We start from the raw sequence: 143129 nt of genomic DNA on the forward strand, positions 1-143129 counted from the left end.
GAGCGTGTATGTGATGGGGGCAATATTGCCATTGTTGAAGACTCCACTATATTATGTAGAGATGATCCAACAATACCTATTGATGAATTATATGTGCACCTTGATCCAAAGTTGTTCGTTGGCAATAACCCGCTGATTGAAGAATACGACACAAACTCAGAAGAGGAGGAGGAGTTATCTAGCAACAATGATACGGACTCTGAACATGTAGACGACTCTGATTACGAAGATTCATCTTCAAGCGACAGTGATGCAGAACATGATGATGACATGTGTTAATATAATGTATTACACTTCTCTTTTCTTATCATTAAGGTGTAAAATGCGTTAACCATCTTCGTCAATCCAAACACTTCTATTAAATGCCAATGGAAATATAGAATAACTAAAAAAGATTGAATGAAATTTACATGCCAATGTTGGATGCTTTTAAATTTTACAAACAAATGCAGTTGTATTTACACTTTGATTTCCTTAATGTAAAGGTGTAGAATAGTTAATCATTTGTGTCAATTCAAATACTTCTCTTTCCTTATTTTATTTTCTTTTTGAAAAAAACATATTGCCAACTAGTATGACTAATCATTTTGTTGTTTTTGTTTTTGTTTTTTGGTACAGGTCAATCAAGAAAATTAGACATGAATAAAGAAAAACGAGTACCAAAAACATCTACTAAGCAAAATCGTGGTTGGGGCCTAGACAGGGGCCATGTGGAGGACCTCCCAATGCAGGTGGACAACCATCATCTCGAGGAGCAGTTAGATGTCGCACTTACTTCATCGGTGGAGGGCCAGCATGTCGAGGCGCAGCTAGATGCCGCACGTACTTCGCCGATGGAGGGTCATCATGTCGAGGAGCAGCCATATGCTCCACTTACATCACAGTCTGATGCCGCACACTCATCGGTGGGATGTAAGTAAACATATGGTCATTAGTTTTTTTTTTTTTTTTAGAAAGAAAATAAAGATTTTATTTTTTTTGTTGAATTCATTAATGCTGACTATTTTTATGTTTCGAGTAACAGCTACCACATCTATTAGGCGCGGAAGAGGAAAGAACAAAAATAAAAGGCTGAAGGAACTAACGAAGAATGGTCCCATTGATATTGAGTTCGAGGGTCAGGAGCGATATCCATCCGGCGATAATGCCAGTTTTTTCCCGAGGTTGATTGGTGAGGTCCTAAGCGATCATTGCGACTTGCATCACGATTCTTGGACTGAGGTCCCAAGTGAGATGGTGCCAATATTAAAAAACCATGTGAAGGTACAAAGTTTAGACCATTGTTTGTGTGTATTACACCAATTGGTAGAAATAATGTCACAAAGTTTTGACCATTATTGTTTGCGTAATTACTATTTCGCAGAGTTACTTCAGGTTGGATGATGATAATATAGTACACGTGGAAGGCTTAGAATTTGGTCTAAGTAGAGGCTATTCAAGGACTCGCTCCAACCTGCACTTGCATAAATACAAGCCTCATTTCAAAGACATTAATGTCGAAGATCCGGCTGCGGTGACTGATGCAAGAGCCAAGGCGAGGGCTACTGTTCCTACTCATCTTAGTCGGGAACAATGGTCTTTGATCTGTGACTCATTTGAAACGAAAGAATGGAAGGTAAATATATATTCTTAAAGTCATTGGTTAATTAGGATTTATAGTGTTTGTTTATAACTGCAAGTAATATAATGACGACTCTGATTTTTGGTTGAACACTATTAGGAGAAGTGTGCTCGGAATGCAGCCAATAGAAGCCAATTGAAAACAAATCACACTGCTGGATCCTGCTCCTTCATCAACGTTATTCACAAGAAGGTAAGGAGTTTAAAGCATATTTCTTATCAAAGTAATTTAGTTTATTACCATTAATTATTTATTTTATGTGCAGACAAAAATAACTGGTATCAGGCCCAAACCTCTCGAATTTTATGGCGATACGCACAAAAAGAAGGACGGGTCTTTTGTTAACGAAGTTGTTGAGAGCTTATATGTAAGTTTATAAAATTATTACTTGCAACAAATGTAAATATTCAGTTTGTGTGAGTGATTTAGTTAATGTTCATTTTGCTTATGCAGAAGGAAATGGAAGCAAGAGTTCACTCAGACAGCACAGATTGCACTGAAGAAGAGGCATTCACGGAAGTGCTCGGGGTTTCACGCTCGGGGCATGTTCGAGGGATGGGATTAGGTGTCAAACCTATTCGGCCAAAATCTTCTCGAGCAACATCCGCAAGCCAAATTGATGTTCACGAGGAATGCAAGAAGCAACGGGAAGAGCTCGAGACATCTTATCAGTCCCTGCGTGAGCAGATGGCTGCATCGCAGGAGCAGATGGCCGCATTGCAGGAAAGGATGCGTGCAGAGATGCAGGCAGAGATGCAGAAACTACTATCACAATTTCAAGGGTTAGAGAACTTTTTCAATCACATTTTTTTCATACACACGCATCTGATATGTAATTATTAGAAAGATTATTGATAATGATTTAAATTCTACTCTTATCAGGCATGGAGGGAGATCTACTTAAGGTCAATCAAGCCAAAGCAGTAAGGAGTTTTTTGATGCTTTGTAATAGTTTTTCGTAAAAACTATTATTGTTATTCGTAGACACTTTCTTTTGTAACAGTTTAAATGTTTCAAACAGTTATGATTTCTATTTTTTATAAAACATTCGAACAATTATGTGTGTTTTGTAATATGCGTAATTGATATTTTGTAAATGATGGTTTGTGTTACTACAAGGTAAAATTGATGAAGACAATTTTTTTGGTTTTAAGAACTTTGAATAGTAAACTTCCCTTGACATGTTTACCAAGGTTAAAAAACTTTGAGTGAACAAAGCAAGGGAGTAGAACTATATAACAAATTTTATTTTTTAAGTGTTTGTAGATGCCAAGACAGAAAGATGGTCGAGCTAGAAATTGCGGTGCTAAAAGGCTCAAGTAATCAATGGTAAATTATTTCAATCCTATTGTCATTTACTTATTGGTGAAAGTACTGTAAATTGTAGCAAGCGGGCGGCTTGCATGGAATGATAAGGTTGTGCAAAAATTATTTGGAGTGTTTGGATATGGTTGTTGGTTGGTCGTTCGTTGTTGATACTGTTATATGGGGTAGTGAGATATGCATATATTTTTTATTGAACACTTCATTGATGAGTAAAAAATTATCAATCAAGCCAAGGTAGTAAGGAGTTTTTTTATGCTTTGTAATAGTTTTTCTTAAAAACCATTATTGTTATTCGTAGACACTTTCTATTGTAATAGTTTAAATGTTTCAAACAGTTATGATTTCTATTTTTTATAAAACATTCGAACAATTATGTGTGTTTTGTAATATGTGTAATTGATGTTTTGTGTTACTACAAGGTAAAATTGATGAAGACAATTTTTTTGGTTTAAGAACTTTGAATAGTAAACTTCCCTTGACATGTTTACCAAGGTTAAAAAACTTTGAGTGAACAAAGCAAAGGAGTAGAACTATATAACAATTTTTTTTTTTTTTTTAAGTGTTTGTAGATGTCAAGGGAGAAAGATGGTCGAGCTAAAAATTGCAGTGCTAAAAGGCTCAAGTGATCAATGGTAAGTTATTTCAATCCTATTGTCATTTACTTATTGGTGAAAGTACTGTAAGTTGTAGCAAGCGGGCGGCTTGCATGGAGTGATAAGGTTGTGCAAAAATTATTTGGAGTGTTTGGATATGGTTGTTGATACTGTTATATGAGGTAGTGAGATATGCATATATTTTTTATTGAACACTTCATTGATGAGTAAAAAATTATTGAATATTTTGCAACTTATTAACCTTGATTAAGCTTAATTATTTCTCTTTTGGTTTTGTTTTGATTTATTGATTTATAAACTTATTTTGTCCCATGAAATAACTAAATAACAGAGTAAATTTAATCAATTCCAAATCTCTCTTCTTTTGTCATTGATACAACATGTCTGCTATTATGTTTTTCTGAATGTATAGTATATTATATCTCAAGTGAAATAGAAATTGCAGGACCTTAACATAGGAATAGCTTTATGGCTGGCAATATAGTCCACTTATTAATTAATTTATGCAATACGATTTTGCTTATGCATAGAATGTATTTCTTTTAAAATATTTACTTTCATTTAGAATTTCTACATTGCAATATGCATGTAAAGATTTAATTCATAAGTGAGGTTGGGTGGATCTGAATATATATATATATATATATATATATATATATATATATATATATATATATTTTTTAATAGTAATAGCGGCTACATTTGTGGCCGCTAATAGTTAACACAAATGGGTATTATTAGCGGCCACACATGTGGCCGCTAATAGTAAAAACAAATGGGTATTATTAGCGGCCACATGTGTGGCCGCTAATACTAGACTATTAGCGGCCACAAATGTGGCCGCTAATAATACCCATTTGTTTTTACTATTAGCGGCCACATTTGTGGCCGCTAATAGTCTAGTATTAGCGGCGTCTTTAGACTCAGTTGACAATTATTAGCGGCGGATAAAATTACTTTTAGCGGCGAACTTGGTGGCCGCTATAAAGCAATTATTAGCGGCGAACAAAAAAAAGTGGCCGCTAATAGTCTTTAGCGTCGGACTATTTGCGGCCACTTTTTAGCGGCCAAAATAACATCATTAGCGGCCAAATTTGTTGGCCGCTAATGAGCAAATTTTTTGTAGAATTAGGTATATTTTTATCAAGTTTTTACATTTTATGTTGTAAAAAAGTTTTGGGCCAAAAGGTATCTTTTGATTTTCTAAAGAATTAAATAAGTGTCTTTTCAAAAGTGAAGAAAAAGTTTTTTGGAATGATTTTTTTTTTTTTTTTTATAACTTCACAAAAAGGTATTGAATTATATGTTGTTTTGATAAAAAGGTATTGAACTATCAAATGTCTCAAACTATTGTATCCAAGTTTCCAAACGTCTTACTTAAGAGTATTCTGCTAAAATTGGCTGTTAAATCTTGTCAAAATTCCTAAAATACCCTTGTATTTATTTTTTTTAAAAAAAAAATCAAATATTCAAGGATAGGTATTTTTGTAAATTATGTTAAATTCTGACAAACATCTAATCATAGCAATTTTTTTTTCCTTTTTTTTTCATAAAAATAAAAATAAAAATGAGTATTTAAAATTTTTGGCAGGATTTAACTGCAAATCCTAACGTAGTACAAGTTCCTAATGGTAGTGGTATAAGAATGGTAACTTTGATAGAATTTATTTAATGACACCCTTCACCCATGACTCATGGAATTTTGACACGTGGTTTGGGCTCATTTGCTAATGTTTTTTAGGACTTGCTTTTTACTTTCTAGCACATATATATATATATATATATATATATATATATATATATATATATTAAAAAATAACTCAATGCATAAAACACTAAAAATTATTTTTATCTTTATGTTACGTCACAATTGAAAAATAAAAAAACCCTCTAAAAAATATTATCAGAAGAGCTTGAATTTTTATATTTTTTTTTTGTTTTGTTTTGTTGTTTTTTTTTATTATTATTTATTTGAAGTTTAGTCACTATTGTGGGAAGTCAACGTAAGAAAGTTTTAAATTACAATTTTAATTAGAATTCCACTTCAAAATCAGTTTTTCAAATGGAAAATGTTTGATGCATAACTTGTGCACAACCACTCACATGAGTATGACCCATCTGAGTGGGTCCCATTCATGTGAGTACGTACGTGTTGAATGTCCATTGCGTGTGACAGAAGCTAGCGTTGCCGCCACATGCCGCGTTGGTATAATCCAAAGCGCATCATCATGACATGGTAAAGAGATAGATAATCCTTCTATATATATATATATATCAAATAACTTGTAGCTACATGCATGCATGCCTCTCTATATTCCAATCAACATCATGGTTCCCATATATCATAGTGGCCTGGAAGATTATCATCCGTGAAATTAATAGATTCAATTAATCCTCTAAAGAATGTCCATAATCATCATATATATATAGCAGTCTATCTCCAACGTAAGAAGCAGACAACGACAAAGATAAAGATGAATATATTCACCCAAAGTTCTCAATTTGATCCATATTTCTATCCACTCCAATTCATTTTGAAAACATCAAGCCCCATCGTTTTAAACTACTTGATAGAAGTAGGACCCTGCACTTCGCCATGTTTTAATACAGAAGTTTTTATAAGCCAGATTTTTTGCTTAATTATTTCATTAATTATGAACCAACAAATCCGTTTGTAAATAACTTTATAGTAAGAGTTGTATCATTCTTGGCCACCCCTCTTGACATTAAGGTTGTGTTTATGTTCAACAATTTTATTGTACTTTTATTTCGGCAAATGTTTTCAAATGGAGGTCATCGTCCCCTTTTTTTTTTTCAAGAAAAGCTTAACTATATCTCATGCAAGTTTTAGCTCCTTTTAATTTCACCAATCCATTAGAGTTTTCTGTACATTAATCTTAATGGAAGATGCTAAAATACTCTTGTTAAAAAATAAAAATAAAATAAAAACTATAAGTTCCCTAGCTAGCTAACCATGGCCAAGGGTAAATTTTGGTTTTTTTTAAAAAAAAATAAAAAATAAATAATAATTAGGGTAAATATATATTTTTATAAATTTTATAGAAGTATAAGATACATCTCACATGTTTCCGTTTTGATTTAACTATACCCTAAATTGTAACGGTAAGGATGAAATTAGAAAGTGCTGAAATACGGGATACCAACAATGCAAAAATTGATAATTTAAAGTTATAATTGCAAAACCCGTAACACTCTCACTCTTTGAAGTAAGTGAAATTTTTCCCTTTTTATTATTATTATTATTATTATTATTATTATTATTATAATAAGTGCAATATATTTCATGTGACTCACAGAGTCACAGATGCAGGACCAATGATATATCAAGGACTTTACCATATGTTCTACCAATACAATCTCATAGGGGAATAGGATCTTCTCTATTGCCATTTAATGAAATGGAGAACATTTATTTTAAATAAAATATAAGAATTTAAAGTTTGTGCATTTAACGATGTATATGAAGTTAATGTTGACACGTTTTTTCAAAATTTAAATAATGTAAAATCATATATACTATTAAATGTATCAACTTTAAATTTTGACTATAAAATAGATAGTATCAATTTCATTTAAAATATAGAATATCTTATTCTTCCCAAAGGTGCATGCAGTTACGTCCCCAAAAGAAAGTTCAATCGGCTAGGGACTACGCCTCATGAAGCAGAGGTCACTAGTTCGAATCTCCCCTCCCCCTTGTGTGGACATGTTAAAAAAAAAAAAAAAAAAAAGGTGCATATAGCTTGGGATAATATATAGGCCAGTCCACGTCAATGGATTTGGTGAACTGGACCCCACCCGATCCCGCCATCTACCCATCACAGCCGTCCGATAACAATGGTTGCTGGTCGGGTTCCACCATGATCATCCCCTCCGGCAGACCGGTGATTCTCTACACATAGACACCAATTCCCGCTTGAGATATGATTATGGGAAGTTTTATGCTTCAAAAACTTTCTTTGATAGTGTCATGAACAGAAGAATCTTCAATCTTGTGGGGTTGGATTAACCAGGCTTCGACTGATCAGACTCATCAGAGTGATAACATCAAGAAGGCCAGGATGTGCTGGAATTCAGGTAATTACTTGTTAACAGTGGATTTCTTTATTCAGTAATGAAAATTAATTTAAACTCACTTGGTAGATTGAAGTTAGTTCTTTATGTACTACTCTTCGTTACAATTAGATTCATGTGGTATGAAATGAATTGAGGTTCTTGTGGTATATCAAAAAAAAAAAAAAAAAAAAAAAAAAATCACTCTATGCAATCAAATTCCTTCAAAATGTTTGAGATTCCGTTAGTGTGTCACGTCAGCGCTAAAAAATTGACGACATGTGTCACTCTTAATATATATAAACTAAAAAATAAAAGAAATTAAAAACTTAAAAAATTATATATATATGCAAAATCAAAGTGTTTATGTATTTTTGTACAACAAAATTTTTGTCTTATTTTGCTTTTGTTTTTTTTTAAAAAAAAATTAAAAATTAAAAATGCTAAAAAAAAAAATAAATCACAAAAAGAAAAGAAAAAAAAAAAAAAAAAAAAAAAAAAAAAAAAAAAAAACCATTAAGTATTCAAATGAATAACAACTCAACCAAAAAGTCGACAAAAACAAATAGAGAAGAAACATTTATCTTTGACAAAAGTTGCTTTGAATCTTCTTCTTGCAATGTCGTGAGATGATTTTTCAAAGGGAAAGTGAGTACTGTTTGTGGGTAAGGGTACGTTGGCCGAATTTTGATATTGGGGCAAGGGGTGGACGGCTAGGTGGGAAAAATAGGCTAAGGTTTTGTCCTCATCAGCTTACGTTTTTAAATTTTAAATTTTGTCTCCTTATAATTATGAAGAGAAGGAAATTATGAGACCATAATCATTCTACATTAAATCCCGTCATTTGACGAAATTCATATGAGGAATAATTTTGAAATAAAATCTCGGAATAATGAAAAACCAGTTTAGTCTATCAAACATGTTCAAAACCGGTTTACTCATTAGAAATTATGAGTTCATGTCACGTATCGCAATTCTAAATCTCTCTAAGGAAGGATCCGGCTAATATATATATATATGAGACTAAATGTCCCCAGGGGATAGTTTAATCGGCTGGAGACCACGTCTCATGAAGCGAAGGTCGGTAGTTCGAATCCCCCCTCCTCCTCTTGTGTGGACATGTTAAAAAAAAAATATATATATATATATAGAGGCTAAATTGGGATGCCACTCTCAATGCGTCTATGAAGTCTATGGGGGCAGGGGGGCCATTCCAAGGAGTGAGACGGGTCTAGTGGTGGCTGCTATGGCCAAATTGGTGGATCATGTCCATGATCCTTTAGTAGCTGAGGTAGTGGCTCTCTGTATGGCTATCATTTTCTGCAAGGAAGTGGGGGCTTCTCAAGTGGAGTTTGAAGGTGACTCTTTAGGTGTGGTTCAAGAAGTGAATAGTGAGAGCTCAGGTTGGAGTTTTTATGGTCATTTGATTGATGATATCCGAACTACACCCGTGGAGTTCCCCAGTTCTGTTGTTTGGCATGTGAAAAGATCGGCTAATCAGGCTACTCACGAGTTAGCTAAATTGGTTGTGCACCAGTCCTTAGATTATGTGTGGAATAGATGTTGTCCCAATCCTATCAGGAATATTGTACTTGCGGATAAAGCTTTTTTTGTATGATTTTATAAAAGATCGAAGTTTCTCAAAATATATATATATATATAAAAGTTTGGCTCCTTTCTCTACTTGGAAAAATGAAAATGATATTTTTACATCTTTAATACAGTACAATTTTGAATTTATGGGATTTATATTGGGCCTTACAAATTTAACGATAGATTTAAAACTTAGTTATATGTAGAGAAATGCTTGGTTGTACACTCTCATCTCACTCCTATCCCATCCTTGTTTACGTGGACCAATAATGTGAGAGATAACCAAGTATTTCTCAATATATATATATATATATATATATCATTTATCACATGAAGATTGGGTAAAAGTCGGTCAAGAAATCAAACAAAAAATGAAAGAAAAGTCAACAGCAATATGGGCTCTTACGTTACGTAGCAAATAAATAAACGCCACACGCCTCACAAAGAAAGTCAACAACAATGTACGCCAGTACGCCACGCCACACTCTTGACTTTTAGGACCACATTATGAACTATGAAGCAAGACTATGCAACTTTTCTTTTCCTGGGGCTGGGATGCACAACAAATCAACGTACTATTAATACAAAGTGAACCCAAACTTTCCTTCCTTTTTCTTTTTCTTCTTTTTTCTTTGGGTTTAACTTTAATGACCACTTTTAGTGAGTCCGAGATAAACTGCGGATGCACGTCGACTTTTCTTTGGGTTCCTTTTCAAAAGAGACAAGTATCCACAGTTATTAGCCGCACGTTGGACCATTACCTAACATGATTTTACTTTTAGATCAGGGCCGGCCCTGGCCTTAGGTGAATTAGGCGGTCGCCTAATGTCTCAATTTAATAAGGCCTTCAATAAAAAATATTAATAATTTTTTTTAATGAAAAAAAAAAAAAAAAAAAAGACTTTAATTGTCATCAATATACTTTAATAAGGCTCCAAAATATGATAAAAAACTAAAAATAAAATTAATAAGGCCCCAATTATAAAATATCAATGAAGGTGCAAAGTCTCATTAAAAAAAAAAAATAGAAAAAAGACATAATTAAGTAGATTGTCCGGTCTGTTCCAACTCCCAAGTTCCAACAAAAAAAAGAAATTAAATGCTAAGAGTGAAAGAAGATGAGAAGTCTTTTTGAAGATGGGAAGTCTCGTTAAAAAAGAAGACTTAATTAAGTCCACTGTACGCCCAACTTTCAATTTTATTTTATTTTCTTAAAGTTACATCCAAGACTTCTTGATATTAATTCTAAAGCGTTTTACACACCATGTGGTTGTCATAATCTTAACCTTCTAATAAGTGATATGTCAAATTCTTCTCCTAAAGCTATAACTTTTTTTTTGGAATTGTACAATGTATATATTCTTTGTTTTCTTCATCTACAAAACGATGGAAAATTTTACAAAATAATGTACAAACACGTTGGAAAAGTCGGATTGAAAGTATTAAAGCCATAAAATTTCAAACCCCACAAATTAGAGATGCTTTGTTGCAATTAGCAAAAACAAATGAAGATCCTAAAACAAAAAGTGAAGCTAATTGTTTAGCAACCTATGAGATAGAAAGTTTTGAATTCTTATTAAGCATGATTATTTGGTATGATATATTATTTGCCGTTAAAACTGATAGTAAAAATTTACAATCAAAAGACATGCATATTAATGTTGCTATAGATCAATTAAAACGTCTTATTTCTTATTTTAAAAATTATAGAGAAAATGGATTTACATCTGCTATAATTTCATTTAAAGAGATTGCAACTAAAATGGAAATAGAACATATATTTCATGAAAAACGTATAATTCGAAGAAAGAAACAGTTTGATGAGATTGCCATGACGAGACAACACAATCTGTTGAAGAATCTTTTAGAATTTGATTATTTCTTATATATAATAGATCAAGCTATTTCTTCAATTCAAAGTAGGTTTGAACAATTTTAGATGTATGAAAATATTTTTGGTTTTTTATTTAATTTTAAGAAATTAAAATCACTAGACGATGACAGTTTGCAAAAAAAATGTCTTAATCTTGAAGGTTTTCTAAAAGATGATATTGATGGCTTAGATTTATTTTCAGAACTAAAAGTTTTAACAGAAATTTTACAAATAGAAGAAAGTGCTCCAATTGACACATTAAATTATATAAAAATGCTTGATTCTTTTCCTAATGCAAGTATCGCTTTTAATGCAAGTATCGCTTATAGAATTTTATTGACAATACCAATTACAGTTGTTTCTACATAAAGAAGTTTTTCGAAATTGAAATTAATAAAATCCTACCTAAGATCAACAATATCAAAAGCAAGATCAAATGGATTAGCCATATTATCAATTGAAAATGAAATGTTAAAGAAATTTGAATATAAAAGCTTAATAAGTAATTTTGCATCCCAAAAAGCGAGAAGAATGCATTTTAAATAAAAATATAATTTTACATTAAATAATATTTACTTTTAAATAAAAGGCCTCACTTACACTTCTCGCCTAAGGCCTCCAAATATATCGGGCCGACCCTATTTTAGATATATGTATCATGATTTTATTAATCGCATTCTCGTAGTTATTGTGGTTATTATCTGTTGTCCGCATATTAGGTAATGGTTCTTTTGGACCTTCTTTTAGTCTCTATTAATGCATATTTTAAACGATTTTAAAAATAATTTAGACCCATTTTTAGGGTTTTGAGTTTGTTTTAATTTTTTTCAAGCAATACTCTTCTGAAAATTTTTTGATTTCTCATTACTTTTGTTTTTCGCCTAAGTACTATAAAAGAAAGTCATATAACCAATCAACCAAACCAATGTAAACGTACATAACTAATACCTAATTCAATACAACATCGTTTTCGTGAATTTATTATATATAATATATATATATAAAATATATATTATATATAAAGGGTATGCGGATGCAGTTATTAACCGCATCCACATTCACATGTGCGAATAGCAGATACGGACGGTTAATATCCGTCTTCTTGTACACCCTTACCATACGGCCCATCGATCCCCTTGCCAAATCTTTTCACTTCTTTTTCGGGATAATTACACTATTGGTCTCTGGGGTTGATCTAAATTACCAATTACTCGATCATTGTGGTACAAAAAAGCTCATGGAGGGTCCTTGTGGTAAACTATAATTACAAATCACTTCCTGAACCCGTTTTCCGTCCACCAAATTAACAAAATCCGTTAGTGGATAACAATAGACATTTAAAGGTTGTCTCACTATTTATATGACGTGACAAATTAACGAATTTCGTTAACTTGGTGAATAGAAAACGGGTTCAAATAATGATTCGTCATTATAGTTTACCACAATGACATTCCATAAACTTTTTATACCACATGAAGTGATTCGTAATTTTGGCCAACCAAAAGACCTGTGGTGCAATTATCTAATTTTTTTTATTTTTTTTCTAGCTCTTCTTGTTTAGTCATTTTAGGAGACGCCTTCACATGCTTTCCAAGTTGATTAAATAAGTATTTTCTGCGGAAATGAAATCATTATATGTTAATATTCCCTCCGTGTGCTTTTAAGCTTTTCTCAAAAGAAGCTGTGCGTTTTAAGGAATTGTTTAAATTGGTGACAAATAGTATATTTTGGAAAGTGTGACTATTTTATGTAAAGAGAACCCCTTCTGTCCGGCCATGCATAAAACAAGGGGTTTTTTGCCTCCAATTACATTTTAACACGTCATCTCAAAAAAAAAAAAAAAAAAAAAAAAATCAATGGCCATTGAAACACCGTATCTTTTGCCCCATTTCCCTCTCAAAGACATTCTGCCCTTGCCCAAGCAGACATTCCGCCACAGCCAGGCGGGACGCCGCCGGCACCGCCCAGGCCAGACCACGCCGCCAACGCCCATAATGGACCCGCTGCCACCGACCTGGTCGAAATACCAGCCAGGCCAAAACTAACGGCACCGAACGTTGCTCCTCCAACGTGGGTTTGGATGCTACCGGCACCGCCCAGGCCAAAACATGCCGCCAACTCCCGAGTCGGAACAAGCCACCGAACGCTGCTCCTCCTACGGATCGACGTCCGCCCGGCCGACGGAATGGTTGTCCCGAAGGCCACCCCCAAGTTCGGGCCAACCCCAGACCTTGGGGGTGGCCACGCGGCCGCCCCATGGACCGGGGGTAGCCGCGCGGCCACCCCCCAGTGGTCGGGGGTGGCCGCGCAGGGCCTGGGGTGGCCATCGGGCCAGCCCTAGATGGATCTAGGGTTGGCCCAAAGGCCACCCCTAGACCTCGGGGATGGCCGCGCGGCTGCCCCATGGACCGGGGGTGGCTGTACGGCCACCCCCGGCCAACTTTGGGCCCAAGAAATTGCCGATCCGTTCGTCTTCTCCTTCCCGTACAGGGACTACCCACTACGTTCGTCCTCTCCTTTGAGTTCCGACGCCGTGGAGTTGCCGCCGATCTCGAGGTCCGGCATGGCCGCGTGGGGCAATGGCTGAGAGGAGGATTTTTGGTTTTTGTTTTTTTTTTTCTTCTAAAGACTAAAAGAGTGAAGGAAGGAGATGATCCGGTGTTTTTGTCGACACTTACATTTTTTTGTGTTTTTTTTGTTTCATGCTGATATGTCAACTTCTTATTGGTGGGCAAAAAGGTGGTGATTTTTACCACCACCAAATAGAAGTTATTCTCTTATGCAAAAGGTAACGTTCATGTAATATTCTTCAAAATATTAATTTAATTCATTTATGTTATATTTTATCTCATTCCCGACCAAAAGCAAGAGAATCGTACTTAGAGTCTTATTTTATGGTTCACTTTATGGTTTTTGGTTTTTGTAGGGAAATTGTTGAATAATCAGCTATATTTGGATGTTGCCTGCAATTTAAAAAATAAAAAATGCGTCTTGCTTTAATTTGGGTTCGGCTTTTTATGTTTATGGGTTATACTTTCTAAAAATTCCAACTATCCTCCCTGCCCAACTTAAATTAGTGTAAATATATATTATATAATTTAGTCCATGGGGATTGGAAACCCTTTGACTGGGACATGATTCCTTAGAATTATGTAGAAATTGTAAATTCTGAAATTATGAGAATTTATGACATTTATTGTATAAAATGGCTTAGAAATTAATGCTAAATATTACAAAAGTAACATATTATCGAGACATAAAAAATTAAAAAAAAAAAATCCTATCAAAAGACTTATTTTTCACTTTTGAAAAAACGTTTCTCTTTTAAAAAAACAAAAAGTTATATTTTGGCTCAAAACTTTTCTACAACATAAAGCGCAAGGACATGATAAAAATATACTCACTTCTCCTTGGTATATAACATCTCACTTTTTTAATAAGTAACATTTTTCAAGCGGTTCGATAAAATAAACGACCTAAATTCACATAATTTTTGAATCTACAAGTTCTTTGAAATTGTATTAGCTTAAGGTAGCCGAACCACTTAAATTTATATTTTTATATTTTATTATAAAAGATACATGTCATAATATTATTAGTACTGACATAACATATTAATAGGATTTCATCCAATTTATTAACATAAAACGCATCCAAGAACCTATTTGCGTTATGACTAATGATGCTACATCATAACTCTTGTGTTATTTACTTATTTCAAAAAGTTTTTTTTTGTCACTTTTTAAATATCAATAAGCTATTTGCAACTCAGGAAAATTATGTAGGCTAATTTTATAATTTTTTTTCATTAAATAAATAACCATTGTCAAAAATTTGCTACATACATACATGGCATGCATGCAATTGTTACCAGCATTTTTCCTCACAATCATTTTTTGTTTGGGTAAATGGGATTAGGTTTATGCAGATGTATATGATTATTCATATAATACTCATAGAAATGCATATAATTACAAAAAGTATTTAGTTTACACAGACAAATGAAAAACGTGGGACATTCAAAATTCATATAAAAAAAGAAAAAAGAATATTATGGGCATGACTGCAAGATTAGAGTACTACCCATGCTTTTTTGTCTCTGACATATACATATATATATATATATATATATATATATATATGAGGAGATCTGTATATATGCTTTATTGAATTTTTAATATGTAAATTATAAAGAATGATGACATGTGAGCCCATGTGGCAGCAATAATACTTAATAAAAAAAAAAAAAAAAACTGATAAGTAATAATTAAAGTGGAATAAAAACTTCACAGCTCTAAATGCTAGAAGGTACCAAATCTTCATTAGATCTAGTTAGGGAGAAACAAAAAAACCTTCTCCACCCTAGAAAGGCGAGGAAGGAAACACCATCGGGAGAGGGAGGAGTAAAACCTCTCCAACCCCCGCGCAAACATTCAACTGCTAGTTTCTTCTTTTTCTCTCTAGGGCTGGCTCTGCACAGTCTTAACTTGCTTGAGGATGCTTTTAGAATTAGCTTCAACTCGTTCCATCCATCCCGGCTTTTCAATTTGGCTTATGGAGCAAATAAACATCTACCTTTTCATCTCATCCTTTTGATTTTAATTCCTAAGAAATGTTTTCTACAAAAAAAATAAAAAATAAAAAGAAATTACTTATCATAAGGATCTTAAATCAAATCAGAGAGTTTGCTTTGAACCAAAAGACATTAAGAGAATCATAACAGTTTCCTTAAAAATTTTCTCAATTTAGGAAATTAAATCACTTTTTACTTATTTAAATGCACTTTATAAAAACTTCTTTTATTCTTTCTTTATACCATTTAAATATTCTTTAAATTAAATAATAGGAGAAATAAAGAAAAGCGAAATCATTTAAATATTATTTCAAATAAATGCTAGAAAAATGAAAGAGAAAAGAGAAAGTTTTTTATATTAAAATAATGTTAAGGAACCACTTTTGCTTTTCTAGATTTAAGGTACAAGTTTTGATTCTCTTGTGTTTCCTTAGTTTATAGAACAATAAGGAAATCTTATTTAAGATTTTTTAGGAGTTTTCTGTATATTTAGATAATATAATGAGATTTAGAAAAGTTGATTCTAGTACTCTAATACATTTTTTAAAAGAATTTGCTGCCCAAAAAAATTGTTTTTTTTATTATGTATTTATTTTTTAGAACATGTTGCATGTGCTACTGTATATTGCTTAAAAGGCCCGAAGGCATACATTTTGAGAAAGAGATACAAGACCCCTACACTCTAAGCCAGAAGGATCTGACTTAAAAAACAGATGTCGGAGCAGAAACACCAAATTTTATTAGAATTTCATTTGAGTCTCTCTTACATTAACACTCACTCTCAAATAAAAGAGGGCTGATCTAGCAACTAGCCAACAAAAATTCCAATAAAATTTGAGCAATACACATACAGACTATATCAGAGGAAACAAGATGAATACACAATAGAAAGCAGAAAAAACCCAAAAAAAGGACTGCCAACAGTAGAGGAAGAAGCGGATTCCGCCGAAGACGGCGGCGCGTGGAGGACATGCGTCGTCACCGATACCACCTAGCCCAGCCACAGATCAACCACCGTAGACCTCATCCAGCACTGTGCCCGGCCAAAGAAAGCGGGGGCGAGGGCGTCACACGTGCCAAAGAGTAAAAGGCTCTCTGACACGTGTAGGCCACGCGCTGAACACCAACGACTGACGTTGAACACGTACTACTGACGTGGCTTGAGCTTCCGACAGCTGGAGCGGCCGATGACGGGGAACACGATTGAGGGGCACGTATCTTTGAAAAAGCAACGGAATCGAGTAGATCTAGCTCCAAAGTTGAAGAAGAAAATCTGGAAAAATCGGCCAAACAACCACCGTTAAAAACACGATCACCGCCACACCTCCAAATTGGATCACCTAGATTTGAGTTTTTCTACCATAAACAAAAGAAAGAGAAAGAAAAAAATACAAATACAAATCTCCATAGCCTATCAAGGCTAGGTGAACAAAAGCTCCACAGCCCTAATAGTTAGGAAAAATTTAGCCACCACTGAGAGAAGCTCAGGGAGAAAACAAAACATCTTAATCCCCCAAAAAAATTGTTAAAAAGAAGGTATTTTCAAGTTTTTGTGAGAGACCACTTATAAGATCCACTTGACCGAATAAGTGGTTAGTTAGGTTAAACAATCTAATTTTTATTTAGTTAAATAAGTCTTATAAATAATTTCTCACAATCACTTATTTGAATTCAAATTGATAATGTGGGAGAATATGCTCCTTTCTCATTCAGAGTTCTAAGTGAATAGGCATGGCTGTCGGCAGCTAAAAAGGCTGTTCAAGGTGGTAATTGAAAAAAAAGAAAAAAAAAAAAGGTAGCAATCTACAAGACATCACGATGGAAAGTCATTATTAGCCATTCTTGCTTGCGTACGCTCTCTTCTTTTTATTTACTTTTTCTTACCTTTACTGATTCTAAGTTTTCACAATACCCCCTCCAACTATGAGCAATTTCTAATATTTTTCTAAATTTTCTATTTAAAGCTCTCTCTCTCTCTCTTCAAGCTTTCAAAAATTGTAATGTACCCTCTCTACTAAAAATGACAAAAATATTCAAGAAATTTAGAAACAAATACAAAACATACAACAACCAAAAAAAAAAACTATTGACCTAGGCCGTGGCAATGAATTAATTGTTAGAAATTTCTCTTGTATTCTTCCGATAATAACGTGCCTTTTAAAATTACTATTAAACTTATAATTAATTATTATAAATTTCTTATCAAATAATAATTTTAGAAGTCACTACATTATTAAAGAAACACAATTATGGAATTACTTGTAGCGATGAGTCTTTCACAGTTCTACAACCATGAGCCTTTTTATTTTTGATTTATAAGAGTATTTGTCTTTTTGAGAATTTTTAAGGATATAGTTTATAACCACAACGCTTGACTTTGACTCTCAACATAAACAACACACTTTCCTGGATTCTTCTTCTTTTTGTCTCTTGATTATTAAATCTACCACTTTTCAAAGACTCTGCATCATGTAATTTTGTCCTCTTTAATCCACACCCAAAGGCTCTCGATCTCTTTATAAACTAGTCAAAAAGCATTGCCTTCACAAATTAAGCCAGCAGAGCATGGCCATCTCTTCCGCAGCTTGGCTTCTGGTCTCGTCCTGCTTTCTCTTTCTCAGCCATGGCGTTCTTCAGCTTGAAGCTTCCCATCCTGTTTACAGAAACATTCATGCTTCTTCTTCTTCATCTCCTTCTGAACACCAGCCTTACAGAACTTCTTATCACTTCCAACCCCCCAAGAACTGGATCAATGGTCTTTCTTTATTTCTCAATCTACACCATTTTTTTTCTTTTCTTTTCTTTTTTTAATCTCTCTAACTATGTTTCTTGTTCTTGTCATCCTTTCATCTTCTGATGCTGAAATGGACAAATGGGTGTCTTTGGAAATGCAGATCCTAATGGTTGGTTCTCTTCTCTTCTCTTCTAGCTTGGGTTTTTTTTTTTCAATTGTCAATTTAATTTAGAAAATAATAAATTTGAATTTTATGTAGGACCAATGATCTACAAGGGAATTTACCATCTGTTCTACCAATACAATCCCAAAGGAGCGGTGTGGGGCAACATTGTCTGGGCCCACTCAACATCAACGGATTTGGTGAACTGGACACCGCATATTCCTGCCATCTACCCATCACAACCGTCGGACATCAACGGTTGCTGGTCGGGTTCCACCACAATCCTCCCCACCGGCGAACCGGTCATTCTCTACACCGGAATCAACCAACAGAGCCAGCAAGTCCAAAACTTGGCCGTGCCCAAGAACCTCTCCGACCCATACCTCAGGGAATGGAGCAAGTCACCCAAAAATCCGCTAATGGCGCCCACGGTGTCTAACCAAATCAATGCAAGCTCGTTTAGAGACCCGACCACCGCTTGGTTAGGCCCTGACCGGAGATGGAGAGTGATCGTCGGAAGCAAAAGGGACCGCCAGGGATTAGCTATTCTATACCGGAGCAAAGACTTCGTTCACTGGATCAAAGCCCAGCAACCACTTCACTCGGCAAAGGACACCGGAATGTGGGAGTGCCCCGATTTCTTCCCGGTTCCGATTAATGCCAAATTTGGTGTTGACACGTCAGTTGCCGGTCGGCATGTTAAACACGTGCTTAAGGTGAGCTTGGATGACACTAAACACGAATACTACACGGTCGGAACTTACAAACTGGACAAGGATATCTATATTCCCGACAAGGGACAGGTGGACAGCGATTCCGGCTTGAGATACGACTATGGGAAATTCTATGCTTCAAAAACTTTCTTCGACAGTTCGAAGAAGAGAAGAATCTTGTGGGGTTGGATTAACGAGTCCTCCAGTGTCGATGATGATATCAAGAAGGGATGGTCTGGAGTTCAGGTAATTAATTAACAGCGCACTAGTTAAGCAAACTTAGAATTTGTTTGATTTTTTTTTTTTTTTGGCACATTTTGCAGGCAATTCCAAGGACTGTTTGGCTGGATGAATCCGGGAAACAATTAGTGCAATGGCCCGTGACAGAGATTGAAAGGCTGCGTGAAAACCAAGTACACTTGACTAAGCAAGTGCTGAAGGGAGGATCAGCCCTTGAAGTTTCTGGTGTCACATCAGCGCAGGTGAAACATTTCTTTCTTATAAACTCATCCATACATCTTCCTTTGACCGATCCATGATGCAGGACAAGCCTTTAAGAAATGTAATAAAATTCTTCACGAATCTTTTTTCCTTTTTGTTTCTGCAGGCTGACGTAGAGATTTCATTCGGAATAAGTGATCAGTTGGAGAAAGCAGAAAAGCTGGACCCAAGTTGGAGCAATCCACAAGCACTTTGTAGCGAAAAGGGTGCGTCGGTCAAGGGGCGGCTTGGACCATTTGGGCTGCTGGTTCTGGGTTCAAAGGGGCTGCAAGAGCAGACGGCAGTGTTCTTTAGAATCTTCAAAGGGCGAGACAAATATGTGGTGCTAATGTGCAGTGATCAAAGCAGGTCGGGTCCCATTAAGGGAGTTCTTTTTCTTTAATTCCCATCTATTTCTTTTACCAAAAGTAGTTCAAAGTTTTGATTTTTGAACTTTTTTTTTTTTTTTTTAAATATTATTTTGTTTTCTCTGGTCGATCGACAGGTCTTCTTTAAATCCTGATAATGATAAGACCACCTATGGGGCTTTTCTGGATGTCGACCCTGCTCGTGAGAAGCTGTCACTTAGAAGCTTGGTGAGTTCCTACGAAATTACACTAAATATATATATATATATTCAAACTCCTTTACTTTTCAACCCGAAAGTCCCCATCGTTCAGTGATTTCAAAGAAATTTCTAAAATGGTTTAGTGTTCAATTCTCGAAACGAAAATCTTTAATCTTATTAGTATTAGTTGTCTTGAGCTTTACTTAATTATGTTTTGATAGGGCTGGGTCAGGCTACGCCTCCACTCGTTGCATTCACTTGTCTTGAGTTTTACTTCTGTTTTGATAGGGCTGGGTCAGGCTGTGCCTCCACTCGTTGCATTCATGGGATGTTTAGTAGAACACTTTAAAGCCTGACTCTATTTGGCTACTCTTAGCCACCAGATGCTGCATAAAAGAATTTTCTTCCTAACATCTTATACAAAAATAAACACAAGAGTATTTTGAAAATTTCGAAAAGATTTGAATTGACATTTCGCATTTTTTCTTTATTTTTTTCAATCCATAGAAATATGACATAGGATGTGACTTGAAGGCCTTCATTTTTCTTCTATTTTTTCGAAGATTGATTTCAGGAAGAGTGTAACAAATCTTTACCATAAAGTATAATCTTAGGATTGGGATTCAAAGCAATTATTTTCGATGGTAATGTCCGAGTAAGTGGTTGGACTAGATAAATGAAATATTTGTGCAAATTACTAGCAATTCAGACAAATAATTGGTGTAAATCTTATCCTAATCTTAGAAATCCATTTTCTGAACACCCAATATGGATAAATTATTAAATCGTTTGACTTATGAGTCTTTTCCCAAAAAAAAAAAAAGACTTCCCAATCCCAATATTGGAACCCAAACCCCACAAATGTACTACACCAATCTAATGGTTTCCCTACTCCTTAAGATGTGTAGGTATGCTTTTACACGTTTACCCATTTCATGACCATTTTTGGTGTTTATCCCTTCCAACAGATCGATCATTCTATTGTGGAGAGCTTTGGTGGAGAAGGAAAGGCTTGCATAACAGCTAGAGTTTATCCCACATTGGCAATTCATGATGAAGCCCACTTGCATGTTTTCAACAATGGCACTCAGAGTGTTCAAATCACAAAATTTAGTGCTTGGAGCATGAAGAAAGCCCTAATCAGTTGAGAGTTGAAACTCAAAAACGCAGTGGAAACTGTGGATGGGACTTCCATTTTTCTCTCCAGAAATAAATGTCTTTTTTCTTTTTCAGTTTTTTTTTTGGCTTACCCCAATAATGGTTTCCTTTTTGTCTAGCCTCCACCATGTGTTGCAACTTGCAAAAGGTTTATAAAGCAATTGAGTCGAAAGTTCTTGATTATTAACTTTGTTCTCTAGACACTGTGGAAACAGAAGTGATGGAAAGAGTGGTAAATTGAAGGGGATATGAAACTCTCCACAAGAAGAATTATGGTGTTATGATAATACGATAAGTGGGACATGGCAGGTCGATAATTATCTATTTCAGTTAAGAGTTTTGAGTCTGTAGCACTACGGTGCAGTGTTTTTGTAAGTCTTTATTGCCTTGGATTATTGGAAGTAGGAGTTTACAGTTTATCTTCCTGTCATTGATTGTAGGGGTGGAGTTCATCTCCAAGTCAAAAGTCTTTGTATTTCTCTTATTTATAGTTGTAAGTGATTAATAAAACAAAGCATAATTAATGGCAAACCTTGTGTTTTTAAAAGGTTTAGGTTCTTTCATAATCTGAGGTCTAAGTTTTCTTAGAACCTAACAATTTATCCCGTTAGGTGTTTAAGAATTATTCATGTAATATGTGGTGAATCATTTTGGCACAAAATAGTTTGACAAATTTACCATATGACACTATGCTAACATTTTAGTTGCGGGAGTATAAACAAGACCAAACAACATATCACACGTGCAGTTAAAGTTAAACAGCTAATGACAATAAGTTCTAAATCAAATGCGCTTTCTCCTTAGAATGAACTGAAGGATGAGGTCGACATTTTCAAGCCTATTAGGTAAGAGTACAACTCATCAATAATGATTATATATATTAGAGAAATACAAACAGATGTAAAGTTAACTCATTACTTAAAAAAATAAATAAAAAAAAGAAGGATTGTGACCGTGTAGTAACCCTCAATGGAGGAGCATGGTCACCCCAATTTGGAGTGGCTAAGCGATCAACCTTGGCTTACTAAGTTACTGTGGTGGTCGTGCGATCACCTTTGACCAAGACAGAAGTAACCGTACAACCACCCCTCTAGAGAAATGATTCTTACACTCATTTCTCACAACAGCCCCACAACAAAAAACGTTTTACCTACTCATGCCCCATCCCATCCCCACGATATTCTCTTTCGTTCTCAACTCTCTCTCTCTCTCGTCTTGATTTTAAGCAGGTTAAGAGAATCAGCAGCTTTATTTGTTAACTTTTTGTTTTTTGTGTTTTATCTTCTGTTTTTTGAACTTTTTTTTTTTAAAAAAAAAAAAAACACTAACAAGTAATTTAAACTCAAAATACTCGTAAAAAAACACAAAAGCAATACATAGGTAAGAGCATTCCAGTGAAGTAGCTAAATTTTAGCTAGAAAACTCACGTTTCCCATCTATAAGAGCATTCCTAGTAGCCTCACCAAATTTTACTCACCAAAATAACTAAAAAACATTTTTTTCTATTATGGTGAGCCACTTATTAAAATTCTCCCAGCAGCCTCACCATTTTAACTAGTCAATATTCACTATTCCATTTAAACAATAATTTTTTCATATTTATTTATTTTTTCTCTATATAATCTTTTTACAAAAAATCATTCATATCCATGAAATAAAGACATTATCGTGTGAGAGATAGGAGAAGAAAATGAGAGAAAAAAGGAAAAAAAAAAAAAAATGTGCTAATCATGTGAGAGAGAAAGGTGAAACAAAATTTGGTGAGTGGGTTGTTGAGTGAAAATGCCTCACCTAATTTGGTTAGTAATTTCAGTTATCAAATTTTTTTGGTTAAAATGGTGAGGCTGCTGGGAGTGATTTTTCAGGATTTTCATCAAATTGGCTTACCAAAATAGCTAAAAAACTATTTTGGTGAGACTACTAGGAATGCTCTAAAGCTACTTTTCAGAAACACCATAGATCCAATTCTCTAATTCTTTCTCTTCTTTGGACTTTGAAGGTAGGGTTGGCAATTCGGATCAGCGGGTCGGGTTCGTGTCGACCCGGCTGACCCGATTACATAATCGGATTCAACACGAACCTGACCCAATTATTAATCGAGTCGTAACAGCAAACCCGAACACGACCCAATAATGAATCAGGTTACACGACACGAACCCACGAACACGTTTTGCAACTCTGTTAACGCATGCTCACTGGCTCACTAGCCACTGCTCACCGGCATCGCCTCATCCCACATGCCACGAGGATGGAGGGCATGAGGTAGAGCAGGTTTGACTGGGCTTGGACAGTTGGATCCAAGAACCGATCCGGCACTCGCAGATTTCGACGAATTCGTCGTGCTTGATCAACAGCACCGCATAAGGGTCAGAAAAAGTAAAACTGAAAACATACCGGTTGTGGCGTCATTCGGGGGGCGGAGCCGCGGAGGTGACCAAACCGCGTGAGGCTCAGCGAGATCGGCCGGATGGTGGGCGGCGACACTGACGGTGGTGTGGCCGGGTATATGGTGGTGGGTAAGAGAGGGGGGAGGAAAAAGTTTGGCGCAAAGAGAGGGGGAAAAATTGGAAAAGGCCGGATGGTAGGCATGCGGCGGGCGGCATGCGAGCTAGGGTTCGCAAAATCACAGTTGTAATTTGTAAAAGTAGAATGGGCATTTCATGTTTTGGTTCGGGTTAGAAGTTAGAACTTAGTTCTGTAACTTCTGTTCTTTTCTCTTTCTTTTTTTTTTTTAAAAAAAAAAATACAATCAGGTCAGAATCGTGTCTAACGGGTCAACCCACGGGTTGACCCGCCAAATATGATTGTAATCGAGTCAGAATCGAGTTTACCCGATTTTGACCCGAACCTGATTATATAAAACCCAAATCCTATTTTCCCGTGTCGTGTTCGTGTCGGATTCGCGAGTCGTGTCAAAAATTGCCAACTCTATTTGAAGGTATATTTTCACGGTAATCCATTCCATTTTCCTTTTAGAGCAGCATTCCTCTCTCCCCCCCAGATCGAGCCTCATTGGCCACTTAATTATAAATTAAGCAAATTATTTGGATTAAAGATACCGAACTGCTTACTTTTTTTCTTTCAGGGCGCCCAAATTTGCAGTAGTGGTGAATTTGGTAGGCCATCGTTCATGCTGGAATTAACCAATGGAGAAACCGAAATTTTCAAGAAAAGTTAATATATCATACAAATACAGCGAATCAATAAAGACAACATCAATTGAAAGTATAGTGCCATTTTACAGATACTATTTTGAGTAATAAGACCCCACAAGAGCCAAGGGAAAAGAAGAAACAAGAAAAGTAACACTACTGCTGCTTGCACTCCGGAGGGCGCTCACCTTGCTGACCTTCCCCAGCTTGTGCTCTTCCAGTTTTCTGCAGTTCATAATAATAATCCAGAAGTTATTACAGCACTAACCCAGCGTATCAGTTTCTTAGAGTCCGTACGAAATATTATGTCAGATCATCTCACCTTGGGTCGAGCAGATGACTGCAAGATTCAATGAAATGATGGAAAAAAAAAAAGAATACATTAGCATTTTGAACTTACAAATCTATCTGACTTTCAAATTAAGAACTGAAATAGTACAGGATAAGTGAAAATCTTGATGATAAGTGTACCTTCTTCCTGCTCTTGCCTTCCTCTTCCTCGTCATCATCCTCATCGTCGTCGTCGTCGTCCTCATCCTCATCATCTTCATCATTCTCATCATCCTCTTCGTCATCATCTCCTATATCCTCAAACTCATCCCCCTGTACAGCCTCCCCCGTAAACCATGACACCGCATGAGGGATGATTTTATCCCGAATTGTTGATCTACACAGCAATACCAACGAATGGTCATTTCAGAAAACAATAATATATTTGGATGACTAGATAAAAACCCTTTTAAGCTCATATCACAACTCAAATGGGTCTTCCGTAATTCTTTTTGTTTTTCGTGGGATGTGAAATATCCCCTTCATGCTACGCCACCAAATTTTATTTATTCAGGAAACAACATTGATATTTTTCCACACAACGCTTGTACTACCCTTTTCATTTGTAATGACTATATTACTGAAAAGGCAATATAGGACAAACCAATTCATATCAGATGCCTAGCAAACTCCAATGTTACCAATCGAGCAGGTTTATCACATGCACAAGAGACATCTCAAAATGATAAAAATATATTTCCACTAAACTTTAGAATGCCTCATCAAAGGATAAGATAGAAATGTTATCTCACACATTAGAACATTAAGTTCTAATGCTCAAGAAAAAAAATATGTGACTTACCCAACCTCGTAGTCCTGCTCCATTTGATTTTGAAGTTCTTCAGCCTGAAAATAGATCACAAAATTCAGAAACAATAGTATTTATTATACTTCCAATCACCTTGTCATCTTGTTATACAAGAAAACTAAACTTACAGTATCTTCATCAAGATCCTCATCATCCTCAGGGACCTGTGGAGGGTTAAAGAAGTTAAAGAAGCTTTCACAATTCTCAGTTTTTGTGATGGGCTTGGCATTCTTCGATCCCTTTCTTGGCTTCTTTTTCAGGATCTTCTGCGTCAAGCTTTTCCCTGGATGCCATTCAATCTCCGTCCTAGAAAACACCCAGACATAAGAAGAGACTCAAAGAAAGAGAGAACAAAACATTTCATTAGAAAACAGAGATTAAATTACCCAATCGCTTTCTCTAATATAGGCTCCTCGTCATCAATCATGTGATATGTTTTAGTAAGGACAGAATTCTTGAAATAAGGATTAGGATCAAAGAAGAAATCCAGCTTAAAACCCTTTGGGTTGTCAATTCTGCACCACTTTATATCTTTGAGGTAATTGAGAGCTCCTTCATCACGCTCCGAGATCTATTCCAGGAATCAGTAAATAAATCATAATTCCACAATCAATTCAATGGATGAATAACATAGACAATGGCTTAAGAAATCTTCTCACCTCCTCAGCTAATACTTCGTTAGTCTTCATAGCTGTAAGCCAGAAGTCAGGCACTCCTTTCTCTGCATTTCCAGGTGAAATCAAACATCAAGTTCAAGGAAAGATTGTTGTCTATAGATAATAGATTTTAACTTTTGAAAGGTACCTTCTGCAGCTTTGTCCTCTTCTTTATCCGCAGCAGCTTCATTTGCAACTCCTTCAACTTCGACTACACCATTCACAATCTCATATCTCTGCAAGGACCCAATAAACAAATGAATTAACTGAAAAAGATATATGAGCCAGCCCTGTAAATCAACAACACCCGTGGAGCAGCGAAATACATTGATCCTAGGCTATTTTTGACAAATAAATCTCTAACCTGGAAAACATCACACCGATAATAATGCAGTGATATCAATAAATATGATGCAAAACTTACTGCTTGTCAGTATCATATATACCTTTGTGTAAAGTGGTTCATAAAACTTCTGGTATTTAGCTTCCAATGCCGCTCTCTCCTCAAAAAACTTTGCCTCCAGCTCATCGTGTTGGATCTGCAAATTAAGAATGTGTAAGGTTATATCCAACTCTATATTTTTATTTTTTATTTTTGAGGGGAACTCTATATTTGAAGATCAAATGAATCATATGCTCGAACTAGCACCCCGCTCACAAAGATCGCTGAGTTCAAAGCCAAGCTGAGCAATTGTCAGGGTGCTTGGGCGAGGCAAGATTCCTGACAGCCTAAACACCCTTGAGGCAAGTAAACTTTGCAGACGCAACAAGTCAAGCACCTCTGAACAGGTGCTATAAGTATGAAGCCCATTGAAACAACAGCTCTTGCCAAATTTGCTTTTAGTAACTTCTGATTTTTAAGGGTTTGTTTTGGTTCTTTTTTCTTTTGTGGGCTGCTCCTTGTGGGTTTTGAGTATAAGGGCTTACGTCCTTTTGGGTTTGATTGGGTTTCTTTTTGTGGGCTGGTTTGGTTTTCCTGTGTATACTTACCGTGTACTAAGGAGTGCCTTACGCTTTTTAATAAAACATTTTCTTACTTATCAAAAAACAAAAAATTGTATTCACACATACCCTAATAACAAAGGGGAATATGTTCTTTCCATTCAATGATATATTACACACACATCCATATTTCAAGCATTGCATGAAATTAGTCATTCTGGTACTATACTCAAGTAAGTGATTCACAATCATTTGAGTGATAAACTTGAGTGTGTGGTTGTCATTCTCAGAAGTTATCCAAGGCATCATAAAGATGAGATTAATAATCCTTCTGCAAACCGAAATCTAAGGGAGAACAAATAAAAAAGAAATAATGTAACAAGCATAGACCTGTCCACTATGGGGAGAGGGGAACACTACATTAGTCGAGGAAACCATGCTAAAGCAAACCCACTATTACACAATTTAAGGTCACATGTGGTTTTCATGCATACATCACGTCATACAACTTACACCGGAGAATATAAAATTAATGTTATTAAGATTAGCAGAAAAAGTTTGAAATCTATACAAAAATGTAAACCAGAGAAAAACAAAATTCATAACTGATAGCATTTAGAGGCAAGCTCACCTGAATCTCTCTCAGAACCTCCACGCGCTTCCTTACTTTGGGTGACAGAGATTCTAGGATATCCGAGTGCCCAGCAGCCAAACTCTGAAGCTTATCCTGCACAAACATCAAAACACATCCAACAGTGCATCGTCAGAAAAATAAGACCCCAGAATCAACACATCCATTTGGCACTGAAATTAGGCTCTTTTTTTTTTTTTTTTTAAATGGAAAAGAATCTTAAAGGCCTCATCCTTTTCCATCGTTTCCGCTTGCCTCTTTCGAAATGCACAAACCACCCACTTAAACATTCACCACCAAACTGGCCCTTAATTAACTGACTATACTAAACAATACCAAAACCATCTTCATTTTGGACAAAGAAAACTTGCCTTGAGCGCATTAACAAGACCCGCACGATCCTCCGCACTAAGAGCTATACACAACAACAAACACAGAGCTTAGAAGTCATTGCACTTTCAACAGCAGAAAGCTACAAACATTTCTAACATATAATCATAAGCATACACACAATATATATACATGTATGTGCGTGTACCTGTTTGATTTTAATTTTTATAACTAAGATGAAATTCAAACAGTTTCACATAATACAAGAGGGAAGAATATTCAACGGTACCAGACAAATTTGAAAGACTAAAGCTAAGAATAGTTTCCACCAAATAATGACATGTATATATATATATATATATATATATATATATATATATATATATATATATAGAGAGAGAGAGAGAGAGAGAGAGAGAGAGAGAGAGAGAGATTAGGGTTTAGTGTACCGGCGGCGGCGGCGGGGAGGGAGGAGCCGAGATCGGACATGTCGAAGTTGTCGTTTCTGTTGTTACTCATTTCTTCTAAGCTCTGTTTGGTGGGCGAGAAAAAAAAAGGCGAACCCTAGAGAAGGAAAATGAGGGAAAGTGGGGAAAGAGGGAGGGAAAACAAGAGAAGAGAAAGGGCAAGAGCGACCGTCCTTCTCACACTCTCGTAGGAGTTTTGGGTTTTTATATGATGACAACGACGAAGATGATGATGTGGAGGAGAAGGACGATGCGTGTCACGTGCCGATGAAGAGCGTGGACTGCACGGGCCAATTGGGTGGCAATTACGTGAGGGTATCAGTTGGGCCCAGCCAACTATGTTTATAACTTTATGCTATGATTTTCCATTTTTCATAATCAATCATCCAAAACGTGAAGAAATAGAATAGAAGAAGAAGAAGAAAAAAATCATAAAAAAAAATGAAGAGAAAATCATCCAAAACGTGAAGATTTACCATCATTTATATTTTTAATAATTAGACTTAGGGTGTGTTTGAAATTGGGATTTTATAGACAAAAAAATGCGATTTTAAATCAAATCGCAGAAAATGAATAATTTGAGAATTGCATTTTTAAAAAATTGTGATTTGAACTGCGTTTTCAAATCGCAGGTAGTGGAGTGATTTTTAAAAACGCAGAATTTTAAAGGTTAACCTGTATTTTTAAAAATCAAACTGTAATTATGGCATAATTGCAGTTTAGTTTTTAAAATTACAGGCTAACCTTTAAAATTTTGCATTTTCAAAAATCATTTTTTCAAGTCACAAATTCAAATAAACCCTTATTTTATTTATTTATTTTGCCACGCAGACGTTGCGTGGTCTATGTTTCTGTTGAATAAATAAATAAATCCTAATGGTTAGAAGAAACTCATTGCGGGTTTATCAGATAATGAATATTCTCTCCTTTGTCTTTATGTTAGCAAAAAAACATTTTTTTTAAAAATAAAAATAAAAATAATGGCTACATGATGGGATTATCGTCTCTCTCATTTACATACTCTTTCCTAACTCAGACTTAAAGCTTAATTGGATCATTGATCTCATTAAGGGAATTTATTTTTTTTCTTTCCTAAAATTATCTTTTATCATGAAAGATGTTACAAAGTAACAGAAAACCCAACCTAACAATGGATTAAATTTATATTATGTTTGGGATTGGGATTGGGATTGGGATTGGGATTGGGAGGGGCTTCTTTTCATTATTTGGCCGGAGTAAAAAATGAAAACAAAATAACACGTCTCTAATTTCTCGACGTCCGAATTGAAGGGGCCCAACCTTAGAAAATCCGATCGATGCCGATTGTTTCATTCAATAGTCGGTGAGAGAGCGATGAGAGGCTTAATTGGATTTGATATTTGTCAAAGAAGACGACGAAGAATCGAAAATTTCTCCATCTTTGTCAAAGAAAAATGGAGACAATTGAAGACGAAGACAAAGAATGAAGAACATATTTGAATTCTTCAATGGTGAACCAAGAGAGAAATGGAGATGAATTAGAGAAAAACAAAGGACGAAGAAGAAGAAGAAAGGAAAAACTAGAGAGGAACTATGACAACCGAAGAAAAATACAATTCAAGAGAGGATTTATGTTACAAACATAAAAGTGAGAGACGAGGGTTAGGATTCCGCAAAAATTCAAACGACGATGTTTTAAGCATAGAAATAATTTTCAAAAGGTCTAAGAGGTCCAACCCTAAATATTTGGATGGACACTTGTAATAACAAACATGAATAATGCAAGTCCCCAATGGGTAGTTCTATCGGCTAGGGACCACGCCTCGTGGAATAGAGGTCACTAGTTCAAATCCCTCCTCCCCCTTGTGTGGACATGTCAAAAAAAAAAAAAAAAAAAAAACATGAATAATGCAAGTGCATGTAGGTAAACATAAACATAAACATAAACATAAAAAAATAAAAATAAAAAAAAAATAAAAAAATAAAAAGAGAACACCTTGAATAATAATAAACAGAGCAGAGCAAACCTTTTTATCGTTCCAAATACTTTACAAATGTTGCCAAGCTACTCAACAGAATGCATCGAAGAAGAGAAAATATGGAAGGTTAAGAATGGCTCAGTCTACATCTCATGAAGGGGGGAGGATATTACCATCTTTACTAACGAAGTCTAACATTGGCAACAAATATCACACGCAGCTCTTCATTTTCATCTGAACAACCAAGTATTATTTAATTTATTTATTATTATTTAAAAAAAAAAAAAAAAGAAAGCTCAGTCTGATGATGGATTAAAGTGGAGACCAACCCAAGAACAATTATCAAAGCCCATAATCAAATAAATTCTAATGTGAGAAGAATTTTTCTATTTTGCTGGCTTCTGCAATTTAGCTTTCAATGCTTCAATAACAGCTGAGAAGTCCTGGTCGCTAAGGCCACCAGATTTTGCAACCTTATATAGTTCATTCGCAGCTGCTGCAATTGGAGTAGGCTGGGAAACAGATTCTGCCAATCCTAGAGCAAGCCTCAGGTCCTGCCACCATTATCCTTGCCATTTAGATCCATACTATGCTTATATGTGATACTGACAGTAGCAAAATTACAAACCTTCTGTTGGTGCTTTAAAGGAAAAGCGGTGGGATACAAGGATTGGATCATTGATGGTCCTTTGGTTGAGTACATTGGTGCACTAATGGCACCCTGTGAGACAACCTGCAATCTCATCCAGATGAAAAGATTATAAAGAAACTTCATGACAGATTTCTTATGGACAGAATGAAGTTTATATTGGAGAGACAAATGACAAGAAATTGTTTACGGACTACAACCAAAGAGAACCTAATACAATAAGAGAAGAAAAGAATACATCACCAGCAAAACAATTTTGCCTGTAAAGACCAATGGCAAATCAGTGTGCTTTAGAGAATTAGAAACCAGTTTTTGGTTTTCATTTACTGAGTCTATCATCCAATACTCAGCTTCATTGAGATGTTAACTGTAAAGCATTTCTGATAAATATAATTGGCCAGCATATAAGAGAGACCCTTGGACTATTGATTTGGTAAATCTTTGATATCCAAATAAAACATTGAGCCATCAAACTTGATTCTTTTTCAACAAGAAATCAAGCTTTGCCTCATTGAAACTAAGTAGAATTATCTTCTTTTAGACTATATAGCAAAACACAGAGGGGAACCCAATTATATTTATTTATCTACTTTTTGGGCAAATAGCAACAAAATGATTTGACTCAAAAGTTTTCCACCATGCATATTAGGTCAATGTTTTAATTAGGGGAATCTCTTCTGTGCCCAAAGTGGTGAGTGGAGGCCCTGAAATGGAAAAAAACAAATGACTGAATGCTCCTACATCTTATGCTTCAAATCAAACTAACCCATCAAGAAGTAGCCAGCAGCCTGTGTTTAACTATTCTGCCACCCAAAATCACATATGCTTAAATGAATATAATCCCATGGAAAGAAAAATGCCAAAATCCAATCAATTTACATGGAGTTCATTTGAAGGTGACATGGAGCAAACTATCCAGCAAGATATAACATGGTCTGAGTTGTACCTCTACTAGTACACTTGGGTCCAGTCCTACTTTCTCACTGAGAAGCAATCCTTCAGAAAATGATGCCATCATGCTACAAATTGTTGGAAAATGTAAAAGGAAACATTTTCACTACAATAAACAACACAAGCACATGATAAAAGGAACATTAAGTGGAATTGATTTCTGCAGAACCTTCCCATGATCATGTTGACAACAAGTTTCATTGCAGCTCCATTTCCAACATCTCCAAGGTAAAACCTTGACTGGAAAAAGCATAAATTCGAACACAGAATAAAAAGGATAGTTAGAATATACTAGATTAGCAGCATATATAGAAAAAGAAATACTACCTTCCCCATGATATCGAAAAGTGGAGCAGTCATTTCATACAGAGATTTGTCACCTGAAAAACAATGCAACCTAGGGTTTATATCTGTTAGGTTTCCTACAGTGTCTCATCAGACATGGATTTTGAATGCATTCAAAAATTTATGCTGAATCATGGTAAAACAAGAAATACAGAAATATGGAGCAGACTGATTGTATGACACAGCGAAAGAACTGCAGATACATCAAATAATAAATTTGAATTTCAATAATTTTTTAATTGGTAATGACATGTGACGTTTGTATTAGATAGGGAAACTTGAGTCTGGCATCAGCAATGAATTGAATACATTGAATAAGAAAAATAAAGCTGGCCTACCTGCTGTAAGAAATATCAGTTGCCCATCTTCTGCAGGCTTTTTAGAGCCTGAAACTGGAGCCTAGAGAAAAAGCACCACAGGTGAATGAAAATTGCATTAACTACCATTACCATGTCCTTAAAAAGCATGCAGAAAGGACACAGTATTCATACTTCAGATGCAATGGAAAGATTTGGAAATGAAACCAAAAAATAACTTCACCTCCAAAAATGATGCCCCAGTAGCTCTAATATGTCCACCAATCAATTTAGCAGTGGCACCATCAACAGTTGAAACATCCACATACCTGCCAATGCCAATCAATTGTATCATGCATGCTGTTCATCAGCTTAGGAAGAAAAGTATAGAGAATGAGAAAATCAAATGCCAATGGGTGTGGGTGTCGCTGCGTGTGCTCGAGCCATAGATTCTGAAATGTGTACTGACAAAACATGGACGCAAATGACAAAACATGGACGCAAATCATTAGAGACAATTCTAGTTCACCCAAGCCTTCGAGTACAGTTTTAAGAGCAGTGACTTATACTTTCGGTTCCAAAAACATTTATCATGGTAACAGAAAGAGATAGTACCCTTTTCCTGAACTCATTCCGCTTGCAGCCCCGTGCTTTCCACAAGCAACTTCCACCTGATAAGGAGCAGCTATAAGTTGCCATGACTGGGATAGCAGTCCAAGCAATGAAAAAATCTAGATGAAACATACGCACTGCACTTTCAGGATCAGCCAGCATGGCAAATGTAACATCACAAGAAACAGCTACTTCCTGAGGGGAGGATTTGTATCTGCATAAAAGAACCACCATGATAATAAATATTTCCCATATTGAAGTCCCTCAGCATGGGTTTTGTAAGTTGCAGAGGAAAGCACCAGCAGCAATCAATGAGAAATTAGTTCCTGGTAGAAAAAGTTCACAAGCTAGATAATGCACGTCCATGTATCAAATATGCTACTACAGAATATATAGATGCAGCCCCACATATATAGTGTTCAAATGTTGTGCATCCCAAGATTCAGACGCATCAACTTATCGGTTTCATTTGCAGCAACTATTCAGACTGGCAACAGAAAATTGGCATTTAAAGTCGGCTTTGTTTGTTAAAGTTTTTTCCTTCGCCCTTTTATTTTCTTTTTTCAAAACAAAAACATGAACAAACAACCTAAAATACAAAGCACTCAAAACTGATTTCACCTTTATCTCACATTAGAACACTTTTTTCAAATAAAAAGTACCCTCGAAAAAGCATTAACAAATGGAGCCAGTTTTTTTTTTTTTTTTTGTATTTAGCATGTAAAAGTAATTATGAAGGGGCACAAAGCCCCTGATTCAAGGATAAACAATGACATTAACTACAAAACCACCACCCTTTTGGCCAATAACTTTTATCCGCCTTTCCTTTAGGGGATTCCAGACCTAGAGGACTGAGCCATCTGCTCTGTCAACAATTCTTGTAATGGATAGACCCAGTCCTTGGGCAGACCAGATCTTATCACTATAAGATCATCAGTCCTCAGGGTATTCTATAATAATGTGGAAATGCATAGAAAAAATAATTTGACCGTCTACCACATACTCACTTTGCACCTAAGCTGATAAGAGGGTCACATTTGCTCTTGGTCCTATTCCAAACAGTCACATCACACCTGTAACATGCCAACTAGGGGATTAAACTCTGGAGAATAACTGTGAGCTTCAAAATGCCACAAACAAATAGCTAATCATTTGATGCTCACAAATAATATTCTAGCAAAAAAATTCATAGAAAATAATTAGAATATAATTCAAGTAAAGTCGGCAAGGATCTTTCCCTATTGTTTGAACATAACATATGTTTACAAAGAATATAGTTATAAGAAAGATTACAAACGATGTCTCATGTGCTGGTTCTCTCTACTAATTAAGGACAGTTTCAGTAATACCCAGCTTTTATAAGGTTCTGTGCCATTGGAGAACCCATTATTCCAAGACCTAGAAAGCCGATCCTTGCTGACAATCCATCCGCTGCAAATTCAAAATAAGGCTTGGTGAGTTAGATAGAACAAGATCTAGTGGCCCCTACAACATATTAAAAACCATAAACAAGTTAGTTCACATTTGAAGGCTAACTACCATAAAAGTTAATTAAACCAAACGAGGTGCTAGATCATAGCATTTTCGCCATAAAGAAAGCATGAATAGACATTGAATTTGGCATTTGACGTACTTCTCTCTCTCTCTCTCTCTCTCTCTCTCTCTCTCTTTTCTAAAACAAAGTGAACCCAAGAAAAACATGAAAATATTTTCAATATATTCCAGCAACACCATCACTGTAACTGCCACCTAGGACCTAGCCTTCACAGCAGTTGTGCATAGAGAATTGGAATTACACAAAGACTTTTCTAGCTTCCATCAAACACAGAAGTGCCCCAGATTTGGCACTGAAATTGTTATGCCACTTTACTCTCCAGTCGTGTTATTCAAGGAAAAAGAAAAGAAAGAAAAAAAAAAAGTGAATACCCATCAGAAAAGCGTCGGGGTAGATAAAGAAAGTACCTTTAGCTGAAGCATTGGATGCCTGAGAAGAGAGAGCCTTGACAGATAGAGAAAATAGTGGTTTTGGGGTGAAGGGACAAATGGGTCTTGCTTTTAACTGGTTTGGAATCTGAGGGCAAAAGCTGGAGCACATTGCCATGGCGGTTGAAGGTAGTTGGTGACTGTAATGGCTCTTCAATAAGGCGGTCGTTAGTTTTTGCACTTGCGGCCCGGGTGAGAAGGCACGCATTTCTGGGCAAAGATGCTCTGAATACTATTGCTTGGATGGAGTAAAAGATAGACCAGGCCTGGCAGGACAAAATTTTAAAATAAAATCTAACAATATTTATTTTTTAATAATTAATTTAAGACTCAATTTAAATTCTTATAATAAAAAAACATTTTTTTATGTTGTGTTATAATATTATTATTCATGTTAAAGAATTATAATATAACTCAAAAGTATATGTAAAAATACATATTGTCAACTTTAATTTCATATGTACAAAAAAATAAATCAATTATGTTAATAGAACTCGATACCCCTTCAATTAATGAAAGTTAGATGACTTATTCATACTCAACTTTTTTTAAGCTTATAACATAAGCCTCTTAAGATTAATTAATTACCTCTCAAAAACACTTTAATAACTTAAGCATCGGAGTGCCATCTGCCGGCATCTCCAACAAGTTACCCATATCTGTGTAAGTCTGTGTTTATCTTTGCATATATTTTTAGTTGGACTACTAATGTATGGTCAACTGTACAAACATATATGTTGTTTAAAATACAAAATGTAATCTTAATTTAAACTTTAATGGATCTTTTTTCGTGAAAGAGTTAGCATAACTTCTCCATTGTTAGATGTGGAAATATAGAACCTTACTTTTGCCATTATGAAGACTAATGAGAGAAATTTCATATTTCATGTTTCATGTTTTTGTCACTTGGGACCAATAAAAAAAATGTTTTATCATTTATTTGTATAAATTACAACCAAGCGTAATGAATGCATTCATGCATTTGGTAAATAACCATTTAGTTCTATTTTTTTAAATTTTACATATTCATGTCACCTTTTAGAATTCCTATAATATTTATGTAATACATTGATATAGCTTTTTAATTCATGTTTTATCACTTTCTATTCCTTAACCTCCCATTATAATTATATGTCTATAAAAATGAGTATTGAGTAGTAAGTAAATCACACAATAATAAAGAAAAATCATACATAGTTCCTGAAAAACTAATTTCACATATTGCAATTTATTTACAAACACCATAAAAATGTCAAGAGAGGAAAACTAAAAAAAACAAAAAAAAAAAAAGTAAAAATGAGTCCCATAGTCGTCCGGAACAAAATTCTCTCAATTTCAAATAAAATAAATAATATTCAATTCATTATCAAAATTTAAAATAAATACATCTAATAATAGTGTAAATAATTTCGCATTATTTAAATTCTTTAAAATGCGTACTAACACTAATTTCATATACACAAATAGACATATCAACTTTAAATCATAATCATTATAGGACCATAAATCATGATCATGATAAGATAATGAGGGATTGCATTATTAAAAGACAAAAAATATTTGCAAGTCCTTCCATAGAACATTGGTCCATTCAGAATCCAACTGACGGGATGTTATTCTGTTTCTGAGAAAGAAAATGAACAAGGGACCATCCCTGGCTTCCAATTACATTCATTGGTGCAAATATTTCGAGTTTGTAAATGATCACCGAACCAAACATATTTACCCTACCCAACCAGACCCGATTATAAGCCGACTCTGACCAAATCTTCCCATTATTAAACGTACTGGTTTCAACTGCTTCACCTGCACAATTACAGATCGAGCATGTGCAAAGATGTCGGTTGCGAGCTCTCACATCATGAAGAGGATGTTGTAATTCAAAGTCTCTGTAAACTGATCCTCCGAAGAAACGCTTTCAGCAGGCCAAACTACTACAAAATTCAACATTACAACTTGGATTCTTTTCACAATTACAATACACTTAATTGACCCCCTCATGCAGCTCGCTCAATATTCATTTTCTTCTTCCAAGAAGAGAAACCAATTAGTCTCCGATCGTCATTAGATGTTGAAGTTGAGATTTTTCTCACTTTTGGTAAGGATGGTATCTTCTACTCAAAGAACTGCCACCCCTCTCATATCCTTTACCATTGTCATAGCCACCGCCAACACCACCAACACCACCACCACCACCACCAACTCCTCCTCCATATCCTTTACTACCACCATATCCAGCAGGACCGCCATAACCACCAGGAATGCCATAACCACCAGCTCCATATCCAGCACTTCCGTACATGGGCGCACCATACCCATATCCATATCCATATCCACCAAAGCCACCATAGAAACTGGCAGAACTTTCACCATAGCTTCCCCCGTAACTGCCATAAGCATCATAGACACCATACCCACCATAACCCCTGTCCATTTTTCCACCACCCCGACCTCCAGAATTGTACCCGCCATACCCAGCTGCACCACCGCCAAAACCACTGTACGACTTGGCAGCACTTCCCCTGTAATCACCACCAGCTCTTTTGGGTTCTGCCTTCTTTATTTCCACCTACATTTGACATTACAGTGCAAAGATAATTAAACATTTTTCATATTTTGATAAGCACATAGAACACCATTGCCACTTTAAAATTTTAACATGGCTTTTGACTAACCTGCTTGCCTCCAAGTTCATGCATTTTTCCCTCTAAAAAGATTTTTTCTACAGTGTCCTCACTCTCAAAAGTGACAAACCCAAAGCCTCTAGACCGCCCAGTTTTATGATCCAGCATAATTTGCTGCTCAACAACACTGCCGTAAGAAGAGAAGTATTCCTTCAACTCATCTGCAATGTTTTAACATATAATTAAACGAAAACTTCATATTTTTTTTATTAATGTATTTAATTTTGTCATTGTAAAATCAAAATGGTTTGTTGGACTACAATTACCGTCAGTCAAAGATGGTGGTATTCCACCAACAAAAATCTTCTTTGTTTTCGGTGCCCCCTTAACCTCCATATCCTCCCTTGGGACTGTCCTCTTCACTTCAACCTTATAGGGGAACAATTTCATTACTCATAAGGGAAAAAATACTACGGGGAAAAGTGTGGTATACAAAAAGATCTGGGAATGATATACAAGTGAGAAATGGGATTTCAAATGTTACCATTCTGCCATCTATAACATGGTCTTCTGCCAAAACCTTATCAGCAACTGCTGAGTCAGAAAATGTTACAAATCCAAAGCCTCGTGGCCTTCCTGAATGTTTATCGATCATTATTACAGAATCTGTTATGTCCCCATACTTGCTGAAGTAATTAGCAAAAGCCTCTGAAAACAAAATTACCACAAAAGGTAAGGACAAAAAGGAGAGCCAAAATTACTCAAGCACAAAGGGATGAGAATATGGTAATGAAAAAATGGAAACAAATATATGAAGGCAACTATAATCATCTTTATCATATAATTTGTGCAACTCTCTTCTCCCTCTCTCCACCAAAAAAAAAGAACATTCAAATACAAACGAAAAGGAACATACCAAACTAACAATACAGACTACTCCACAAAATATACTATCTAGATTTAACACAGTTTTAACTGATATACATTGCAGCAAGCAAGCAACAAAGTATTGCGTTATTTTCGGTAGGAAAATAGCATTTGGCTTCAGTTTGTTGCGTGTATCATGTTCTAGAATTTGATAAGACAACCATGTCAAATTTTCTTCTGTACTGGTGATGACTCCAATTTAAGTAAATAATCCCATCAAATGCCATCTTAATCTGCTTTAACAACTGCAACAGGCCCACAAAAGCCATACCTTGTAAAAACCAGAGGTTGCATTGAGCTGAGTGAACCATGCTTGCCCGACTTTGAACCCAAGCCGGCCTATAGAGATAATTCTATGCGACTCAACTCAACTTAATAAAACATATTCCAACTACATGGGCATGCTTATAGGAATCAGTTTCCACCAACCAGGTCTACGTGCAGCAAAATACATGACAAGCATGAGTTAAATACAACATACAGAAGAACATAAAAACATCAAAATAATATGCTTGGCTGAGCTTAAATTTTCACAAATCAGGATGGCCCAGCAATTATACATTTCCTCAAAATTGAAGTCCTCCACATTCATGCTGGACAACCAGAAGCAGCCCCAACCCACTGTGAATGCTTCTTCATATGTCAATCCATTATTCTTAGAATACGAAAAATATTGATCTAATATTATTCAGCATAGAATTCCTATCCATGAAGGCCAAGCTATTTCTTCTTTCAGAACTTTTCATTGGGTATGCCTTGACAAAGGATGTCATACAACACTCATGAACTAATTCATAACTATTACAGTAGTAAATAAAACCACATTATGAGTTTTAATCCCCACAGCAGACATAAAAGGAGGAATTGTTGCTCTTATACTATGATAAAAAACACCTAACAATACTTATGTTCACCGTTATTTACATGGTGAGCTTCAACCTCTAACAAAATTATCATATTGAACATATACTCACTCTGCTAGATAGCAGAACAATCAGGGTTTTGGAAGTAAAAAAAAGGGCTGTTACACAACCTATCCCAATGAGACAAAAGAAGATAAAGATCTCATTCAAGTACACAAAACAAAAAGTAATATAATGATAAGTCGGGGAGCAGATATCAAACCTTGACTATGTTATGACTAACAAACCAGATTTCAAATGCAATATAAACTGCAGACATTATGTACAAAACACTAAATTCACATTCTTTCCCCAAGCATTACATCTACAACAGGATATATTGGAAGATAAAGGAGGCTAAATTCCCTAAAATTGGTAAAGTTCAATGTTCAATGCATGAGATAAGGACAAAGGAAAGGAGAAACAAACTATGATGAAAATGGAAAAGATTCATCCAATTTAAGATGTCACAACACCTTACATCATAATGCCCATAGATTGACTCAGCCTACCTCTATAGAACTAAAATTCATAGGATCTCATTATTCCATGCGATCCACAAAAGCAGAGAGAGCGAAGATTAATATAAGCTTACCTTCTACTTCCGTTGTAATGTGAGTTTAAACATATGCCTATACATTGAATAAATTAGGCTAAGCTATACTTTATGTCCCTGATATATAGAATATATTCCAATTTGTTTCATAAATTTCTAGGAAAATTCCATTTTCATCCCTGAAATTCTTATCCTAAGCAATTTAGTCCTTACATCCAAATCTATTAAGAAAAAAGTCCTTGCATCCATATTGATGAACAAGTTGTCACCAAACTTAAAGGACAAAGTTACCTTTATGAAATTTAGAGAATAAACTGGAACCTCTCGTATATTTCAGGGATCAAAAGAATGGTTTAGACATTCAATAACAACCGAAACAACAAGCAACGACGTAAATTGAGATAACATAAGTCAATCAGTAGAAGAATGAGGATTCATACGTTGCATATCAACACACACTCGACATCTAAACAAACATGACTAACCCAGTTTATCTTGTCCCGTGATTATAACAATACCCATAACCTTAATATATCATTAGAAAAACAATCCTTTGGTCAAAAGAAATTTATTCCATTCTTGGAGTTAGAAATACACAATGAATGACTTATGAAAACTAACACTAAAAACTGGGGCTTAAAGTACCTTCAGTGGTCTCCCAAGAAATGCCTCCGACGAAAAGCTTTCTACACCACAGAACAAAAGCCAAAAGTTTAATTTACATCAATCAAAGGACGCACAGTGTTTCAACAAATATCAACAACACCCCCCAACCGGTCTATAACTGAAATTCCTGAAACTCCACGATAATCCAAACTACAATCGATAAAAAGAAAAAGACCCAACTAACCCTGGAGACGCCGAGTCACGGTGACCGATTGAGTGCTTTATGCCATTCCCTGCGGTATCTACGTTATCTTCCGGTTCGAAACCACGCTCCAAATCGAATTTTTCTCGTTCTTGTGGTTGTTGGTGGTGTTCTTGGTCCTGAAAATCTTCTTGATATTCTTCGCCATTGTAAGCAAATTGATCATCTTCGAAATGGGATGGTTCTGCATAATCTTCCATGGGGTTTAGGGGCTTAGCAAAACCCTAGCTTCGTAGTTTGAGCTGGTGCAAAACCGTGGCAGAGAACGAAACCCTAGCTGGGATTTTCCGTGGTGCAGAAACCCTAGCTTCAAAACGGCGCGTTTGAGAGACTCGGGATGTGAAATTTAAAAATTTTATTGCGGTTGCGAATCTTGCGATTTTATGTAAGACGGGGGAGGAATCTTTTTTCCAAACGATGTCGTTTGTTTTTTTTTTTTTCTTTCTTCCGAAAGCCCAATATCATATTGGCAATATGGATATTTATTCGTTTGGCAACCATGATTTTAAAAATAAATATGATTCTGATTTTGATTTTAATTTTAATTTTAATTTTTTTCAAAAATAAATTATATTTTATTTATTATTTTTAAAAAACAAATCATATTTTATTCAATTTTTTCTAAATAAATTATATTTTATTCAACTTTTTCTAGTTTTATCTCTTAAAGTCAAAATTCGAAATTCTCGCATCAAATAAAAATTAAATTTTAATTTTAAAAATCGAGCACCCAAACGATTTTCATATATTTTGGATCATTTAATGTGATGGTCTGTCTCTGATGCACGAGTTTTGTGATTTTATTTTGTTTTGTTTTTTGGAAAATTATATTCAACTTTCTATGTTTTATTTCCTTTTAAGACTTTGTACTTCCAATTTTTTCTATGAAGATACATCCCCAGTCTAGTTTTCTAAGTTTAAGATTCTGTCTTTTCAATTCTTCTATAAATACACTACATATATTCTAACGCACAAGTAATGCTATTCTTCGTATCTATTTATCGCACTTATTTAACATAGGCTAATGTATCGTGTTTTAAGTAGTTTTTATTTTCTTTTTTTCTTTTGTTAGCAAAAACTGCTAACCATCCATATATGCGGGTAGTTGTTTTAGAGTAAGTGGACGCGATTAATATATATAAGCTTATACAAATAACCGCATTCGCATACCCTTATATATAAAATAAATTCACCAAAACGATATTGTTTTGGACCGTTGGTAATTGGTAAAAAAATACTATAACATGCCTAAACACATTTTCAAAATCGTTTAAAATATTCCCTAATAGAGGCTCAAAGAATGCTGAAAAAATTAAAATATGTCCAAAAAGCTCATTAACTGATATGCGAATTGAGGTTAATAACCACATTCAATAATCACAATAACCGCACGGATAGCGGTTAGTAACCTAATGATACGAATACTTAAAAGTGATAACTGTATAATGCAAACACAGCTATTGTCAATAACCGCATCTACATCCGCAGTTACAGCCTTAGGGAAGAGTAGCATTCTTAATTGTATATGATCGAAGATCTTTGTCTCATATACATTCATTTATTGATTAAAAAAAAAAATCTAGGTATTATACTACACAAGCAAAATGACTGGCAACTCTTTCTCCCATCCACCTGAGTTATAGAAGCAGGTTTAGAACACATTGACTCAGTCCAAGAAGCCACTTTTCTTTTGGAAGATGCCATAGCAACCTTCCCAAAAGTAACAATCCCAATAATGCAGCAACAAATTTCTATTAAGAGCTTTTGAAGAGATTAACCCATACCCCTGGTTTTACCTTTTCAAGAGGCATACTTACAAATTTCTGGAATAATAAATAGAAACCGCATACAGAAAATGCGATGTAGACATTACAAGTAACCAAAAAATCATTTGGATGCAACATATTGTTAAAGACTTTTAATTTGCACATTATAACTTTTAAAAGACACCATATTTTACAACATAAAATGAAATTTCCATTCTGACAAGCTAATCACTTACACATACAAAAGTAGTCATCCATTAGTAATGATAGTAACTACCCATCTTGAGTATGAGTATTCCAGAAAAGATATACCTGCTCCTTCTATTGGCATTAATCATCTTTTTATTCCCCATCGCCATCATCATCTTCAATAAATTCCTCCTCTTCATCTTCGTCAATTTCTTCTTCTTGTTCTACGTCATCATCAACAACAATAAAGCCGCCAAGTGTTTCATCATCCTCATTTTTATTTTCTACATCTTCTTGATTTGCACCTCCAGTTTTCTTTTGCCAGGAACTTTTCCTAGCTTTGTCCTCCTCGTGAGGTTTGTCAGAGTCTTTTGATCTTGTAGAATACTTAGGTTTGTCAATCTTTCTTAGTTTTGCAACAAGTTCGTTGTCATCATCACTCTCACCGGTCCAGTCATCATCATTGTTGCCTTCAGCTTTCCTTTTCTTTCTCATCACACCCCTCTTTCCCCGCTTCTCGAGATACTCATCATCATCACTATCTCTTCTAGGTTCCTCAAGAAACCAGTCCCAATATTTTATATCACGGATCATTTGCTTGGGATAGTTATCAAACTCATGCCCCATCACAAGAAAACCAAACTCTGCATTCCCCAAATTTAAATGATTAACCAAAGCATCGTGGCATCAAAGATTAAATTAGAATAAAGATTCAAACAGTAAACGCGCATTACTAAACTGGTTGACTAAGACAACTGAATATATTTACAGAACTTACTATACTATGTTTCTTATGCAGAAAATAGACAAACCATGACTCTACATGGTAGATATACCGTAGGAAATCAGTTGCAGGATCACGCTCTAGCAGACACGCATGCGCACAGGCGCGCACACACAATGACAAAGGCAAAAAGAATTGATGACAGAAACAGCCTACCATAAAAATATTTTTATGATGAAGAAGTTAAGGTCAACATTTTAGAAGAGATGCCTTGGTATAGCATACATGGTGATGAGATGGTAACACTAAATGACATATTAAGGGTGCTAGTGCGAAGCTACAATCCATACCAAAATGAAAATGGGAAGAAAAAAAAAATTAACATAATTGTTTCATATATTACCAGCAACAATACTCACTTTCTTGCTCTGGTTATTATAGAACTCCTAAGCGAGGGAAGTGTGAGAGAAAGTTAAGCCATGAATTTTAGTACTTAGGATTAAAAGTAGAGCTATATAAATTCTGTGTTGACAAACAAAACTCACTCTATATTGGGTAGCTAAAAACGACTTAACCAGAAAGACTTGACAATAAGTCTAAGATCATTTAGATGCATATCTTAGATCATTTACTGCTGCAGTTTAGCCACACAGACATATTACTAATCCGATCTACTTCGGTAAAAACCAAGATTGTCCCCAAAAATTTCAACATAAGAAAATGATAGTCAGTATACCAGAAAAGGAAACTCATGAATCTTATATCTCTTGTCCTCTTGCTTACCAGAAACAAAAAGTTAGCAGTAACTCGAAACCAAAAAACACATAGACTTATAACTTCACTTTGTCTTCCTTCTCTACATTTTCTCAGCAACCAAAAGCACCAAATTACAGCAAAGCATGTAAGAAACAGAAAATGCATACCTTTAACGGGGTCAATCTCCGAAACATCAAACCCACTTCTCAAATTCGCATCCAACCCATTCTTACACCCCAAAACCCTCTTCTCTCCCTCTCCACACCCACTTCCCCTGACAGTAAACCAAACGGGAGTCCTCCCAGAGAAGCAAAGCCAATCGCCAGGCGCCACGACACCGCTCTCATCCCGCCTGAAAACCCTTATTCCTCCACCCCCACTTTCCCGTACCCAAATGGGGTTCTTCCCAACAACCTCAAAAGAGACCTTAGGCCCCGTTTGGCTCCCGCTCTTGTCCTCCGAGGTTAAAACTCCAAGGAGAACATGACGACGAGACACAGTTCTGTCGTTGGTGTGGAAGCCTAAGCCTCGTCCGAACACGGTCTTCTTCTGGCCATCTTGTAATGCAATCCTTGAACCGTCTTCGCCTTCCAACTCCATAGCCTTCGTTGTGTTTAACAAAAGGAGCCTCTGCCTGGGGAGTTGGGGGTCACGCATTCGTTGCCCCCACAAAAAAAAAAAAAAAAAAACACAAAAGGAGCCAATATCACGTGGAAGGGGAGTGTGCAAAACTCGCAATCCCCGCCCCACCATGCAGCACCCGCCCACCCCGCCCCGCAGATGACCGGATTTTTAGGTTTTTTTCAGGTTAGAGTCTTAATTTGAGAAATTTATGCGGGTTGTGGGTTTAGCCTTTTAAAAAATGCGGATCCCTGCCCCGCCCCGCCCCGCCTCGCACAGAGGAGAAAAAAAAAAAAAAAAAAAAAAAATCATGTTTCTTAGAATTTTATCTTATAATTAATAAGGTTTTTAGTTTAGTTTACAAGGCTAATTCCATAGAAAATGTTTTTGTATAGAAATAGGAACGATTTAAAAGATATGTATCAACATGTTGAAGAACTAAATTTAAGGAGCTTTGAAATTAGAATTTTTTTCTTTAATGAAACAAAGTGGATTCCCTAAAAATTTGACTTTGCATTCATAAGATTTTATAAAAAAATAATATGAATTTAATTTTTTTATTAAAAAAATCAGTATTTTTTCGAAATCAAAATTATGTAAATGCCACTCAAAATACCCACCCCGCACGGGTTGTCTTTATTAAGTGTGGTTTGCTGGTTGAAAATTTTCAACCCGCATAGGTACAGGGCGGGGCCAAAAAAGGCGAAAAACCGCCCCGCCCCGCCCCGCCCAATGCACACCCCTAACGTGGCATTTCTTCTTCTTCTTTTTTTGAGTGAACACGTGGCATTTCCAAGAGCGAAGTTAACATATAGGAAAAATATAAAAAAAAGTCTTATCAATTAAGAGTCGATTTTAAATTAGCTCTATAAATTTTTAAATTTATTAAATTGTTAAAGTAAATTCATCAAATTATTAAGATGCGCCAAAAAGTAACCTTTTTTTTTTTTCCGATAATACAATTTTTTTCTCTCAAAAATTAATTAAACAAAAAAAATAAAATCTAAAAAGTTAAAGAAATTAAAAACTTTAAAAATCAATTTTTTTTCCTTTTTTTATACCACAAAAAATTAATTATAAATCAAGTAAACCAAATTAATTAATTTTACATTTTTCTCTATTTTTTTTTTTTTACTAAGAGTGACACATGTCATCATTTTATTGTTGTTGACATGGACATTAACAGAATCTATCAAGTGTTTTGACTATAAAGATTAAATTGTTATTTTGGTTTACCTTGATGATTTCTGAATTATTTTTATACCGCATGGAGTAATTTGTGATTTAAGTTAATTACAGGGATTGATTTTTTATTTATATATATATTTGTATTAATCCACCCCTTTTTTTTGTTTAAAAAAAAGCTTTTTTATTTTATTTTTTAAGAGAATAAAGGTATTATCAAAAAAATTAGCTTTTTTGACACACCTTAGTAGTTTTATGGGTCACTTTAGTACACTTAAAAATTTATAAAACTATTTTAAAATCGATTATTAATTGAGGGACTTTTTTATATTTTTTCCTTAATATAATGTGACAGCATATACACGTATTAGAAAAAAAAAAATGATCTATTCAGTATAATCTCAACATTATAAATATATCTTAAATAAATAAAAAAATGAAAAACACAGGAAGAATGGTGACCGACTTATTCTTACATAGGGATAAGGCTGTCAATTTTTATAATTGAGCGTCTGATCCGTTTAATTAAATGGTCTAAATTATGGTTGATGTATATAGTCTTATATCCAGATTTCGATACGATTCGAAACAAACACGTAATATTTAGAACTGACAATTTTTTACATGACCCTCGAACCCGACACGAAATTAACGAATTAAGATTAAAAATTTATCCCATTTAATTAAATAGATAGAATTAAAATTAATTTTTATAATTTTATACACATATTTCAACACATGACTGAATCTTATTATCACTAATAGCAACCCTTCCATAAATAGGGGTGATATCTGTAAGTACGACCATCTTTTTAATTACACCCAAATGGCCAAGCCCGACCCGAAACATCTTTTTTTTTTTTTTTTTTTGGCCAAACCACCTTATCGTTTATTGTCAGTTGGAAACAAAAAATTAAAAAGAAAAGGAGATCCAGGGTTCCGGTCTTTGAAAGCAAAGTACGACACTTTCGTGGCCGTCGTCGACAAAACTTTCCCACGTAGCCCATCGTCGTTTCGGCAACTAGACCCTTTCTTTTTCAGGTCAGTTATAGTTACTCATGTCGTTCTTCTTCTTCTCCTATGTGTCGTCTAGGTTTGTTTTACCAACTTGTTTATTATATTTATATCTGAGTTCCAAAATCACAGAAAGCTTAGACATTTACGTACACTAAGCTTTGTTTATACCACTAGTTGGCTTTAGATTTTGTCAAATTGGAAAGAATAGAAGGGAAAAGAAGTTGGTTTTTGAGTTGGGGTTTCAATTTCCTTTTTAGTTTGGGTGCTGCAACTGCTTGTTAATGCTCTGTTTGTCTCAATGGGAAAAGAATTCCCAAAAACAGTTCTCAATGATTCAATGAAACACGTGTATGCTTTTGGTTTGGAGAAATCTTAAGAAAACCCAGTTTTATAAATCCTTCAATTTTTATTTTTATTTTTTTGGAGGAATTGAAGGAGCGCTAAATTGGGAGAAAATGGATGATTTCCAAACAAACTAATTGAAGTTAGTTTTTTTTTTTAAAAAAAAAAAAAAAATATATATATATATATATATATATATATATATATATATATATATATATATATATATATATATATATATATATAATCTTTGCCTTTTGAACATATTGGGACTTGGAAGGAGCTCAAGGCGAATTCCCAGTATATTGGATTAAGGGTAATGTACAATGAGGAAAGTACGAAATTTCTAATGAGTTTAGCTTGTGGTATTTTTTCTTTTTCTTTTTCTTTTTCTTTTTGTAATTGTTAATGTCAATTTTCAGAAAAACTAAATGGAAGTTAGGCTTTTTCTTTTATTGTTAATCTTTCCTTTGGTATATATTGGCAGGAGCTTCAGCTTCTGTCTTCTTCTCTCTTTTTTTATTATTATTTATTATTATTATTATTATTATTATTGGTAGTGTACAATGGAAAAGGGATTAAATTTTAAAGACTCGCCCATTTGGTGTTTCTCTCTATTTAACCGTAAATTAAGTGTAAGGTATATGCTAGCCTACCATTTCAAGCTCCAGAATTGAAGTTGAATCTGAAAGTTAACTGAAATTAGTTTAGAACTGCTGCATAATACTGAAAGTTATTTAGCTATTGCTCTTGAGGAACTATATGGAGCTAATTTTAAACATGTTTTTTTTGGTTATATTCTGCATAGCTCAAATGGAGTCTCCTGCAGATCCTGGGCCAATTGATAATTCTGTACTTAATGATCAAGATAACCATGTCTCTTCAGCAGTTTGGGATGGACAGGTTTGACAACATCTTTCATTATGTTTCCTTTCGTTTTCAAATCTTTTTCTTTTTCAATTTTTTTTTCTCTATTTCAAATTACTACAATTGCTTATAGTTTCATTGCCACATTTATAGGAGAGGGGAGTACTGAGATGTCACGAACACACTTCACTACTTGACCAATGGAAGCTCACTCCCAAACAAATTGAGTTGGTTGAGAAGGCAGGATTTCGGTACTTGCGAATGATTCCAGCAATTAATTTCGACAGTGCACTCATTGCAGCACTAGTTGAGAGGTGGAGGAGGGAAACAAATACATTTCACTTGCCGGTCGGAGAAATGGCAATAACCCTTGAAGATGTAGCACTCTTGCTAGGACTCGCAATCGATGGAGAGCCTGTTATAGGTGTAACAAACAGCACACCCAGCTTGTTGTGTGAGAAATTACTAGGAAGAGTACCAGAGGACCTAACTGGTGGAATGGTGAAGCTTACCTGGTTGAAGGAGTTCTTTTCTCAATGCCCTAAAGATGCATCAAGTGAAGAGATTGTGCACCGAACTCGCGCTTACCTTCTATACCTAGTAGGCAGTACAATATTTTCCACCACAACTGGGAACAAAGTCCCTGTTATGTACCTGTCCTTGTTTGAGGATTTTGACAAGGCAGGAGAGTTTGCATGGGGTGCAGCAGCATTAGCATTCCTATATAGAGCACTCGGAAATGCTTCACTTAAAACTCAAAGCACCATTAGTGGCTCTTTGACTCTATTGCAGGTTACAGATATATATAACTTTCTTTTTTTCTGTTGTATTGTTGATCAGTAAAGCAAATACATCTGGCTATGTCCATGGCTTTCAATTATAATACTGACTTTGATAATCTATTGTTTTTTCTAGTGTTGGAGTTATTATCGGCTGAATGTCGGTCGACCGAGGCTCAATCAGGAGCCAAACCAAGGTTGCTTCCCATTGGTGCTTTGGTGGAAAGGAAAACAAAGTGGTTCACGAATGAGGTGTGGTATAGTTTCCTATCGCAAGGCCTTGGATTCTCTTAAACCTAGCGATGTAAGTTTATATACACGTTGGTCGGTGTAGATTCTAATATATTGGGTTCGTTCGATAACACTTTTTAGAATGTGCTTTTTACTTTTTGGTTGAAAAAGTGTTCTAATATAACATGAAGGTAAAAGTAGTTTTGAATGTTTTGTGTTTGAAGTTGTTTTCAAAAACCGTTGTCGAACGAGGCCACTATTGTCTGGAAGGATGATATCCAATTGACGCGGTGTTGATGTGCAGGTAGAATGGCTTCCTTACAAAGATATTGACCGTACAGAAATACCAGAAGATATTCAAAATTCATTAACCTTGCGGTCGTCAAAGACTATGCTCATATGCTTTGAGAAGGCAGAGAGGCATCTCCCAGACCGTTGCCTTAGGCAATTTGGCATGCTTCAAGGAATCCCAAAGGATGTTCAGCGATGGGAGAGAAAGAGCCGTGCATATGATCATGGGGTTGACATCTTGGGGAAAATGCAATCTGAGCTTGATGAGTGGTCGATGCGTCGACTTCATATTGTGGAAGGTGATGATGATGATGTGGAGGAAGGGGAGTACATGCAGTGGTACCAGAAAATTACTCGTAAATTTGTAGGGCGGCTTACTTCTGTTGAGACTGAATTTAAGGGCAAAGTAAGACTCTGCATAAATAGATATCATATATTTGGCTATTATTTTCTGATGTTTTTGGTTCTTGATATTTGGTTACTCGTAATTTCACAGGTTGAAGCTTTGAATGAAATTGCAAACATGCTAGATGGGTTTTCAGAAGATGGGATGGATTCCCGGGATAGGAATTTACTCGATGAGGTCAAGGATATTGTACACAAATATTTGATAGATGAAGTTGAAGATTCACAGAAGAAAATTGGAACAAAGAGTACCAAGAAACGAAAACGAAAGGATGTTGCCATGTTAGATTTGAAGATGCAGTGATCATTGTGGAGGTAGCTCTAGTTATTGAGATGAAAGTACAAGAGTTTTTTTTTTTTTTTTTGGCTGAATTGCAAAGCAGTCAAGGTGTGCTTTCTGCTCATCAGGAAAGCACTGTCACTGCTTCCTGTAGGAAGGAGTGTTCAGATTATAGACTCCTTGTATGTAGATGATGTAAAAAATCCTAGATTTCAGATGTTATGTACAACCTTAGTCCTGAAAATATAGTTTCATCTGAACAAACACGCATTTAAGTAGTTGTTACCTTCTTTCTTTTCTTTTTTGTGGGGGTGGGTTAAGTAGGACTTAAGGTTCTGATTGAGTATATGATTTTAAAATAGCGATTTGAAAACATGAATTTTAAAAATGCAGTTAAGCATTTAGTAAAATCGTAGTTTAACCTTTAAAATTGTATTTTTTTAAAAACACTCTTGCCTGCAATTTAAAAACGCAGATTTTTTAAGTTTTCAAATCGCAAGTTTTTTAAAAGCGTATTTTCAAACGATACATTTTTTACAATTTAATTTAAAATCGCATTTTTAATCTATGAAATCGTAATGTCAAACGTACCCAATTATGATATAGAGGGCAGGGAAGATGGATTATTCAGATCCTGAAAAGTTACCTAACTTGATCTCACTTGACAAGATTCAATAAAAGTGTCTTTGGTCGATGTCATATTGGTAGGGGAATGCATCAATTTTGTGAAACTTTCCGTTATTGGAAAGCCCTTTGGATGCTTTGCAACTGTTGTTGGCACTTGGTAGGGATATCAAGACCCGAAATCTTGATAAAATGGCTTGCCCTCCTAATAAGATGCCCTCAAGAATAAAAAACTTACGGTTGTCTAACATGACTTTGCCATTAGAATTTAGACTTTGTAATTTTTTACACCATTTGTGAACATGGCACGAATCGAATACGGAAGTAGCGAATTAGAGTTGAGGGTCTTGCCCGTTTAAATTAAAGGGAAAAGTACACATATCCTCCTCAAATTACCACTCCATATTTAATGTCCTTCCAAACTATCAATTGTGTCGATATCCTCCCTTAAACTATCAAAACATATCAATATCCCCATAATACCAACAAATAGACAAAAGTGACCATGAATTTTTTTCAATAAGACAAAAATGTTCTTATAAATTCGAAAAAAAAAAAAAAAAAAAAAAAAAAAAAAAAAAAAAAAAACTTAAAAAATATCATTTTAAAAAACAAATTGAAAAAAGGAAAAATAAAGAATTTTTTTTTAAAAAAAAAACGAAAAAAAAACTGAAAATTATAAAAAACAAAAAAAAAAAGAAAAAAAAAAAAAGAAAAAAGAAAAACCAAGAAAAAAAAAAGAAGAAAAGAAAAACTCGTTTTTCTTTTTTTATTTTATTTTAATTTTTTTTTTGTTTTTAGTTTATTTTTGTATAACTTTTTGTTATTTCAGATTTTTTTTAGTTTCTTTTTTTAATTTTATGAATAGTATTTTTGTCATTAGGGGGGCGTTGACATTTTTTAGTAGTTTAGGAGAGAGATTGACATAATTAGTAGTTTGAAGAGGACATTAACAATGATGTGGTAGTTTGAGGTGGTTATGTGTATTTTTCCCTTAATTAAATTAGTCGGATTATAGTTGATCTATATAGTCTTATACCTATATCTTAACATAACCCGAATCCGATATACAAACACAAATTGCCACCGAACCCTAATTAGAACCAACCCCAAGTTTTGGTGCTCCTCGAACAGGGTCTCATGCTTCATTTTACTTTCTTAAAGAATGAGCCACTTGACCATACTCTTACATTGAAAACAACCTTCATACAAAATTTAGCTCCAAACATGCTTCATGTTTCTTGCCCAGCTAGGCCAATAGGAGCCTTGATTGTGCATGCTGTTTGCCAACCCAACTAGGCACATCTTTTAGCTTCTATCAATGTTCTTAAGAGAATTTCCCATACAAGTTTCTCAACCACTTAATCCATACAAGTTTCCTCTACAAGTCAATTCTATTTAATTTTTAGATGACAAATATATTTAAATCATCTATTAAATATATTTAAAGAGATATAATGGTGTACTTGCCTGGACCCTCTCCGCAAAGTAAAAGTGCTCTGTTCTGTATTTCAACTGGAAAAAACGATCCCATTTACAAGAATCAAAATCAACTCCTTTGCAATTTTTATGCAAAAGGCTCAAGAGTTTTTAGTTACATATACAACACATTGGTGAGTCAAATTTGTACATGGGATTCATCAACTTGTTATTTTACAATTTTTTTTTCCTGGTGATGCGTGACATATCGTGCAATTGGGACGCAACTGCCTTGGCCGCAGGCTGACCTAATCGTGTCGCTGCCTCTTTTGGCCCTTACTCTCAGTTTCCTACTCAACGGATATTATGTTAGTTTCTCAAGTGAGAGGAATAGAGAAGATAGAAGTGAATGAACATGGCTCACCCTTGTTTGAAGCATATGCTTTAGGCCAGCAATAAGCTTGAAGAAGTACTCATAAGCAGATTTGTGAGGTTCCTGTGCAAACACCTTAGCTTTTAGACCTCTGATGAATAAGATAACATGGTAACCCAAAAAGATGCTATTACCTCTAAGTTGGGAGGCAGTGGCAGTCCTTCTACCTCCAGAGCCTGTGGAACTTGAACAAGTTTGGTGCCATCCACATCATCTGGCAACAGAACAGTCCAAGAAGGGGGATTAGAAATGCCAAGCGCCTCAAAGTCGACCTTAGATGTCATCCCAACTGGAGAAGATTTTTGAGATGAAGATATGGCAGCAGTTGAGGTCTGTGCTTGCTAATTAACAGAGAAAGATCGTTTTATCAGTCTGATTTGAGAAAAATAACATAGAGAAAAAGAGAAACAGCTGTTAGAGGCATTATAATCATGTGCGAGGGTGATTTAATAAACATAATAGTGCATACTCTAATGATTAAAGGCATGTCACATTGGATCAAAATCTAATAAATATAAACACGCAACGATGCAAGAATTAATCTGCCTTAAATTCTATCATTTCACAGCTTTCAAGATTTCTTTGGAAGTTTCTTAGTCATATAAAACTTCCCAAATGTTTCTAGAAAAAAAAAAAAAAATGGTTATTTAGGGGTGGGGGGGGGGGGGGGGGGGGGGGGGGGGGGAAATGGTTAAAAATTTTGCGGATTAGAGATGATGCCACATTGATTCGGATGAGCAAAAAGAACAAATCTCTCAAATCAAATGAGCCTACCCTACTATTGCATGAGTTTTATTTAAATTTGAAACCACTTCAAAGCAAAAGTTTACCTTGGTGATAAACCTGCTTTGATGTTTTTCCCTCAAAGCAAAAAGAAAGTGGAGTTGGGTCTTCAGTGGTCGGGCTTTAATTGCAACAATAAGTAGAACAACAAAGTAATGCTAGAAGTCCTTCTTATGTCCCTCCAAAAATGAAGTGGCTTTTAAAATTACCATTGTGCTTGTGATTGATAACTATTCAATTTTGATCAAATGGTGATTTTAAAAGCTACCTCATTTTTTGAATGACATAAGAGTGATACATGAGGGACTTCTAGAATTACTCAAAACAGCATTGATACTTTATTATTTCCAAGCGTGGGACACACATAAATCACAACTTAGAGAGACCTTATTATTTATTTTAGAGGGAGTAAGACGTAAAACAAAACACCAGAGTAATTAATTTCAAGACACTGACGAGACACCTTTGCCAAAGCATAAGAATCCAAAAGAAAAAAAAAATAATAATTATCAAATCAAAAAGAATTCTCACATAAATTATATAAGAGAAAACCCTTTTAAGAAGAAATAGAAGAGGAGGAACTGCAACCCATTCAGGTTTTCCAGTGACCCTTTGCGCTAGGGTGAGTGCTTTTGGATCCTAATAATGGCCTAAGTCTTGGGTTGGGTTAGTTTATCGTTTGTTATGGGAAACTTGTGTTACTTTGGAAATCAGCCATGTGAGCGGCGCGTGGTGGCGTGGATGCTGCGAACCCCTTCGGGGGTTGTTGTATGCGGTTGGGTATGGAGAGCTGGTACTTTGTGGAGACTAAATCTTTCATCTTCTCGATGGTGAAAGGGTCTATTGAGTTGAGGGTGGTGAAAAAGAGGAATGGTTTCTCATAGTGGGTTTTGCTGGGAGTGCGTTGCTTGGTTGCTGTTGATGGTGGAAGAGGTGTTGCGAAATCTCGGTTATGAGGATTTCGTTAACTCATTGAGGGAGGGCTTGAAGGTGACTATCGTTCAGAGAGGTGGAAAGGGTCCTTCACTTTCTTGTGTGAGCCCCCACCCGCTCACGCTCCAAACCAACAACCCCGGCCGGTTCTTGGAGGTGGCTGTACACTGTGGGTGGCCGGAGAGGGATGATTTTGTTTCCTGAAGGCCATGACGGTCGGGATTGGGGTCGTGTTTCTGGGGAGCTGAGCAAAGCTTTGGCTTTTTTTTTAAACCACGGTGGTGTCTTCATCTTCTAGTGGCTCTCCGGTGGAGAAGAGTTTGGGTAAGGTCGCGGGCTTTTTGTCGTTCATAGAGGTGGTGCGCTTGCTAGCTACTGTCTTAGATGGTAAGCCTCTGGTTCAGACGGCAGCAGTGGTCTAGTGCGAGGTGGAGAAGATCATTCCGTTGGGTCAAGAGCAGGAGACGATTCGGCAGGCGGTGGATTGCTTCGCAATGGAGAGGTCCTCTGGGAAAAGACCTTCATGCTGATGACTCCAGGCTTCGAGATTCCAGAGGGTGCAGTCTGGCGTGCTCCAAGAAGAGGGTTGCAGTGGATGACATTGAACTTGAAGTTGACACATCAGTGCAGGAGTTTGGGGTTTTCAGGAAGCTTCTCGATATTTTTGAAGTGTGGCTAGTTTGGGCTTGTGGGCATAGGGCTAAATTGGGCTTGTATTCCTCTTTTGGGCTGAAGCGAAGAATGGGCAGGAATGGGTTGGGCCGGATGCGTTTAAGGGCTGGGTCCAGTAGGGTGGGCTGTAGGCCCTATTTGAAAAAGACCACTAAGTAGGGTCTTGGTTCGGTTCATGGTTTCAATGCATTTTCTGTGGGTTTGAGCTCGAGTTCGGGTACGACTTTAGGTTCGGCGTCTTCGGTGGCCACCGATGGTTCTTCTTCTCCAGGGCCAAAAGCTTTGGGTTGTTCGTCAGTTAAGTACCCGGTGTCTTCTGTGCACGCCTCTTCTTCTCCACCGAAGGTTTCATCTCCGGTGGCTGTATTGGAGAAGTTTTCTGCCGCTGTTCCCCAGCGGTTAGCCTTAGGTTGCTCTTCAGTTGTTGTTCCGTCGTTTTCTGCAGCTGAGATCCTCTATCCACCGCCGGTAGATGTGGGTTTCTCAATGGGGTGCTCATCAGGTGTAGGTTTGCACTGGAACTCCTTTCTCTCCTCAGAGGAGTTGTCTTCGGCGTCCTTGATTGCCTATCTCAGGTCTGAGGGGTTTTCTCCGTAGCTAGTAGGCATTGTTGGTGGGTCTGAATCTTTTGGAGCCACTTTTCCAGGGGTGGCTGCCTTGGGTGAAAGGCTTCGCTTGTCTTGTCTGGTGATATCGAAGTGCGAGGCTCCCATCTACCCGTTAGATTCCAAGCAGGTGCAGAGATATTACCGGAAAGCGAAGAAAGGCAATGTAGCACAGGTGGACGCTTCTTTGATTGCTAAGGTTGTGGCAGCGATCAATGTTCCGATATTGTAGTCTTTGGGTGTTCCTTCTCAGCCCCCTATCAGGGCCGTGGACCAGTCCTTGACGACGCTAGGTGGGGGAGGGGTTTTGGTTGCCCAGCCCTCGTCTGGTGGTGTTGGGACTGCTTTTTCATATCCGTTTGGCGCCGGGGGGGGGGGGGGGGTCCCTCCCTCTTTTCAATGGGTTTTGTTTCCACCGAGGCCGTTCTCCTCGGTGTATGGGTGTTCTTACCAGTTTTTACCTGGTATGTCTTGGAGGGACCAACAGTCTTCTTGGGTCTTCGAGGTGGGTGAATCTTTGAAGGGGGATGATTATGAGGGGTTGTTGTATACCCCAGGGTAGTGCAAGATGCTAGGTCGTGTTTTTGCACGATGGGGGTTTCTTTCAAGGGGACTAAGAAGGGTTTTTTGGACTTCTTGACTTTAGTTGATGAGGGTAGCACTCTTTCTCTGCTCCTAAGAAAAAAGGGAAAAGAGTGGTTAAGAATCTAGAATACTCGATCAATTTCAATGCTAGGGGTGTTCGTTCTAGCCGAGTTTGAGGCAAGAGGTTAGGAGTTTAATGTAGCCTTGCTTTTGTCTTTTGGGCTTTTTCGGGTGTTCTTCATTTATTTTCTGTTTTTCTTTTGTTTTGGTGTTCTTCTTGTATACTTCCTGTATGCTTAGGGGCGCATTTACTCTTTTTTAATGCTGTTTCTTTTCTTACCTAAAAAAAAAAAAAAAAACTTTATTATTTCCAAGTTGCAAACAAAAACCTAATCTTCATGCTTCTACTATTATGCAATCACACTACAGGTAATTCAATATGTCTGTTTGTCATAGATCTCTTTATTAAACAACAGCAGCAGGAGACGATTAATTTAAACCAGCAACAACGAACAACACAGAAAGAATCAAATACCTGATACACATATTGATCACAGTACATATACTGCAGTAGAACCAAAAAAAGAAAAAGAGGGTGATTTTTCCTCAAGAAGCAATTAACAACTAACCATTGATCTAAGGTCTTGTTCACCTACATCAATCTCATCATCGACATCTTCTGATGCTATCTCATCTTCATGATTAGATGATGCCTTCTTATCTTCGTCATCAACAGTGAAAAAGGGATCTGCCTGTGAAGCATGTTGCATCAAGTTAATTGGAATTACATGAAACTAGAAGCTTTGGAAAAAAAACTATTGGCCATTTCCCCAAACTGCAGGTACATGCACATCTTCTAAGCATGCAAACTTAACCAGATGCAAGGGGCCCCAAATCAAGCCTCCCAAGGGGCAAAGTTTCCATCTGTATAATCTTTGTATAGTTTTCTGTAATAGAAATCTAACTTCTCTCGTTTATAATTCCTTTTCCCCCTTTTTGCTTTGAACCCCTTCACATAAGAGAGAAAACAGTGTCTTGGGGTACAAATGTTCTTAAATGGCTGGATTCCATACCTTTGGTCTTTCTACAGCTTTGAATGAGTGGAAGGAAGGACTTTCAAAATTAGGCGACTTAAGTACAGCATATGCTCCTTCATTGGTATACAGCTTTCTACCAAACTGCATAATATGCAAACTGTTGGCTGAGATAGAATACAACTTCTGTACTTAACCAAAAGAGAATACAACTCCTGTAGCAGTTGACATTAACATCACTTTCTCTGAACATCAAGAGCTACTAGGTTAATTAATAATACACCCTGTAGAATACACCAACTACCAAGCTAGCAACAACAAAAAAGCATAACATCCTATGGGAATCAATTGTAGAATGCCCTTCAAAATTTGGGATGCAAACACACGAAAAGATCAAACCAAAAGTGCACTCAATTCATCATTTTATGTTAATATTAGTCATACTAACTGGTGCAAGATTACCCTGTTTTTTAGCACAATCTCTAGTGTAAGTTGAATCTTAGTTAAGGAATGGAATACATTCACATTGTTTGGTCACGATATTAGACATGAGCCAACATGTCAAAGCATTCACAATGTAATGTATAGAGAATAGGCATCCACCATCCACTCTGCAGGTGTACGATGTTCACCAACTGCAACAATTGGGAACTTTAAGAGAACGAATGAATAAATGAACATAAGAGGAACTTTATTTTAACACAAATAAAAGATAGATTTTACATATAAAATAAATCTGAACAACGCAACCTGTTGGCCAAAGTGCAAAAGTTTTAATCCTATTTTTGAAGAACACATCCTATGTAGGAAGAGAAATAACTAATTTATAACACAATGCAATCAAGTTACTAATTCTACTCCTGGTTATAGGTTTGCTCTGTACACAAGAACATGGTTACTTTCTCCTATGAAAAATGAAATGGCATGCCCATAATGGTCAATTTTAAGCATTCAAGCACCCTACACATCTCATCAATGATATTCATACTTACACTCGGCCATATACGCATAAAAGGAGTAACATATCATTTAAATGTAAAACTGTCCACACACACACACACACAGACCCTCCCAATATAGCAAAATGAAATGCAAACTGTAGGTAGTTGCAAAGATGATCACCATATACTATGAAATGTTACTTTTTTTATAAGTAAATATGAAATGTTACTTACTGGAGCATTCAAGATAAATAGAATTTAGAAAAAGGAACCTCAACCTGTGGGTAATCTGGAGCGCTGAACAGAGTATATAGCTTCCCTGATTCTCCATCATGATCCATGCAATACCCATTTAGCATATCACCAAGATGATGCTGACCAGCCCTCACATCAGGGCCTTCATGTGATCTTATGATCAACTACATTAGAAACAAAAGGCAGTATTATACAAGCATCTAGTTAGCCTCCATCCATAAGAGAACTATTTATAACTGGAGCTAAAGCATGAAAATTGAGCCAAGAGCTAAGTTTATTGACTGGCTTGCAATTTACAAAATATTTGCTTATAAATTTACTTGCACTATTATGTTATTTGTCTTGAAAAGTTTGAGTAACTCAATTGTACATGACAAAGCAATACATGTCTCAGTATCAAGTAATAAGCACTAGCCTCACTTTTTGAGATACATGAGAGAATAAGGCATTGGAGCCAGATGGCACGTCAGAGACATTTTCTTCAGAAAAGCTGGATGCTGGTGGGACAAGATGTGATGAGGTTGGTCTATTCCTGGAGCCAGAATGAGTCACTAAGGTTCTAATTACAGGATAATTATGTCATACACATTTTTTACTATTTGTAAAGATATGCTGATGCATTGGAACATTACCAATTTATAGAGTTTTTAAGTAATTGATAAATGGCCAGGTTCCATTCAAAGGGGCTGAATTGTTTGAAGAGAATCATCTTGGATGGGAAAGGAGCAGTAATAGTATCTTCTGCAACAAATCTTTATTCAGGTCAGTGAGTGAAGGTGGGAATGTTTCTTCTCTGTTTAAGGGGATTTCAGCTAGGAGCAGCACATCAAAGATGACATCCTTTTGTTTCAACCTTTATCATATTATTTTCATCTTTAGCATGCCTTAGGGTTCTTTTAGCAATTGCATATCTTTTAGAGTCAATTCCAAGCCTTCTTAAGTTATGAAATGGGTCCTCTTTCAATCTGTGCAACATAATTGTAGATTCTGTTAAAGCTCTAAACCCTCAAAACAGAAATAAAAGTACTATTTTAAGGCTTACTTATTATGGATTAGTTGCCGTGTTAGAGGTCAGAATACGCTGTTTGTTTCACCTTGCGGGCTCTAGTATATGAGAGATTAACCCCTTCTTTTTAAACAAATTCATATACTAATAAAAGAAGATTGATATGGGGAAGAAATTTGCCAAAACAATTTAGTTGTCCAATTAGTTGCATTTCAAATGGGCAAAAGATTAAAAGGATACCTAAGACATTATAGGTTCCCTAATAGCTTTATTTTGATTCCAACTATAACCTTGAAACCACCTATTGGGGAAAAAAGAAAGGCATTATCCAAAGGACTTCCGAGAGAGAGAGAGAGAGAGATGCAATTCCAAGATCATGAACCAACACTTGAGGAGAAAAATATGTGATAGCAATTTGATAAATATATAATTGGAATTCTATTGAAACAAAATAAGGAAATTTTAGAGTAGCTTTAATTGTGACATTAAAATTCAACAGCTATATGGACAAATATTACCTTTAACTTGGACATTTTCAAGAAAGCTTCAGTACAATCAGGACCCCACCATAAACCCCGTCCTCGAGCTTTATTTTTACTTAGACCTTGCCTATGTGATGGATCTGACCATAGCACATCAGCTAATACTATATTCAAGCCTTCATATGGAGCGTCGATAAGAGATCTTTTAACTTCAGATAACTCATTTAAAGAACCAAGTTCTAGCCTCTGTATCCTTTTTCTTCTCGATCTTCGCGATGAGGCAATGCGTATACTACGGAAAAGTCCTCCATGAGTTGTATAAACAGATCCAGCTATAATTGAGGCCAAAGGAAGCACTTTAAAGCAATCCAGGCATTTATTGTAGACATATTCACCTTGATCACCAAATTTGGTCTTCACCTCCTTCTCAAAACCATAAGCCAATGTGCATTCTTTTGACTCGTGATTCCCACGGAGTAGATATACTCTATGAGGCATATAGGCCTAAACACCAAAAAGTTAAAAATGAAAATTTAACAATATATAAGCAATATAAAAGTTGCTAGTTACTGAAAGAAAAAATACACATACAATAGCAACTACAAACAAGTGCACTATATTTTCCATGTACCAAAATAAAATCATCATCTGCTCTGTTTCCTCTATGAAGAATTAGACTAAAATGTTCCCAATTGAGTTACTAACATGAGAAAATAAGCAAAACCTAAATAACAACTGCAAAGTTATCATAAAACTGGTTTAACAGCCAATAGAAAAATAAGATCAAGAAATATAAATGTGCCACTTAACCACGATAACATATACATGAATAATTAATTGCTTATATATACTTTGTTCTCTACTCTTTTGCTTTTCTGACGAAAAATAGGCATTAAGGAAATAAACGACCATTATAAATATCATTAACATACCTTCCAAGCCAATAAGAGCAAAAATACCTCCAAACCCCATGCTCCTTTATCTACATAGTTCCCATTGAAGACATAGAACTGATTCTCGGAAGGAAAACCCACATTTTCAAGGAGATAAAGCAAATCATGGAACTGACCATGAATGTCACCCACAACAACAACTCTCGAATCCTCTCCATGGCAATTAATCTCCACACAGTTTGGTTCTTTGGAAAGGATACTTGAAGCACTATCAATAAGTTTATTCGCCACAGCAATTGGCATAATAGAATGAAACTCGGAGGGGGTGTGATTATGTGAAAACTGCTTAATGGTGGATGTCACATCCTGAATCCACTGTAAGGTTACCCGGTCATCTGGGGGCCATATAAGAGCTTGTGGAAGCTGTGGTTGTGACAAAGCCTCCTGCACCTGATTTTGATCATCTTCATTCCCTAACTGAGCTTCCAACTCTACCGGCGCATCTTCAAGAATCTTACTTTGTGCCTCTGTATCTTGCACACCCTTATCGCTAGCACGTTTTGCCCTAGTCACAGGCCTTTTCTGCACCGCGTTATGACCATCTTCATTTCGTACCTCAGCTTCCACCTCTAGTGACCCTTCAATCATCATAATTTCTGCTCCTCCAACCAGGGCATCAATGGTGTTGCTTGGCTGCATTTCCTCACCTACCAAGCTTTCTCTAATCGACAAATCACTACCAACACTTGCAACTTTAGCATGTTTACATGCAATCTCTTTCACCCTTAATAATGATTGAATCCGTTCGTCATCTAAGCCTTTATATGACATCTTACTTAATTTATACACAATATCCCTGCATGCACTGGCCTGCATTACATTATTGCAATCAATCTTCATATGATATTGACAAAAATCTAAATAACTTATCATGATACAAGTAGTACTTACCATCTTTTCAGTACTAGAGTGCAAAGCCTTAGTCACATCACCCTTAGTGACCTAAAAATATTTATACAGTTAATGAGATTGATCCACACGATAAACTAAATAAATTTCATACACTTGCCTCTCTCCCTTACCTTTCTGTCTCGATTTTCAACAACCCCACGTGCTATTTCTCTCATCATCACTAGTGAATGCACTCGTTGGTCATCCAAGTTCACAAAAGACATGGCATTTATGCACTCCACAATCTTCTTGCATGCATTTTTAATTCTCTCTTCACGGTCCATGACTACAGCCAACAACACAAACCAAATAAGGACAAAACAGTTTACACTATAATTGCAGGTACTCATATATTTTGGCGATTTTGAAGCATTCATGCAAAGAAATTGTAATGGTTCACCTAAGTAGAACAATATCTTCTAGGAAGGACATAAAGGCTCCCCTAAGAATAAGGCAATAATAAAAATTGCATTTGATCCATTGAAGATGATGCCATGATCTTGTTAGGCATATGCACATTAGCAAAGTCTTTAGTCAAGAAGGAACAAATCTCATGTCAGCTAAACCTCCATTTATCCAAAAAAAATAAGGATCTTAATTTACTTTCCACAAAAACAAGGATTCCTGATGCAAGCCTTGATGCAGGATAAGGAGGGAATATTCAGTCTCTAAATTTATTAGACCCGGTGTTATTTTGTAATCGTTATTAGTATTTAATTTATGTTTTAAAAGTCAGTTTGCAATAATGGGTTTAGCCCAAAAGCCAATCACCTTAGGGTTAGGGTTAGGGTTCAGTGTCTTAGTCTATTTAGGCATACTTGTTGATTGTAATAGACAAACTATGATTGAGAAATAAACAATTGTTTTGTATTTAATTTTGTGATTGCTCTTCTTTTGAGATGAGACTTTACATTCCTGGTGCGACTCCAAATTTATCCGGTTGGTGAGACACCAATCCTTTATCGTTCTTTTGTTCTTGATCCGTGCTTTGTCAAGCCTTCAATTGCACGACTTCTTAAGGTCCCTCCATCACCAAATCTGCCATTAGAGATACGCAAAACATGGTCAGGTTGCTAAAGCTAGGAAGCACTCGTATTGAATACGAAATACACATACAATGATACGAACACAGTGGCGTGTCAATTCTTGAAAATCTAGGATACAACACTGTAGGAAAAACTCAATTGTCTAATACATAAACATATACTTTTAAATACAAAACATGGTAATTTTTAGTTTGAAAGATAATATGTACAAACAATAAAATTAATTAATAAGCAATTCGTTTCATAGTGAAAGAGTGAGCGAGTGTATGTGTGTGTGTGTGAGAGAGAGAGAGAGAGCGAGGGAAAAAATTTAAAGAAGGTATTAAACACCGCATTGTCTACTTGTAACAATATATCTCTCCAAATTTTTCAAAAACAGAGAACAGATATTAGAATTATACAGAAGCTACTCAAAGTAAAGTGAAAACTTCTTTATGGTTTCTATTGTTTCTGAGTAATGAAGCTTCAAAAATCCACAAGAACATGGAACATATGTCAACTCTAATATTCAACCTTTGGTTTTTATAAAATTTCCTACATTTTCTTAGCTGCCAAACACGGCTGCAACGAAAACTCTCGCGTGCTGTGTTTTCAGGTCTCAATTATACGCTTTTCCGTTAATAATTAGGCAATTGTTTCACCATTTTTCAAAAATTATGGACCGTCTGATTCCCATCGTGCCCTGTTTGGATTTGTGGACATAGCAGGCCTTAAATTGCTTTCTCAGATAAACGAAAAGAGGAAGAAGATAGTGGAAGTGTACCTGGCTTTTGTTTCTTCAATTCGCTTCATAAATTGATTTGGGGGTTTGAACCCTAGGATTTCAAAAATTGGTTCAATACGACAGAGAGCATTAAATAGTAATACTACAGGTCGTGAACTCTTCAGAAAAAACGACTTGTAGCTTTAGGAATACTACAGGTCGAAAACTATTGGGTTTCCGCTCCCTAAAATACTTGCAATTTTTAAATTGACATGAGCGTTTGTCTGGATTTGCGATTTTAAATTGTAGGATTTGAAATCTTGGTTTGTAAAAATACAGAAGAAAAGAAAAAACAAATCAAAAGATGTGAAGTTTCCATATTATCATGGTTCTTTGTTAGCCTATTACTTGGTCTATTGTTCGTTATCTTGATGACTTATACCTATCTTTTGGCCTTTGTGGTAATGTTTAAAGACTCAGATCTAGCTTTTGTGCTATTTTTTAAAGACTCAGGCCTATTTCAGCCTATAATTGGCTCTCATTTCAGCCTATAGTTGACTCTTATTTTGGCTCGTAGTTGGCCCATTTTTTTTTGCATTTGTGGTATTGTTTAAAACCCATGTCTATTTTAGCCCGTAGTTGGCTTTGATTTTGGCTCATAGTTGACCTATTGAAATTTAAGGCGCATCTCAAATTATCATCGCCGACCGCCTCCAATTATCACCGCGGACCACTACCATCTCTAGCAACTTTTCAATCTTCGCCGCTACTAGCCATCTCCGAAAAAAAAAAAAAAAAAAAAAAAAAAAAAAAAAAATCAAACTCAAGGCTCCAAATTTTTTTACCTTGAGTTCGAGTTATACTGTGAGAGATTTGATTTCAGGATTAATTATAATCAAATCAGAATTGAATACATTCAATTATGATTTGATTTGATATTCTTTTATACCTTTTTGTATTCTCATTATATCCTTATAAATATGAATCATTTGTATTGTAAATTCACAAGAGAAATAAGAGCATGATGTAATCTTTTGAACTTTATTCTATAGACGTAGGTCATAGACCGAATCGCGTAAAATCTATTTTCTCTATTTTATTATTTTCACTATTATTTTTATCTTCCTATGTAATTATTTTTTATTTCACTAAATAACCCCAAAAGCAAAAACAACACTCTCTCCCAATCTCCCCTGTCTCCTGCTGTTCATCACAGTCTTTCCAGCAGGATAAATCTCAACGCTGCGCCACCTGTTACTTTTTTGTGCAAAATTCTAATTACCAGGAACTTTTCTTTGATTTTAAAATGCAATTGCTACCTATAAAAAAAATGCAATTATTGTATAGTGTCCCTTTTTGAATCTGTTATACCTTTCCAGCAGCTAGGAGACCCCCCTTATGGGGTACTATCTTATCTGCTAAGAGACTTTAGGGCTCTGAATATCCATTAAATCTAAATGCTAACCCCAACTATTGCTGATTTTGTTGAATACCTTTTTCTCTCTCATCTTTTTCTCCATAAACTCTTCTCCCTAATAGTGTAGTCATTCACCAGACCCTCCCTCCTCCCGGTTTTTGCTTCTTCTCTTAGCCATTTTAGGGCTAAAGAGGTTTTGTTACCTCCCTAAGTTATTTTAGTGGAGGCTAGAGTCTCTCAGCCACTAGGGCTGTAGAGTTTTGAGTCCCTCCGAACTTGTTTCGGTGGTGGTTTTAGTCCTCCTAGTCCATTTAGACTATGGAGGTATGTGTAGTTTTGTAGTTTTTCTTTGTTTTGGCAGGAAAACACTCCAAAGAAGTTCCGGAGATGGAGGGTCTGCCGCTCATGTCGTTGGCGGAAAGGTTTGGCTGAGCTTCAGTTTTTATCAATCTGCGTTGTCAGATCTGCGTTGTTTCGCTGCCCTCTAGTCGACACGCACCCCTCAGCCATACTCGCAGCCATCCTCTCGCTCAACCGCTGCCTACTAAGGCTGAAAAGCTCATCGATGATCGGTGCATGGTCATCACGCGCCAGGGTGTTTCTTCACACCTTGGGCTGCGCGCGATGGCCACGTTTCGTCTCTTTTGCCATATCTAGTGGTGCCCAAGAGTTTCTGGTATTCTCCTGCTGTAGGGGATCTTCCGGTACTCACACTACAAAAATCGCTACAATTGGACGCGTGTCTACAGTACCGGTTACTGTAGACACGTGTCCAATTAGACACGTGTCTTCTGAAAAACGTATCTAATTGTACCATCTTCACAATTGGTTGCGTGTATTTAATACACGTGTCCAATTGGACACTTGTATTAAATACACGTGTCCAATTGGACACGCATATTAAATACACGCGTCTAATTTGACACGTGTATTTAATACGCGTGTCCAATTAAATACACGTGTCAAACTGTTATTTTTTTCAAATATAATTTTTTTTTTATTAAATAGGATTTCAACAATTGGACACGCGTATTTAATACGCGTGTCCAATTGGACGCGTGAATTAAATACACGTGTCAAACTGTTATTTTTTCCCAAATATAATTTTTTTTTTAATTAAATAGAATTTCAACAATTGGACACGCGTATTTAATACGCGTGTCCAATTGGACGCGTGTATTTGGACACGCGTATTAAATACACGTGTCAAACTGTTATTTTTTCCCAAATATAATTTTTTTTAATTAAATAGAATTTCAACAATTGGACACGCGTATTTAATACGCGTGTCCAATTGGACGCGTGTATTTAATACACGTGTCCAACTGTTATTTTTTCCCAAATATAATTTTTTTTTAATTAAATAGAATTTCAACAGTTTGACACGCGTATTTAATACGCGTGTCCAATTGGACGCGTGTATTTAATACGCGTGTCCAAACAATTGGACACGTGTATTAAATACACGTGTCAAACTGTTAATTTTTTTCAAATATAATTTTTTTTAATTAAATATAATTTCAACAATTGGACACGCGTATTAAATACGCGTGTCAAACTGTTATTTTTTTCCAAATATAATTTTTTTTAATTAAATAGAATTTCAACAATTGGGGATGTGTATTTAAATACACGTCCCGGATTGGGCAATTGGGGACGTGTATTTAAATACACTTCCCGGATTAGCCACGTGTAATTAATACGCGTGGCTAATTGCAAATATCAAATATATATTAATAAAAACAAATTTTATTAAGGTTTTGATTAAAAAAAAAATATATGTATATGTACCAAGGAATTGGTGTAGGTAGGCGCGCGGGAATTATCCCGCGCCCACCTGATGACCATTCTTAATTTAAGTTTCAAAAAGAAAAAAAAAAAAAAAAAAAAAAAATTAAATACTCTCGCTCGCTCTCTCTCTCTCTGCGCGCTCTCACTGTTCTTTCTCTCTCTCTCACTGTATCGCTCTCTCTCACTCTCTCTGTACCATCGGCCAGCTTCCCAACCACCGCGTGGTCGGCCTTCCCTCCTGCCTTCCCGACGTCTCTTGCTCGCTCTCTCTCTCTCTCTCTCTCTCTCTCTCTCTCTCTCTCTCTCTCTCTCTCCGTCAATACTGGACCACCGGCCAGCTTCCCGACCACCGCGTGGTCGGCCTTCCCTCCGGCCTTCCCGACGTCTCTAACTCTCTTGCTCGCTCTCTCTGTCTCTGTCTCTCGCTCTCTCTCACTCTCTCTCTCTCTCTCTCCGTCAACACTGGACCACCGGCCAGCTTCCCGACCACCGAGTGGTCGGCCTTCCCGACGTCTCTTGCTCGCTCTCTCTCTCTCTCTCTCGCTCTCTCTCTCACTCTCTCTCTCTCTCTCTCTCTCTCTCTCTCTCTCTCTCTCCGTCAATACTGGACCACCGGCCAGCTTCCCGACCACCGCGTGGTCGGCCTTCCCTCCGGCCTTCCTGACGTCTCTTGCTCGCTCTCTCTGTCTCTGTCTCTCGCTCTCTCTCTCTCTCTCTCTCTCTCTCCGTCAATACTGGACCACCAGCCAGTTCTAAGTGGACGACGAGTTGGTTCTACATGTGTTTCGTATAGGTATATCGTATACGTATTAGGAAGGAAAAAAACAAAAAAAAAAAAAGAAAAAGAAAAAGAAGAAAAGAACAGATCTGTTCTTTTTTTCTTCTTTTTAAAGCAATGTTTTTTATTTTGGCAACGTGTATTCTTAACACGTATCAAGAAAAATATATAATTTTTCATTTTTTTATTATTAAAAAAATATATATATATATATATATATACACATTTAGCCACGTGTATACATACACGTGGCTAACAATTTGGGATTTTTTTTTAAAAAAAAAATTCAAAATGTGCAGTTAATGACTTTCACATCTGACACGCGTCTCACGCGTGTCAAAATGCACGTGTCAAACTGTTTGACACGTGTACGACACTGTACACGTGTCAAACTGCACATGGCAATTTGAAGTGATTTTTGTAGTGTCACACGCGCCGTCTTTGGTGGCGTTTTCTTCCGATGGCAGCTTCTATTTTGGGTGTTCTTCTTGTTTTTTATAGATTGTATTTGATAGTTTGCTCTATGTTAAATTTAGTTTGATCATTGCTTTTAAGCACAGATTGTTTGTGATCGACTCCATAGTACAAGTAGGAGGTTCATATGTCAACGCAGAGGTACTTTTCTGTTGGCTAGGTTTATTTGCAGCAACTGTTGGTACGATCTGTGTTTTAGGGTAACTGCAATGGGGTACTTGTATTATTTAATAAATTAAAACTATATTTAATAAATTGGTGCCCCTAAATCCTTACAATTTTTTCTTAAAAAAATTATGGGTATTTTAGAAATGTTGACACTTTAGGATTTAATGAAAAAATCCTAACGGATTGGTGAAATTGAAAAAAAAAATATAAAAAATGAATACACTAAATTGAGAGTTTTTAAAACTTGAAAGAATTATTATAAATGTCATTAAATTTCAAAGAAGCCAAGTAAATTGTTTTTTTTTTTTTTTTTTTAAGAAAAGGGACGTTAATATTCATAACTACTCTTCTTTAATTTATAAACATAATCCATATTTATGGGGAATCTACCTGAAGCAGGCACCGACACAAGTAGGTATATGTTAAATCTGATGATTAATGAACATTTGGGACATAAAATTAATTCTCTGAGCTTTTGACTTAAGACCAATTAAAATACAAAGTAATAATATTGAGTAGTTGAGCTACCACCTTGGCGGTGCCGCATACGCCATAATCGTTGCGTTACCAATCCCAACCAACACCACCTATAGTTCTCTCTAATCTACATTCCTACGAAGGGAAAACTAAATAATTTTTTTGGAAAATTTCACAAAATTTTCCTGAATTTTCGTTCGATTTGAAACTATCCTTCAAAGTTTAAAAACTCTTAATTCTATCCCTCGATTTTTGAATTTGTTGTAATGTCCTCCGCTCCGTTAAGATTTTCTGTTAAATCCAAACGGCACCTTTGAGAATGACAAAAATATCCTCACTTTTTATTAATTGGGTCACCACCAGACCCTGCTGTGGGTCACAATTTTATTTTATTTTTTTAAAAAAAGTGAAGTTTTTATTTTTTAAATTTAAAATTTGAAATTAAGGGTAAATTTTGAATTTTATAAAATTTTCATAAACATAAAAGTCATTTCACCCTTCTATCGTCGAACCCTAACGAAAAAAAATTACATTGTAACAAATTCATAGATCGAGGGGTGAAATTGAAAGTTTTTGAACGTTAAAGTGTAATTTCAAATCGAGCGGAAGTTTAAGGGGGGGTTTGTGAAAATTCCCCTAATTTTGTTTTAATAATTATTATTTGTAAGATTTATATTTTGTCAACTATTTAGAGGGAAAATAAAAACAATATTATAAACGGACAGAAGAGTGCCTCCCAACTCCTTTTGCCTAAGAACGTGACAGGCGTGCATTATCTGTTGTTGATTCGATCTTATGAGAGTATAAGTCATAATTTACAAGAATATTTTATAGTCTTGGCCCAGCCGCCCATTATTTTTTTAATTATTTATTTATTTTTTTTTGAATTTTTTTTTTAAAAAAATAAGTATATTTATTTATTAAGATGGACAATTGTCACATTCTTATTCGACAAGATCTATAAAATTTGGCTGGATCCTGCAGTGCAGGCTATATACGATATTCATGTCCTTTATATATAGATATATAATTTAAAAATTCTTTGTTTACTTTTTCTTCCTCTTGTGGGATTCTATATAGATTTATTGGGTACAAATTAGTCATAAGTAAATAAGTAAATAAGTAAATATAAATATATATATATATATATATATAGATTCTTTTACATTATTTAAAAGTAATTTTGATGTATTCCTAATTTCCTTATACATATTTGCATACTTTAATTATGAACAATAACTAGTTTTTTACAAATGCAAAAGTATAAAGATTATTTATTCAATTGGTAATTAAACAAATTGACTTGAATTTATTTGTCAACATCCACCGATATACTATATCAACGGTTCTTATCTAAGATTCTACCCATCAATCAATAATCTAAAGCCTATAAACGTAATAAAAAATATAACAATAGTTTTCACATATGTCACCCCCCTTGAATAATATCAATCTCCCCATCTAAAACTCGACCTATCCCAATCTCACAAACTAATCATACTTTCCCCTCTCTCTCTCTCTCTCTCTCTCTTTAAAAAAAAAAAAAATCTGTCATTTTCAATTGTAATAATCTAGCTTAAAAAGAAAGATTATGTGGGTACGTTTCATTAACAATGAGGCACCACTCAATTGATAACCATCTGTTGCTCCTAAGGGATTTTCTAACAAAGAAAAGAACTATCTTTTGGGTTTGTAATTTAAAACGTATAATTTGAAAATGCGATTTAAAAAATGCAGTAAATGTTTGGAAAATCGTAATTTAATCTTTAAAATCTTGCGTTTTGAAAAAAATACTCCAATTTGCTTAAAACTTAAAACGCAGATTTTTTTACATTTTTAAATCGTAATTTGATTAAAAAAATAAAAAAAATATACTTCCAAACAATTTATTTCCTACCGTTTAATTTAAAATTATATTTTTAGACCGCAAAACCACATAACCAAACATGCTTTAATACTTTAAATCATTAACTTGATAAGAAAATGAGATTATGATAACAGATATGATACATTATTACCTCAAGACATAATTCTTTATCATTTTTGTCTACGTGATAATTTTTATTTTTTTAATTAAAAAAACTCTAAATTTAGTTAGAGTTGTATCTTTAAGCGAGAAAAGAGGACATCTCCATTAATAAAGCAGAAATGGCATGCTTGGTAACCTCAACCACCAGCAACAAATGCAACTGGTGTGTTGAAGACTGTTCCTTCTTCCTCATGACTTAACTTAATGATAGCCAGTTACCCTAATTTAATCTCTCTCTCTCTTTCTCTGTTACAAACACAAACACGCAAAATAACGCCGTTTGAACCGGTCCATCTAAGTCTATCCTTTTCATTATCAGCGCTTTATTACCCTCCTTTTCTTCCTCCAGAATCTCTCTCTCTCTCTCTCTCTCTAGCTGTCTCTAGGGTTTTGATTTTGATTCTGATAGACCCAGAAATCACAAACACACGCTTTCTCTCATTTTCCCGGAAATCGCAAACACGGTTTAGTCTATGATATGGCTTCGACTTCCGTGAAGAATAACTTCTTGCCTCCGGGCCTGGTCTCCAATCTCCAGGAAGTCCTTAGCAAGAAGAACAATGAGGCTGACAAAGAAGGCGACCAATCCAAAGACACTGCTGAATCCACCTCGGTTTCTGATGCTGCGGAGGCTATAGACAGTTCCAAGCCCAATGTGCTCCTCACTAATGCCCACGGGATTGAGTCCCCTGGCCTTGTGTACCTCGTGGAAGCTCTGGTTCGTGAAGGGTTATACAATGTCCATGTCTGCGCTCCACAATCGTGGGTTATCTTTGTCAACTTTTGCTTATTTCTTGTGTTGCTTCGCTTCGTTCCTATTGGTGGTGTGCGGGTTATCTTTGATTCTAGCTTATGTTTTGCATTTTATTGCTTGTTTCCCTAATTTTTCTCATCTGGGTATGTTGGCTTTTCATTGCTTATTCGTATGTTTTTGTGTTTTTTTTTTTTTATTAGTTTTAATATGCGGTTATGTGGGCTTCTTTCATTTCAAGTATTCGTATGTGAGTTTCTTTTGCATGTTTTCTCAATTGACTCTTATGGGTATGTGGGTTTTGAAGTTATTTTTGGTTTCTTTTTTTGTATATTTTTCTATAGGTCTGTGACTTCTTTCATTTGGAGTATTGGTATTGAAGCTGGAATTGTATTTTGATCTGTTAGTTTATGATTCGGTTGCTTCAGGGACAAATCAGTGTCGGGTCATTCTGTGACTCTCCGAGAAACGATTGCTGTGAGTTCCGCTGAGATTAATGGCGCCACAGCTTTTGAAGTTTCAGGTATGACTGCATGTCTTTGTTCCTTACACTCTTATTTGCCCCAAGTTTTTTCTTCAATGTATTGCGATCTGTAACTATTAAAATTATCAAATATTTGATGAATTTATCATTTCCTGTGTGTTGGTTTTCTTTTATGAGTATAAAGTTGGTTAATATGATGTTCAGTTTTCACTTTGAGGCAGATTCATCATATATATGACAAACTTCAGTGATTTTTAGTTATTAATTGTGCATTATTTTCCCTTGGTTTTGGCATCAATGCACACCTACAAACTTGATCTGGGTTTTGCGGTTTCATTGTGGTTACTGATAGTAATAGGCTTGGTCATGGTTCTTTTACTCAGGGACTCCTGTGGATTGTGTCTCATTAGCATTATCCGGGGCATTGTTTTCTTGGTCAAAGCCTCTTCTGGTTAGCATTTATATGATGCCATCAATATGACTAAATGTATAGATTTTGCTGTCCAGAAGATTCATGAATGATCTTATTTTCAGGTGATTAGTGGAATTAATCAGGGATCAAGCTGTGGCCATCACATGTAAGTTGCTAGTTTTATGCTTATTTCTTATTCCATATTTATCATGTTTTACTCAAGCAGGGTAAACTTTGGAGTTACCCAATTTATAAAGTTTATGTTTGTATATGTTTACCGTAGTTATATCAGTTAAGGCTGTGTGTTTTTTAATTTTTTTCCCAGCAACTTTTAGCCCCTATTTGAGGACCCAAGATATATAATAACTGAAATGTCAATCAGGTTTTACTCAGGTGTTGTTGCTGGAGCTAGAGAGGCGCTAATATGTGGTGTACCGTCGTTGTCTATATCACTGAACTGGTGACTTGACGATTCTTTGTCATAGGAATTCGATTTCTGTTTTCTGATTAATGTTGATAAGTAATTGTTTTGTAATATAATCTATTGTAGGAAGAAGGACGAAAGTCAAGAAAATGATTTTAAGGATGCAGTTGCAATTTGTTTACCGTTAATAAATGCAGCTATCAGGGATATTGAAAAAGGAGTTTTCCCCAAAAGCTGCTCTTTGAATATAGAGATTCCTACTTCTCCTTTGACAAACAAGGTTTGCACCTTTAAAATATGCTAACTGAAAGTCTCTGGTACTGCACACTGAACTTTGAGCTGGTATTTTACAAAATATGATATATATATATATATATATATATATATATATATATATATATATATATATATATTTTCATTTACCATTGTGTTGTTTTTTGTATTCAACACATATTCTTTTGAGGAAAGTTTGTTTTCTTTTGGGATTGGTGTTGAAGGTTATTAGGAGTCAGAACCATGTCCTGCTGAAAGGGTGTGAAAACAAGCTTCAAAGTTATTATTAACAGATGCTGTCTTTAATATATACCCAGTCTGCAGGGAGAGTAAATAAAATTAGGGTGCATTTGGTTTCCGATTCTCAAATTTTGTGCAAACTGAAAAGCCACCTTTTCAAAATCTTTTAAAAAATTTCTGGTATATTAGTGTATTAATGAAGTGTTCTTCGTCATATTAGATGAGTTGGTGACTGAAGATGACATGAGCAGTGTCACTTTTGGAGTATTTACATTAAAATTGCCTAGTCTATTTCTTGGAGAAAAAGGAGGTTGTAGTAAATGGCCAGTGAAAAAATAAAAGTGATCAACAGGCACTCTGGAAATTTGCATCTTCTGTCAAGCATGTAGAAGTAGCCAAGATAGTTTTCACTTTTCAGTCGGAATGTAATAAGGGTAATGTTTAGAGTCTTATTCATAGAACCATCACAACTCTTGGTGCGTGTGAGGCATGTGGGTCTAAGCTTATTTTCTATCGTTCTGCTTTACCTCTTAGCTGCATACCATAAAATATTTCTTGGTGTCCTTGCTCCTCAGATTTTTTGCTGTTAACTTTATAGGGTACCTCAACAAAGTGTGATAACACTGATCACATTCTTGTCGCTGTTGCGCTGGAGTTCTACAGTTATTGTGCTTTAGTATAGGCCCCTATTTGGCTCCATTGGGTCATAAGTTTGAAGGAAATTTTTTAATTTATTGGAGTCGAAGTATTACATGCTTAATTCTGTGCAAATGTGCGGCAACCTGGCTGGTGGAAACATTTTTTCCTTCTTCCAATTTAAGCAAGTGCTTAATTGTTAGATGTTAGTGTCCTTATAAAAAAAAAAAAAAAAAAAAAAAAAATTGTTAGATGTTTATTTTTTGATTAGTGGAGAGTCTTGTTACAAAAATTGTTAGATGTTAGTGTTAAACCATCTTCAAGTTTGAGACTTGAACCCTGGTCCCTTGCACAAGCCCCCGATTGACTTTATCAGCTGAGCTGTATAGTTGGTGTTTTGTACCCGTCTATTCATTTAGACCTCTTATGGGAAGCTGGTCTTTATTTTATTTATTTATTTTTTCACTGTGGCTTTTGATTTAAACTCTTGCTTTCAGGATATTAAATTTTCTTGGGACTCATTCTTTATACTCTCTCTTATACATGTATGAAATCTTTTGCTTGACAGGGTTTCAAATTGGCCAAGCAAAGTATGTGGAGATCCACTCTAAACTGGCAAGCTGTTTCTGCTAGCCGCTATCCTGCTGGACATTTCATGTCCAATCAACAAAGCCTTGGCATTCAGCTTGCACAGCTTGGCCGAGATGCCTCTGCTGCGGTCAGTAGCTCTTACTGTCTTGGCATATATATATTTTTTATAATTTCTTAATTGGAACTTTTAAAGGAAAAGTTGCGTATTAGAAAAACAAAAAACAAGGGTTAATTGGGGGTTTATACTCCATTTTTTCGATGTTCATTCTCAGGTTTCTCTTCTATTGTGTTTTTAGGGTGCAGCTCGTCGTTTGAACACACAAAGGAAGAATGTGGAGGTGGTTGAATCAATTGGAGTCGCTGGAAAAGCTGATTCCAACAGGGTGAAGAAGTATTTCCGGCTAGAGGTATTATTAAAAATAAATAAATAAATAATCTAGCAAGTGAGGTTGCTTTTACAAGCAACTTTATAAGTGGCTTCTGATTCCTGTGAGAATACTTTATGATGGATTGCCATGGTTGAAAAATGGCAAAGGTTTAAACTTCTTCAAGAAAGCAGTTGTACTTGCTTCATTTAGGACTCCCTTCATCAATGAAGTTGCTTGGAATTGTTATATTATTTGAAGATCTATGAGATTTTATAGTTCTATGAAAATGGTTGATATTGAAGTATGAGTCACTTTTGGTTTAAGTTGCTTCTAACAAATCTCTAAAAGTGTTACTTACAGAGTGGACTTAGCTTTAGTTCTATAAATTGCACTTCTTGATTGGGTTGATGCTGATTGCCTTGCTGTTCTTGCCTAATATTTGCAGTTTCTGGATAAAGAGCAGGAAGAGACAGATGAGGATCTGGATTTCAGAGCACTTGAAAGTGGATTCGTAAGTAGTGTCTGAAATCTGAAGATTCTTTTCTTGTTATTGTGTGTCATTTGACCATATGGAAGTGGAATGACTAAATCTGGATTTTCAAAAGTATCATTTGGGTGGGTGGGGTCAACTTGGTTTTTCCCCTTTTACTCATCCAATTCAAATAATCGTACTAGATTACAGATGGGTCCTATATTAAAGAGTGGATTCCGCTTGCCTGTATGATTGGTGACGACTGGAAAGGAATGAAAGAAAAAGTAACAGGAATGCCAGCATTTAAAAAAAAAAAAAAAAAAGAAAAAAAAAAAAGAAAAAAAAAAAAAAGAAAAAGAAACAGGAAAGGTTTGCGAAACACCTTTTAGGACAGCTTTTTGTTTTTTAGGATTAACAAACAACTTAACACACAAAACACTCAAAAATACTTTCATCCTTGTGTCACATCACAATCAAAAAGCAAAAAATGCCCCCTAAAAGGGAGTAGCAAACGAGAGTTATGTTTTATGGAGCATGCCTGCAATGCATGCCATCATCTTTGAATGAATGTTACCGTTTTCATATTTGACTCTTCAAGTTTTTTGGGTCCCAGTGTCATGATGAATATCTGCAAGATTTATGAGTAAAAAACGAGGAATCAAGTTGACTGTTGTGGGACATCAAGCGTGCCTGTAGCATTTGCTTGCTACGTAAAATGGATTCATTGTCTGCATGTCTTTTTCAATATTATTACTAGTTTCCATTATTGCTGATCCTTGTGCCCCCTTGGAGCGACAGGTTGCAGTTACTCCTCTTTCTCTTTCCCATGTTGAGACGGACATTTCAACAGCTGCTTCAGATTGGATCTCTGCTGCCCTTTCTGGAGAGCAATGAAAGCTTCCTCCGTCCAGCCTGATTTAGTGTACATTTGGAAGTCTCATATATATATATATATATAGTTTTTATGGGTCTCCGGTTCTCATAGTCTAGTCATTATTAAGTGAGCAATTAATTCCAATTTGTGCCTCCCTTCACTATCAATATTTTTTTCTCTTAGTCTTTTTCTCCATTGTTTCAGTTCTTTAGTCTCTTATTTGTATTGTGGAGCAAATGCTTCTTGTAATCTTTTTGGCATGTTTTAAAAATGCCAGTTTGTTGTCTTGTTTTATCTCCTTTTCTCTTTGGTTGTATTTTTTTTTTTCTTTCAAAAAATTGTGGAGCAGTTTGTAATTGACGGGTTCTTCATTGTTCTAATTTAAATTTAATATATAGGTTGACTGGGGATTTTGCCAGAACTTGATTTACCAAAAGGAAGTACGTTTTGTTTGCGAATGTGCCTGTTCAATTCATTTTCCTTTTTACCTTGAGGGATTTGTTTTATAGGGGTGAGTATTGAACGGATTCTAGACCTGATTTGGCCCGTTTTGAGTTTTTAGGATTGCTTAACTTGTTGATAGGGTTGACAGCTTTTTACAGCACGTGAATCTGATACAAATTCAACACAAAATTAGCGGGTTAGGGTTGGAGAGTTTGATCAGTTTAATTAAATAGGTTGGATTATGGTTAACTTATATGATTTTATATTCATGCCTTATCCAAACTCGTCAAGTGCATAAGGGCCGGTAAATTTTGGCATAACTTGCGTAACTAATACGAAATTAGCGGATTAGAATTGAAAGGTTAAATAGGTTGGGTTAGGGTTGACTTATATACTTTTATACTAATGTTTTGGAGTAATGTTAGAAGTTACTCTTTTATCACTCTTGTGTTCCTCTAAAAATGATAAGATTTTAAAATCACTATTGAACTTGTGATCGATCATTATTGAATTTTGATAAAGTGATAATTTTAAAAGTCACATCATTCTTAGAGTGACACAAAGACATAAGGGTAACTTCTAGAATTACTCAATGTTTTGTCATTAGTTAGCCTAATTTGCAACCACTAGGGCGCAAGGGCTGTAAAGTGTAGATGGGTGTAGGGCTGTAAAGTCTAGTTTGACAATTTCGGGACTAACTCTTTTAAGAGGTCCTCTAAACGAGCTGAACTAGAGCTTGAGCTGGACTTAGAAATCCTTGTCTGAACTCAGCTCGCTAGATAAACACTTGAGTTCGAGCTCGAGCTCCCTAAGTAAACCATGTCGAGTCGAGCCAGGTACTCAAACGGCTCGGTTCGGCTCAAGCTCGAGCTGGAGTTAATATTTTAAAAGAGACTGATCCGAGCCCGAGCCCGAGCCCGGTTAAAAAGCCATTCGAGCTTTATTTGAGCAACTCGGCTCATTTAGGGCTCGTTTACTTTGTTTTTAATATTATTTTTAAATGAGATTAAATAAATTATTAAACACAAACTTTATTATAAAGCTATCAAATAACTTATTTTGGGCATTCACAAAATTACAAGCAACTTTAAAAAAAAAAAAAAATGTTAAATTACAAATAAGAAAAAAAGAAAAAGAAAAAAAAAAGAATAAAAGAGAAAGACCAAAATACACATAAATGAAAGAAGTACAAGTGAACTAACTAAGAGATAAAATTTAAAATACAACACAAATTACAACCTAAAACAATGTAATCTCAACTCTAAAGGGTTGCTCTTCTCACATGATGTTGACACTTTTGTTGGACAAAATTCATGCAAAACCAAGTAACAATTATAGAAATAAGTTGTAAACTGCAATTTAATGCATCACACAACAATGACTTTCTGCAGCAATTAGTTTGAAAATGTAGAGATAAGAAAGACAAAATTCTAAATTGCGGTGTCATCTTTAAGACCAACTACTAACTAGTAAGCTATTATTTATTTATTTTTGAAAAGTAACTAGCAAACTATTATGCAAGAAAAGATACCCAATCTGCATCACTCAAAATTGGACCAACTTTATTGCCTTAACAAGAAACAGTGGAAGCTCATTAAAAAAATAAATACAAATAAGGAAAAATTTACATAAGACAACACAAATTATAACCTAAAACAATGATTATTCAAAGGTTGCCACTTGCCACCCTGCATTCACTAAAAAAAAAGGTTTGTTAGATATTTTTACTCCATTGCATTGTTTACTCAAAGTTCTTCAACCTTGATAAACATGCCAAATGAGTTTTATCACCTAAAATTTATTTAACATGTAGAATAGAGAGATCACTTAAGAGTTAATAAGTACCTAGCAATTATCATGTTCCTTTTAGGGATTGTGGCATTATTCTAAAACCGGATTATTAAAACAAGAGGTATAACTGTATAAGAGCACTAGCAGCAGATTCCCAACCATTTTCCCTAATTTAGGAAAAATTTAGGGAATCAAACCACTTTTTCTTTCCCTATACAAATACACTTCACAATAGCTTCCCTTTATCTTTCCCTATATATTAAAATAATTTTTTTTTTTACCTTTTTTAATTTTTAATTTTTTAACTTTATTCCAAAAGCAAGTTTTATTTTTTCTCAATTAATTCTCTCTCATCAACGTCCATCTTTGTCCCTTCCAACCCCCATTCTTCATCTTCTACTTCAACAAAACACTGGCAAATGGCAATTGGCAATTGGCAATTGGCACAAGACAACACAGAGAGGCAAAGAGCAAGGAGAGACAAAGAGACGATTTTGCTTTTCAACCATTTTTCATATTTTTTTTTTCTCTCCAAACAGAAAGACAAAGAGACGATTTTGCCTTTCAACCATTTTTCATATTTTTTTTTCTCTCCAAACAGAGAGATTAAGAGCTATGAAATCTAAATTGGGACAAGACAACACAAATCCAAGGCCCAAGTTTTCCTCTGCTCTAGTTCGGTGAGCTCGTCGACAGCGGCAACAACATCCTCCAAGGCTAGCCCTTGATCTGGTGCTCCAAAGAGTGTATACCAAAAGGAAGCAAAAATTGAGAGAGAGAGAGAGAGAGAGAGAGAGAGAGAGAGAGAGAGGTATGGACATTCAGAATAGAAAGGAAGATGAAGCAAAGCGTAGGGGTAAAAAAAAAAAAGAAAAGATAAAAAGTGATTCAGAATAAAAGGACGTGTGAGAGGATAGAAAGCGTTATTTTTTATCATTATATTCAGCATTGGGTAGCACTGTAGCTACCCAAGGATGAATATGTAAAATAGGGCATCTGTTGTGATGCGTTTTTTGGTAACTTCTTTCAAATTTTCCCTATTTTAGGGAATATAATCACTTATAGGGCATCTGCTACTAGTACTCTAAGATACCACTAAATCACAAAAAAAGTGTTGGGCAGCAATTGACGTGGGTTCATATGTCACATATTAGCCATGGCTAGGCATAAATTCAAACTATAATAAGCCAAATGGACCATTCAGTTGCATGGTGAAAACAAGGAAATCATTATTATATGAACAAGTATATTTCACAAAAACACAGGAAATGGTAGCAGGTTTAGCAAAAACATTATCTCAACAATTTCAACATATATTTTATTAGCTAAGAACAGAACTTAGGCAACCGATAGGACATTGGCATTGCAATATATTCACATATATCTGAAGCTTGCTTAACAGACCTAATCAAATTATGATACTAAAAAAAAAAAAAAAAAAGAAGAGAAAAAACGCTTGCTCAATTCACATAGAAAATAAACAATGAACTCAGAGGATGAGAGGAAGGACAGAGTTCACGAAACCAAAGTATATGAAAGAATTAACGATCTAAAAATGAAGGTTCTAATGCTGATTTTTCTGTATTAGATTCAGATTTAAGTAAATTTTGTCACAACATAATAAATAAATCACCACTATCTAAACTCAACTAAAACACAAATAGATCATGATGGTAGTCTACATGATACATTTAAAACAAAGGTCTGCATGTAGATATTATTACTAACAACAACTTGATGCTTGAGACAAAACATGATACATTTAAAACAATCAAGAGGTACTGAGGATACTAAACCCTTAAAAATATGCATCACTCAAAGATGTGCGTCACTCATAAATCAAAATTGAATACACAATATACTTCCTGCAATTCAGTGAATAACACAACAATGACTTTCTACGGTAAACAAGTATGTTTCACAAAAAATTAAAAAATGGTAGCAAGTTTAAAAGAAAAATAATTTCAACAGTTTCAACAGATATTTTATTAGCTAAGACAATGCTTAAACAAGAATATCATACCAAAGTTCTTTTTTATTCAAGGAGAAGGATTTGCATACACTTAAAGATAGGAGTATGAAATAACAATTCAAAACACAATACCAAATTCAAATTACATATATAGTCCTTACAACTTTGAACTTCTTGAATCATAGTAGCGTTGGTAAGTCTACTTCAACCACGTTCTACAAAAACAAACAGAAAAAAGTTAATAACTTACTATAGTGTCTTAAAAGAAATAATTAACACATATAATAAAAATGTGCATAAAAGTCTCACTTACAGCTTCATCTTCATCTATTACAGAATTTTTTCTAAGTCTATTTAATGCCTTCACCCAATCATGCCCGCACAAGATCATTTATACTGTTTCGGTGGATAATGTCGCTCGGTGAGGATCAATGACTCTACCACCAGTGCTGAAGGATGATTCTGATGCTACTGTAGTGATTGGAACAGCTAAAATATCCCACACCATCTTAGACAAGATACGATACTTCAAGGCATTAAATTTTCACCATGCCAAAGCCTTAAACTCAGTATCTATGTCTTCTCTGTTGACATAGATATGCATTTAAATCTGTTTTAGTGGGTCGCACAATGTTATTACTTCTTACGTGTTCCGAAAACCTTGATTGACTAGTAGGGGTTTTGATTGCAGAAACTCTAGTAGAACCACTTGTAGAATCGAAATTTTCCTGAGCACTTTGTTGCAGTTGCAAAATAGATGAATTATGGGTCGATACATATACCTCATAAAACTCGTGAAGAACGGACATGACATTATCAATGTTCTTAAAAGCTTAAGGCTTTGGGTAAATTAGACGGAAACAAAAATTTATCAATTTCATTTTGAATCTTGGATCCAACACAGTTGCTAGTGCCACATTAAATTGCAATTACCCCAATACTTCTCAAACTTGTTACTCATTTTACTCGTCATTGCCCTAATGTACTCATTATTATCCCTACACTTCATTTCTTTCATCCTCCAAACCTCAAGTAGAAACAGATTTGAAGTTGAATATTCATTGCCAGATGCTATGTTGGTCACCTCATTGAAAATTGATAAAAGTTGGTTTACATTCTCAACCTTCTCCCATTCTTTAGGACTTACTAACCATTTAAAAGCTTGATCACTTTGATGGTACCTAGGAAATACTTCTTTGAATTGTACGGCTGTCGCCAACATCATGTAAGTACTATTCCACTGTGTGAGGACATCTAAAATCAATTTATTGGAAGAGAGTTTCAACCTTTTAGCAATATCACTAAATTTTCTCTACCGACCCTCAGAAGCCACTATATACATGATACCCTCTCTAACTGAATCAATTATGTTTCTAATTTCAGAAAGTTCGGCTTGCACCAACAAGTTAGTAACATGAGCACAACATGACACATGAAATAAACAACTTCCAATAGGCAAGACTTTGCTTAGCTTGAAATCATCTTTAAGAATTCTGATGGCAGTATCATTTGCTTTAGCATTATCAACCATTACTCAATGCCCAATCATCAAAACACTTTCAAAGTTTAGCAGCAATAACAACACCGCTATGTGGAGGTGGTACGTTATAAAAATTCAAAATTTTCTTCTGAAGGAACCAGTTGGAGTCCACAAAATGGCAAGTCATCACCATATATGACACTCTTTGTGCACTTGTCCACATATTCGTAGTGATGTTGACCTTGTCCACCCCCCAACAATGTTTTCAACTTCTTCTTCTCAATGTTGTACGTAGTAAAGCCGTCTTTCCTAATAGTTGCATGACTAAACTTTTTCCAAAAGAGATTTAAGGACTTACAGAACTTGTTCAAAACTTTATGATCTATTATATTAAAAGGATAATCATGGCAAAGAATCATGTGAGCAACAAGTTCTCTAGATCTTTGGATTTTAAAAGTATAGTTTGACACGGTTAGATCCCTCATCACATCAAGATCAAGGGCAATGGACTTTTGCTTCTTGTTGGCAGCCATATATTTGAGACACGCAACCAAATGCCTACCAAGTACCAAGTGTAGAGGTAGAACTTGAGCTGAAAATGGCAAACAATCTTTTGCACCACTTACACTGTGATTTCTTGACACTACCAACTTCAACAATAACAAAGTCATTCCAAACATGCAAAGTCTACCTCTGTTTCTTTTCATATGCATTTTTCCCCGGAGCTTCATCAGTAGGAGGACCCATAGTTGGGGCTTCACCTTATAGGGAAGGAGATATCATCGTATCATCCCCATACACAGCTAAATCGACTTTTATAGGTAGACTTGTATCTTTCATAATTATACATAAATTCTAAAAACAATTAAGAATGGGTTCTAAGTAAACAAACTAGTATATTATTCTAATACAAATCAACTTCTACCATGGTGAAAAACTATTGCATGATTGTTGGGTAAGGCACTTCAAAGTTGGAGAGGAGAAAAAAAAAATTCTCTCTCTCTCTCTCTCTCTCTCTCTCTATGAGGGGTAGTGCGTGAGTGTGAGGGTGGCGTGTGAGGATCTTTGCGGAGGAGTAGAACTAGAATTCTACTTCAACTAGGAGTGAGTTTTGACGGGTAGTATCTTGGGGACGGTATGGGCTATCTTGGCTATATGCTACGTGGACTCGAAGTCCTTTGAATTTCGGTTTGAGGTTAGTGGCGGGGTTAGGTTGGTTGAGAGGAGTAGACACTTGTTCCGAGCGGTTATCTTAGGATGGTCCAGCTTGGTTTGGCTGATGCAAGTAGTGGAAAGGCTATCCAAGGGAGAAGAAGATAACAACAAGTGGAGAACGTTTCAGATAGGTTGCACTGTCTATGTGGTGTTACGTAGAAAGAATAAACATGGCCAGTTCATTGAATTGTCAGAATATGGTGGAGGAGGACGGCGAAGTTACTTAGTGATTCCAGAAGGAAGGGGTGGCTGGATGTTTGGGTGCAACTTTAAAAGTTGACAACCTATCATGCAAAGCAACAGGTCGGCGGGACAGCTTTTGGAAGGAAAATTAATACAACACCGAAAGTTATTGGTCTACATCGGGGAAGGTCAGTCCTATACAGCGGTGCTAGGAGGACAAATGCCAGCCGAAGTAGGGGTTCCAGCTGAAGGTAGGGGCAGTAGGGCCATTCGGACGAAGCCATAAAAGGAAGTCTCTTTACTTGAGGCCAGTGATCACGCAGAAGAAAGGGGAGTAATGTTTTCAAATACGGTAGCTGGTTCTATTATGGGAAACAGCTTGAAGCAGAATATTGACTAGGCGAAGAATCTGGAGGAATTGAAGTCTTTCCTTCGGCATTTTAAGGAAGAAGCTGAAAGGTGGTTGGGCTTTTTGGAGTTGGGCTGCAAGAATGCAAAAACGGATTCAGGTGGGCTAGAAGATGGGGGGCAGGGGAATAAGGCCCATGTTGAACAATTAAAACTCAAGGATTCTATGAACACAAACAAGTGTGAAGGTGTGCCCACCTGTGTCTATGCTAGGCGTTCTCCATGCAAGGTGACAACACAGTGGCAGCAAGTGTCTTGGCAACCGCTGGCTCCAACTCTTTAGCTGGACAAGGTGGTGCTGACAGAGGAGGCCGTTCTTTCACTTGGAGGCGGGAAGGACGAGCGTGCTGGCAAGGTGCTCTTGGTAGGGTCGTGTTCCACGGGTTTGCCGAAAATGTGCACTGAAACAGAGCTCGTGTCCCAGAATCCTCTGGCGCCAACTCTCCAGCCAGACAGGGCGGCGCTGACAGAGTAGGAGGTTCCTGCACCTGGGAAGGTCGGGCTTGCTGGCGTGCAAGTGGTAGGGTCAGGTTCCCTGATATAGGGTTTGAGCAGGTAGAGGAGAGGAAAGAGGAAGATTGTGTGGTGGAGGAGCTTGAAGTGGAGGAACCTAGCTGTGAGGGGGATCAGTCTACTGGTGGACCGGGACTACTCAGCCTAGACATAGGGGAAGAATTGAGCCGTGTGGTTGCGGACAAAGTTATAGGAGAGCTGGGGTTCACTGGAGGTGTTATCGAAGAACTCGAGGGGGTGAAGGAAAGTTTTTATCCAAAAATTTTAGACCTGGTGTTCCAGCTTGAGCCCAGTCAGAGGGTTGAACTCAAGTTGGGAGGAAGGAAGGGAGTTGGATGTATTGGGGGGGGAGGAATTTTCTCATGCATGCAATCCTAGAGAACCGGAGGGCTTAAAGGAGCTATTATTTGTTGTTATCTGATCTGATTTCAGTTCTGAAATTGTGGATGGTGGAGTAGGCGATGAATTTGAAGGTATTGGCTCGATTTCGGTTATGCCTTTGGCAGTGGAGATGGACAAGGACTCAAGCTTGAGTGTGTCTCCTAGATGGGTGATGGAGATAGTGAAAGGTTGCTACAAACTAGGAGTGTCATGTGATCAATATGAAGATAAATTGTTGGCATTGTTTGAACTAATAGAAGCCAGGCGGGTCCAATCCTTGGTTGATTCGTTGGTTAAGGTTACCACAGCTTCAGGAGTGAAAGGACAAAGGGAGATTAAGCGGCTGGATTGCTCCATTAACTATGATAAGAAAGGGGAACAATCTAATAGAAGGAGAGGAAAGGGTAGGGGCATGACGTGTGTTAATGAAGCTTAAAATACTATCTTGGAATGTAAAGGGATAAATGAGCTGGATAAAAGATTGCGTATTAAAGGGCTCATTAGAGATTGGAAGGTTGATTTGGTGTGTTTGATGGAGACAAAAATGGAAGTCATTACTAGAGTGGTGGTTTGCAGTTTGTGGGGATGCCAACACGTGGATTGGTGTTATATGGGGGCTAGTGGGGCGTCATGTGGAATTCTGATTATGTGGGATAGGAGGGCAGTTGAGAAGGTGGATGAATATATGGGACAATATATCTTAGTTGTTTCATTGCGTAAAGCTGATGACAATTTTTTATGGGCGTTTGGGGGTGTGTATTGGCCTAATGATGATGGGGAGAGGAGGGTGTTGTGGAATGAGATGGATGGATTGATGAGTTGGTGGGATAGGCCGTGGTGCTTTGGGGGAGACTTCAATGTGGTGCGGTTTCTGAGTGAGCGGTCGGGAGCAGGTGGTTTTTATGCGGCTATAAAAGACTTTCGGCGTTCATTCATGGGCAGAGTTTGGTAGATATTCCTATGCATGGAGGGCAATTTACTTGGTCCAATAACTGGATATGATCTAAAATTGATAGGTTTTTGCTTTCTTCGGAGTGGGAAGAACATTACCCTGATGTGTCACAAAGACGATTGCCTAGACTTTTATCGGACCACTTCCTTTTGCTGTTGGATTGTGGAACGCAAAGGGAAGGAAAATGACATTTTAAATTTGAAAACATGTGGCTCAAATCCGATGGTTTTGTGGAACAAGTGCAACGTTAGTGGGAGTCTTATGATTTCCAAGGTATGCCGAGTTATGTGCTAGCGAATAAGTTGAAAGTGTTAAAGGCGGATTTGAAGAAGTGGAATGCTGAGGTTTTCGGTGATGTGAGGAAGATGGAGAAGGAATTATTGGAAGGTATTAAAGAGTTGGAGGGATTTGAGGAGTCTCGGGGGCTAGTGGAGGAGGAGTGGGTACGGAAGTTTGACATGATCAGGGAGATGGAAAAAACACTCCTGTTTGAGGAGTTTAATTTGAGGCAAAAATCTCAGGCTTTGTGGCTAAAGGAATGGGATAATAACACTAAATTCTTTCATAGGGTGGCAAATTTGCATTGGATGTACAATCATGTGGGAGCTCTGAGGATTAATAGGGCTATGTCTACTGATCCGATGGAGACTAAAGATCACATTGTCAATTATTATGACACTTTGTACACCGAGTAGAGTTCGTGGAGGCCTAGGGTGGATGGGATTTCTTTCTCTTCCATCGATGTGGATGAGTGTCTCTGGTTAGAACATGTCTTTGAGGAGCAGGAGGTATGGGAGGTGGTGTGGGAGATGAACGGGGATAAAGCTCTGGGTCCAGATGATTTTTCTATGGCTTTCTTTTAAAAATGTTGGGCAGTTCTCAAACAAGATATTATAGCTGTTTTCTCAGAACTTCATAATAGCTGCAAGTTTTAGAGGAGTTTGAATGCAACTTTTGTTTCCCTAATCCCTAAGAAGGCAGATGCGGTGGAGGTTAAGGACTTTAGGCCTATTAGTTTGGTGGGAGGGGTCTACAAAATGATTTCTAAGGTCCTTACTAACAGGCTCAATTCGGTGTTGGGGAAACTAATTCTGAGCTCTCAAAATGCCTTCATTGGTGGTCGGCAAATCTTGGACTCAATTCTTATAGCCAATGAATGCCTGGATAGCCAAATGCGGTCAGGGAGGCGGGGTTCTTATGTAAGCTGGAATTGGAGAAAGCATATGATCACGTGAACTGGGATTTCTTACTCTACATGCTTCAAAGGTGTGGGTTTGGGGAGAGGTGGAGGAAATGGATTAAATTTTGTGTTTCTACTGTAAAATTTTTCATTTTGGTTAATGGTGCGCCAACAGGTTTCTTTCAGAGCTCGCGGGGGATTAGGCAAGGTGATCCTCTTTCTCCTTTGCTGTTTGTGGTGGTTATGGAAGCGCTTAGTAGGATGTTGAATGAGTCTATGCTCCAAGGCTTGTTGTCTGGTTTCTTGGTGGGCATCAGGGATAATGAAGCTTTAGTGGTGAATCATTTATTGTTTGCTGATAATACATTAATTTTTTGTGGAGCACAGGCCGAGCATGTTCAAAATTTGAGGTGTACCTTCTTATGTTTTGAAGCGGTGTCAGAGTTGAGGATTAATATAGGCAAATCCGAATTGGTCCCTATTGGCGAGGTGGATGATGTGGAGTCTTTGACACATATTCTGGGTTGTAGAATTGGGTTCTCTGCCAATGACATATTTGGTATGCTGTTGGGGGCGTCGTTTAAATCTCTTTCTATTTGGAATGGGGTTATTGAGAAGGTGGAGCGAAGGTTGGCTAGTTGGAAAAAGCTTTATTTATTCAAGGGTGGTAGGGTGACGTTGATTCATAGTACACAGTCCAACATTCATACTTATTATTTATCTCTGTTCCCTATTCCTGTGAGTGTAACTAAGAAACTGGAGCGGCTTCAAAGGGAGTTTTTGTGGAGTGGTATGGGGGATGAGACTAAATTTCATTTAGTCAATTAGAATTGGGTTTGTCTCCAATCAAGGCTAGTGGACTGGGAGTTCGTAATATTATTAAGTTTAATCAAGCCTTATTGGTGAAGTGGATGTGGGGGTTTTCGCAGGAACGTGATGCTTTGTGGAGATTGGTGATTGAGGTAAAGTATGAGAGTGTGAGGGGAGGTTGGAGTTCATTACCGGTGATGGGGTCTTATGGTGTGGGTGTTTGGAAGTTTATTCGAATGGGGTGGGATATTGTAGCCAAGTACTTGCGTTTTGAGGTGGGTGAGGGGTCTTATATTCACTTTTGACATGATTTATGGTGTCACGCCCCCGTTTTGGGATATAAGGGAAACGCGAACTTGAGTGCTAAAAACATTGAAATGGAAGTGTGCATTTACAGCATATAAATTTAAATCTCCTACTTTATTATACCTTTCTATTAATAATTCTTTACAACACCTTGAATTCTCCAAAAGAAACATACTATACAAAATAAAGATTTGGTCGGTCCGCAATGATCTATTGCTCTTTGTGAGATCTACGCCAATACCAAGAAATGACGTCATCTGAAAAGGGTTGAGGGAAAAAGGGGTGAGTTCGACAACTCAGTAAGGAAAATATAACACCAGGGGAATAAAACATGTTATAAACCTTTGTGCCATAATCTTTAGTCATGCATAATGACAGATTTATTCTACTCACTGATAAGAATTAATTTCATATATAGTGAATTTCATAATGTATATTGTTTTACAACCTAAACCAAGTGTATGATTGATTTTAATTTATTTTGGATGATTTGAGTATTTTTGGATACATTGAAACTATGATGATGTCTGGAAGTATGAATAAGATAAGTGATTATTGAGTGATTATAAGTTGGAGACTATAGTTATGCAAATTGTTTAAGAAATTACATACTAGACTGTTTATGATTTATAAGAAAACACGTGTTAAAACATGATTCGTGATAAGAAATGTATTGTTTTAAAGTAGGAGGCATAATCATATGAACAATTAACAGAACAAGTGAATGAGGAATATAAATAATGGCACATGAAATTTATAATGATTTAATAAATTCTTTTTATCTGTTTTCCCTTTAATCCTTTATCTGTGGTTTAACCCTTTATAGACTCTACACCGCTGTTTCCCGTGAGCGGAGCACGTTGGCTTTTGTCACACAGACCTATGGATTCAGCCTGTCATCACAGGGGAGAGCCGTACCGGGTTGGGGATCTTCCCTAGGTGAAAGCCAACCTCGGATGGTAGCACACACCGACTTACGGTATGCTTGCCATGCTACCCTATGGGTACCAATCCTAACTGTAATAGTGCCTCAGGGTTAAACAATTATTACTGCACATGAACACTTTCTGTAATTCTGTAGGCTCTGCAATAACTGTAAGCTTTACTTTAAAATTGTATGAGCCGCGTTCATAACTGTAGTCATGTGCAGAATTTAAACTTTAGATCCTCTTTTCTTTCAACACTGTACTCTTGAATAAAATCATATACTTCGGAATGCTCTATAATCTTAACTTTCAAATGCTCTTTTCATGACTATAAGTATGCATAATCCATAACTTTGAAATGCTCTTAATTATAACTGTAATTATGCATAAATCATAACTTTAAAATATGCTCTTAATCATATCTGTGATTTATGCACAAAATTCTTGAATAATAACATATGAGTAATAAAGCTTGGCATTTAAAATCACATAAGTAAATGCTTTGTAAAATTCCCCAACACATTCTCAAAAGATTTTTAATAAAATCTTGTTGGGGTTTTTTTTCAGTGTTGTATCCCCTTACCTGGACTTGTCCTTAGCGTCAGGGTCGAGCTTTTACCTAATAAATTGAAAGAAGAAGCTTAGAAGAATATTCTAAAATTTGAAGCCTAAAACTTAAATTAAAGTATACATAACACGAACCAGAGATTCTCCAAATTGTACGGTCTGTCAACAACCTTAAATCCACAATATTACTTAGTGACTAAACTACCAACGAGCGTAACTCACTCAGCCCCAATCATAGGAAATCTTCCAAAAATGGCAACCCCCCCTTGAAAACCTAATCCTTAGTCCGAAAGTCCATGACCCAAACAACTTAATATTATTCTAACTCATGCCAATCAAGTTCAGAAAGTACTAAATATATTAACACTTGATTCACAAAACATTCATAAAATCTCAACTGCAACAATTCTTAAATCACCAATCTGTAACCCACACCAAAATCATTTACTAATATCATCTTCCAACTATGAAATTAATATCTAAAATCACATTAAACACTACTCAATTATTACTTCAAGAACACCCATCATTCATAAATTTCTAATCCAAAACACTCATTCTAAATCAGTCATTTCAGAAAATACCCAACATCAAGTTCACACGGCAGAACACACACAAAACACACCCATTGGCTGGAACAGGAACCACAACAAAATACCCATGATCAGAACCACTATCACCGGAACAGAGGAAGAATTTAACAAATACCCATAACCAACTGAACGCCATTCAACCGGAAAATCAACCAATATCAAAGAAAACTCCAACAAATCATAAATCAAAATAAACCCATAATCTTCCAGAATTTACAACTCAAAAACAAAATACCCAACACCGAAACTTCACCAAAATCAGCCAATATTCATCAACAATCCAACTATAATCACTAAATCAAATAAATCAATAATAATCCAAATTACTTAAGCCAAATCACAAGAAATTACCTAGGGATTTTCTGTTCAAACACAGAGAAATCCATCGTGTAAGACCTACTGAAATCGCCAGAAGAACAGGCTTGGGTCCCCGGAAAAATTGCCACTGAAGCTCGCCGGAATCGCCTCCGACAACGACCCACGGAAAACCCAGCTCTGTCTCGCCGGAAAACGCGCCGGGCTTCGTCATTGAGGGTTGGGCTTCACGAGTTCCACCGGAATCGCGCCACCTGGGTCGACGGTTCGCCGGTTCTCTCCTCTCCCGTCGATCTCTCTCTGTCTCCCGATCTCTTCCCCTCTCTCGGCATATCTCTCCCTGTTTCTCTTTCTCTCTCTCTCTCTCTCTCTCTCTCGTTCGGTGGGTCTGCTTCGGCGAGAAGTAGAAGAACAGAAGAAGAAAGAAGAAACGAAGAAGGAAAAAGATGAAGAAAAGAAAGAAGAGAAGATGAATTAAAAAAGAAAAAGAACAACTTGCACGGCAAGTTGTTGCTTCTCTCTTCTTCTTTTTTTCAACTTATCTATTAAGTTACTTACTTAAAAAGTTTTATATATATATATATATATATATATATATATATATATATATATATATATATATATATATATATATATATATATATATATATTATTAGGCCAATTAATAAGTTTTAAAAATCTGGGGTATTACATATGGTGTGGGAACATGCCTCTCATGCTATGCTATCCAGCTTTGTACTCTATTTCTCGTTATCCGGATGTTTGGGTGGTGGATAATTTGTTTGTGGTAGGAGGTGTGGCTCAGTGGAATGTTCTTTTTACGCGCTATGCTGGATTGAGAGGTGGAGATGGTGATGTCCTTCTATGAACAGTTATACTGTATTCAGATTCGGCATGGAGAGGTTGATAGGGTGGTGTGGAATCTTTCTAAGAAGATGAATTTTGCAGTGAAGACTTTCTATAAAGCATTAGTTTGTCACGAGACGGCTTCTTTTCCTTGGAAGGGTATATGGCATGTTAAAACTCCGAAGCAGGTGGCGTTCTTTGTTTGGACAGCTATTTTAGGAAAGCTTTTAACACATCACAATTTACGTAGGAGTGGTATTGTGGTGTGTTATTTGTAAGAAGCATGGGGAATCCGTTGATCACCTTCTTCTTCATTGTGACGTGTCACGGGTTGTTTAAAGTTTTTTTTATAGCTTATTCGTGGTGGAGTGGGTTAGGCCTAATAGTGTTTTGGATTTATTGAATGATTGGGGCACCTTGCTGGGGTGGGGTCCTGTTAATCGTATTTGGAAGCAGGTTCCTTTATGTGTTTTGTGGGGCTTGTGGTGTGAGAGAAATTCTAGGCTTTTTGAGAATGTGGAGGTTACGGTTGAGGCTCTTTGTAGAAATATGCTTAATATGTTATATATTTAGGTGTCGGCATATAGCCCGGGTAGTATGTTGTTTGTTGATTTTTTACATTCTTGTTCGTTTCTTTCCCCTGATTAGGGGCTCTTTTGTATACTTCCTGTGTAGTAGGGTTGTGCCCTTCTGCGCTTTTTAATGAATTATTACTTATAAAAACAAAAAAAAAAAAAACTCTACCATGGTGGATTATAACATGGCAGATTTTTAAGTAGCATAGAACATGATTGATTTTTAACAAACAATTTAAACAAGTAACAAACATACTAACACAATATGGCAGAAAACACAACTAAAACAAAAACACTTACAGCCATCTAACAAAAAAATTCTAACATAGCAGATTTTTAACAATCATAAATTCAAAATTTGTACATAACATGTTAGTTTTTCCATAACTATACTTAAATTCTAAAAATAATAAAGAATGGGTTCTAAGTAAATAAACTAGTATATTAATCTAATTCAAATCAGATTCTAACATGGTGGATTATAACATGACAGTTTTTTAAGTAGCATAGAACAAGACTGATTTTTAACAAACAACTTAAACAAGGAACAAATATACTAACACAACATGGCAGAAAACACAACAAAAACAAAAATAGTTATACAATTACACTAATTAATGAGGCAAATATCTTATAAGGTAGCAAATAGCAATGACTATCAAGTCTCGGTAAAGAATGTTGGCTGAATGAAGATACTTGAGCCCTTCAAAGCAACTATTATGCCATATGTATAATGTTAGTTACTTACAAGAACATTGATAATTAAAAATTACAAAATAAGTAATAATATAACTTAGCAATATAAATAGTTGTAAGAATGTTCCATAACAAAATACAACGTAGCATTAGCAATGTATTTCCTGGATGCAAACAAATCAATGTATAACATAATTATAGATTATCTAACAAACACAATGCAGTTAATACTCTTGCCAAAATCAGGTTTTTGAACAAATTACAGATTATAAGAAAATGACAGATTACAGGCGATGTGTGATTACTACATAATATATATATATATATATATATATATATATATATAAACATATTATAAACACTGATAATCTTTAAGAGTGAGACTATAAACACTAATAATCTTAAAACAAACTAACATGTGAACTAAGAAATGATTGTAAATTGTAAAGAATATAAATAATAGTGTGACGTCCCACATCGCTTGGGAATGAGGGTGTGCTTATATGTATAAATACACCCTTTATGACACAACGCGTTTTAAAGCCGTAATGATCATGAACCTATCAGAACTTCGCAGTTAAGAGTGCTTCTGCGAGAGCAATCTCAGGATGGGTGATTTTCTGGAAAGTCTGGTTTGGGGAGCCAAAAGCGGACAATATTGTGTCATTGGGGGTGAGTCGTTACAAATGGTATCAGAGCCATTGCCCAGCCTGAGATGGTGGGAACGTGCACAAGCCCAATGAGGGACGCCAGCGGGGAGGCTGGGTCCAAAGAGGGGGTGATTGTGACGTCCCACATCGCCTGTGAATGAGGATGTGCTTATATGTATAAATGCACCCTTTATGACACAACACGTTTTAAAGCCGTGATGATCATGAACCTATCAGAACTTCGCAGTTAAGCGTGCTTCTGCGAGAGCAATCCCAGGATGGGTGAATTTCTGGGAAGTTTGATTTGGGGAGCCAAAAGCGGACAATATTGTGTCATTGGGGGTGGGTCGTTACAAATAGTAACAAGTAACACGTAAAGCATAAAGATAGAGTTATAGAGGATACAAATTGGATGAGTATGATTCCTATCTTGAAGAGTAGTCTGAGCTTATGCGTGTACCCTGTGAATGAAACAAAACATAGGATGGGAACAGGAACACAAAACAAAACCATAACTCAGAAATACGGATAAAAGAGAAGAGACTAGAGATAAAAGAAAATCTTAAGACTTTAGCGCTCGATGTGCCTAGGTCGCAAACTCGAAGTATTATGGCAGGGTCGAGGGGGTTAAGATTTTGTAAGACACCGAAGGTCTGAAACACATGAAAAGGCCCCAACCCCCCATACTTTAGTATTTATCTTTTTCAATTCCTCAATACTATAGTAGAAACAGTGTAAAATATTTCGTGGAAACCTTGAGAGGCATGAATATCATATTAAAATATTGTAAACATATCAAGAAATCACGCAAAGTTCTTGAATCGAGTGACAAAAATGGAGTCGTAACATAGAGAAGCTAAAAAAAAAAGATAGAACGAGTGAAGATGCCTAGTTGGGAATTGGTTAGGAGAACACCCATCGAACAACCTAAATCACACCAATGGTGACAAGGCCAACCTCCAACTGTCGGATTCAAACAATCCAATGGTTGGATGGGAACTAGTGGTTCAAATCGGTAGATAAAATGGCAGTCAAAGCATTTAATGGAGCATTAAATTTTCTCAGTAGCCCTCCCCCTCCATTGTCTCTTGCAGACTTGCAGTTGCAGATATTATGTCTTCTCAAGCTTTCCTCCATGGCGTCATCTTCGTCATGCCTTACAATAAACAGATCAGATGATAAAAAAGTAGCATATCGTGTGGGGGGCCGTTGGATTTCATCACGATTCACGGAAGTGACGGAACCCTAAAGCGTTCTCAACTCTCAAGGCTGAAAGTCTTTGATATGAAATTTCGGTGAAAAGGAAATAAAAAAACCCCTAAATGGCTAAACCTAAAGGAGGCTAAAGGACTGTGTCTTGTGTATCATATTATGTATCATATTTATCCTAACTCATAAGTATTTAATGATAATATATACTTAGATGAAATTATATGAGTTAAGTATTATCATATAATCATATGAAATTACAATTCATATGATCTTATTTTTGGATCTTAGATCACGTGATCTAAGATCCAAAAATAAGATCATAATCTAATTATTTATATATATGATTGAACTAATGAGTCGAGTGAGTGAGTCGGGTCAAACTTTACGAGTCGAGCGAGCAAGTTGGGTCGAGCTTTATATAAGCTATGCTCGTGAGCCCTAAATGAGTTGGGCGAGCGGGTCGGTTGAGCCTTATACAAGCTAGGCTCGTGAACCCCTATCGAGTTCTATCAAGCGAGTCGGGTATATATCACTTACTAATCGAGTGAGTTTCAACAGTAATAAGTGGGTTTCTACAGTACCGAGTTTGAGCTCAAGTCAAATTTTATCAAGTAGGTTGTCAGACAGACTGGTTTATTTACAGTCCTAGATGGGTGGAGAAGGCATTTGTTTCAAGTTAACAATATGGAAACAATTGGGATTTTTAGTTGGTGCGACAATAATTTAAAATATGGAACTGTTATGGTACATTGCAAAGATTGCCTGTACAATGCAGTGGACCCAATTAGCCAAAAAGTTTGGAGCATGGTTCGTTTAAATTGTTTTTAATTTTCTATAAGTAATTAATCCCTTAAAATAAAAAATTCAAGCTAATAACATCCGCTTACCATCATTGATTCATTGTTTTTGGTTTTGTTGTTCAAAACAATTGCAAATGCTAGAATACAAAATACAAGACAACGTCTTAAACTCTATTTCTTAGAGCATCTCCAACAGACTTGCTAAACCCTTAAAAAATAGTCAAATTTTACTATTATTAGCATTTTTTCTTCTCCAGGAGAATAGCCACTTTAGCCATTTTTCTTAACACATGAATAGTGAATAGACAATGTGTAAGATTTTTATTATTTTTTTTAATTTATTTATTAATATTCTCTCTCTCTCTGATTCCTCTCTGTCCCTCTCTGTCACTCTCCGTCCCTCATCTAACAATGGAAGCAACAGTATGGGCCCACAATCTTCCATGGATCGACGATGGGCGAGAACCCGGAGGATTTGAGAGCTAGAAGAGATCTAGAGGTTGAAGAGGAAGATCGGACGCGATCTTCCATGGATCGACGATGGGCGACATTCGGTGGATGGGTCGACGCTGATGAAGCTGGAGGTGGATTCCAACGAGCCAAAAGCCGAATTTTCGGTGGTTATCATCGATCAGAGCAGGAGATCCGATTTCCATGAACCGGTGAGCCCGTGAGTGAAACCCGTCCAACCTGAACGATCCTATGAAAGATTCTTCATGGGTCGAACTCCGATGGGTTCTGCGTTCATGGGTCGGCTCTGTTGGGATTGGGGAGACAGGTTGGGGTTGGGGTTGGGGGAGACAAAAGAGTTAGAGGGAGACCGGAGAGAGAGAGAAATGAAAAAAAATAATATTTAAAAAAAAGTAAAAAGTGAACTATTGGAGCTTGTAGTAAAAAGTTAGTAGCTAAAATAGAAAAAGTGATATTTTGGATAGCTAAAATGAAAATTGTTGCCGGAGATGCTCTTAAACTTCTTTCCCTTCGAATATTTTGATTTCACTATCTGAACTACTTATTACACAACCAAACACGGCCTTTATTTTCTCATGAAGCCCACCACACACGGCCCAATATCGTCCTAGTCAAAATTCCACATATACCCCCGCCTCTTTCTCTTTCTCTCTCTAGGGTTTAGCAGAAGCAATCACTATTTCTCGAAACCAAAAATGGCTTCCAAAACCCTAGTCCGAACCGGGGGTTCGCTTCTGAACCGGTTCTTGTCCAACTCGTTTCTTCACCAGAACCCGAATCCGAATCACCAAATCGTGTCTCACGGCCTCGATATCACTCCGAAGCTATTCCCGTCGCTCTCCAAGTTTCAGACCTCCCTCCTTTTTCCGCAGCAAAACAACGCCGAATCGCTGAGAAAAGTAGACGTTGAAGGGTTCATTTACCCCTGTGGCCTCCCTTCTCTCAGGTTCTTCTTACCGGACGGTACTCTCTCTCTCTCTCTCTACATATAAATATGTAACAATGGACTAGGATTTTGTTAATGCTCTGTTTGGTTACTTGGAAAATATGGAAATAGATAATAAATTAGAAATGCATTTTTAGGTCCTGATGAGCGAAAAACTTTTTAGTATGCGAATTTGTACATTTACAAGCTTGTCAATGACATTTATTTGGGTTCTGTTTGGTTGCTGAGAAAATGTAGGGAAAAAAGAAAATGTACCACTTGAATATTGTTATGTACTTCTCTTTTTGATTCTTGTATTTGGAATGTAAATTGAGATGTAATGGAAATGGTAGTAGATGATGTATGGAAATGATAAACTGAATTGATGAAAGAATTACAATAGGCTATTCTAGGTGCCTGGGCCTCCAAGTATACTGACAATCTGAATATTCTCTTCAATGCCTCACAGTCTGGTAATTGGACTTATTTATAAGAGCCCAAATACCTTGTTTAGAGCTTGGCCTATTTAGTTACTAAATAACTCATCTACCTAAACTACCCTACAGAAAGTCTAACCCAAACCCATTACTATTAAATCCCTTACAAATATATAATCATGTAGAATTTGGATTGGAGAAGCCCAAACCTCCCCTTGATTGAGCTTATTTTGGTTACTTAATTGGTTTGATATTCCTTTTTTTCTTTGGTTTTTACTCGCTGAATGCGGCAATCCAATTTGCATAGAAGTTTAGTGTTATTCAAATTTATAGGACAGAAATGAAAAAGAAAGAAACTTAGTTGCTTTAGCCGCAACTGCCATAATTCTGACCTTGGGACTTGCATTTGGTAACTTTGACAATCTGATTCCTTATTAATCACTTGAACGTGCTCTTACACCAATTTGTAGTTTGTCTTAATGGGGAGATATTTTACCCAAAGAGTTTCATTGTAGTAAGTATTTTTAGAGACCCATGTTGTGTTTTATGCCTTTTCTCGCTAATAACTAGTTATGATTGATAACCACTGGTTACAAATGATGATACCTAAATTCCTCATTGGCCTATAAGCTTATAAATCTCCTAACTTTTATTAACCGTAACATATCAACATAGTAATCTTCTCATGCATACATATCATTGGGGAACTTATGGGGGTGATAATATTTGTTTTTGATAGACTTGTGATTATTTTAGAAAAAAATTACATTTCAGCCATAACATACTTTTCTTTGGTGCCTCAAAGGCTCGAAGTAAAGGAGAACTTGTAACTTTTTTTTTTTTTGGTTTCCCTCTTTCTCCAAGAGCGTTGTCGTTATAGAGGCTTTAGCTTGCTCATATGTCTAGTAACTCGAGTTTTATAATGAAGAAGGCAGGAGTATTAAGCGAGTTAGAGAGATCCACTTTCATGGAGGAGGTAAGTTGGAGGCAGAAATCTAGGGCTTTGTGGTTAAGGGAGGGTGACAAGTGCACATAGTTTTTAACAAAGTGGCCAACTCCAACAAGAGGAAGAACTCCATTGGCTCCTTGTTGATTGATGGAACACTTTCTACTAACTGGGTGAAGATCAACGAGCACATTGTCCAGTTTTATAAAAAGTCAGCTGGCGGCCTTTGTTGGATGGGCTCTACTTTGTTTCTATTGGTGAGGCTGAGGCTGTTTGTTTGGAGTGAATTTGAGGAAAGGGAGGTAGTGAAAGCAATGAATGGTAACAAGGCCTTGGGCCTTAATTGTTACTCTATGGCGTTCTTCCAAGCTTGCTGTGATGTGATAAAAGAAGACATTATGAAGGTCTTTTGTGACTTGCTAGAGATATGTTTGAAAGGAGCCTTAATGCTACCTTCCCTCATTCCGAAGATTCCAGGGGTTGTTGATCCCAAAGACTTTCACCCGATTGGCCTTGTGAGTGCATTTACAAAATTATTGCTAAGATTTTAGCAAATAAGCTAAAGATGGTGTTGGCGAAGATTATTTTAAAATCGCAGAATGCTTTCATCCGAGGCAGGCAGATTCTAGATCACGTTCTTTTTGCTAATGAATGCCTTAATGGTAGAATAAGATCTGAGGAGCCAGTTGTACTCTGCAAGCTGGACTTAGAAAAAGCCTATGATCATGTTAATTGGGATTTTTTGTTGTACATGCCGAGGATGTCAGGTTTTGGGGGAAGTGGTGCTCTTGGATAACTCATTGCATTTTCACTGTGCGGTTATGGGCTATGGGGTTTTCCTTTTGCCTTTGAAGTATTTTGGTCTTTTGTTGGGGGCCTTCTATAAGGCCAAGTCTATTTGGAATGTTGTTATTGAAAAGATAGTGCATTGGTTAACTAGTTGAAAATGCATGTATTTGTCTAAGGGTGGTAGGGTTACCCTTCATGTCCCTCTTTCCTCTCCCTGTTGGTGTTGCAAACTGTATTAAGAAGCTTCAACGTGATTTCTTATGGGGTGAACTAGGTGAAAAGTTGAAATATCACTTGGTAAGCTGGTCCAAGGTTTGTTCTCGGATCTCTGAAGGAGGGTTGGGAGTTTGGAACTTGCTCATGTTCAATCGACCTCTCTTAAGAAATGGCTATAGCGCTATGTGCATAAGAGAGAGTCTTGGTGGACTCTAAATTTGGCAGTTCGTGGGGTGAGTGGTGTTCTAATAAGCCTCTTGGGACGTAGGGGGTGGGTTTATGGAAGAATATTAGGAGGCGTTGGGGAAGTTCTTTAGCTATACCAGATATGAGGTGGGAAATGGCTTTAAGGTTAGTTTCTGGCATGATCTATGGTATGGGGATATGGCTCTTAAGGAAGCCTTTCTGGATTTATTTGGCATTGCTTGCGAAGGATGCTTCTATTTTGGATCACTTGGATCTCTCGGGTGGCTCCACTTAGTGGAATGTTAGCTTTGTAGAGTGGCACATGACTGGGAGGTGGATGTCTTTGCCTCGTTCTTCAGGATGTTGTATTCAGCTAAATTGAGATGAGAAGATGATGATGAGCTTTGGTGAATCCCTTCCAAAAGAGGTTAGTTCGTTGTGAGATCCTTCTACAATGTCTTGGTTCACAATGGTGGATTTCGTTTCCCTTGGAAGAGTGTTTGGCGGACTAAGGTTCCGTTGATGACAGTCTTTTTTGTTTGGTTGGGGGCCCTAGGAAGATCCTTACCATGGACAATATGAGGAAACAACATGTCATCTTGGTTGGTAGGTGTTGTATGTGTAAAAAGAATGGGGAGTTAGTGGACCATCTTCTTCTCCGTGGTGAAGTTGCTGACGCCTTGTGGGATTATTTATTCGGTTGATTTGGGCTGTCTTGGGTTATACTTAGACGACTAGCTGACTTATATGTGTTTTGGGTGACTGCTAGTAGTGCTCGGAGTGTTGCTATGTGGAAGCTGGTGTCTTCGTGCCTTTTGTGGTGTCTATGGAGGAAAGAGAATGATAGAAGTTTTGAGGACCATGAGACGACTTTGGAGGAGATTAAGTCTTTATTATTTTATACTCCGTATCTTTGGACAATTGCTTTGTTTCTCTTTTGGTGATTAATTATCATAATTTTCTTGTTATTTTTTCTCCTAACTAGGTGTTTTATCATGTATACTTCTTATGTACCCAAGGGCACTTTACACATTGAATGATATCTTGATTATTTATCAAAAAAAGGATTTGCCATCAGAAACAGAGTGTCAATTATAGATTGCATCCTCAAAACTGTGAGCATATTAGGAGGATGTGATTGCATCCTCGAAACTTATCCCACCAATCATTACAAAAGAGGTGTTGGGAACTTTTGGAGTGGGTGTGTGGAAACATATTAGGAGGGGGTGTGATAAGTTTAGCAACTTCGTTCGTTTTGAGGTGGGGGTTGGGTCACATGTTAGTTTCTAGCATGATTGGTGATGTGGGGATAGATCTTTGAAGTCTTGTTTAATATTGTGAGGAATAAAGAGGAGATGGTGGCAGATAACTTTTTTTTTGATAAGTAAGAGTAATATCATTAATAATTCAAAGCGCAATCAAGTACACAGGGAGTATACAAGAAGAGCATCTAAAAAGGAGAAGAAAACAAAACAAGGAAATCATTAAAGCTAAGCACTAAAGGTGCAAGGAACGCAGCTGTCCAAGAGTACAAAGAATGAAAGAAAAATGAAAGGAGCTCCTCAACGGTTCTTTCTTTGTCCTTGAACTGTCTGTCATTGCATTTCCTCCACACGCACCACAGACTACAAGAAGGAACCATCTTTCACACGATAGCACTCCAAGAAATACCGCCCGTCCACCAGCAAGCGAATAAATTTACCACCCGAAAAGGCATAACCCAAGACAGACTGAAGCGACTAAAGATGGCATTCTATAGAGCGCGTGCGACCTCGTAGTGGAAAAGAAGGTGATCTACAGACTCCCCATTCATTTTGTACATGCAACATCTATCAATTATAATGACCCGCTTCTTTCTGAGATTGTCCAAGGTAAAGATCTTTCCTAACGCTGCCGCCCAAGCGAAGAAAGTCACTTTCAAGGGAGCCTTGGTCTGCCAAATACTTTTTTCAGAGAAAATGAACAGCCTCTTTGCAAGCAAGAACCTTATAGAAAGATCTAACATCAAATTTCCCTTTGTGAGGAGACCACCAGAGCTGGTCTTCCCCTTCACGATTCACTCTGGAGGAATATAGTATAAAGAAGAAGGAAGCTAAGACTTCCACCTCCCAGTTGTGGGCCACTCGAAAGAAGTTAACATCCCACTGATAGGACTCGTTCACCATAACCAAGTGGTCTGCAACGTGTGCATCCTTGTCACGAGCTATGTCATACAAAACTGGGAAAGCTTCCTTAAGGGGTATCTCACCACACCACACATAATCCCAAAATTGGATCCTGGATCCAATTCCCAAAATATGGCTATGAAACAAACTCCACCCCTTCCTAATATTCTTCCAAAGCCCCACTCTGTGAGACCCAGGGGAGTCTAAGGAACACCAACCAGCCCTAGAAGATCCGTACTTTGCATCAACTACAGATTTCCACCAAGCCTCTCTCTCATGGGCATAACGCCACAATCACTTCCCTAAAAGAGCCTTATTGAAGATCCTCAAATTCCAGATGCCCAAACCTCCTTCTGAAATAGGGGAACAAATCTTGGACCGACTAACCAAGTGATATTTGAAATTTTCACTTATGCCTCCCCACAAGAAGTCTTGATGTAGCTTCTCTATACAACTAGCAACACTAAAGGGAATAGGGAAAAGAGAAAGAAAGTACGTAGGAAGATTGGAGAGAGTGCTCTTAATAAGAGTGACTCTACCACCCTTCGACAAATATAATCGCTTCTAGCTAGCCAGCCGCCTCTCAATCTTACCAACAACCTCATCCCAACTTGACTTAGCCTTAACGGGGGCCCCCAACGGAAGACCGATATACTTTAAAGGAAGAGAGGAAACTCCACAACCCAAGATGCCAGCCAATTCATCCATATTTTCCACATGACCCACATTAACCAAAATTGACTTACCCAAATTAATCTTCAAACCTGAGGCAACTTCAAAAGACAAGAATAACAGACGTAGATAATGAAGATGGTTAGGATTAGCCCCGCAAAAGACTAAAGTATCTTCTGCGAACAACAGATGAGAAATGCTAATCACCCCATTGCTGCCAGAACCCACAGAGAAACCTGAAAGGAAGCTCCTGTGAACAGTAGCAGAGAACAACTTACTAAGGGCCTCCATCACAATGACAAACAAGAGAGGCGACAGAGGATCACCTTGTTTAAGACCACGAGAGCTGCTGAAAAAGCCAGATGGGGTGCCATTCACCAACACAGAGAAGCGAACCGAAGAGATGCAATGCGCTATCCAAGAACACCATTTCTCCCCAAAGCCACATCTTCTCAATATATACAATAAGAAATCCCAGTTGATATGATCATATGCCTTCTCAATATCCAGCTTGCAAAGTAACCTTGGTTCACCTGATTTGATGCGGCTATCCAGACACTCATTAGCTATAAGAATTGAATCAAGAATTTGCCTACGTTTCAAAAAAGCATTTTGAGGCTTCGAGATAAACTTCTCCACAACCCTTCTAAGTCTATTTGCAAGAACTTTTGCGATGATCTTGTAAACACCACTTACAAGACTGATAGGCCAAAAATCTTTATGATCCACAGCCCCAGACTTTTTCGGAATTAAAGCAATAAAAGTGGCATTAATGCTTTTGACAAACTTGCTATGAGTGTGAAAGTCCTGGAATACTCCCATGAGATCTGTCTTGATCACATCCTAGCAGTCTTGGAAGAATGCAAGAGAGAACCCATCAAGCCCTAGAGCCTTATCACGATTCATGCCTTTAACCACCTCTAAGACCTCCATTTCCTGGAGAGGAAGCTCTAAGGAAGAGGCCTCAACCGCATTCAAGGAGTCGAAAGCAAGGTTATCCAACCTAGGCCTCCAATGGAAAGGTTCTGCAAAAAGAGACTCATAAAATTGAGTAACATGATCCCTTATAAGCTACTGATTTGAAGAAATAGAGCCATTGACTGAGAGCGACTTTAAGGAATTAGACCTCCTATTCAAGTTGGCAACCCGATGAAATAATTTATTGCATTTATCGCCCTCTTTAAGCCAAAGAACTCTAGACTTCTGCCTCCAGCTAATCTCCTCCTGTAGAATTGAATTCTCCAGATCTTTGCTGACCACACATTTCCTTACATTTTCTTCGGGAGTTGAACCACGTTGTACCTCTAACTTATCAAGAGCACACAATTCTTCCACATACATTTTTTTGCGGGACTCCACATTACCGAACTCCTGTTCATTCCATCTCTCGAGATCATTCTTTAAAGCCTTTAGCTTCTGAGAGAAAATGAAGCTAGGTGAGCCTTGAAAATGGTAAGATGCCCACCAAAGACGCACCCTATCCACAAACCCTTCGGCCTTTAACCACATATTCTCGAACTTGAATGGCCTGGAACCCAAATGAATACCACCACAATCTAGAAGAATAGGAAAATGATCATAACACAGTCCAAGGGGCCTTTTTTGTAGAGTACCTAGGAACTTAACATCCCAATCTGGAGAAACAAGAAATCTATCAAGACGAGACCAAGAGGGATTCTCTTGATTATTAGACCACGTAAAAGGCCCTCCAGCAAGGGGGAGATCCATAAGACCTTGCTCGGAAATAAAGTCCGAGAATTCCATCATAGCAGTGTTAAGATGAACATCTCTCGATCTCTTAGCAGGAAAACGTGTGACATTGAAATCACCCCCAATGCACCAAGGCAACTCTCACCAAGAAGAAAGGCCAGCCAGCTCATCCCAGAGAGAACTTCTAAGAGAGTCAAAGTTAGGACCGTAGACCCCAGCGAAGCCCCAAGAAAAGTCATCAGTTACGCTTCTGAAAGAACAAGCAACAACAAACTCACCCACATACACGTCTAACTTCTCAACAATCCTTCTATCCCACATGATCAAAATACCACCAGAGACCCCACAAGAGGATAGGTAGCACCGATCAACAAAATGACAACCCCACAGACTTCTCACTGTACTGATAGAAATAAACTCCAGTTTAGTTTATTGCAAGCAAATAATATCTGCCTTCCATTGCCTAATTAAGTTTTTGGTCTATATAATAAACCTCCATGCGCCCTCCCTTTGCATCTACCATGAGAGGAGCAACCACTATGCGCGTCATAATTAATAGAATAGAATAATTTGTTTAGCTCCCTCGAACCTTTGATGCCCTCTTTCGAGCTAGGACCCGCTTCCTTCTTATCATTTCTGGCAATGTAGCCTCAAACACGGCCGAAAGCTGACCTTTGTAGCCATCACACGTAATCCCCACCGAGTGGCTGTACTCTAGAACCGCCTTCAAAAACCCCCTGTAGACTTTTGACCAGAAAACCCCCTAACCTTGTCAATAGGACATCAAGACAAAGGTGAAGGCTCTTCCTCTGGGATCAAGACTAGTCCATCAAGATAGTGGCAGATAACTTGATTGTTCAAAATGGAGTTACTCAGTGGAATGTTATATTTACGCGTCTTGTCCAGGATTTGGAGATGGAGATGGTACTTTCTTTCTTCGCTCGGCTTTATTCGATTTCGGTTCGACATGGAGAGGATGACGGGTTAGTTTGGAACCTCTCCAAAAGGGGTTTATTTAAAGTGAAGTCCTTTTATGAAGTGTTAAATAGGAAAGATGGCCCATCATTTCCGTGGAAGAGTATCTGGTGTGTTAAGGCTCCGGCAAGGGTGGCTTTCTTTGTATGGACAACAACTTTAGGTAAAATTTCGACGCATGACAATCTGCGAAAGAGGAATGTCGTAGTGATTGAGTGGTGCTGTATGTGTAAAAAGAGTGGGGAGTCAATTGAACATCTATTACTTCATTGCAAAGTTGCTCACAATCTATGGATGGAGTTGTTGACTAGTTAGGGCGTGTCGTGTGATTATGGTCCAGCTAAGGAAGTTTGGTGGTTACTTCCGTTATGTTTAATGTGGTGTATTTGGCAAGAACGGAATGTGCGAGACTTTGAAGATGTAGAGACATCGATGGTGGAGCTAAGGAAGCGTTTGTTTAACACGTTATATATTTGGATAGCATCTCATCGTAGCTAGAATGTTTTTACGTATGTAGAATTTTAAAATTTATTTTTTGTTCGTTCCTCTTAGGGATACACTTGTATACTTCCTGTGCATTAAGGTTGCGCTCCTCTGCGCTTTATTAATGAATTGACATTAATTATCAAGAAAAATAAAACTGTGAGCAATTTTTGCCAAATGCTCTATAAAACAATACTTACCAAGTATGCCATTTAGGTTTTGATAATGGAGTGAAGAGTTGGGAAGGGTGGTGCTCTCTAGAGCGTGTAGGAGTCTTTGGGGGTGGGGTTGTGGAAGAATATCAGAAAATTTTGGTTTACAAGTTTTGAGGTGGGGGATGGGTCGAAGATTAACTTCTGGCATGATTAGTGGTGTGGGGAAACGACTTTAAAGGTAGCTTTCCCAGTTTTATATGGTCTTCCTTGTGAGAAGGACGCCTCTATTGTGTCTAATTTAGAGTTTTCGGGCGGTTCCAACCAATGGAACATGAGTTTCACTAGAGTGGCACATGATTGGGAGGTAAATAGCTTTACCTTTTTTTTTTTTTTTTTTTAAGGTATTGCATTACATTTGAGTGAGAAGAGAATGTGTAGATAACTTGTGGTGGAATCCCTCCAAAAGAGGTTTATTCAAGGTTAAATCCTTACACAGTTCCTTGGCTTTTTTGGAAGGTAGCAGCTTTGCCTGGAAGAGTGTTTGGCGGACTCAGTCTCCTCCGAAGGTAGCCTTTTTTGCATGGTCGATGGCTCTAAGTAAGATCCTCTCCTTGGATAATCTTAGGAAGCGGCACGTCATCGTGATGGACAAATATTGCATGTGCAAGAGGAATGAGGAATTTGTGGACCGCCTTCTTCTTTATTGTGACGTGGTTTCCGTTATTTGGAGTGTTCTTTTCAATCGCTTTGGGATGTCTTGGGTTATGCCTAGATGTGTCATTGATTTGTATGATTGTTGGTGGTTCTCTGGTAGGTCAAGGAGCACTGTGGTGTGGAAAATGATGCATATGTGCCTCTTTTGGTGTTTATGGAAGGAAATAAATGATAGGAATTTTGAGGACATGGAGAGGTCTATGGGGGGATATTATTTATATGTTCTTTTAAACTTTATATCTTTGGATGGCGGCATATGTGTCTCCTTTGTCGATTAGTTTTAGTGATTTTCTTTTTTGTTTTGCTGTTTTCACTTAAGTTTCTTTTGCATACTTCCTATGTACTTAGGGACTTATAAAAAAAAAATACTTCCTATGTAGTTAGGGGCACCTTACGCTTTTAATGAGGTTGGTTTTATTACGTATAAAAAAAAAATGGAGTGAAGAGTTGGTCAGGGGTGGGGGATAGGAATGTGCATAATCTCTACAGGCAAGAAAAAAAAGAATCGATGCAGACAGCTGTTGGTCCCTTTTCCTTGTTGCGTGGCTTTGCGCTAGTAGACAGGAGTTATTATACACTGGAATAAGTTGATATTCCTTTTACCTCAACACTCAAGAAGGTGGGCCAAGAAAAGAAGATATTCTTATGGAGGGATCTCATGCTTCGAAGTTCCTGCTATAGAAGTAGTTATTACCTCGATTTAGGTAACTCAGACGTGCTTCTGGGACCTCTCATGAACTTAAGTTGATTAGCATGACAAAACCCATAAGATCTCCTGTGGCTTAATGATATATGGGCATAATGATGGTATATCCAGATAGCTAATAATTATGCTTGTTGATTTGAGATAATTTAGGTAGCAGGCTTTAGAATTTAGGTGGTAGCGCTATGCAGGTTTTACACATGTTGAGGCGATGATATCTTTCAATGTCAAGGTGCAGTAGAGGGGAGCTGATATTTTGACTTAATTGCTCACTTTAATTGATATGCAGATGTGATGTGATACATCATGCACGTCTGGATATAATATCTCGTAGAATGATATGCCCTGCCCTTACTGGTCGAGGTTCTTCTATCTCTCTCTTGATATGGCACGAATAAATTGGCTAATATGGGGACACATTTACCTTCGTATGAATCATTAGTATAAGATTATACTCAACATTCTGCCACAAACAATTGCTTCAATTACTTGTGAATACAGATGCAGTTTTTCTTTGCTAAGCCCTCAAAAGGGGTCTGCATTACTAGAACATGGTGGTAACTGTTGCAATAAAAAATGGAAGATGTTATTTAAAGGTATATCCCAAAAATACTTTGGCTAGAGTTTTCAGGGGTTGGGTCAACAGTTAAGTCATCAACACCATTTGCATCCGTTATTTATTTATTTTTTATTTTTTTAAGCATAACTGGTAATTGTTCTATTCTACAGGAGATGTTTCTTCTTCAAACGAGCCAATGCTTTTATTTCCCAAACGGACTTTCCAACCTAGCACCATCCGGCGAAAGAGGAACCATGGATTCTTTGCTCGGTACATCTCTGTCTCTGTCAGTCTGTCTCCTCTCTGTCTCTCCAAGAAAAGAAAAAAAGAAAAAAAAGAAAGAAAAACTAGCAATACAGAACTTATATATGAAATAATTAGGGTAATATGATGAAATCAGATGATCTTCACAAGATAATGTATTAGCTTTTAACCGCATAGGTCTGTGGATCAAGTGTACTTCATTTTGGTGAGAGTTGGACTGCTTGGGACACCATTGATCTTCTGTTACAGAATTAGTTCTATTGTTAGATCAGCTGATTCGAATGCTTGTTTATGGTCGATCTGTAACTAAAGGCAGATATTGTTTGGAATTTGTCCCACTTCATGGTCAAGTAGAGCTGGCTTCTGGCCTGTGTTAAGTCGTTTTATTACTTAGAGAATTGTGAATAGGATTTGCATGTTGGCTGATGCACTTTTTCACATGAACAGCAAGGCAACCAAAGGTGGGAGGAGAGTCATTGCTCGAAGAATTGCAAAGGGCCGGGCAAGAATTACGGCTTAGCATCTTTGCCTCTGGCCTTGACTGAAATCTAGCCTAAAGCTTTCCTTATTTCACGGGAGGACTGCAAATTAGGAAGAATCTTTGCCTTTTGGCTTTGACTCAAATCAAGTCTAAAGCTTTCCTTATTTCATGGTAGGACTGCAAAATGGGAAGAATCTTTATTCTGGAAGGCCTTTGAATACGATTTGGATGACCACTTTTCTTTTATAGAACTTTGATATGTAAAATTCCAGAATCGTTTATTCTATAGATATGCTTCCCCATTTTTCTTTCCTTTAGTTACTCAAGTAAAGTTTGTAGTTTGTTTGGCCTGTAAATTTCGGTTTCGTTACATGTGATTCTGTGGTTTGATATCTAGCTGTTGCTGCGTTTCAAGAGCATCAAAGTGATGCATGTCTCTATCTGATTGTTCGAACAAAGGGTGCTTGGAAGGAGCCCATGATCTTTGGGCACATCACTTGACGCGTAGGAAAAAGGAAAAAGAAAGAAACAAAGTCCAATTGACACATTTTGTTTGTAAAAAGCTCGCCATGAGAACATGATTCTAGCATTCTATTTTGCCTAGTTTACCTTGTAAAATAATAGAAGGGGCAATCTATTGAAGTGTAAGCCGGCGCTCCAACTAGTTAATGCTATTATATTAAGTCTAGCGGATGATGCTGGAGTAGCTGTGCACATCTAGTGAATGAAACTAGAAATGTGCTTAGAATGATGCAGGTTTGGCAAATAGTTCATGTCAAAAGGGCGGGAGTTCTACTGCTCATGGTTTAGCTAAAACAGCAGTTAAACATGTCATAGATCAAGTTTGGATGGAAGATTTTTCTTATATTTATGATATTGTTTTGGTAGGGCAAACTGCTCTATTTCTATGAAATGAATAATATACATATTTTCTTAAAAAAGAAAAAAAAAAGAAAAAAGGAAGGCGAGCTGTGTCTCACCCCAAAACACACACGTTTAATCTCATTTAAAATGCTTCAATATATATCAGGAAAAAAAATTGGAGCAAAATTCTTTTGCTGGGATATTATTGTTGGTATATAATTAAAATGATTCTTTTTTCATACGCGTGTTTGAGAGTTTATATAAAAAGAGAATGAAAAAGAAGTGATGAATTGAAAGTAAACAGAATAGATACGGTTATTTTTCTTTGTTTGAAAGTTTTAAGATTAAGAAGAAAAGGAAGCAGAAAGGGAATACATATGATTAGATCACCATATCGTTATTTTTTTTTTTCCTTATATTTGTTTTTATTTATTAAAGAGTAAAAAAGACATTTCATTCATTTAATAAAGATAATGCAATTGATTTCGCCTCAATTTGGGTGGAATATACAGAATGGAATCGAAGAGAACATAGAGGGTTTCATTCCAGCATTTTCTTTTCTTCAAAAAAATAAAAAAAAATAATAAAAAAAAAATCTCCAAAACAAGGGAGTTGCCTATAGGGGTGTACATGTGGATATCTGCGCGGTTATTTGTGATATTCAAACTTGTATCTGCAAAATACGAATATTACTTTTAAATATCCGTATCAGTATTTGGATCATTTTTTTACTATCCACACGGTTATTGCGGTTATAATCCGCTATTCGCAAATAGATAAATAACCTATTTTAAACGCTTTTAAAAATTATTTTGACCAATTTTTAGCCTTTTTGGCTTGTTTTGAAAATATAATGCACACTAAAAATATGTAAAACCGATAAAAAAAAAGGGGATTATGGGTATGACCTCAAAATATTCATGGTAATCAATGCTCACAAGAAACATCATTATGTTTTTTTTATCTATGATTTAATAAGTATAACAATCAAGCCAGCAAACATAAAAAAACATAAATTACAAATCCAACATAAAAAAAAAAACTACAAACTCAACATAAAAGACATAAATTATTTAAATATTACACATTTACACATTCAGAAGTGGAATATATATAAAATAAAAAATAAATATATTAGATATAAAGGGTATGCGGATGCGCCTATTATCCGCATCCGCATACCCAAAAACCGCTATCCGTAAACCAATATCTGAATTCGCACTTACGGATAGTGGTTTTTACTATTTGCATCCGCATACCCAAAAACCGCTATCCGTAAACCAATATCTGAATTCGCACTTACGGATAGTGGTTTTTACTATTTGCATCCGCATCCGCATCCGCATGTATGATTAGCGGTTAGCGGATGCGGGCGATTAATATCCGCCCTCATATACACCCCTAGTGGCCTGTGCTCCGCCATTCATTTTCATTCCATTCCTCCAAGAATCCTTTCATCCAATTATGCTCGTTGGGGAAGAAAACGATTGAGGTTCATGCTTGGTACTATAGACCTCCAAGACGATAATTTTGGATTTATGACCCTCTATTTATTTATTTATTTATTTTTTTTTTTTTCATTTGTTACGTGTTCGATTTTTTTAGTGCTTAACGAGATAAATTTGTAGGTTCTCGAAGAGAACTTGACATCTTTCAAACATAGGTTTGGAAGATAATTCTCTAGATGCCTTTTATTAACATCATAACAATATTTAAATAGACTATAATGAGATGGGAATAACTTCAATTAGGTAGTGGCAAAAACCTGCTGATTTTTTCCCTCCAATGAGAGATTGACACGCCATCATTAAATAAGAAAAGTAAATATTAACAAAACCTAGCAACACATTGGCTCAAAACCCTCCATTTCACTATTTTAGTCTTAAAACAAAAGACCATCACAGTCACTGGCCGCCGCCGCCATAGCCCACGCTGGAATTGGGGCTGATTGCCACCGGGTCGCTCGGCCACTCCCCAGTGGCATCTAGGGGTGGCTTGAAAGCCACCCCCGGCGACTGGGGGGTGGTCACGCGGCTACCCTCGGTCTATGGAGCAGCCACCCCCGAGGATTGGAAAGTGGCCGTGCGGCCGTTTTCGGCGTGGAGCAGTGGTGGCGGCGGCGGTGTCTGGGTGGGCGGTGGTTGGGAGTTTGGTTTGGAAAGTGGCCGCGCAACGGTTTTCGTCGTGGAGCAGTGGCGGCGGCGGCGGTGTCTGGGTGGGCGATGGTTGTGAGAATTTTTATTTTTTAAGACTAAAACGTAAAAAAAAAGGATTAGATTCAATGTTTTGCAAATAATTGTTTTTCTTGTTATAGGCTAATGTGTCAATCTTTTATTGGAAGCAGAAAATTAGTGTTTTTTGCCCTGACCGAACAGAAGGGGCTCTCTAATGAGATAAGACCCAAATTGATAAGAACTTTAATCTTAAAATAATGATAATATTGTCCTATTAGAATTCTGGAAAATGAGATAAGAACCAAATTGATAAGAACTTTAATCTTAAAATAATGATAATATTGTCCTATTAGAATTCTGGAAAATGAATCCATGATGTAAATCGAACTATTGCAACATAATTAATGTCTTTGCCAACTCATTGAGAGAAGTACTATGAATTACTTTTACATGCAATGCATAAACTGGTAGTTTTGAGGTCTCTTTTCAAATGGGGTTGGTTGATTATGAATTTACTCATATTAATTAATGTCTTTGACTATTCGGTAAATTTACTCATGCATTGGACTTAATTGGTTGATCATGAAGGGTCAAAGTAATAACTTCCCTCCCCACCACTTTTTTTATGGGGAAATTTTTTTTTTTTTTTTTTTGGTTGAGCGGAAGAAAAAAGTGATTGATGTGATATAAAGTAGAAATAATTTATATAAAAAAGTGAAAAAAATTTGTATTGTAGTAAGTTTTTTTATTTAAATAATAATAAAAAATTGTTGATGTGATATAAAAAGTAAAAAAAGTTAAGAATGTTTTGAAGTTGATGTTTTTTTGGAAGAAGTGAAAATAAGGGGAGGGGGTTATTAAACGGGGCCGAAGTAATTGAATTAACACCAAGCCATCTTTTTCACCCTTTTAATGGAATTGTAGTTGACGATTGCTCTGGTTTTTATTTATTTATTTATTTTAATTTTTAATTTATCTGTAGGCGGCTTCATGTCCCTAGCTTTTAGTACATTGCTTGCTTACTTTTGTAGTCAATTTGAGCACATAATGGGATAAAGTTTGGTAGGTTTTTGAAGGGAATCCGACCTCCTTAAAAAATACGTTTGGAAGATGAATAATACTATAAACCATTTTTTTATCTCACAATTATCTCACAATGCCGACATGACAATTCAAACTAACCATTAGATCAGTCATTGTAAAAAGGAAAAGAAAAATTCAAAGGTTGATTGGGACTGACACGTTAACATTGTAGGCTACTTGTGGATAAAAATATGATATGTATAACATTACTCTTGGAAGATAATTCTCTCAATACCTTTTATATATTAACATTAGAAAGTCTTTAAATAGATCGACTACAATGAGATAGCACCAAAACTAATAAAAAATATAATATAAAAATATTTAAAAATTCAATCCTAAGACAAATCTTAAAGTAACCTAACCCTTAATAAATACAATCATAACTTACCACGACTTCGATCTAATCTTATCTCATCCTATTAATTCCACGGTTTCCCCCGGTAAAAGTATGAGGTTCAATTCTTACATGCATGCATGATTTTTTGACTTGAATTCATTTGAATTGCATTAATTAATTTATTAATTGGCCAATTACGTCAACTAAGAGACAGGTTCAATTCTTACATGATTTTTTTGACTTGAATTCATATGAATTGCATTAATTTGTTAATTGGCCAAGTACGTCAATTAAGACACGTGCTTCAATTCTGGCGGCTAACACACATGCACACACACACATATTATATATATATATATATAGTACAATTGAGTCTCAAAGCATCCGGAAAAATAATCACGTGATTAATTAGTTGCGACTTTTAACTCTGCAGTTCATGAAATTAACCATCTCCTCTTTCATGATCCACATATATATACAATTGCACTTCCAAAATTCTCAAGATTTTATCAAGGGATTTATAAAATTATGTAGTTATTTTTTTGAGGATATCTTCTATAAGGATGGGTTGTAAACTCTTCATTTTATAACAACTAATTATAAGTGGACAAATCATAAAAAAAAAAAAAAATACAATAAACATGAAAACACCAAATCCTTTAAAACAAATTAAAGAATAACGGTTTCTAGACACACTTCACCGGAATATGGTGGCTTTGGGTGGTGGTCTTCGGCAGATTCCGATGGTTGGGTGTTTGTCTTTTCCCATTGATTTTATCTTTCCTTAGTTTTCTTGGCAGATCCAGTAGGGTGATGGGGTCTTTGTAAGGAATAAAACTCAAAAAGTGCTCTTTTGTTCATTGGTTTTGTTTTTTTGGTAGATCCAGCTGAACGCCGGTGCCGGAATCCACGAATTCACCATTGGAATACACTGAAGTCCGCAGCCGTAATCTGCATCTTGGAGCTTGTTCTTTTCAATGAGTATTGATGGACGTAGTTGAGAATCTCAAATTTGGGGTTGGAAAATATCATGAAGGATTAAATCCTAGGAGTTTTTAGGTTTGAAAGGGTGAGGGAGAACATGGGTTGGACTATTTTGGGAAAGAGCTTGTGAAGGCAATTGATGGTGGTGGTTTTGAGCTTAGAGGAATGAAGATTGAAGAATGGAAGATAAACGAGCACAGAGTCGTGGTGGCAGTAATATTTGACTGGTTTGGATGGTTGGTTTGGCTGAAAGATCCGGTGTTTTTATCCTATTATTCTGTTATAGTATTTTTTTTTTTGATTTGTCAAATTTCTACTTGAGGCTGTAAAAGTGGTGTTTTACAGCCCATTCTTATAGAAGGAGCCCTTTTTTTTTTTTTTTTTTTTTTTTTTTTTTTTTTTTTTTTTTTTTTTTTTTTTTCTCTCTTCAAGAGGTCTGACTAGGCAAGAAATCAAGATTTTGTTTTTTTTTAACAATAAACTCAGAGCTCCTTGCATTAATACCAACAGACCCGATGGCACATCACAGTGAGTAGAAGTACAAACACACGCTACCCACTAAGCCAGAATAATCTGATTTGGGTACTGCCTACAAATAAACAAATATTACAAGATCAGGCGTTTGAGCCACTCTCCAACAGTTAAGCACAAATCCAAAAAAAGAGAGGACATATTCGAGCTAAACAAGCCTTAAAACATACCTGTAATATCTGAAAACCCATAGACAAACTTTAGAAAGATAAAAACAATACAAGGAGCATACAACGAAACATATACTCGATAGAAACCACAAAGCAAGTCAGCATTCGAAAGTAGCAGTTCTTCGTCGCCGGTGCTTGTTGAACACGCGCCATTCCCATCCATCACCCCTGCGGCAGACGATCGCCAAAACTATCCCCCACCACGACAAAAAAGACAAGTCGTGACCCACACGCGTGGTTCTAGAGAAGGAGAACCTTAGAGCGTGCAGGTCACGCGTCGACCACCTGAGACCCACATGGTCATGGCCGGAGGCGGTAGGACCAGGGAGCTATGGCGAACACCATTGAGATGCGCGTGTCCCGAGAAACTCGGTGAAAGGGCACAGATCTAGCGACGAAAACATAAACAACGATGAAGCATAGCTAGAAAAACCCCTCCCCAAACGAATGTCTCTTACTCGTCATTCCTGTCAGAAAAAACACAGAAAAGAAAACACAAACAAACACTCTCAACAAGTTCAAGAAACCTGAGAGGACAATCACTTCATAACCCTAAAGGTTAGGAGATAAAACACCCTTGAATCTAACCACGGGGAAGCAAAAAACCTCTTAGGAGGTCAAAAAAATCACAGGGAAGAGAGAGGCATGGAGCCTCCCTCCCCCCGGGCCACACAGACGAGATCTCTGCTCTCTCTCTCTCTCTCACAGTATCGGGAGCCTGTCTTTCTAACAAGAGCCCCTAACTCCCGTTAATGGCATTGAAATTCTAACAGAAATCAAGATTTGACAGAAAAAGAAACAACAAAAATTCGAGGTTTGAAACCAAGTGGTCAAGTATTTTATTTTTTTTATTGCTGTCATTTTACGTTAATATATACAGCTATCCCTAAAGATTCAAAGAAGTAGCAGAAGAAATATAAAAAGACAAGCCCATTTGAGGATTGAAAAATTAAGGAATTATATAAATTATGTCTTTAATTAAGTCCTTAACCTTCCCTTCTCCTTAATCACATGATTGTTATTCTGTATCCTTTTGAGTAATGATTCGTACGTAGTTTCGTACTACGTCAGCCGCCGCACGTCTCCATGAACTTCATGGCCTAAAATTCCTACACGTTGACTATTAATTTGTCCTTGTTTGTCCTCACCCACAAATCTTTATGAAGATCGACAGAGTTTTTTTATTTTTATATTGTTTTGCTTTTTTTTTTTTTTTTTTTTTTCTGGGTATATATTTACAAACAAGCTAGCTGAGCAAGAGATCGAGATTAGCTCTCACTTATTGGAATTAATTGGAAAATAATAATGAAAGCAGGTGCTATATATATAAAGTACATCACGATCGAGAGAATTAATTACTAGTGACATACAAATCTAGAGTACTAGTACAAATATATTTGAGTTGACAAGTATTTCATAAAATAATTCAACCATCGTACATATATATATATATAGAGAGAGAGATATCTATCTATATATATATATGAAACTTTATGAGCATTACTCTCTTTGAACTTAATGATCGAAGGCATTATAATAATTGATTATATAGGCTAGGACGTCCTCACTCCAATGAAGTACCACCATGTCTAAGGCTCCCAGCTTGAAGGAAGATTAGGGTTTGTGACAAATTGACGGCTTGACAACGATGATGCTGATGAAGAAGACGATGATGTCAACGATGACATGATGGCGTCAATGTACTCCATTTGATTGTTGGCCACGTGTGGTTCATGTGTTTGATCATGATTGGAACCAGATGGAAAACATGGGAGTCTAGCCAGTGGGTCAAATATTTCTTGTGAAGAAAATGAATATGGCATGCTAATGATCTCACAAAGTTTTGGCATAGGAGCAGGAGGAGGCACTGTTAATGCATGAGGATCCTCATTATAATGCATAGTTCCTCCTATGCTGAAATTTTGATGTTCTAATGACCAGATGGGCTCACAATTAGAAGAAGAAGAATTTGATGGTGGAGCCACTAAAGGTGGAAAATGAAGCAAATTTGCACCAAAATTGGGATTACCATGATCATCAAAGCCCCCTTGAAACGCTGAGGTTGGAGTAGGAAGCTGGTATAGCTGGTCTTGTAATTGAGAGCTCAGGATCCAATTATTAGGGTTTGCATTTAGAGAGAAGAAACCTTCCTCTGGAAAGGTGGTGGCTATAGCAGGAACAACAACCTCTTGAGAGATGACCTTCTTCTTTATGCTTGAATTCCAGAAGTTCTTAACCTCATTATCTGTTCTTCCTGGTAGGTGCTTGGCTATCTGTGCCCACCTGTCCATGATGATGATGGAAATAATTAATAGTGATAATGAAGAAGAATAAACAAGAGGAGGAAGAAGATCGATGAAAAAGCTAGCTAGCTTAATTACCTGTTTCCTAGAATGCTATGGAGTTCAATGATGAGTGTTGCTTCTTCGGGGGAGAAGCTCCCTCGTTTTAGGTCAGGTCTGAGATAATTTATCCACCTTAGTCTACAGCTCTTTCCACATCTCTGAAGGCCTGCATCGCACAACCAAACAAGATTAATTAGAAGAAAGAGATCGAACTGCTATTTAGCATAGTACTTCTGTACGTGTTTATCTGACACAATTTTCTAAAAAATCAGCCATTGAATCGACGTTTGATAGAAAGAAAGAAAAACACTCGAAATGCTGATTTTTAAACAAATTGTATAAAAGAGGACGAAGTACAAGAGTATGCGGTTTAGACTTACTCTAAGAAAAATAATAGAACATACATATCATGGCCGGGAACATGATCTTATGATTTTTGGAGTTCTGAACAAATTAAAAAGTGTTTTGAAAGAGAGAGAGAGAGGGAGAAAAACGCTACCAGCAAGTTTAGGGACAGAGCTCCAGCAACCATGGCCGTAGGTTGAAATGTAATTGATGAGTTTTTCATCTTCCTCTGGTGACCAGAGCCCCCTCTTCACCTTCTGCTTGTTGCAGCACGAGTGATGTCCCATCCTTCTCTCTCTCTCTCTCTCTCTCTCTCTCTCTCACGTACACACACAAAAGCAGTAGTGCAGTCAATGGCAGATCAAGGTTATAAGTATCTGGGGAATCATGAGTTTAATAAAAAGAATAAATAGAGAGAGAAAATAAAGGAAAACAGAGAAAGGCAGCTCGATCTATATACCTCTCTAGCTAGCTTTTGCCCTAGGAGATCAGTTCTGAAAGAGAGAGAGAGAAAGAGAGAGAGAGAGAGAGAGAAGCTATGAATTTAATGGAAGAGCTGTACCATGGTGGCCCAGTTAGGGCTTGTAGGAAAAGGCTAAAAGTTGCAGTATCCTCTGTAAGAGCTGCATTGCTTATAATGGATCCCATCCTTCTTTGCTCTCGATCTCGTGTCATACATGCAGGCCGGTGGGGGGGTCCATCTGTACGTACGTGTTGATATGCCCCACTTTGGACATATCTAGGATTCTTCATCAAGCAAACATTTCTGATCGTCGACCCTTCACCCTCTAGATTGGACTTTTTGAGGATGGCAATAATTATACATTGTTAGGGCAACCTCAGCCGATCATCTCCTCTGATTGCATATATGCAACTGCATATTTGCTGCTTTTTTTATTGCACATCTTGATGATCATTGGATGTTAAACTAGTAAATTTGCCTAACCTTTGTCGTTTGGTGAAATGCCTAGCTAACAAAGAAAAAACAGATCGAAGAAGATCGAGAAGATAGAATTTCTTTTTGTGTGTATATATATATATATATATATATATATATATATATATATTCTTAATTAATTAAATATTAGTTTTTGTATCAATTCATCGATCAACTCCATTTTCAACTCGAGTCTGTGGATCCTCACCACCTAATCGGAGTCGGTCAAATACTTTCACTCATTCTCCGGCCTCCATCCCACAATAGGGTAGTCTACTTTCTTTTTTACTATGTTCGAGAATAAATACAAGTTTTCAAAAGAAAAACATTTACTAATTTGTAAATTTGGAACCATATTTTTATTTAAATTTGGACTCATATTTCTATATATTTCCAAATTTAAATTAGCATTTTTAGTCTAAGACTATCTTAAACAGAATATGTGTAACTAAAACACCCACACGTATATAGAGTAATGCTATGTCTGTTTTAGTGTAAAATTATTTTTTAAAAGTATTTTTTGTATTTTTTGGTGTTTCATGCGATTGAAAATAATAACCAACAAAAAATATTTTCGGTTTGTCTGAAAAAGCATATTTAATTTCCATAAAAATGATTTTTTTTTTTTTTTTTTTTTTTTTTTTTTTTTTTTTTAAATTTTTGAAAAACCGTAAACCATCTTTTGAATTTGAACTTCTCATTATCAAATCGCTGGACTACCGTCGAAACTTGTTGAAACTCAAATTTTTAGGTTAATATTTTTATGTTCTGAATAAAAATTAATTTATATATGTTAATATGATTGAATAAAAATATAAAAAATATTTGTGAATTTCCGTACGCGTCAAACGCCGAAAATGTTTTCTGCAGAAAACATTTTCTTGAAAAATATATGATTTTCCAAAAAACATTTTCCAATGAAAAACATTTTACGTCAAAACAAATGGAGTCAAGAGTAATGCTACATACTATACTTCCATCCAACTGTGTTGGTGTGACAGGGCCTATTACGTACCCTTTGTTTTTAAAAAAATAAAATAAAAAATCAAAGGCCTGATAAATACTGCTTCATCAATACAGACTATACATGCAGTAGGGTGTGGTTGAGATGAGAGTGTACGTAGTATATAGCATTTCTCATAGTCATAGAATTAATTATGCTAGAAACTACATTTTTATCTCACAATGTTAATAATGTCAGCACCAAACAACTCTTTGATCAATCAAAAAAAAAATAAGGAATAATTGAGACTGTCACTTCAGTATGGTATATGATAATTGTTGAATAAAAATGTGTTTTCTAGCCTTACGTAATATATATATATATATATATATATATATAAACAAAAATAATATTATAATTATTTCACTTTTTCTCTTCCAAAGTGAATTTTTTTTATTATGTACATAATATATTAACCTATTCCCAACGGTTGCCGCAAATGCAGTCAATGTCGGTGATACTCGGTCCCCTGTTTTACACGTGTTCTCCTTTGGGGGAGGAATTTTTATATAATTGGGTGTAGCGCTACCCCTGTAATACCTGTGCCCTATATATTGACAAGAAAATACTACCGTATAATGTATATTTGCCACGTTTGTTAATTTGACGGTTTTAAAGTGTTAATTGTTAAAAATATTAATTAATTAAAGGGATAATTGTATCATTGGTCCTTGGAGTTGGTCTAAATTACGAATCACTCTCCGAACCTATTTTTCAATTCATTCACCAAGTAAACAAAGTCCGTTAGTAGATTACAATACAAATGATATTTAGATGTTGTCAATGGGTTCTGTTAATTTAGTGGACCAAAAAGGGGTAATTAGTTTAAACTTTTTAGATAAATTATGATTTAATATGCATAGTATTAAAATCAAATCGATGTCTTAATTATAAGTTCGAATCTTGACTTTCTAATTTATTTTAAATTTTCAATTAAAATATTTCACGTGTCATTCAATTTGGTCTTATTCGGTCCCATACGCAAGTGAAAATATAAAATATTAATTAAATAACTAAATTTATATATTTTTTTACTAACTTTTAAGATATTCAGTGATTTAATATTAATTAATAGCTCCAACAGTGCCCGAAAAAGTCTAGTGCATGCATGTGTGGCGGCATTCGATCGTCGAGTACTTTGGTAAAAAAATAGTTATGATCAGTATATTCTTTTAACCAAAGTCCACCTCTTTGACGAGATAGGAAATCTCAATTCTCTTCTTACCTTACTAAGAGCATTTACAATGGATTTTCTATATTTTTATTTAATATAATTAACCAAAATCCAATTTTTTTAGTTAATGATCACTTTTTCAAATGCATTAATACATCATATTATCTAATTCTTTCTCTATATAATTTAAATATATATATATTTTTTTTATTTCATTTTTCAAACATATATTTACTCATTGATAAAAGAAAGAGAAATACATAAGAGAGGAGAAAAACATAAAATATATATTTTATTTTCCCTAAAATTGGAGAGTATTTTCGGAATTTTTACAAATCTCGTTAGGATTTAGCGAAAAATCCTAACGGTTACGAATGCGTGAAATTGAAAAACAGTGAAAGACAAATACACTAAATTGAGAATTTTTGAAATTTAAGGAGGTGATTAATTGTACATGTAATGAAAATTAAATTCAAAGGAGTTAAGCGAAAGTTTTCCCATAATTTTTTTTTTTACGTTAATTGGTGATCACGGAATTACCCACCTCCCAATATATATTCCATATTGCATTAATTTGAAAAAGGAAAAAGAAAACAATTTTTTTCAATTAATTTCCTTTTCTTCTAGAACTTTCATATATGAAGTTAGGTATATAGCAGTTTGGTAAAATGAACGTACGTTAGCAGTAGATAATGTTCCTCCAAAGCCTGTTACGTACGATTATTTCTTTCGCTAAATAAAGAAATTAAACAAACTAAAATTTAGATAGAGGAAGAACAACGTACAATATTATATAGTGATCATATTAATTAACGAAGCACTCATTCCTTAATCATGTAAATTTATGACATAATATGACAATATATACATATGTTTGGTTTCTAAGTTTTGTCGTACTAAAGTCTTCATCATGAGGATGGGGGTGATCGAAGACGACAAAAAACGAGGAATATTATTGAGAATGATGATTGATTGTGGTTGAAAGAATGTATATATCAGTATCACGTAAATGCATATGAGACAAGCTTTTTAATCATGACCCGGCCTCAATAACGATAATAGAGATGATAGTGATCGACGATGATGAGAATTGAACAATGGTGGTCATCGATTAACGACGATATATACTTTGAGACTCAAGCCAATTAACGATCGATCCAACCAAATTGAAATGAAAAAGTATTTAATTTGGGAGGCTTCTTCTTCTTCCTTCTCTTTCTTTCTTCTTTTTTTTTTTTTTTTTTTTTTTTTTTTTTTTTTTTAAACAGTGTTTTGATACGATATAAATGCTAGTTAAAACAGTTTTTATGTTTTGAAGAGCGTTTTGTGTTTTGGATTTGGATTGTTTGTTATTATATATATGTTTGGCTTGACAACGGATTGATAATAAAAAGACCAAAAGAAAAACAAGACAAAACCCTTAACAAATATTGCATGCCCTAGTCTTTTATGTTAAAGACAAACAAAATAAGAGGAGTGTTGTTATCGTGCACAATGACAACGATGAATAATATGGATTAATGAAAAAGAGAGGGAGCAAGAGAAAATCTAGATACAGATTTAATTACGTGGTTCGACAATGTGTTTATGTTCACAATAGTGCGGTTATAATCAATAATGATTTAGGGTTACAATATAATATATTTATAACAAAATCTTACTATATAGCCACTATACTAATGCTCTCGTATTACTCTCTATATATGCCTACGAAAATATGAGCCACTTGTTCCAACAAAGAGTGTCATGCAATGGTATATAGGAGAATGACGCTTTGGCCGTTAAAGACACAAAATAAGATGGGGATTAATTAAGATGTCCCTTGTCTTTGTAAAAAGGGTCAAAATTCATCAATTACTTCTTTTCTTATTTATTTTTTTGGAAAGCTCAACTTATTTTTTTTTTTTGAATTTTCTTCGCTTTTGCAATCACATGTTTAAAGTTAAAAAATTCTTAGTTTAATATATCTAAATTTTAATTTTTTTTGTAATGCCACCCTCATGTTAGGAGGATATTTTGTTAAATCATGAGGAAATGATTTTATTTATTTTTTAATTTGTCTTTTTAATCAGATAAGTGCTGAAATTCCTGAAGTCCATCTATCAAACCTAGCCTTTCAATATTTAACATATCACCAATAACAAATATAGATAATATTTGTCCTTTTCTCTTGTTATGAATTTTCAAAGTTATACCTTAATGAGAATGAAAACTGGTAGACGTAAGAAGCTTCTAATTGGCAAAAACTTTTTTAGGTCGGTATCATTACTTGGGTCGTGATAACATTTCACCATTACAGTAACACCTCTTTAGAAAACAACTACTTATATATTGATCGACGACCGTCGTAAATTAACCAGATTGAAGGAATGTGAAGGTTAATTAACAGGAGATGATCGGCTGGGGCTAATTAATGTTCTTTATGTGCATAAGATTATGTGTTTGATAACCCTATTTAAGAGCTGTTTTTTGTATTTTGGTTAAATGTTTTGATATGACATAAAGGTGAAATATATTTTAAATTTTTTGCGGGTATTTTGTGATGAAAGTTAATTTGTTTGTTAATGTTATGACTTTTTTTTTTTTTTTTTTTTTGGTAGAAAGGAAAATTAAAAGAGAAAGTTGATTAGCAAACACTCCATATTTCCTACTTCTTTATGTACCCAACCTATATATGTAGCTTCAAAGTTTTAGAAATCTAGAAATCAAGCCTTGCATGTAGTATTATTTTCTCATATTTCCTTTCTCTTTCTTTTTGCCCTTGCCTGATAGCTAGTGATAGGCATCCAAATGGAGCTGAGTGAGAAGTTAGCTAGCTAGTTAAACTTCTTTCTGGCTATTCCCTAAAACAAAAGGCTAGGGAAAGAGAGAAGAGAAAACGTTTCTTTCCCTTCATCTACATTCCCAGCCACAGTACGAAACAATAATGTGAATCTACAACATTTTGTTAATTAGAATATATATAGGACCTTCATATTAGGTTTAAGAGATTTTTCTTAATTATTAAAATATTTATTATAGAGGCGTGGTTGTGATCAAATTAATTCTTACAACTCCCCCCCCCCCTTTTTTTTTAAACCCACCAGTGACCATCCGGCATTCCAGCCTAGCCACCACCGACCACCGACCAATCCATACTACTGTTGGTGTTGTACCAAGCGGTCTTCACCATACTCGGTGATCTTCCACCGCCATGTACGACGATCCTTCACCGTTTTCTGCTAGCATCACTAGATATCCATCCGGTTTCATGCCATATTTTGCTTTGTGTCGCACTTGATTCTAGCTCATTTGAGGTCACATCCAGCTTTTTTCTACTACCGCACACGATTCCCATCTGCTTCATCAACGTATCTGAAGTTCGAGCTTACGCTCAATTTTATTTTTAGTCACACCAGATCCACTTCAGCAAAAAAAAAAAATAAATAAAGAAAAAGAAGAAAAAGGACTGTCTTTTAAAAAAAAAAAAGGTCAATTAGTTTTCTTTCTAAACTCAAGTTTTCGCCTTGATTTTGAAGGGGAATATTAGAATATAGGACTTCCATATTAGGTTTGAGAGATTTCCAAGTTAATTATAAGAGCAAAATCTATCATTTTTAAATCCCGTTTCTCTCTTGCTTCCATTGTTTTCTTCCATTTTATATTTCATTACAAATTTCTACTCATTTTCAAGCATGTCGCTTTAGTTACATGATTCAAACCAGAATATAGAGTGTGTTTGCTAAAGATTGTTGAGATTTTTTGAATAGTAGTAAAAAGTGATTGATGTGGTATAAAGTAAAAAGAATTTGTATAGAAAAGTGACAAAAGTTTTGTTTTGTAGTAAATTTTTCTATTTGAATAATAAAAAAAAAATAATTGATGTGATATAAAAACTGAAAACAGTTAAAATGTTTTGAAGTTGATTTTTTTTTTTATTTTTTTTTAAAAAAAGAGAAGTGAAAATAAGGAGAGGGGAAAGCAAAGTCATAATCTTGCATTTACCGATGAGAACTAATTAATGATGTTATGGGATGTTGATGTTATAAGTGTTGCACTAATTCAGATGGAATATCTCCCTTTTTGGGTGTTTTGTTTTTGTTTTTCCTTCTTGGTTCTTTGAATTTGAAAATCTTTGTTAAAACAGGCTTAACTTAATCAGTGTCAAAGCATAATTAAGTACATACCATTATTTAAATGAATAATGATGAGAATTCCTGCATATATATATATAGAGCAAACTCCTTATGGGTTCACTGTAAACATGTTTCACGTACAGGCAAAAACACTTCACTGATAAAGGTAGTAATGGGGACAAGGGGGAGAATATATAGAATCACAACCTTTCTGTGTATGGGCCTGCAAATATATAATTTGAAACGTTGAAAATTAAGCAATCCCCAAAAAAGTATATGCCTTCACATTCTGTTCAAGGTTACTTGTAAATGTGTTTTACTTGAATAATCAAATAGCTGCTTTTGTCTAATCTTGATTGGCTGCTCTTGAAGTGATTTATCTACAACTAATCAAAAGATGACTTATTTTCGATTGGTGCCAAGTTGGAAAGCTTATCCAATTAACTCTATTCTAATTAGACTAATTAGTTGATTTACTACCATTATCCAGACTTGATAAGATCACTACTTTATGCAGTTAATTACTAGTATCTCCATTTTTTCACTGCTCCAAGCAGGAAGAAGGAAACATATAATATTTCCCAATATACCATTACTGCAACCGTTCTGGACGGCTGCAGATATCCCTTCAAAAAACTACACTTATCCCATCAAACTACCACCAAAAACATTTTAAATAGCGTCGCACGTTGTAGTTTAAGGAGTGAGCGTGCGTAGTTTCCGTTAATCTTCTTTTAAGGATTAAATTGGTACGTGTGGCATGTGTGTGCACAACAGCACAAGAATATATCAGCAAACATGTAGCCCCCATTAGTTGTTTAACCCCATGTATGTATATTCTTTGTACAGATTTGACAAACAAGTTGAAACCCGAATTGGCACGGTAATTTGAAAAGGAAATAAGATTAAAGGCAATGCTTTCTTGTGGTGAAACAGGCTGCCAAGCACCTATGACTTCACATTATTTGTTGCTTCTGAAAGAAAAAGTAAGAGTTTGGAATGCTTATGATGGAAGAAATAGAAACCCAGAATTAAAAAAGAAAAAAAAAAAAAAAAAAAAAGATTCTTGATTTATTGTTTGCACATGCAACAATTAATAGCACCAGACTCTTTTGCTTTATTTGTTGAGCCATCATGGGATACCAGATGTTAGTGATGTTTGTTTTTTCCCAACTCACTGAGGAATCAAAAACAAGTACATGAAAGACTGGCCGGTTATTTTCTGTGTCTTTTCTTGAATAAGATCGATTTTGGTATGGGTCCTTTTCCCTCCAATTTAAATTAATTTATTCTAACAACAACTTATTTTTTTTCTTCTTCTAAGCCTTGATCTTTTGCAACCTAGCTAATCTTTTAAAAACAAGTTAATTAATTCAGTACTCTAATATGTATGACTGAACTGAAAAATTGATTAAAAAAGAAAAATGAAGAACTTCACTGATAACCTCCGATCTTTCATCACTTTTGTAAAAAAATACCAAAACTTTTAAAAAGTATCAATTTAGGGTATCAATCTTTCCATTTTTTTTTTTTTTTTTTCAATTTCAACAATCTGTTAGAATTTTCCGTTAATCTTATCAAAATTTCCATAATACCTATGTATTTATTTAATTTTTAAAAAAAATTATAAAATTATAAAATATTCAAGCATTGGTATTTTTGCAAATTGCGTTAAATTCTGACCAATACCTAAATTCTAGCAATTTTTTTCTTATTTTTTTTCCTAAAAAAAAGAAGAAGGGGGTCTTTTGGAAAATTTGAGATTTAACGGAAAATTCTAATGGAGCATTGAAATTGAAAAAAATTGAAAGATGGATACCCTGTTAGAATTTTCCGTTAAATCCTATCAAAATTTCTAAAATACCCCTATATTTATTTTGTTTTAAGAAAAAAATTAGAAATTTTTTCAAATATTCAAGTATTGGTATTTTTGCGAATTCCGTTAAATTCTGATCAATACCTAAATTCTAGCAATTTTTTTTTTCCTAAAAAAAAGAGAGGTATTTTGAGAATTTTGACATGATTTAATAGTAAATTCTAACAGATGGTTGAAATTGAAAAAAATTTGAAAGGATAGATATCCTAAATTGACATTTTTTAAAGTTTGAGTACATTTTTTCAAAAGTGATAGGAAGATGAGAATTTATAAGTGAAGTTCTAAGAAAAAAAAAAAAAAGTGAATTTATTTGGTGAAGTAGCGAGTTTTTAGGATTGGAATGAAATCATACATGGGTCAACTCCTAGTTTGTTATAAATAAATGTGCATGCTTCTTTTCTTTTCGCACATAAACATGAAATCAACAAGATTCTACCTACCTCACAAACCCTAAATTAATTTTCTCAACGTCATTCACAGTAGAAAAAAAATATTGAGTTTGACATGCCCTAGCCTTTTCATCAATTCACGTTGAAAATTTCAAAAATCCCTTCAAATGACAGCAATAAAGGTGCATGGAATAAACCAATTGAGTTCTCCATGAATCAATCATATATAATTCGTAGCCCACCATAATATGAGAACATATTGACGCAATACAAATGATGGGATGGAAAGAAAAACATGAAACTAATTTCATTAATCCCAATAAAGTAATGAAAATAAAACTATATATATACCAATGTGGCATATATATATATGCATGCATACTGACAAAGTAAAGGAACATACAAAGAAAAATAGCTTAGGCACCCCTATTGGCTATAAGACCCCACCTTCCCCACTCAGCCTTCCTTCTCTTCATGGCAACCCCACCATGAAAGAAAGTTCACATTTTTGCTCCAAATTGAAGAAAGCATCCCATTCCTTTTCTTTCCCATCAATTGACATCCAAAAAATTTCGAGCTTTTAATTTGGTGGCACCCTAATTTATTGCCTTCGTTAGCGCAAACCCTCACGCGTAAAGTCGGTGAAATCATTTAATTTATATTCTAGCTAATAGTACTTATCCTTACGTATGTGTGAGTTCAGTTGAATTGAGAGTAAAATGACAAATGCAAAGTTCGAATTCATAACACCATTTATCTAAAACCTCAAATCCAGAGAGAGATATATTTAAAGTCAAACTTCAACGACGGATCTATATCTGTGTGCTGTCTAAAACTTCTCAAAACGTGTTCTTAGTTTTGAAATTGACACATGAACTATTTCATGTTGGAGGTGCAGATTTTGATCGATCTCTTCAAATTTCTTATAAGAGATGGAATGGAATATGAGACGGGTGTGATGGTGATATATACATGTGGTCCTTTTAGCTAGCATGAATATTGCCGGGACCATAAAAGATGCTACACATAACTGCATGCAACCACATCACTCATATATATATATATATACAAGTATACTAGCTAGGATGTTACTGCTTGCTACTCAATTATGTCTCTTGAGTGGGGCTAAGAATGTCTCCCACAGGTCAATCGTTGCTCCTTGCATGATTGAAAAGGTTTTGAGATTAAACTGGTCCCGAGATCATGACTTTCAGCTGCATGTGTTAATCATATCGATCTGGAGGGATCAGAATTTTTATTAGATGGGCTTTGGAGACGATTCTAGAACTGAATTTGGCCAACTTAACTAAGTCCTAATTGGAACAAGATGGAAGAAGATGAAAATTTTCAGATATGTTCGATCAGATGGTTTTTGGCTAATTGATTCAATCAAAATCTTCCCCATGCCAGCTAGGGATAGTGACAGTGTATCTCTTTTGTGTGGGGGCACTGGGGATACGGTAAGCGCCAAAGATCATAAATATTTGGCTAAAGCTAGACCAGTTAGAAGTTTGATGTGGCAGGCTTCAACGTGGATATCGAGAAGTCCACTCAAGTAGTACAATGCTTGAATGGGCTTTTGCCCATCTCTGATCAAAATTCAGAATAACAGCAAGAAATCTATTACCTTAAGTGTGATACCCTGGATATTTATGTAAAGATCGTAAGAAAAATTTAGGGAATCCTAACTTCCCTGAATAAAACGAAAAATTTCCTAGAAATAGCAAGAAATAATTTGAAGTAGGTTTTCAAAAGATAAAATGATGGATTTTGGGCCGAGCCTGAGAACATCACAACGTGCACGCTGGAAATTAAAGAGCTTTTCGAATTGGAGTCATATACGTATGTAATTCAGAAACTCGTAGCAAAAGTTATGTATAATTTAGGATCGTGTGCAAAATAGTGCCACGTGTTTGCTGCTGACTATTCCACACGTCAACCCCATATTGTGACACGTGTCAACCACATGCTATGCCACGTGTCTGACAATAACTATCCCGCATGTCAACCTTAGATTATGTTTGATTCGGTATTATGTGTAAAATAGTGTCACGTCTCGACTTCAGATTGTGCCATATGTCACTTCCCAAAAAATCATACAAGCACCAATGCCACGTGTCATCACCAGGCAGTGGCACACATGTCACTTCAAAAAAAAAAAAGATTTTTTTCTTCTCTATAAACAGCAGAGTTTAATAGTGAAATTTCACATCTCTCATTCCTTTGTTTTTAGCACTTAAAAAGAGATTTTTGAAAATATTAGTAGTGAAAAAAGAGAAAAAAATGAAAGAAATTCTCAAAAAAATTGGAGCCTATTAGAACCTCAGTAAGATAGGCACGTTATACATTAACAAGGTATTTAAAGCAAGACAAGTAAATACTCATACCATTTGGAATATTAAATCCTCTTACTAGCTGAAATATTAAATATATTTTTACATGCATAGTAAGTAAATCTCTTTAATTACCAGCAATGATACTTTTTGCTTGCATTTATTTACTTACAATGATATTGATATTTTATCATAAATATTTTTTGTGGATATATATGAGCATGCTCTTTAAAATACTTGCAATTGAGAGAAAGAGAAATTTATGAAAAGTATACATAATACAAATTTAAAAATTATTTTCAAGAACAATTTTATGAATAAAGAACAATATAAAGTTTACCCACGGCAAACCCAATTTGTTCGAGGATTAATTATACGTTTGAACAATTGTACAATATATTATGTAAATAAATATAAATGAGTTTTTTTTTTTTTTTTAGTTAATGCTCTTGTATATATTATTCTTACAATTATAGTTCAATTAAATTATCTTGCTATTTTTAAAGTCAAGTCACAGGAGTAACTCTTAAGGATTTGACACACACATACATATTTATTGGGTGATCACAACAAATTAACAAGAGACTCCGAGACAATGCTATTCAATCTTTTCCAAGCACCCGATTTAAATATATATATGGAAGTGGGAATAATTGAATTGTATGAACACATTCACTCATATACATGCCAAACAAACAGACCTTGTTTGTGAAGTAATACACTTAAGATAATGATGCTATTCAAACTCCATTGAACAACCACATTCCATGAACACAATTGCTCCTAATACAGGTGTTCATATCTCAACCAGTGTTTTCTTTCCTTTAATTAATATGTTGGGTATTTCTCATTCATCCTTTGATGTACGTGAGTCTCTATTTTACTATAACCGTTTCAAAATCGCAAGGGGCAACAAGCTGTTGAACTTATGGAACTTGGACATTTAAGTTTGACTAAGCCTCTTACTCCTTATGGCAAGTTATAATCTCGCTTAGTGTTGTTGATATATTACTCGATTGTGTCTAACCAATGAAACTGGTGGGTACAGATCTTTGCTCAAATCAACTGAAGGATTAGAACCAGCAATGCTCCTCATATCTCCACTAGAAACTACCGTTGGCTTTTTATGGCACAGAAAATCTTCCATAAAAGGACTCTGCAAACTGTCAGAGAAATACCTGCAAGCTCTTTGCTTAGCTCTAGTTGACTCTGTGAGATTCATGTAGCTGGGCGTATGGAGATTCCTTTCCCCTATTGTTTCCATCAAGAGAGTGTTACTAGATACTAGAGTTGGAGATGTGGATGTAGATGAAGTTGATGCACGGCTCTCATCGTATAGAGATTCGGAACTTGGGGCAGAAGATGAGTGACTAATTTGACCAACTGAAAGTGGTCTAGCTGAGATCCTAGTTGTGACATTCTCCCTTCTTACTTTCACCAAGTCATGATCTGAAGAATATGGATGAAAACTGAGAACTTGATCATCGCTTTTACTAGACAATGGAGTCAGTTCTGAGGGGTTAGTCATCAATCTGCTTTCCCATGGCTTGACCGCCATCCATCGGTCTAACCAGCTCCATCCAGAGATGTTCTTATCTTGCCTATGATGCTTGGGAGAAGTCACTGACTTGCTGGTTCTTGACATGGGACTAGCAGAAAATCTTGGTTGCTGAAAACAAGAAATTCAACATACTCAAAGAACAATTATTTTATATATTCAAACACTTAAAAGGTTTAAATGCCAACAGATCCATATGAATCATTTTCCAGGCAGCTTTAACTAGGTGACATATTCGGTCCATTTACTATCTTACCAAAGAAAAAACAATGTATTGGGTCCTCTCAATTTCGTTACCTGTTGAAAGCGGGAGTAGGCAATTGCTCTCTCCCTCTTGAGAGCTCCTTCTTGCCTAATTTGTAGCTTTGCTCTGATTTCATCAATGGTTCCAGGACTATCACACCATCCTTTCTGAGAATTGTCAAGATACACAAGATTGATAATACTGTTAACATTGAATATCCAGAGATGGCATCCTCATAATTAGAATACATCAAATCTTGAAAAACAAGAGCCTATGATATTGAACCTCAGTCTGCTTGATGGGATCAGCTAGGTGTTCATCCAATAATTTTTGTAAACCTAGCCCTTCTAAGGATGTCCTGACACTCTGTGCCCTTACTCGAGCCTGAACCCGAACAAGAGCCTGCATGCACCTCAGTGTAACAGCAGCTTGCTTCCGAACCTGCCGGCCTCGAAAGATAGCTTGAAGCCTCACCACTGCTTTCAAAGCCCTCAAAGCCTGTCTCGCCTGCAATCATGTCATTAAGGCCACTGAGAAGAAGGGCATAAACATTACTTCAAAAGCATATGAGAGGAATTAAGGAGCACATATATGAGAAGATTATGGACATTATTTTCTTGCAATATAATTCAAACAAAAAGAAAAAGAATGGAACATTGGGATCTTTCCAAAAACAGTTATCAAATAGTTTTTAGGTATACATAGATAATATAGTTGCAACAACCCAGTCCACAAAAACCATTTCCGAGGCAGTTTCAAAAGCCAAACTTGCCAAAAGGCTGATACTTGAGGATGGACAAATAACCCAATCTCCAATTGGTTGCTGAGAATACAGAGGAAATGCATGACACAATAATTCGAGTATTGAAGTTTCCTCTTGTTTTGTTTTAAAAGAGTGAAATTGATGCAGACACCAGATACAGGCTACCGATCACGTGTATGGATGCCGACATTGGAGGACAACTCAGCCAACGACAGAGGAAGTGTAGGACACTGTAATTCTGTTACTGATGTTTTCTCTTGTTTTGTTTTGAAAGAGTGAAATTGGTGCAGCCACCAGATACAGGCCACAAATCACGCATGTATGGAAGCCAACGTCGGAGGACAACTCAGCCAATGACAGGAAATGTAGGACACTGTAATTCTAGTACTGATGTTTTCTCTTGTTTTGTTTTAAAAGAGTCAAATTGGTGCAGACACCAGATACATGCCACTGATTAAACATGTATGGACGCTGACTTCGGAGGACAACTCAGCCAATGACTTATTAAGAGCTGAAGATTATGTTATTGCCATGTTTATTATTCTGCATTTTATTTTATTGTCATGTTAGTTATTTACCTGACTTTGGGCTCTATGTTCTTTCTTTTTAGTTTGAGCTTATGTTATTTCTTTGGTGGGCTATCCAGTCCAAGTGAGACTAGCGTTTAGTTCCCTAGTCTATTTAACCATATTTTTATATTATTGTCAGAACACTTTTGAAGAATAAAATAATTTGTAGGCTGTTTTTCCCCTCTGTCTTCTTCCTCTTCCCCGTTCCCTTGCTTCTTCTCCCTCTTTCCAACTTTTTTCCTTCTCCATTTAAATTCATTGTTTGTTTCTATTGTTCATACAACATCAGAAATGCACGAGTCAATCAACAAAAAATTATCATTCTAGCTATAATTGATGACTGGTCATATTGTTTCCTGTGTAATAGACAATTTAGAAACAAACTCATAAATAGTTTTTCTTTATTAGGTTTTATTGCTAACGGTTGAAAGTCTAAATTTTTCCTTCAAAGTAGCTAACCTAGGAAAACATTTTTTTTTTTTCCTAAAAAAAAGGAGAACAGGATGACCCCATCTAGTGCAAAGATTAGGAGTACTTTGACAATCATTTAATTTTGTTGATACAGTTAATCGCACAGCAGGGAAACCTAGCCTAGTGCACCCGCAAAGACAACAAGAAATGACACAGGTGACTCGTTGGATGAAGCTGGCAGTCGACATTCCGCTGCCTAAGTCAGTGGGATGATTTAGTGAAGGGTAATAAGCTAAGAGAGTAATGGGTGAATTAGATGTGTGTACCTTAGGCTTAAGGTTGTAGACTACTCGCAAAGACAAACAACACAAGATTCACAACTCTTCTCAAAACCAAGAGTCAATCAAGGATTCGAGGCAAACATAAGAGAAAACTCAACCTTATGGTATTTCTTATCGTTAAACATCAAAACACATCATAAATTCATCATAGAACCGTGGCTCTAGATAGTCATAACATATATTTATACTACCTAGGTTGTAACACCCCGCTTCAAAAATCATAGATTAAAATGTGAAACCAAGTGTAGGATTGATAAACCCAATGGAAACACATGGTAACTAAAGGGGAATGATTAAGATAATGATTATGTGAGTAGTTATGGTGCGAAGGTTAATTAGGATTCCTAAAGGGCAGGAAAACATTGGAAACACTATCTTAAAAAGAGCTTTCTAGAATGGGGTTACCACAATGTGCATCTCAAAAAGAGCTTTCTAGAATGGGGATGCACGTGCAATTCTGAGAAAGTTATGCATGTTTTAATAAACCCTGCGCGATGCGGTCAAACATATAAAAAGAAAAAAGAAAAAAAAAGAAAAAAAAAAAAAGTAAACCAAAGTTCGATGGAAAGCATAGAGCGTTCGATGCGACTTAGGACACAAAATATCAGTTTTTTGAGCTAATTAAAGGGTGTTTTAGGGCTAGGGTTTCATTTTGTGTGCCCCCAACATTCCTACACAAGTCACGACCCAAAAACCTTTAGAGAGAGAAAGAGAGAAATTGAAGGAAAGATGTGAGATTTGAGAGGATAACAAGAGAATGGAGTGTGCTTGGAGCAAGAAAACTTAGAGAAAGCTTAAAAGGTAAGCTCCTAACATTTTTCTTTTCAAGTTTCTTGAAGTTTCTACTAATTTATGGTACATGGATTTACTATTTCGAGATTTGTGCAATATGGGTATGTATTTTATGCATAAATTAGTAGACCATATTTTATGCAATATGGTTAATAGGTTTGTTGATTAATGTTTCTAGGATGAATCTTAGAGGTTTGATATTGATTATTGAGTAGGTAGGTTATAGTTTTGTTAAGCATGTGATATCTCGTTGTTTTATTATGATTAATCTATTGTTTAGAGAAATTAAATGTAGACCCATGTGTTTTAAAGATATATTATGGTAGATTTGTTATTGGGTTGGATCTGGATGAGAAAGGTTGAAATATGGATGTATGTACCATGTATTAAAGACTAGTTTATGCTTAGAACAATGTTAGGAGTTAGATTAAGACCTTAGATTGTGTTAAAATGGGAGAAGTTAGGACCATTTTAGAAAATGGGATTTTGCCAGAACATTGAATGTATGACCCAAGTATCGAACAATCGATGGCTCCATCGAATGATCGATAACCAGGCAGAAAGTCTATTTTGTCCAGATTTAGGGTTTAGGCACTAAGGTAGGGTTTTTAGATAAGACCTTTCTAATTAAGGAAATTATGTGACACGATTGTAAGGCTTTGTGTAAAGACCTGAAGAAGATTTTCAAGGAATGGATCAAGATAGTAGGACAATACACAACGATGAGAACCGAAAGGAGAGTTTAAGCAACCTATGTAAGCAAGCTACCCTTATGCTAGTATCCTTATAAATATTAATCTAGTACATTTTACATACAATAATATGTAAAGTTTTCAAAAGAAAAGCCTGGATTACCTTTTATCATTATGAAAAGTATGAAAATATTTTTATGCATGAAATGTGTGACGTGGATTACTTTTATAAAATTATCTGAAATTATGCACGCTTAAAGACTGTTTTATTATGCATATATGAAATGAAATGCATATGTGGTTATGTGTAAGATGTTATGGAAAATAGATGAAATGTGAAACAGAATAATGAATGGTGACACCGGTACCGTGTGGGTGTTTTAATGAACTTGGGAGGTAGTGCAACACCCCATTCGTTGGGGTGTGGCTTCACAAGACGTTAGCCCTAAGTAAAGGGGGTTAAGCCAATAAAGAGGGGTTGAACGGACCACCCCTTGTCAAAAGATGATGTGCAGGACAAGCACAACCTTGCTTTGGGGGTGATGCAGGGCTAGAGATGTTAGTATGGATACTTTATGCATGAAATGATGATATTTACAAAGGGAATGTTTTTAGTAAAATGTTTTTAGAGGAATATTTCTAAAAGGTTAATTTTGGAAAAGAATGTGGCATTAAAAAGACTCTTGTCTATGTAATGAAATGGTCATAGTCATACACTAACACTAGCTTAGTTGCTTACTGGGTCTCGGTGTTTTATAGAAGAGCCAACTAGGCTTTGAGTAAGAAGGACCTTGAGGCATATGCGATCGTCGAGCATAATAATATTGATTTGGCTATCACATGAGGACTCATTGTAGAATTTCGCGAGCTATAGATGGTAACTAGTACTCTTGGGTGACATATTCTAAACAGTACTGATGTGTATAATGTAATGATTTAAGTTATTGTTATGATTTTTAGTAAATGCTTTGATTGTAATAATTAATATTGATAGAACAAAAGAAAAATTATATATTTTCACTGCTTAATATTCTCTTTTGAGGAGTAGGGGATCCCTTGGGATTTCTTTACTTGGTAAATAGGTTAGGGGAGGCACACATGAGTTAAATATCAGTTAATTTTTTTTTTTGAGGCATTATACCTAAACCTAATAAGATACTGAAATAAAGTAGGTTACAAAAACCTTGACACAACTCGTTTGAACAAGGTCATAGCTCGTTCGAATGGGTAATTGCTAGTTCGAACAGGACCACGAAGAACTCAAAAAAGTTAGAAATTTCATCATTTGATCACACGAGTTGAAAATTTACACAAACTAACACGAGCAAGTGAACTCGTTCGAACGGGACTAGGGTTTTATAGCTTTCTCAGCTTTTTGAAGTGGCGCGCTTGAACTCGACTTCAAACGAGTTAGCGAATGAGCAATTCTGGAACTCCAATGGCTCATCTCGTTTGCATTTGTGTGCAACCGAGATAGTGAATGAGCACTATTGTAAGCCTCCTAGGTCATCTCGTTCGTACGACACTTCAGACGAGATTGTGAGTGAGTGCTTCTATAACTCCCCTAGATCACCTCATTCATACTCTACAGACGAAGTTGCGGACAAGCCTTTTTGTAACTCCATTGGATCACCTCATTTGTACGAGACTACATACAAGGTTGCAGAAGAGCTGTTCTAGACCCTTCCTATGGCCTTATGCACTAGCTTGTTCGTACGAGTCATTAATCAAATGAATCTTGGCAGAAGAGCTGTTCTAGACCCTTCCTATGGCCTTATGCACTAGCTTGTTCGTACGAGTCATTAATCAAATGAATCTCGACACTCGTCTCAGCTCGCATCTTCCTCATAAACTCAAATGAATCTCGGTCTACATCAACGCCCTTTTCAATCAGCCTTTCCAACTGGGCACAGAGTTTGTAGTAGACTTCTGTATCATGCCCATGGTCCCGGTGGAAGCGAAAATACTAGTCTCCTGATTTGGACTTCGAGGAAGACATCATCCTTGGCGACTATTTAAGCCTTTGTCATTCTGGACCTGCATTAGGACCTCGGTGCTCGACGAGTTGAAGAGCATGTAGCCAACGGACCCCTGGGATAGGGGCTCCGATCGTTCATGGTTGGAGTCTAGGCTTTTTTGAGGGTCGGATGTTTAAGGCTTATCTGACTGAGGGGTGTCCTTTATCTTCTTGTCTAGGCGGTAGCCACTGGCTCAATCACGTTGCTCGGTGAATAACCGTATGGTATCCTCCGCGTAAACTGTTGTTGCAACGTGGAACCTTGTGGCAGGATTCCCCTGAGTAAGGCTGCCAATACCACACTCTCATCCTGGTCATCCACCATTAGCTTCTCCTTTTTGAATCACCCCAAGAACTGCTTTAGGGATTTGTCTTCCCTCTGTTTAAGGGCGAGTGGGCATGCGGCTGGTTTCCTCCTCCTCCTTCACCGATTGCGAGAAGAACTGCTTCTCAAGGTCCTTAAATGAATCGACTGAGCCCGACGTTAATCCCCAAACCACATCTGAGATGGACCCTCACAAAGTGGTGGGAAAGGCTCTACACATGATTTCGCCAGGCGCTCCCTAGAAGAACATGTGGGCCTTCTAGGTCTCCATTACCTTGGTAGTGAAGGGAACGTTGGTCCCCTAAAGCAAGTTCTCTAATGTCTAGACTCGTTCGTCGTTAATTGCCTTTCCCATGGTGTTGAGCTCGTCCTGGAGATCCTTGAAGCATGCATCGACCTCAACATTTCGCTGAAGGGCTTCATCTCCCTCGGGCTCCCTACGCACTTCTTCCTTCTTCCTGGTGTGGCTCTGCCGATCCTAGCCACTAGCCTCCTCTCAAGGACTGGTCAACAAACGCTCTTCATCGTGGATAGAGATATTTGGCTATCATTCCACACGCTACTTGAGTTCATCATTCTGTCGTTGAACTTGGGTCATATTTTGGGAAAGAGCCGCATCTGCTCTTCCAATGCTGCCAGTCACAAGTCTTGGGGGGTCTCCACACACTCCATCCTGACTCCCTATGACTGGATTCAGGATTGGTTAGCAAGCTCTCTTCATCGTGGATAGAGATATTTGGCTATCATTCCACACGTTGCTTGAGTTCATCGTTCTGTTGTTGAACTTGGGCCATATTTTGGGAAAGAGCCCGCAACTACTCTTCCAATGCTACCAGTCACTAGTCTTGGGGGGTCTCCACACACTCTGCCCCGACTCCCTGTGACCGATTCATGGCAAGGGTCTTTTGTCTAGAAACGATGTGACTTTTTATCGTTCCCACATACAACATCAAAATGTTGATACAGTTGACTGCACACCATTGAAACCCAACCTAATGCACTTGCAGAGACAACAAGAAAGGACACGGGTGACATGCCAGAGGAAGCCAACGGCGGACACTCCGATGATGCCTAAGTTTGTGGAATAATTTGTGAAGGGTAATACGCTAAGAGAGCAACGGGTGAATTAGACATGTGTACCTTAGGCTTAGGGTTGCAGGCTTCCTTTATAATGCTACTATCAATGAGGTAAGTAGGCTGGGCTTGGAATGTATCGGAGGTCCTAGGCCTGATAAGGTAAGAGGTGATTCATTGTGAAGATCTTTCCTTGTAGGTCTCCTTAGCCAACCTTGTTCCTTATAAGACTGATCTTTCCTTCTAGGGGGGCATGTCCATAATAGGCAAGGTTATAAAGGGGTGATGTGATGTGATCAAATTAGAGCGCTAAGCCCCTTCTTGATTTGATGTGATGTGATGTGACAGACATATAGGGGACAATTTGAGTGAGACTGAAACCAAGTGTCTATGCAAGGATCATGGAAGGCAAGACTGCAGTTGGGTAGACGTTTTAGCCACTCCCTTCTTTGAACTCACCCAAGCAAACTACAGTCTGTATTGCTTTAGTTTTGTTCTCCTTCATTACTCTTCTTGAACTTAGACATGGGAAGAGAGTGCAGAATGGAAAATTCTAGTCCCTGGCTGTGAAACTGTAGGAAAGGATCATCAGGATTGGCCTTGTTCAGAAGCTGCCTTCCAACTCAGTCACACCACAGAATGCATCCTATAGTAACTGAATAGGAGAATAATGGTACAAACAGTATCAATAAAGGGAATTTCCCATGATTTGGATCTATTGCAGTGTACGTTGGAGAGGCTTACTCTTGAATAACTCTGTGAAGAAGGCCTTTAGGAATGGAGGGGTTGATTAGATCAAAGCAGCAAATAGATAGTAGACTGACAATGGAGGGGTCAGATGCATGCCAAAGCTGAAACCACGTTCTAATCAATTATTCTACGGCGTTATTTTTTAGGTATTGGCAGTTGGCACTTCAAAGTAATCGTAAAATACTAAATACACAACTGAAAACGATGGCATTGCTTGCTGGAAGCAGATGGAGAGCAATGAAAGGGACGGGACTGATAGAGATGGACAAAGAAAAGCCGTTAATATGGGAAGGTAGCCCCCCACCTTGCCAACTTGCCTGATTGCTTGCCAATCTGGGATGCTAACAAACGAAGATGGTGAGAAGCTGGGCCCAACATTCGAAGATTTTAGAGAGAAGCCCTAATGAGCTAGGACGATCAATATGAGTTGAGATTAGATGAACTTGGTACAGTGTCAGTAACCTGTTTCATCTTCTCTTTCTGTGTATGATATGGAGAGTGGCTTAAAGTTGGGAGGTGGGAGTGATGACACTTTCCGTATGTATTGAGGTTTTGCTTTGATGAAACATTTCCAAGTATGAAATATTGGTGCTAAAATTTGGAGGTTTCTGAGGCTGTTGAGCTAAAATTTATCTATGAACAAACCTCTTATATATATATATACGCTGCAGTCTATTGGAAACAACAAAATCAGGGACCTATTTACCAAGAAACAGATTATTGAGTATCAAAAACCGGTGTTAAGATTCTAAGCTCTTTGAGGGGTTTTGAGCTCAAATTTACTCAGCACCTACCTAAGATTAGAACAAATAATGAGCCAAAGACAAAAGTTGATTTCAATTGAACACAGAGAACCCAGTCAATTTTTTTTCGGCATGATTAAGCCAAAGAACATTGAAAACAAGCAAAAGCAGAGAGACCCAGTTACCAAGAAGCCTCGAAACACGGTTTGGATCCGAATGGCAGCCCATTCTTGCTTGATCACCATGAAATTTTTAGGCGGTGCTCTCATTACAGTAGCAATGGCAGCATTGAAAGCACCAGAGGAAGAATTGGACGCCTTAGACGCAAACTTGTGGCCCCTATTCATGCCCTCTGACGAGCTCCTCCACAGCCTCCATTTCTTCTTGGTCTTATCCTCCACCTTGTCCTGAACAACAAGAACAGAAATAAGGGAAACAATGAAAACCAGAAACAAAAACAGGGAAACAAAAAAAGGAAAAGAAAAAAGCAAAGAGTTTGTTTTGGTTAGAAATGTTTTGGCTTACGTGGTTTGTTGTGTGGGGCTTCTTTAGAGTGATTAGTGATTTTAGCCATTTTCCTGAGGCACCCATTTGAGTAAAAAGTAGCTTGTTTCAGAAAGCAGAGCGGTTCTGTGTTAGACACTACAAGGCTACAAGCTATAGCGAGAGAGAGAGAGAGAGAGAGAAGTTTGGAGTGGAATTTCGAAGAGAGCTCTGGCTTATTAAGAGTTAATGGGAGAGAGTTTGAATTTTGAAATTCGAAACGGAAAGTCAGAAATACATAACGGATAGTACTCATTATTACTAAAGCACTTTTTAATGTATGCCGCTCCATGCAATCTCCTCAATTAAGCCAAAGTTAAAATATTACAACTTTTATTTTTTGGTTTTTCGTTTGAATTATTATAGATTTCTAACTGGGATGGTTTGCATGGGTCCACTGGATGCTCTTTTTGTTTTCTTAAACCACCGTCAAAGTGTATCAAACACACTGACCACCACTACTAGTCTACTACTTACCTCTGCTTCAGATGAAGCGTGCAAGGTCTAACAACCTCCATGGCCTTGACCTCGACACGAAGGAGCATATGACCAACTTTGGTTCACTCCTCAGTTAATGAATGGCGAGCAGCCGTGGCCACCGTGTCCAAGAGCAGCGGCAAGGCATCGCCTCAGATGGAGCTAATATAATAACCATGGAATATTAGCAACGGCTAATGGAGCTGCCTCAGATAGTCAGATGGGTTAATTTATAGCCAAATCAAGGATTTCATAACCCAAAATAGCGCCAAAGCAGCGTTCAATTCCATAATTGTTAGAGACTATTGCTATGCTGGTACGACATGGAAGAGAGAGAGGGATGAAGTGAAAACATTGAAAAATTAGAACATTTTGCTACAGTAATGCTCTATAGCAAAAACAAATGTCCTTTAAATGATGGGGAGATAATATGTTGGAGCTGAAAAAGGCCTTATATTTAGCTAATGAATTTAGCTAATATGAGGGTTTAGAGAATGAGAAATTATCTATACACTTCTGCTTCACAACTTCTTCACAACACGCCAACGTGGCAGTAATAAAATATTGTTTTTTTCTCTTTTCGTCATGCTGCTAGAAAACCGAAGACCAAAAAACGTGGGAGTTTCAAACTTTTCATTTCGCACGAAGACCTCTCTCTCTCTCTCTGAAATCTCTCTCCGTACAGATCTGAATTTTCTCCGTCGTGCGTCGTCCGTCATCCGGCGCTTCCGTCGTCCATCGCCCGTCGTCCAGCGCTTCCCTCTCTCTCTCTCTGAAATCTCTCTCCGTACAGATCTGCTCTCCGGTCAGTGACGTCGCCGGCTTCTCTCTTGGCGGTAGGCGTCCTCCGTCGTCCGGCGTCCCCACTCCGGTAGATTTGGCGGCCGGATCTGTCTCTGGCGACGCCCATAAAAAAGGATCTCTCTCTCTTTGGCCGGATCTGTTGCTACAAATAAAAGGGGTGAACTCCCTCTCTTGCGACCCACCGACCGCCACCCATCGGAGCAACCCCCTCCCTCTCTCTCGCCATGTTCCTGTTGTAAGTTTACAATGATTTGGTACCTTAGAGGCTTTTGTTTAGGTCATGGTTTTGCAAATTGAATTGTTTTAGTGAGTGAATCTCATGGTTTTTTTTTTTTTTTGTGCTATAATATGACATAAAAATAATACCGAGTGCTTTGTATTTTGAATTGTTCGGCATTATCAAGAGACAAAATGAACCTTGAGCACGGCTTTCATCCCCCGCAACTTCTGTTTCTTCCCTGGATTATTTGCAACTAGGATTTTGGCTTGCCTCTAGCTATTAAATAACTAGAAATCTCATGCGATTCAACTAAACAGCGAGGATTGCAAGATTGTCAAAGAACTCACCGATCGACAATGGGAAAGATTAAGATTCATCCTACATTCCTCACCGTTTATTTGAACCACGAGAGATCTCTAATCATTTAATAAAGAGAAGCATGCCAAATCCTTTCAACTAATAGGAAGCAAACTGTGTAAGCTGTTATATGAAGTTGGAATAAACTGATAGAAGAAACTTTTGGTGATATTTGATTCAAAATCAGTGATTTAAGATGTCTTTGTGGAGTCAGAGTCACTGATAGATGTTTTGGGTTCATCACGACAAAAGTCATTATCTTAAACCTGGGAAACATGGGTCCAGGAAACTCTTACACATTTTGGACAGATATTAATGCATGGGGATGCAATAATGCAATGCAAATAAGTGTTTATATGGGCCTTAGCTCCCACTACAGACATTTTGATTCGGAACTCTCACTGTCTCTTTCATTTTAATTTGTTTTTTTACAGTCTGTGCTTTGATATGGACATTAGTGAAAAGCCAATGAAAAAGATTAGATTGGTTCTATGAATCCATTATGACAATGTATTTTATATTGAAATTTGAATGATTTCTTTTGCACTTGATTAGATTGATTTTTGGGTTGTTTTTCCAGTGCACACAAGGTGCTTGATAAAATGCTCCACTGACCATTTTATCTTCTCTTGTTATACATTTTCTCTCGTGCCAAACAGTACCATTTAATTTCCAAGGATCATCAACTCTGTTCTGTTGCTAGGAGCGCTATTATGTAGAGAGGAATTTGTTGGGGTATTGTACGACCAAGGTAAGTAAACTCATGTACATGGAACTAGGCACAATTTTCTCTATGTTATGTGGGCTGGATTCTTTAGGGGGAGACCATTGGAATAATGACAACAAATTGGTCCTTTTTTTTAAAAAAAAAAAATCTCTGGGAATCATGCCGGCCCTAGCTTCGACCCTAATTAGTCTCCATTAAAATATATATATGCATTTGGATTATTTCAAAAATTTCCACTATATATATTGTAAGCATGCCTTTTTATTTCCCCCCTCCATATTTCAGCTAAAACGATGAAAAGAAAGACAAATGCTGTCTTGGATTCTATGTAATAATTAAGAGCTTTGTTCGGAGAGCTTAATTTCCAACTCCCAAGTTTCTGTAGTGGAATAAATTCTTGCCCAACTGCAGAAGGGGTTATGGCTAAAGGTTGCCCAGT

At 36.4% G+C, this 143129-nt stretch overlaps 11 protein-coding genes across 14 annotated transcripts; 4 read left to right on the plus strand and 7 right to left on the minus strand.

Moving 5' to 3' along the window:
- Positions 1-18468: 18468 nt before the first annotated feature.
- LOC133863445 (beta-fructofuranosidase, insoluble isoenzyme CWINV1-like) lies at positions 18469-22021 on the plus strand. Its single transcript, XM_062299374.1, has 6 exons — positions 18469-18577; positions 18668-19530; positions 19608-19766; positions 19892-20133; positions 20270-20360; positions 21301-22021. The coding sequence occupies exons 1-6, from the start codon at positions 18547-18549 to the stop codon at positions 21478-21480; spliced, it is 1566 nt and encodes a 521-aa protein (XP_062155358.1). The 5' UTR covers positions 18469-18546; the 3' UTR covers positions 21481-22021.
- Positions 22022-24602: 2581 nt separating this feature from the next.
- LOC133864550 (nucleosome assembly protein 1;4) lies at positions 24603-28998 on the minus strand. The gene is made up of 12 exons (XM_062300922.1): positions 28789-28998; positions 28381-28424; positions 28010-28105; positions 26883-26975; positions 26585-26672; positions 26440-26501; positions 26167-26351; positions 25909-26086; positions 25775-25818; positions 25114-25309; positions 24965-24982; positions 24603-24867 (listed from the first exon to the last, which is right to left on the minus strand). Exons 1-12 carry the CDS (start codon positions 28856-28858, stop codon positions 24799-24801), a joined length of 1143 nt encoding a protein of 380 aa, XP_062156906.1. The 5' UTR covers positions 28859-28998; the 3' UTR covers positions 24603-24798.
- Positions 28999-30782: 1784 nt separating this feature from the next.
- Positions 30783-35844, minus strand: LOC133863615 (glyoxylate/succinic semialdehyde reductase 2, chloroplastic). The gene is made up of 12 exons (XM_062299646.1): positions 35580-35844; positions 34967-35048; positions 34625-34690; positions 33756-33831; positions 33621-33676; positions 33250-33334; positions 33048-33108; positions 32692-32744; positions 32534-32604; positions 32360-32432; positions 31393-31497; positions 30783-31318 (listed from the first exon to the last, which is right to left on the minus strand). Exons 1-12 carry the CDS (start codon positions 35806-35808, stop codon positions 31151-31153), a joined length of 1125 nt encoding a protein of 374 aa, XP_062155630.1. The 5' UTR covers positions 35809-35844; the 3' UTR covers positions 30783-31150.
- Positions 35845-37119: 1275 nt separating this feature from the next.
- LOC133864748 (heterogeneous nuclear ribonucleoprotein 1) lies at positions 37120-41833 on the minus strand. Its single transcript, XM_062301159.1, has 6 exons — positions 41460-41833; positions 41255-41295; positions 38769-38932; positions 38551-38653; positions 38276-38445; positions 37120-38169 (listed from the first exon to the last, which is right to left on the minus strand). The coding sequence occupies exons 1-6, from the start codon at positions 41675-41677 to the stop codon at positions 37690-37692; spliced, it is 1176 nt and encodes a 391-aa protein (XP_062157143.1). The 5' UTR covers positions 41678-41833; the 3' UTR covers positions 37120-37689.
- Positions 41834-43079: 1246 nt separating this feature from the next.
- LOC133864148 (uncharacterized) lies at positions 43080-45568 on the minus strand. The gene is made up of 2 exons (XM_062300397.1): positions 45080-45568; positions 43080-44076 (listed from the first exon to the last, which is right to left on the minus strand). The coding sequence occupies exons 1-2, from the start codon at positions 45510-45512 to the stop codon at positions 43586-43588; spliced, it is 924 nt and encodes a 307-aa protein (XP_062156381.1). The 5' UTR covers positions 45513-45568; the 3' UTR covers positions 43080-43585.
- A 2056-nt stretch (positions 45569-47624) lies between these two features.
- On the plus strand, positions 47625-51194 carry LOC133863815 (protein MAIN-LIKE 2-like). Of its 2 annotated transcripts, none has more exons than XM_062299922.1 (6): positions 47625-47759; positions 48886-48980; positions 49098-49736; positions 49860-50027; positions 50259-50651; positions 50742-51194. In XM_062299922.1, exons 2-6 carry the CDS (start codon positions 48891-48893, stop codon positions 50952-50954), a joined length of 1503 nt encoding a protein of 500 aa, XP_062155906.1. In that variant the 5' UTR covers positions 47625-47759; positions 48886-48890; the 3' UTR covers positions 50955-51194. The 2 variants fall into 2 exon arrangements, with proteins under 2 accessions (XP_062155906.1, XP_062155907.1); XM_062299923.1 differs by lacking the exon at positions 47625-47759 and adding an exon at positions 48302-48393.
- Positions 51195-53030: 1836 nt separating this feature from the next.
- Positions 53031-64487, minus strand: LOC133864820 (serine/threonine-protein phosphatase 7-like). Of its 3 annotated transcripts, none has more exons than XM_062301243.1 (12): positions 64356-64487; positions 63458-63584; positions 62678-62832; positions 62547-62597; positions 61635-62465; positions 60739-61206; positions 59238-59378; positions 58058-58162; positions 57641-57736; positions 53541-53747; positions 53398-53469; positions 53031-53323 (listed from the first exon to the last, which is right to left on the minus strand). In XM_062301243.1, exons 3-12 carry the CDS (start codon positions 62828-62830, stop codon positions 53282-53284), a joined length of 2166 nt encoding a protein of 721 aa, XP_062157227.1. In that variant the 5' UTR covers positions 62831-62832; positions 63458-63584; positions 64356-64487; the 3' UTR covers positions 53031-53281. The 3 variants fall into 3 exon arrangements, with proteins under 3 accessions (XP_062157227.1, XP_062157225.1, XP_062157226.1); XM_062301241.1 differs by having other exon boundaries at positions 57614-57736; XM_062301242.1 differs by lacking the exon at positions 64356-64487 and adding an exon at positions 64131-64320 and having other exon boundaries at positions 57614-57736.
- Positions 64488-71638: 7151 nt separating this feature from the next.
- LOC133863987 (uncharacterized) lies at positions 71639-77375 on the plus strand. Its single transcript, XM_062300165.1, has 10 exons — positions 71639-72191; positions 72609-72703; positions 73048-73115; positions 73199-73242; positions 73459-73536; positions 73627-73780; positions 75218-75367; positions 75537-75647; positions 76054-76119; positions 76879-77375. The coding sequence occupies exons 1-10, from the start codon at positions 71908-71910 to the stop codon at positions 76972-76974; spliced, it is 1146 nt and encodes a 381-aa protein (XP_062156149.1). The 5' UTR covers positions 71639-71907; the 3' UTR covers positions 76975-77375.
- A 19494-nt stretch (positions 77376-96869) lies between these two features.
- LOC133864322 (uncharacterized) lies at positions 96870-108932 on the plus strand. The gene is made up of 3 exons (XM_062300612.1): positions 96870-97203; positions 108046-108145; positions 108587-108932. The coding sequence occupies exons 1-3, from the start codon at positions 96936-96938 to the stop codon at positions 108657-108659; spliced, it is 441 nt and encodes a 146-aa protein (XP_062156596.1). The 5' UTR covers positions 96870-96935; the 3' UTR covers positions 108660-108932.
- A 7423-nt stretch (positions 108933-116355) lies between these two features.
- Positions 116356-117743, minus strand: LOC133863187 (transcription factor MYB61-like). Its single transcript, XM_062299163.1, has 3 exons — positions 117611-117743; positions 117148-117277; positions 116356-117049 (listed from the first exon to the last, which is right to left on the minus strand). Exons 1-3 carry the CDS (start codon positions 117741-117743, stop codon positions 116356-116358), a joined length of 957 nt encoding a protein of 318 aa, XP_062155147.1.
- A 12198-nt stretch (positions 117744-129941) lies between these two features.
- LOC133864413 (protein IQ-DOMAIN 8-like) lies at positions 129942-140240 on the minus strand. The gene is made up of 5 exons (XM_062300743.1): positions 140088-140240; positions 139748-139969; positions 131371-131592; positions 131139-131252; positions 129942-130952 (listed from the first exon to the last, which is right to left on the minus strand). The coding sequence occupies exons 1-5, from the start codon at positions 140151-140153 to the stop codon at positions 130275-130277; spliced, it is 1302 nt and encodes a 433-aa protein (XP_062156727.1). The 5' UTR covers positions 140154-140240; the 3' UTR covers positions 129942-130274.
- Between the last annotated feature and the right edge of the window lie 2889 nt (positions 140241-143129).

The sequence above is a fragment of the Alnus glutinosa genome, chromosome 3, assembly GCF_958979055.1.
Source record: "Alnus glutinosa chromosome 3, dhAlnGlut1.1, whole genome shotgun sequence".
NCBI lineage: Eukaryota > Viridiplantae > Streptophyta > Magnoliopsida > Fagales > Betulaceae > Alnus > Alnus glutinosa.

Coding starts and splice junctions, on each gene's coding strand:
- LOC133864820 (XM_062301241.1), bottom strand. CDS start 62,830: ATGGACCGTGAAGAGAGAATTAAAAATGCATGCAAGAAGATTGTGGAG. Junction 59,379..60,738: donor TGAAAATGTCCAAGTTAAAG/GTAATATTTGTC, acceptor TTTCTAATGTAG/TTGATCATAAGATCACATGA. Junction 53,470..53,540: donor CACTGCCTCCCAACTTAGAG/GTAATAGCATCT, acceptor GTGTTTGCACAG/GAACCTCACAAATCTGCTTA.
- LOC133863615 (XM_062299646.1), bottom strand. CDS start 35,808: ATGCGTGCCTTCTCACCCGGGCCGCAAGTGCAAAAACTAACGACCGCC. Junction 33,335..33,620: donor GGAATGAGTTCAGGAAAAGG/GTACTATCTCTT, acceptor TGGCATTGGCAG/GTATGTGGATGTTTCAACTG. Junction 32,433..32,533: donor GTCAACATGATCATGGGAAG/GTTCTGCAGAAA, acceptor AACAATTTGTAG/CATGATGGCATCATTTTCTG.
- LOC133864322 (XM_062300612.1), top strand. CDS start 96,936: ATGGCTTCCAAAACCCTAGTCCGAACCGGGGGTTCGCTTCTGAACCGG. Junction 97,204..108,045: donor CAGGTTCTTCTTACCGGACG/GTACTCTCTCTC, acceptor TCTATTCTACAG/GAGATGTTTCTTCTTCAAAC. Junction 108,146..108,586: donor AACCATGGATTCTTTGCTCG/GTACATCTCTGT, acceptor TCACATGAACAG/CAAGGCAACCAAAGGTGGGA.
- LOC133863187 (XM_062299163.1), bottom strand. CDS start 117,743: ATGGGACATCACTCGTGCTGCAACAAGCAGAAGGTGAAGAGGGGGCTC. Junction 117,278..117,610: donor CTCTGTCCCTAAACTTGCTG/GTAGCGTTTTTC, acceptor TGTGCGATGCAG/GCCTTCAGAGATGTGGAAAG. Junction 117,050..117,147: donor CATAGCATTCTAGGAAACAG/GTAATTAAGCTA, acceptor CATCATGGACAG/GTGGGCACAGATAGCCAAGC.
- LOC133864748 (XM_062301159.1), bottom strand. CDS start 41,677: ATGGAAGATTATGCAGAACCATCCCATTTCGAAGATGATCAATTTGCT. Junction 41,296..41,459: donor CGTGACTCGGCGTCTCCAGG/GTTAGTTGGGTC, acceptor TCTGTGGTGTAG/AAAGCTTTTCGTCGGAGGCA. Junction 38,933..41,254: donor TTCTTGGGAGACCACTGAAG/GTACTTTAAGCC, acceptor TTTTGTTTTCAG/AGGCTTTTGCTAATTACTTC.
- LOC133863445 (XM_062299374.1), top strand. CDS start 18,547: ATGGGTGTCTTTGGAAATGCAGATCCTAATG. Junction 19,767..19,891: donor CTGGTGTCACATCAGCGCAG/GTGAAACATTTC, acceptor TTGTTTCTGCAG/GCTGACGTAGAGATTTCATT. Junction 20,134..20,269: donor ATGTGCAGTGATCAAAGCAG/GTCGGGTCCCAT, acceptor GTCGATCGACAG/GTCTTCTTTAAATCCTGATA.
- LOC133864148 (XM_062300397.1), bottom strand. CDS start 45,512: ATGGAGTTGGAAGGCGAAGACGGTTCAAGGATTGCATTACAAGATGGC. Junction 44,077..45,079: donor GGAGATTGACCCCGTTAAAG/GTATGCATTTTC, acceptor TGGGGAATGCAG/AGTTTGGTTTTCTTGTGATG.
- LOC133864550 (XM_062300922.1), bottom strand. CDS start 28,858: ATGAGTAACAACAGAAACGACAACTTCGACATGTCCGATCTCGGCTCC. Junction 26,976..28,009: donor AGGTTCTGAGAGAGATTCAG/GTGAGCTTGCCT, acceptor CTTAATTTGCAG/ATCCAACACGATGAGCTGGA. Junction 25,819..25,908: donor AGGATCTTGATGAAGATACT/GTAAGTTTAGTT, acceptor ATCTATTTTCAG/GCTGAAGAACTTCAAAATCA.
- LOC133864413 (XM_062300743.1), bottom strand. CDS start 140,153: ATGGGTGCCTCAGGAAAATGGCTAAAATCACTAATCACTCTAAAGAAG. Junction 139,970..140,087: donor AGCCCCACACAACAAACCAC/GTAAGCCAAAAC, acceptor CTTGTTGTTCAG/GACAAGGTGGAGGATAAGAC. Junction 131,593..139,747: donor CCGTGTTTCGAGGCTTCTTG/GTAACTGGGTCT, acceptor ACATGATTGCAG/GCGAGACAGGCTTTGAGGGC.
- LOC133863815 (XM_062299922.1), top strand. CDS start 48,891: ATGGAGTCTCCTGCAGATCCTGGGCCAATTGATAATTCTGTACTTAAT. Junction 48,981..49,097: donor CAGCAGTTTGGGATGGACAG/GTTTGACAACAT, acceptor CCACATTTATAG/GAGAGGGGAGTACTGAGATG. Junction 50,652..50,741: donor AGACTGAATTTAAGGGCAAA/GTAAGACTCTGC, acceptor GTAATTTCACAG/GTTGAAGCTTTGAATGAAAT.
- LOC133863987 (XM_062300165.1), top strand. CDS start 71,908: ATGGCTTCGACTTCCGTGAAGAATAACTTCTTGCCTCCGGGCCTGGTC. Junction 73,537..73,626: donor TTGTCTATATCACTGAACTG/GTGACTTGACGA, acceptor AATCTATTGTAG/GAAGAAGGACGAAAGTCAAG. Junction 75,648..76,053: donor AGAAGTATTTCCGGCTAGAG/GTATTATTAAAA, acceptor TAATATTTGCAG/TTTCTGGATAAAGAGCAGGA.